Here is a 144179-nt window from a genome sequence, read left to right on the forward strand (position 1 = left end):
ATTTGAAGATTAGTCTGTAGATTTTGATTTGAAATTCAAAACTCAGTGCTACCCCTAGATGATTCACTTAGCAGACATGAAGGTGTCTATAGAAACTGAATCATCAATCTATTTTTAATTAATAACCTCAAGCTTAATGGTTTTCTAAACTTGTTTGAATAATAATCCTTTTAAGGATTGTGCAATGGGAAGTGTTATATTAGGCTCTGAGGTCACTATCAGATGACTCTTTCATTTATTTAGCAGTATAGAAGCAAAGATTTGGGTAGAAATAGCATGCTAGAGATGGTTTCTAATTTCAGAAAGATTTGTTTTCCCATATTAAAGAAATTATTAAATGATTCTCAGTAGCAGTTCCAATTAGTATAGATATCTTAATAATACATATCTCAATAGATACATGTTTTAAATACAATATTGAGAATGGAAATAAATTGAACCCCCAATACAAAATAATGTCTCTGTTCTCCACTGTTTGAATTGTTCTAAAATGGCTACTATAATAGGAGATTAATTATCTAGATTTTAAACACTTTTCTCTCTCATTTGTAATTTTAATACTATAAATACATATAATAGATAAAAATATTTTTAATCTTAAGAATTCAATACTGAGAAAATTTATGTTAATATATATTATGGAATTATTTGACCAGAATAATTTATCTTTAGTGATTAGCTTTTCATTACTTAAAGTTTAGTCTATGAATTATCTCTACCCTATGCATCTAAAATTTCCTATATATTGAATGAATATTGCTCTATGTTTCAGTATACCTATTAAAAAGCAGGTGGATAAAAGAAGATATAACATGCCATGGAGATTATTTTCATTTGATCCTTAATAGTATTGTAAAAATGGAGATTAGAACCCCAGACTCCAATCTCCAGAAGTCCTTTGTACTTCCCAGAATTCCCTATAATCTCACCTGAGTACGAGAACACAATTTAGTATTTAAAGGGCTCTCTGCCTCCCAAGAGCATCTCTTCCGCTTTTAAGCACATGCATCTCTCTTCCTGTACTCAGATAGCAAGGATGTAATGAGTAAACTAAATGGGGCGGGGGGGGGGGGGGATCTGAATTTGGCTAAATAAGCCATGCACGTGGTTTATTATTTTGTATCATTGATTTCTAATAATCTTTAATAAACCTCATAAAATTATAATACTTTTAGTAGAGAAACTAATTTAATTGTTACAGTATCACTACTAATAATGATTTCAAAGATAAGGAGTATATTACAATTGACTAAAACAACAAAATGATGAATGTTTCTTAATCATGAAGTTATATCTAGGATTTAGACATAAAATAAGCCTTAAAAATCATACAGTTCAGACTTCCGGTTAAGATGGCGGCTTAGAGAAAGCTAAAGCTCAGATCTCCGGAAAACCCTTCCCGACCGATCTCAAACTGTAAGCTCCTAAGGCGCCGAAATTCAAAACGATCAACAGCACAGACCTTGGGAACCCTCCTCCTGGACCTGGACCCGGTTCAAAAGGTACGGCTCCCCTCAAAAGCCAGAACCCGAGATCACTTGGACCTCAGGGGTAGGAGCGCAGAGTCCAAGGCTCCCGGAAGCCGCAGCCCGGCCAGGCTCAGAGAGCAGGGTCCTCAGAACAACCCTCAGGGCCTTCTACCCAAACAGTCCCGGTGAAAGTTACTGCCTGGGGCTTCCGCTGCAGAGAGCTGGTCGAAACAACAGCAACCCTCAGGGCGGGCAAGACAGCCTCATGGGCTGGATCCTGCTATCCAAGTCTCAGTGAAAGTCCTTGCCCTAGAGCTTGGGAAAGCTGCAGCCCACCCCCCTGCAGGCCAACGAAACAGCCTCACGGCCAGCGATTCTGAAGGCAACTTCCGGAAAGCTAGTCGGGGGGGAGAGTGTGGCCTCGTGGTCTGACCCTTCCATTCCAGTTCCAGTGAGGCATATTCAGTTTAACCCAGGGAAAGCTCATAGAACCAACATCTTCCCAGGACTAAAGCCTCGGATCACCAGAGATAAGAAAAGCTAATCCTCCACATTCAGAGATGACAAACTCCACAGAAGCACAGAAGCCCCAAAATACCAAGAAAAATAAGAAGAAAGGGGCGACTTTGGGCACATTCTATGGAGCCAAAATACAAAATACAGAGCAGATGGAAGAAGATATACAAGAAAATTCTCCAAAATCTTCCAAAGGAAATAGAAACTCTCCACAAACCCATGAAGAATTTGAATCAGAAATGACCAAAAAGATGGAAGCCCTCTGGGAGGAAAAGTGGGAAATAATGCAAAAGAAATTCATGCATCTACAAAACCAGTTTGACCAAACTGTAAAAGAAAACCAGGCTTTAAAGCAAGAACTAATAAAGCAAAGCCAAAACACCAAGAAATTAGAAGAGAACATAAAATATCTCACCGACAAGGTGATAGATCTGGAAAATAGAGGGAGAAGAGAAAATTTAAGAATAATTGGACTCCCAGAAAAGCCAGAAATAAACACCAAACTGGACATGGTGATACAAGATATAATCAAAGAAAATTGCCCAGAGATTCTAGAACAAGGGGGCAATACAGCCACTGACAGAGCTCACAGAACACCTTCTACACTAAACCCCCAAAAGACAACTCCCAGGAATGTAATTGCCAAATTCCAAAGCTATCAAACAAAAGAAAAAATCCTACGGGAAGCCAGAAAAAGACAATTTAGATATAAAGGAATGCCAATCAGGGTCACACAAGACCTTGCAAGTTCTACTCTGAATGATCGTAAGGCATGGAACATGATCTTCAGAAAGGCAAGAGAGCTGGGTCTCCAACCAAGAATCAGCTACCCAGCAAAACTGACTATATACTTCCAGGGGAAAGTATGGGCATTCAACAAAATAGAAGACTTCCAACTTTTTGCAAGGAAAAGACCAGAGCTCTGTGGAAAGTTTGATACTGAAAATCAAAGAGCAAGGAATACCTGAAAAGGTAAATATTAAGGAAAGGGGAAAAATGTTATCTTCTTCTTTTACTCAAACTCTCTTCTATAAGGACTACATTTATATCAATCTATGTATGCTAATATGTGGGGAAAATGTAATGTATAAATAGGGGGTAAAGAAAGACCAAATAGAATAATGGTTCTCACACAAAGATTCACATGGGAAGGGGAGGGGAAGAAAACTCCTATAAGAAGGAGAGGAAGAGAGGGGGGGGGGGGTTACTTAAACCTCAATCTCAGGGAAATCAACTCTGAGAGGGAAAAACATCCAGATCCATTGGGATCTTGAATTCTATCTTACCCAACAAGGGTAAGGAGAAGGGAAAACCAAGGGGGGGAGGGGGGGAGGGAGAACAAAAAGGGAGGGAAAGAGAGGGGGGAAGGGGAGGGAAGAAAAAGGGAGGGACTAAAAAGGGAAACATCAAGGGAGGGGACAAGGGGCACTGATTCAAAGTAAATCACTGGACTAAAAGGTAGAGCCAAAGAAGAAAAGGTTAGAATTAGGGAAGGCAATCAAAATGCCAGGGAGTCCACAAATGACAATCATAACTTTGAACGTGAATGGGATGAACTCACCCATAAAACGTAGACGAATAGCAGAATGGATTAGAATCCAAAACCCTACCATATGTTGTCTTCAAGAAACACACATGAGGCGGGTTGACACCCACAAGGTCAGAATTAAAGGATGGAGTAAGACCTTCTGGGCCTCAACTGATAGAAAGAAGGCAGGAGTGGTAATCATGATATCTGATAAAGCCAATGCAAAAATAGACCTGATCAAAAGGGATAGGGAAGGTAATTATATTTTGTTAAAAGGGACTCTAGACAACGAGGAAATATCATTAATCAACATGTATGCACCAAATAATATAGCACCCAAATTTCTAATGGAGAAACTAGGAGAATTGAAGGAAGAAATAGACAATAAAACCATACTAGTGGGAGACTTAAACCAACCACTATCAAATTTAGATAAATCAAATCAAAAAATAAATAAGAAAGAGGTAAAAGAAGTGAATGAAATCTTAGAAAAATTAGAATTAATAGACATATGGAGAAAAATAAATAGGGATAAAAAGGAATACACCTTCTTCTCAGCACCACATGGCACATTCACAAAAATTGACCATACATTAGGTCACAGAAATATAGCACACAAATGCAAAAAAGCAGAAATAATGAATGCAGCCTTCTCAGATCACAAGGCAATAAAAATAATGATTAGTAATGGTACATGGAAAACCAAATCTAAAACCAATTGGAAATTAAACAATATGATACTCCAAAACCGTTTAGTTAAAGAAGAAATCATAGAAACAATTAATAATTTCATCAAGGAAAATGACAATGGCGAAACATCCTTTCAAACCTTTTGGGATGCAGCCAAAGCGGTAATCAGAGGCAAATTCATATCCCTGAAAGCTTATATTAACAAACAAGGGAGAGCAGAGATCAATCAATTGGAAATGCAATTGAAAAAACTCGAAAGTGATCAAATTAAAAACCCCCAGCAGAAAACCAAACTAGAAATCCTAAAAATTAAGGGAGAAATTAACAAAATAGAAAGTGATAGAACTATTGATTTAATAAATAAGACTAGAAGCTGGTACTTTGAAAAAACAAACAAAATAGACAAAGTACTGGTCAATCTAATTAAAAAAAGGAAGGAAGAAAAGCAAATTCACAGCATTAAAGATGAAAAGGGGGACAGCACCTCCAATGAGGAGGAAATTAAGGCAATCATTAGAAATTACTTTGCCCATTTATATGGCAATAAATACACCAATTTAGGAGAAATGGATGAATATATACAAAAATACAAACTGCCTAGACTAACAGAAGAGGAAATAGAATTCTTAAATAATCCCATATCAGAAATTGAAATCCATCAAGCCATCAAAGAACTTCCTAAGAAAAAATCCCCAGGGCCTGATGGATTCACCTGTGAATTCTATCAAACATTCAGAGAACAGTTAATCCCAATACTATACAAACTATTTGACATAATAAGCAAAGAGGGAATTCTACCAAACTCCTTTTACGACACAAACATGGTACTGATTCCAAAACCAGGCAGGTCAAAAACAGAGAAAGAAAACTATAGGCCAATCTCCCTAATGAATATAGATGCAAAAATCTTAAATAGGATACTAGCAAAAAGACTCCAGCAAGTGATCAGAAGGATCATTCACCATGATCAAGTAGGATTCATACCAGGGATGCAGGGCTGGTTCAACATTAGGAAAACCATCCACATAATTGACCACATCAACAAGCAAACTAGCAAGAACCACATGATTATCTCAATAGATGCAGAAAAAGCCTTTGATAAAATACAACACCCATTCCTATTAAAAACACTAGAAAGCATAGGAATAGAAGGGTCATTCCTAAAAATAATAAACAGTATATATCTAAAACCAACAGCTAATATCATCTGCAATGGGGATAAACTAGATGCATTCCCAATAAGATCAGGAGTGAAACAAGGATGCCCATTATCACCTCTACTATTTGACATTGTACTAGAAACACTAGCAGTAGCAATTAGAGAAGATAAAGGAATTGAAGGCATCAAAATAGGCAAGGAGGAGACCAAGTTATCACTCTTTGCGGATGACATGATGGTCTACTTAAAGAATCCTAGAGATTCAACCAAAAACCTAATTGAAATAATCAACAACTTTACCAAAGTTGCAGGATACAAAATAAACCCACATAAATCATCAGCTTTTCTATATATCTCCAACACAGCTCAGCAGCAAGAACTAGAAAGAGAAATCCCATTCAAAATCACTTTAGACAAAATAAAATACCTAGGAATCTATCTCCCAAGACAAACACAGGAACTATATGAACACAACTACAAAACACTCGCCACACAACTATAACTAGACCTGAACAAATGGAAAAACATTAACTGCTCATGGATAGGACGAGCCAATATAATAAAAATGACCATCCTACCCAAACTTATTTATCTATTTAGTGCCATACCCATTGAAATACCAAAATACTTCTTCACTGATTTAGAAAAAAACATAACAAAGTTCATTTGGAAGAACAAAAGATCAAGGATATCCAGGGAAATAATGAAAAAAAACACATACGATGGGGGCCTTGCAGTCCCTGACCTAAAACTATATTACAAAGCAGCAGTCATCAAAACAATTTGGTACTGGCTAAGAAACAGAAAGGAAGATCAGTGGAATAGACTGGGGGAAAGCGACCTCAGCAAGACAGTATACGATAAACCCAAAGATCCCAGCTTTTGGGACAAAAATCCACTATTCGATAAAAACTGCTGGGAAAATTGGAAGACAGTGTGGGAGAGACTAGGAATAGATCAACACCTCACACCCTACACCAAGATAAATTCAAAATGGGTGAGTGAATTAAACATAAAGAAGGAAACCATAAGTAAATTGGGTAAACACAGAATAGTATACATGTCAGACCTTTGGGAGGGGAAAGGCTTTAAAACCAAGCAAGATATAGAAAGAATCACAAAATGTAAAATAAATAATTTTGACTACATCAAACTAAAAAGCTTTTGTACAAACAAAACCAATATAACTAAAATCAGAAGGGAAACAACAAATTGGGAAAAAATCTTCATAGAAACCTCTGAGAAAGGTTTAATTACTCATATTTATAATGAGCTAAATCAATTGTACAAAAAATCAAGCCATTCTCCAATTGATAAATGGGCAAGGGAAATGGATAGGCAGTTCTCAGATAAAGAAATCAAAACTATTAACAAGCACATGAAGAAGTGCTCTACATCTCTTATAATCAGAGAGATGCAAATCAAAACAACTCTGAGGTATCACCTCACACCTAGCAGATTGGCTAACATTACAGCAAAGGAACGTAATGAATGCTGGAGGGGATGTGGCAAAGTAGGGACATTAATTCATTGCTGGTGGAGTTGTGAATTGATCCAACCATTCTGGAGGGCAATTTGGAACTATGCCCAAAGGGCGACAAAAGAATATCTACCCTTTGACCCAGCCATAGCACTGCTGGGTCTGTACCCCAAAGAGATAATGGACACAAAGACTTGTACAAAAATATTCATAGCTGTGCTCTTTGTGGTGGCCCAAAACTGGAAAACGAGGGGATGCCCATCAATTGGGGAATGGCTGAACAAACTGTGGTATATGTTGGTGATGGAGTACTATTGTGCTAAAAGGAATAATAAAGTGGAGAAGTTCCATGGAGACTGGAACAACCTCCAGGAAGTGATGCAGAGCGAGAGGAGCAGAACCAGGAGAACATTGTACACAGAGACTAATACACTGTGGTATAATCGAATGTAATGGACTTCTCCATTAGTGGCGGTGTAATGTCCCTGAACAACTTGCAGGGATCCAGGAGAAAAAAACACCATTCATAAGCAAAGGATAAACTATGGGAGTGGAAACACCGAGAAAAAGCAACTGCCTGAATACAGAGGTTGAGGGGACATGACAGAGGATAGACTCTAAATGAACACTCTAATGCAAATACTATCAACAAAGCAATGGGTTCAAATCAAGAAAACATCTAATGCCCAGTGGACTTACGCGTCGGCTATGGGGGGTGGGGGGGAGGAAAAGAAAATGATCTATGTCTTTAACGAATAATGCTTGGAAATGATCAAATAAAATATATTTTAAAAAAATCATACAGTTCAACTTCTATTTTAAAAAATTAAAGGAACTAAAGCCAAGAGGAATAAAGTAAATAACTCAGTCACACAAGTGCTGAATATATTGTGGTATTTGAATATAACAAATTGTGTTGTGTTATTAAAATGGTAAATATTGGAGATATAAATTAAAAATGAAAATATATGAGGAGATAAAATAATAACAAAATATACCATGATTACATTTAAAAAATAATAGCCATAAAATCAAGAGAAAAGGTATCCAACTAAAACAAATCTTAAAGGAACTCAAAAGCAGAGGATGTTTATATTAGCATAAATATGTAATTTGTATCTTTTTAAACAATGTGAAATTTGTGATTTTTAACATAAATCTTTTTATGCATTTGTTTAATTAAATATTTTTGGTGATGGTGGGGTTACTAAGCATTTAATGAAAATAAATTAAAATTAAAACTAACAAAGTTACATAGTAGAAGTAGAATTAAATTTCAGATCATCTGTACTCTTTCCACCCAGCATTAGTTATATCCCATGTTATTCTGTTTTCTCATAAACATAGACATCTGAGAATTGGGAGGGTCTAAGACTGGCTTGCTTATAGAAAATAGGCATTAGGTTCTTCTGATGTACATGACTAAGTACCTAGATTTATGACATATTGATTATTAGATGGCACCAATAAACCTTTAAAAAGTTGCATATTTTTCATTATATTGTACATTCAGATCAAGATTAAAACAGAACATGAAGCAAGGATCAATTCATGTATCAATAAACTCAGAAGTATGCTTTCCTTTCTCTGACCTGTTTAATAATCTCATGATACCACCAATGAAATCATTTTAGCACCTAGCAAACATAGGACTTTAATTGTTTCAAATTCATTGATATGGTCATGTATTGTACATTTTGTATGTGAAATTTAGTTCAACTTGCTGGGTTACATATTATTATAGAAGTCATCATTTTTGCCTTAATTAGCATACCCTTTCTTTACATCCTATTCTTGCAACAAAATTTAAAGTGAATTAATTGCAAATTATGAAACTATCCTTTACCCATTAAAATTATATGTTTAAATGTGTATGGATGGGGCTGAAGCTGATTAGTTGTGATGACAATTAAAATAGTAATAGCAATTTTATTTTTTTGGATTTCTAGGATACTTTGAATCAGATATTCTCATGGCATGTGCCCATTCTGATAAATTTTCATCTATTTATACATGATGTGTGATTTCTCAAGTTCTTTTTCTGTTTATGAACAGAAATATATATACATATCTATGCAATTTCTTGAATAGATAGAATTTCATTTCTGTTTTTCTCTCTAAAATTCTTTTTTAGATGTCTACTATCTAGTTAATAGCCTATCAGATACAAACTGAGGTATCTTTTACAGAGGAAATATGCAAATAATTTTTAAAAATATGGTGAATGATAATGTACTTACTTGGTGAAAAATTGCGTAACACATTGTGTAAATCCAAACTACATTCTATTTTGTGACCTTCATTTTCATTAATATTGCATTTGTTCGTTTTCACTTATGTTAGTAAAATTTGATAAATGAACTGAAGGATAGCAGAGTATTTAAGGTGTTATTTTTGCCCATTATACTTGTCAGTGTTTGAACAAAGTTACTTAATTGTGTAGAAAAATTATCATAGATAAATATGGATAACAGAAAAACATAAAACCTTTTAAAATTAATTATTTATTTTGTTCTTTTTTTTTAAATTAAGTTCCATATTCTCTCTATCCTTTAAGCTTCTTTCTCACCAATTGAGAAGGCATTGAGATACAATATGAATAATACATGTGAATTCATTTAAAATATATTTCTAATATTAGCCACTGGATTTCAGAGACCATCTAGTCTGATCTTTTCTATTATGTAAGAAGAATCCTATATTCAGGGTGGTTAAATGACTTACCCAAGGTAAAAAGGCTCAGAAGAAAATTTGAACCCAACTCTTCTGAATTCAGTGTGAATTATCATTACTGATTATCATTACATAGCTTCCTGTTTCCTAGTTTATGATTAATAGTCCAGGTCTAAGAATATATCAGTAATGAGTATTATATTAAATGGAAGTCTGCATGCAATTTTCTTTTAATTCCAAACAAATTCTGGAACAATAATTTTTTTTCTGGTTTATATTATATGGATGTTAGTTAAAAAAACAAAAACAAAAACCTACAACAACAACTAATATATGTTTCCTCCAAACCTTATATCATTTTCTGTTTTATTAATAAAGCTATACTTTTCTCATTTCCTGCTAATTATAATCTCAGAGATCTGTTCAGCTTATCTATAACTCCTTCCCCCATCAATTACTGCCTCTCCAATACTATAATTAATCATAATTAACTATGCTTTCCCATATCATTTTTCATACATATTGTTAGAATTATTTCCAAAATAGTATCATTGACTTAGTTTATCTCTTATCTAATATATTTAATGAGGAGAAATGGGAAAAGTTAAGGAAAAAGCATTTTTATAATACCTAGTACATCCCATCCATTATATTTAATGCATTTACAAATATTCATCTCATCTTATTGTTACAACCCTGACAGGCAGGTATTATTATCCTCATTTTATAATTGAGAAAATAAAGGCAAACAATTTAAGTGAGTGACATCCCCAGGATCACAGAAAAATTATTTCTAACTACCTATCTGTTGACATATAAATGTACATATACATAAAAATATATGCATATATATGCATGCATGTATGTTTGCATTTTAAAGTTTCAAAGTCTCTCCATTCCTCCTATTATTAAGAAGGCTGGCAATTTGATATAGATTATCTATGTGTACTCATGAAAAACATATTTTCACATTACTCATGTTGTATATAAAAATATATACATAAAAGACCCAATGGAAACAGTTTTGTTTTGTTTTATGAAGTAAGCTTCAGTTGGCACCTGGAGATTGTATTTTAATTCATAATTATGGATTAAACAATACAATTTGGGCCAGAGAAAGAAAAGGCATCAGTCACGTGTGTCTGAATGCTTTCTTAGGTATCTCCCACCATGCAGCCCCAAATTAGATCACATTCCTCTTCAGTCTAAGACTCCAAGGAAAGAAACTCATTTCCTCTTCTTACTCTATGTGATGTTTTTTTCCCTTTCCAAAGAGCATCCTGATTGTCATTTCTTAGAGAAAAAACAATATTTCATGACAATTATGTACCACATGTTCAGCCATTCCCCAAATGATAGGCATTTTCTCAGTTTCCAATTCTTTGCCACCAGAAAAAGAGTGAAGATAAGTATTTTTGTACATTTAGATCCTTATCCTTTGTGGAAAATTCCCAATTTGCTGCCCAATTCTAATTTTTAAGTAACCATTTTCTTTAATCAGCATTTGAGCCACCTTTTTCGTTTGGTCCCTATCTTCTTACATTCCTTTTATTTCTCTTCCCCATTTTTCCTCTCCCTATTTTAATTGATTTTTAAAAAAAATCTTTTATGAGCTCTTCCAGGATGAATGCATTTTTTTTTTCTTTTGGACTTTATGTATGTTTGCTTTGTTTTCATTGTCCCCTTCTGTGCCTGTGATTTCATCTTTGTCTCCTTACAAGTTCTCTAAGGTTAAGGGGGGGAGGGGTGTATGTGTGTGTGTGTGTGTGTGTGTGTGTGTGTGTTTTGTTTTCCTTTTTAATGTTTCCTCATTTTCTCAGCCTTTTTAAAAGTAGTCTTTTTTTCTCTGGAATGTTAGGGCACCCTCTTAAACTTAAGTGCTTCTTTGATGCTACCCTTACCCTTATTTCTAGGTTTCTACAAGATTAAGTTCTTCCAAGATGGTACACTGGCCTATATATAGTCTGGTAACTTGGAGAGCTACCTCCACTGCAGATTAAATTAACTACTGAGACTGCTAATTACTCCAATTCTAGTCTCAGGCTTGGGATAGGCTTTTGGTCACACTCTGGACTCGATCAGATCAGGAACAGCTCAAATTCTAAGTCTAAGACTTGGTGTGTGTTTTTTTGTCTCACTCTTGACTTAATCAGATCAGGCATACAGCATGCAGAAGACTGTCCTGCCTGTGGCTCTGCCTTGAGCTTTGGCAAGGGTCAGCCAGACTCCCTCAAGTCTTCACCCTGGAGGCTGCCCTTGTCAGGGTTTGGGGGTGGAGGCAGCTCTGGGTCTACCAACTACCCCAAACTGGGACCTATGTCCTCATCAAAATCTCAGGCTGGGACTCCTGTCTTCTCTCTGGTCCCATTAAGATCAGGCTGTGCAGTATATGTACCCTGGGCTGAAATTCTGGACTTCACTGAAGATTTGTTTGGGACTTTAAGGGGTCTGTGTTGGGTTGGACCACTCTTGGCTCAGGCAGGGTCAGGTCTGGATGTTGGCTTAAGTGGAGGTTCAGACCCTGGAACAGTAGATGGGTATGAGGCTTACTGTTGACTTGCTCCTTACTTCTTGCTGGTTGTGTTCCACTTTCACCCCAATGCTCCAGATGTTCTCTGCCTACCTTTCAAGCTGTTTTCTCCATGAAAGTTGCTTCACTCTGTCTCCTTATTGGTTCTTTCACTCCTGTATTCATTTTGCGGCATTATTTTAAGATCAGTTGGGGAGGATTCCCTTGGTAGTGTTGAGCTTACCTGTTTCTACTTAACCATCTTGGTTCAGGAACTAGAAATCCTACAGAAATAATTTTATACTAAAGAATGAATGAATCAAAGGATGGATAATAGAAATGATCCATAATTTCAGAAAAAGGAATGACAAGAACAACATACCCTAATTTATGGTATCCAAACAAAGCTGTGCTTCTCAGAAATTTGTATCTCTAAATGTTTACCTCAATAAAATAGAGAAAGAGCAGTTTGAGGAATTGAGGATGAAACAACAACCAAAAAAATAGAAAAAGAATCAATGTAAAAAGCCCAAGTGAACATCAAATTAGGAATTGTAAAAATTGAAGAAGTGAGAAATAAAATTAAAAATAAGATCATTGTTGGACTAATACATAAGATAATAAGTTATTTTAATGAAAAAATAGGTAAACCATTAGTTAATTTGACTTAAAGAAAAGATATCACATTCCCAGTAAAAAAAAGAAAGATAAAAACATAACTGTGGAAAGGAAACTAGAACAGGTTCTGGACTTTCTGCCACTGTGTTAGAATAGGCAACAATAGGAATATTAGAGAAAGAAGAAATTGTCAAGACTAACAGTTGGTGGGGGAAGGGGAAACTGGGAGTGGCAATGTGTCTTATGACTAACACTTCCTTCCTGGCATTGGGAGTAGGAGGAGCTTTGGCTTCCAGTCTGGATAGGGTGTTTCTATTTTATTCAGCCTGAAGAGATAGGACCAACTAGCTCTAAAGATCAGAACTTTTCTTGTTGCTTGCTGTCTACTGCTATGATTTTGAAATTAAGAAAACTAGCACAGATATACTGTAAACAGGGATAAGAGAAACCCTCCACCAGCCTGTGAGGCCTGGCCTCAGCTTCAAAGCTGAGAATGACTCCAACCTCATTTAGGGATATCACTCTTCCCTTTTCCCTGATTCCTCTCCAATCAAAACTGGTTATTAAAATTTATCTTATTTGAATATCACAGTCAGAAAAGTGGATTATCTTTTCTGGAGCATAGTGAGAGCTGAACCTCAGTTCAGTCATCCAATTACAAACCTTCCTTGTTGGACCCCTGCTGAGCGACCAAATTCTGGGGAAAGGGTTGTTCCTCAGGAGGGTCCATGTTTACCTGCTCTGGGGCAACTTTGGCAGCAATCCAGTGAGAAGACATCCCCGCAGGCTATCATAAGTGGCTCATTTCTTGGACACTCCATTTTATTCAAATTATAGCCTCTGGCAGAGGGCATCTCTCTCTGCCTCACCAGCAGCCATGTTCCCTCTCACCTTTCAACTCCTCCATTCCCTGCTACAAACCTTCTGAATCCCCTATTTTTTCAATCCCCCATATTTCCCTATTAATATTACACAACCAATAAAGATGAAATAATTTTGCACAACTACATGCCAATAAATCTAAGTGACATACGACATAAGTGACAAATGACAATCTAAGTAAAAGAGGCAAAAATTTTCAAAAAAATACAAATTTCTTGGATTAACAAAAGAAGAAATAGAATAATTAAACATTCTCATTATAGAAAATGAATTGAACAATCAAAGAATTCCTCACAAAACAAAATAAAAGAAAACAAACTCTAGGGCTAGATAGAATTTACAGGTGAATTCTACCAAATATTTAAAGACCAATTCATTCTAGTACAATATTGAAAAATATGAGAAAGAATTCTTCCAAATTCTTTTTTATCATACAAATATGATACTTATACCTAAATCAGGAAGAATTAAAATAGAAAAAGAAAACAATAGATCAATATCTCTAATGTAGATTGATGCAAAATTTTAAATAAAATCCTACCAAAGAGATTCCAGCATAATATCACAAGAATCATATGTCATGAACAGATAAGTTTTACACTATATATGTAAGGTATATTAGAAAATAAATATTGTTTTATTAGTTTAGCGATAAGAACTAAAATGGCTGCTTGAGAAAAGAACTGGAGTTTGAAGCAGAGCTGAGAGAGCATGTTAATTTCAGATGGGACAGTTATAACTGTTTTTCTATGTCAATTACTCTCTCTGGCAGTTGGCAGACACTCTCAGAGAATCTCTCTCAGGGCTGAAGAGAGTAACAGCTTTGCTTCTATCTCTGTCTGAGGGAAAGATCTGAAGGAGCTTAATGTTTTCCCTTCCCAACTTGGGAAACACTATTGAATGTCTATTGTGGTTTTTATGGATAGTTTAATTCTGAGAAGACCAAAGAAAAACCTGGTCTTTTGTTGGGACACTGAGTCCATTAAGACTTAGAGTCCTAACTTGATTCTTGTTGAACCTCAACCAGCTAGCCTTTGCTATTTTATAATTTGATGGCAAAGATAAGATTTATAAGGATAATAGAGGTAGTTTTTATTTAAATAGTATAAATTTGGGTTAGTCAGATAAGGGAGGAGTAGTGTAAGCTGTGAAACACAGGAGAAGTGGTTCCTTGCAGAACCTGGTAGTTTATTTGGGTGGATTTTGAATCCCATAGAATTAGAAATCCTCTATTTATCCTTTTATATTTCAATAAATTCTTTATTTTATAATAAGAGTCTCTTTAGTGTCTTTGCACCTGGCCCTGAAGGGAAGTTCACATTTGATTATCTTTATCAAAAGTATCTGAAGAGTTTTTAACCTATATAGGAACAGTTTTTCCACCTAAATATTTTATTTTATAACTCACCAAATTTATTTTTACATTAGATAGGCTTTATACCAGGATTTCAGGGATGGTTCAATTTTAGCATATTCAGCATATTTTTACCATATTAATAACAAAAGCAAAAGAAACCATATGATTATCTCAATAGATGCAAGAAAAGCTTTTGACAAAATAAAAAACCATTCTTTACAAAAACAGTAGAAACCTTTGGAATAAAAAGACCTTTCCTTTAAGTGATAAAGCATATTAATCTATAACCATCAGCAAATATTCACTGTAAAGGAGACAAACTAGAAACCAATAATATCAGAAGTTTGGTAATAATGGCCATGATCATCCCTACTATTTTATATTGTTTTGGAAATTTTAAAAATAGCAATAAAAGTAGGAAAATAAATTGAAGGGATTTGAAGAGGCAATGAAGAAACAAATTTATCACTCTTGGCAGATGATATGATAGTATACATAGAGAATCCTAGGGAATTAAGGAATAATTAATTGAAATAATTAACTTAAGCAAAATTGCAGGATACAAAATAAACCCACATAAATTCTGAGCATTTTCCATTTACTACCAACAAATCTCTATAGCTAGAGACATAAAAAGGAAATTCTATTTTAAATAATAGTAGGCAATTTAAAATACCTAGGGGTATACTTAACAAAAGAAATCCAGCAACTATAAAAACACGATTACAAAATACTTTTCACACAAATAAAACCAGATCTAAATAACTAGAAAAAATATAGATAGGTTGATCCAATAAAATAAAAATGACACTTCAACTTAATTAATTTACTTATTCAGTGCCATTCCATTCAAACGACCAAATTTTTTTTCTATGAACTAGATAAAATAATAAATTAATGTGAAAGAAGAAAAACATCAAGTATCAAGTAAATTAATGAAAATTAGAAGCCTAGCCATATCAGATTTCAAAATATAGTAGAAACTAGTAATCATCAAAAACTCATCAAATTTGGTAATGGCCAAGAAATATATTAGTAGATCAATGGAATGACTTAGGTAACTGACACACAGTAAGATCTAAGCTATTGGGGGAAGAACTCACTGTCTCACAAAAACTTCTAGGAAAATTAGAAAAGGATATGGCAGAAACTAAGCATGGAATAAAATCTCAAATCATACACTAAGATAAAGTCAAAATAGATATTTATTTAGAAACAAAAGGGGCTACCATAAATAATTTAGGGTATAATTAAAAATATTTTTTTCAGATTTTGGATAAGGAAAGCATTATGATTAAACAAGGCATAGAGAACATAAAAATGAAAGACAATTTTATTACATCAAATTAAAAGTTTTTCTACAAACAAAACTTATAAAACCAAGACTAGATGGGAAATAACAAATTGGGGGGAAATTATAAAGCAAGTTTCTCTGACAAAAGCCACATTTTTTCAAATATACAGAGAATTGAGTCAAATGTATAAAGAATATGAAACATTCTGCAGTTGATAAATGGTTAAAGAAAATGAACAGGCAGTTCTCAGATGAACAAATTAAAAGTATTTGTAGTTATCTGAACAATTGCTCCATATCACTATTATTTAGATAAATGTGAATTAAAACAACTTTTATGAAACCATCTTGTGCCTATCAGATTGGCTAATATGACAACAAAGGAAAATGCTGAATGTTGGAGTGGATATGGGAACACCAGGATATGAATATGCTATTGGAGAGTTCTGGAGAGTAATCTAGAAAATCATTCTGGAGAGTCCTCTGGAACCACAACTAAAGGATCACAAAACTACACGTATCATTTGACCCAGAAATGTTACGACTAGACCCATGTCCCAAAGAGATCAATATAGTGGGAAAGGTCCTTAAAAATAGCACCTCCCTTTATAGTAGCAAAGTGCTGGAAACTGAAGGGATGTTCATTAAATAGGGAAATGTATGAATAAGTTGTGATATATAATTGTAATGAAATACTATTGTACCAAAAGAAATGACAAGAAGGATAAGTTCAGGAAAATCTGGAGAGACTTATCTGAACTGATGCAAAGTGAAATGAGCAAAATCAGGAAAGAGGTATAAAAGATAACAGAAATACTGTATGATGATCAATTGTGAAGGACCAAAATACTATCTGTAAGACAAGCTCCCACAATAACCCCATGGAACTCATGAAAAAAAAATGCTATCCAGAGACAAATAAGAAACTGTTGGAATCTAATTGCAAATCAAATAATGTCATCTTTCACTTCATTTTAGTTGTGAATTTTTAGTGCATAAATTTTGTGTATCCTCTATCATGGTATTGGGCATATGGAAGTGTGTATTGCATGAAAGCACTGATATAAGCTACAACAGACCATTTACTGCTTTGGAGGGCAAGGAAAGGAAGGGAGGGAGAGAATCTGATTTGCAAAATGTCAGAAAGCAATTGTGAAATAATTAAATTTAATTTTAAAAAATAAAAGAAAGTAAAAAATAAATCAATTAAAAGTCTCAAGTCATTCAAGTACCAAATAAAGGACAGTTTTAAAAATTAAAATATTCAGATGTCTAAAATACCCATGTAGAGAATGCAGTCAGGAGTCAGAATCGAACACAAATTTAAGTATATACTAAACAATTCAATTATGGTCCTTGTTTAAAGTTTATTCTTTTAATAGTTTGATATATTGGAAAATATATGTGTGAAAGTATGTTTATATGTATACACACATGCAAATACAAATGTATATATGTGATATATGTACATATATGATTTGTAATAAAGTACTTATTTTCCTAATATCATCCCAAAGTAATATGTATCTTTTTTCTTTCCTCTATTAAAACAACAAACAATTTTTCAGTGCCCTCAAGACTGTCTATGGGCCATTAAAACCCACCACCACTCCCTTGCTATCCTCTGACGGTGACACTCTCATAAAAGATAAAAAAGGCATCAGCAAGAGGTGGAAAGAATACTTCAGTCAGCTTCTCAACCGACCCTCTTCAGTCAACCAAAGTGCCCTTGACCAGATCCCCCAAAACCAACCACTGAACAACTTGATGTCCCTCCTTCAATAGAGGAAGTCCAAAAAGACATTAAACAAATGAGTGCAGGCAAGGCACCCGGTAAAGACGGGATCCTAACCGAGCTGTACAAGGCCTTAACTGGAAAGGTGCTCCAGGCATTCCACATAGTGCTGACCAGCATATGGGAAGAGGAAGATATGCCCCCAGAACTCAGAGATGCCTCCATCATAGCCCTATACAAGAACAAAGGCACATGATCAGCCTGTGACAACTACAGAGGCATCTCACTACTCTCCACTGCTGGAAAGATCCTTGCCCGTGTTATACTCAACAGACTCCTGTCATCTGTTTCAGAGCAGAACCTGCCTGAGTCACAATGTGGCTTCTGACCAGATCACAGCACCATCGACATGGTCTTCACAGTGAGCAAATGCAGGAAAAATGCCTTGAGCAGAACCTGAGCCTCTACATTGTCTTCATAGACCTGACAAAGGCGTTCGACACAATGAATAGGGACGCATTGTGGGTGATCCTCAGCAAGCTCGATTGCCCAGAAAAATTCATCAAACTGATCCAGCTCTTTCATGTCGACATGACATGGGAAGTCCTATCTGGTGTAGAGACTTCCAGTCACTTCAACATCTCCAATGGCGTGAAACAAGGCTATGTCCTTATATAGCTCCGGTGCTATTCATATATATATATATATATGGCTATATATAATAGCTCTGGTGCTATTCAATCTATACTTCACCCAAGTATTACAACATGCTGTGATGGATCTAGACCTGGGTGTCTACATCAAATACCTGCTGGATGGCTCACTATTTGACCTTCGCCTCCTGACTGCAAAAACAAAGACAACAGAGAGACTCATCCTGGAAGCTCTCTTCACAGATGACTGTGCTCTCATGGCCCACCAAGAAAATAATCTCCAAACCATTGTGGACAGGTTCTCCACTGCAACAAAACTGTTTGGCCTGACTATCAGCCTCAGCAAAACAAAGGTGCTGTTCCAATCTGCACCAGGGAGGCCAACTAACCAGCCGTGCATTACAATCGATAGCACGCAGCTTTCTAACGTCAACACTTTCAAGTGCCTGGGCAGCACCATCGCCAACGACGGGTCCCTAGACCATGAGATTAATGCCAGGATCCAAAAGGCCAGCCAGGCACTTGGGCGGCTGAGCTGCAAAGTCCTCCAACACAGCGGTGTAAGCACTGCGACGAAGCTCAAAGTGTACAACGCAGTGGTCCTCAGCTCGCTCCTGTACGGCTGTGAGACATGGACACTGTACCGGAAGCACATGAAACAGCTGGAGCAATTCCACCAACGCTCCCTCCGGTCAATCATGAGGATCCGATGGCAGGACCGAATCACCAACCAGGAAGTCCTCAACAGAGCCAACTCCACCAGCATAGAAGTCATGGTCCTCAGAACCCAGCTACGATGGTCTGGACACCTCATCCGCATGGACCCACAGCGAATACCAAGACAGGTATTCTATGGTGAACTGTCAGCTGGACTCAGGAAACAAGGCCGACCAAAGAAAAGATTCAAGGATCAGCTAAAGTCCAACTTGAAGTGGGCTGGCATGACACCAAAGCAACTAGAACTCGCTGCCTCTGTCAGAAGCAGCTGGCGAACCCACATTAACCATGCCGCCACCACCTTTGAAGATGAACGACGTAGATGTCTTGTCCCTGCACGTGAACGCCAACACCAGGCCACAGCCGCACCTCCCGTAACAACTGGCGTCCAATGCCCCATGTGCCACAAACTTTGCGCCTCAGTCTTTGGACTTCAAAGCCACATGAGGGTACACCGTAGATGATAATGCACAAAGACAATTGTCATTCTTGGTCACTGAGAGACTACTACTACTATTTCCAGAATAAAACTTGTAATTTTTCTGAATCATGAAATTGACATCAACAAAATGTGTATTGTAGTTATGTTTTTTAAGTTACAGGTAGTTATGTCATACACATAGTCACACTTTCAAACCAATGTGCCAGATTAATTTTAGCCTCATTACAAATAATCTTGCCCCATAAGTGCACCTTGAAATCCTATACAATTAGAAACTGTTAGTTGTGAAACACAGGCCATTAATCATCAAAAAGAGAAACACATATTTTGTAGGTCTAAGTAATCAATTGAACTTTGAATGAGCACAAATTATTTACACAGCACTTAAGTTTAAAAAAAAAAACACTAAAAGTATCAAAAGCCAGTGAATCCTTAATTTTAATTTCTCCAGTGTTAGAGGGTAAACTGTTCAATAGTTTATATTATTAGTTGTAGAGCTGAAGAATTCTCATTGATTGGGGAATATTGGCAATATTTATACATGAATCAATTAAATATTTACATTATCTAGTGAAATTTATATTTTCTTAATTATGTTCATCTTTGAATGCTTATAAAAACATAAATAACTCTCTCCTCCCCCCCAAAATAATTTTGAATCCTAGAAGGAATTTCAAACATTACCACATTGTTCAGTATTGCTTATCAAACATAATGCTCTTTTTTTCCCCTAGGGTAGTGATGGTGAAACTTTTAGAGGCGGAGTCCTGGGCCCCACTCCCATCCCAGAAACTGAGTTTCCATTCCTCACTCCCCAAAGCTACCTTTATCCCAGACAGGGAGGAGAGGAAGTGTTCCTATTTGGCTAGTGGTTAGAGGGGTAGGTCAAGTGAGGAATGTCCTCAGGGTCATGGAGGGAGGAGGGGAGCAGTTCCTCCCCAAGTCCCTCTGGCTTTCTAATAATGAACTCTGGAGGGTGATGACAGGCATACCCACAGAGAGGGTTCTAAGTGCCATCTTTGGTACCTGTTCCATAGGTATCACTGCCCTGGAGATTGGGTATGGAGAAATGACAAGGGAGCTAGTTTATTTGGAGAAAGCGGTGATGAAAGGTACTTGTCAATACAAGAGTATATCTGAGAGAAGAGTGTACACTGGGGATGAAGGAGATTAGAAATTCCTATTGCTACTTTTTTTTTGTAAGGAAAAATAGTTTTCTATAAAGAGTAAAACATTATAAAGTCAAGATAATTAATAAAGAAAAAATGTTAACACCTACCTCTCTCTGCCAAAAATTGATATGAAATGTTCATCAAATCAAATTCATCATTCTCTCTGCTTTGAAATGTCATCGAAGTTTTTTCCAAGTTGATCTCCATGTTAAAACCCTCAAAATCCATTCAAATGGCAAAGGACAAGAGAATGGGGAGAAACTATTTGAATACAAACAATATTCCCTCAAAGTACTTATATAATGCTTAGGGAAGTAATATGGACAAATATACATATATATATTGCTATATATATATACAAAATAAATATAAAGTAATATTGGGAGTGATTTATTAGGAAATGCCTAAAGTAAGAGCTAACATATGGGCTTTGATTCCCGCATAACAAGCTGCCAACTTTCTTCCACTCTATTGTTCCTTATTGACAATGTTATTCTTTTGTAGTCCTCTCTGGAGGTCTGATTCAGGAGAGCAGTCAATGAGCAATCAAGGCAATCAGTTGTTGGCTCTAGGATATATTGTTTTGGATGAATTAATTATTAATTTCCCTTTGGATGCCCTCTTTCTTATGTGGCACTCAAGGCCAAGTTTTTATTCTTTCATGAGCATTGTATTTGGCAATTAGGAGAATATAAGTGGCCACCTGGGCACAAAGTGGGCCAAATGCAAACAAAGGAAGAGTCTAGGTGACTTAAAAACTGAGTGCATACTGTTTCTAATATTTGGCTTTTTAATGTTTAATTAGTGTTCACATATTCTTTATTTCACCATTTCTTGCTCCTTTGAGACCTTAATAACTCTAAGGTCCTCTTATATATTTTCCCTAAGTATTGATTTTGGATTTTATATATATACATATATATTTATATACCTTGTTAATAGTTAACCCACAAATTTATATGTACATTTTTCCTGATTTTTTATGTTATTACTTTGACAAAAGTAGTATTTTGATATATAAGTACAATGAGTTCAAGAAAATAACTTAAAAATGGAAACTACAATGAAGACCACAAGAGTAAAGATAGATATCTGTGTATAAAAGCTCATTTGTGAGACATAATACAACCAAAGGTATAGAAAGGTAGAATCAAGTTAGTAATGTTCTCATTTTAGATTTTAAGCATAAGGATTTCCAAAACATATATTGGATTAGTTAGTTGTAGTAGTGTTATAATATTATGAAATTGGAGAGTTAAATATTAACTCAACAAATAGTCAACTAGAATTTTAAATCTTCAGAACTAGGAGTTGAAGAAATAGGGAAGCCTTAGAAAAATATGGGTGAAAGGCAGATAGGAAAAATAATTTAATAAAACCTTATTATATTTAGATGAAAGTTCTAGCATGGAGCATGAATTGTACTAGATATCCATTAATGTCCTTTTCAACTCTGAATTCTATGATACTGGGAATAAATTTTAACCGGAACTCCATTTTTTTCTCCCTATTCAATGAGAGGCAACTAAATTCTCTATGAACATTAATAGATTAAAATGATTTTGAGCTGGAAGGAAATTTAAAGATATGTTTCATCTACTCCATTTTACCAACTGAGGCACAGATAACCCATGTAAATTATTAAAATTGCCTTAATATTTTTTATGTAACAGAGTTGTGATATAGACTTGTAGGAATATAAGTAAGGGATAGGGGAAAAGTATGGATTTGCTTTAAAAGGAAAGAAAGAAAATTTAGACAAACCATGGGGAAAAATTCTGACAAGGGGAAAAGGATCTTGGGAGTTTTTTAAAGGCATTAACTGCCACTCTGGATCTAGCTTTTTACTGACCTGGTAGGGAGGAGCTTTTTTTTCTGGCATCCCCTGGAAATCCTTATCTTGTGGAAAATTTTGGATATTCCTGGGTAGAAGATCTGACTCAGAGGAGACCTGCCTTTCCCTGAAGTACAGAGACTACCTGCCTGAGATCCATCTGTCAGAAATCCACTTGGTGAAGGTAAACCCCAGAGTTCGGCCAGCCAGGACTCTGAGCATACCTAGAAAACAACCCCAGACTTTAGGTAAGAACTCAGTTTATCAGTGAGTCATCCCTCTTTAACCCTTTTTAAATAATCCATAATAATAAGGTTAGTTAGGGTAGTTAGATAGCTTTTGGGATCTTAGATAAGAGCAGTGAGCTGTAGGAAGTGCTTGGGAAGACCAGAAGAGCAAACCCTTCCAGGGGGAATGTAGATTGGTGGGAGGAGCTATAGCTGTGTAGATTTAGGACTTTATTTATCATTTCCCTACCCTCAATAAACTAGACTTTTCTATAATTGCAAGGGTGGTGCTTTACTGGCCCTGGGAAGGTCCCTAGGTGAATTTTTTCTCATCTCCCATCTATCTAAGCCTTCCCAATAATCCACCTCCCTTTAGAGGAAGGATTTTATTTCAGACTCATATTTTTTTCATTCCAAATCCAGTGTTCATTCCTCTTCATTTCCTCTTTAATTTAGTGTGTCTGCCCTAAAATTAAAAAAAGAAAAACCCTCACAATCCCTTACTGTAGTTTCTCTGTCCAGAAAAGTAAAGGGAAATAAAAAAAAAGTATTTCCTATTCCTACCTGTGACATTGAATAGACTAATGAAATATTATAGTGCTATATAAACTCATGAGCAGGAGGAGCTCAAAAAAACCTGGAAAGATTTGAATGGACTGAAGTATAGTAAAATGAAGAGAATCAGGAAAAAGCCATACACTGTGACAGGAATACTGTACAGTGAACAACAGTGAAAGATTTAGCTTTTCTTGGCAGTACAATGATCCTAAACAATGTCAAAAGTCTAAAGATTGAAAAAAAAATGTTATTTGTTTCCAGAGAAGGAACTGATGGAGTCTGACTGAAGACTTTTTTTTTTTACTTTCTTAATATTTTTATTGGAATTTTCTTACACAAAAGATTAATATGGAAAAGGGTCTTTTTTGGTTTGGTTTTTATTACTGCATATGTAAAATCTATATAAGACTGCTTACCACTTCTCTCTCTTTCTATATCTCTCTATAAATACTTTATAATGGTTAGTCCTTTTTTTCTGGAAGTACATATTTTTTTGTCATGAGTCCATTGGAATTGCCTAGGATCATTGTATTGCTGAGAATAGTCAAGTGATTCACAATCATTCATTGTACAAGACTGCTGTCATTGTGTACAATTTCCCCTGGTTATGCTTACTTCACTCTATTTCAGTTTGTGTCTTTCCCAGTTTTTCTGTTTCTCCTTCTTGTCATTTCTTAAAGCATACAATAGGATCCCGTTATATCATATACTATAACTTACTTAGATATTTCCTAACTGATGGGTATACTTTCAAATTCTTTGCTCCAAATAAAAGAGCTTATTTAAATATTTGTGTACATACAGATCATTTCCCTTTTTCTTTTTATATCTATTGATACAAAATAATATTGCTGGGTTAAATGGTATTTACTGTTCTGTAGTCCTTTGGACATAGTTACTTTCTAGACAAATTATTTTCCAGGTTGGTTTATCAGTTTATAATCCCCCACAATAATACATTAGTGTTTCAGTTTTCCTACATCTCCTCAAATGTTGTCATTTTCTTTTTCTGTCATAATATCCAAGCTAAAAGGTATGAGATTTTACCTCAGAGTTGTTTAAACTTGCATTATTATAATTAATACTGATTTAAAGTATTTTTTAACATTACAATAAATAACTTTAATTATTTTATTTGAGAACTGGCTGTTCATATCCTTAGACCATGTACCAATTCGGGAATGGATTGTGTTCTACATTTAACTTATTTTTATGTATTTGAGAAATGAGACCTTTATTATAAAAATTTTGAAAGAAATCACTATTATGATTATTTGGTATTTTTATTCTACATACTATGCCCCTCTGTATTTATTCTTTCCTCTCTCCTTTCTATCTATACTCAGAAATATTTAGCTTTTGATCACCACATCCCCCAATTTTCCTTCTTTTCTATCACTGCTCCCTTTCTCTAATCCCTTTACTCTCCTATGTTCCTGGATGGCAAGATGGATTTCTCTACAATGTTGATTGCATATGCATTAACAGAAGGAAAAATTGCAATTTCAAAGATAAAAATGTTACACTTAAGGTAAAAAATATCTTAACAATTAGAGCTACTGAAAAAATGTAATAGACTTTCTTGAAAGTTGGCTGATAGGCAGCTTTCATATGATGAAATCAAAACTATCAATAAGCACATAAAAAGTGTTCTAAATCTCTCCTGACTAAAGAAATGCAAATTAAAACAACTCTGAGGTACCATCGCATACCTAGAAGACTGGCCAATATTACAGCAAAGGAAAATGATAAATGTTGGAGGGGATGTGACAAAAGTGGGACACTAAAACACTGCTAGTGGAGTTGTCTAACTAAATTGGTCTAACTATTCTGGAGGATAATTTGGACCTATGTCCAAAGGGCGCTAAAAGACTTTCTGCCCTTTGATCCAGCCATATCACTGTTGGGTTTGTACCCTAAAGTGATAATAAGGAAAAAAAGTTATACAACAATATTTATAGCCTCTCTTTTGTAGTGGCAAAAAAATTGGAAAATGAGGGGGTGTCTATTGATTAGGGAATGGATGAATAATTTGTGGTATATGTTGGTGATGGAATACTATTGTATTGAAAGGAAAAATAAACTGGAGGAATTCAATGTGAACTGGAAAGACCTCCAGGAATTGATACATAGTGAGAGGAGCAGAAGCAGGAGAACATTGTACACAGAGACTGATACATTGTGGCACAATAGAATGTAATGGACTTCTCTACTAACAGCAATGAAATGACCCAGGACAATCTAGGGGAATTTATGAGAAAAAACAACATCCAAATGCAGAGAAAGAACTGTGGAAACAGAAATGGAGAAGAACAACATGATTGATCACATAATTCAATAGCGATATGATTGGGGTTTTGATGCTAAAAGATCACTCTACTTCAAATATGAATAACATGAAAATAGGTTTTGAAGAGTGATACATGTATAAGCCAGTGGAACTACTTGTCAATTCAAGGAGGAGGGGGAGGAAATATATTCTAAATTTTTTTAAAAGGTGGCTGATTTCCCTTTCTTGTAGGCCCTTAATAAAGTCTGACAATACACTTGCCAGTTATTTTCAGGTAAGTAATAGACTAAATTGCCATTAAGGCCCAGCTCTCAAAAGTATAGGACTCTGTGATTCTGGCATAGTGTGATATACAGAAAGTACCTTAGGGTATTTGCTACATGAAGAGAAAAATACTTTCAGCTGAGATAAAACAATGGATGTTTCACAAAAGAAGCTGGATTTTTTTTAAAGAAAACATTATTTTATTTGGTCATTTTCATACATTGTTCATTGGAAACAGATCATTTTCTTTTCCTCCCCCCCCCCCACAATTCCCCACACCCCTTCCCTAGCCAACACGTGATTCCCCTGGGTATCACATGGGTCCTTGCTCTGAATCCATTTCCTTGTTGTTGGTATTTGCATTAGGGCACTCATTTAGGGTCTCTCCTCGATCATGTCCCCTCAACCTCTGTGGTCAAGCAGTTGCTTTTCCTCGGTGTTTTTACTCCCTCAGTTTGTCCTCTGCTTGAGGATTGTTTTTTTGGTTTGTTTGTTTTTTCTCGTAGATGGCTGCAGGTTGTTCAGGGACATTGTAAAGCCATTACTGGAGAAGTCCATTACGTTCTCTTGTACCACAATGTGTCAGTCTCTGTGTACAATGTTCTCCTGGTTCTGCTCCTCTCACTCTGCATCACTTCCTGGAGTTTGTTCCAGACTCCATGGAATTCCTCCACTTTATTATTCCTTTGAGCATAATAGTATTCCATCACCAACACATACCACAATTTGTTCAGCCATTCCCCAATTGAAGGGCATCCCCTCATTTTCCAATTTTTGGCCACCACAAAAAGCGCAGCTATGAATATTCTTGTACAAGTCTTTTTCCTTATCTCTTTGGGGTACAAACCCAGCAGTGCTATGGCTGGATCAAAGGGCAGACAGTCTTTTATGGTCCTTTGGGCATAGTTCCAAATTGCCCTCCAGAATGGTTGGATCAATTCACAATCCCACCAGCAATGCATTAATGTCCCTACTTTGCCACATCCCCTCCAGCATTCATTACTTTCCTTTTCTGTCATGTTGAACAATCTGCTAGGTGTGAGGTGATACCTCAAAGTTGTTTTGATTTTCATCTCTCTGATTATAAGAGATCTAGAACACTTTTTCATGTGCTTATTAATAGTCTTGATTTCTTTAACTGAAAATTGCTTATTCATGTCCCTTGCCCATTTTTCAATTGGAGAATGGCTTCATTTTTTATACAACTGGTTTAGCTTTATAGATTTGAGTAATTAGACCTTTGTCAGAGGTTTTTGTTATGAAGATTGTTTCCCAATTTGTTGCTTTACTTCTAATTTTAGTTACATTGGTTTTGTTTGTACAAAAACTTTTTAATTTTATGTAGTCAAAATTATTTATTTTGCATTTTGTGACTCTTTCTAAGTCTTGCTTGGTTTTAAAATCTTTCCCTTCCCAAAGTTCTGACATGTATACTATTCTGTGTTCACCTAATTTACTTATAGTTTCCTTCTTTATATTCAAGTCATTCGTCCATTCTGAGTTTATCTTGGTGTAGGGTGTGAGGTTTTGATCCAAACCTAATCTCTCCCACACTGTCTTCGAATTTTCCCAGCAGTTTTTATCAAATACTGGATTTTTGTCCCAAAAGCTGGGGTCTTTGGATTTGTCAGACTGTCTTACTGAGGTCATTTAACCCAAGTCTATTCCACTGATCCTCCTTCCTGTCTCTTAGCCAGTACCAAATTGTTTTGATGACCGCTGCTTTGTAATATAGTTTGAGATCTGGGACTGCAAGGCCACCTTCCTTTGTATTTTTTTTCATTATTTCCCTGGATATCCTTGATCCTTTATTCTTCCAAATGAACTTTGTTATGGTTTTCTATAATTCAGTAAAATAGTTTTTTTGGTAGTTCAATGGGTATGGCACTATATAGATAGATAAGTTTGGGTAGGATGGTCATTTTTATTATGTTAGCTTGTCCCACCCATGAGCAATCAATGTTTTTCCAATTATTTAGATCTAGTTTTAATTGTGTGGAGAGTGTTTTGTAGTTGTGTTCATATAGTTCCTGTGTTTGTCTCGGCAGATAGATTCCTAAATATTTTATATTGTCTCGGGTGACTTTAAATGGGATTTCTCTTTCTAATTCTTGCTGCTGAACTGGGTTGGAGATATATAGAAATGCTGATGACTTATGCAGGTTTATTTTGTATCCTGCAACTTTGCTAAAGTTGTTGATTATTTCGATTAGCTTTTTAATTGATTCCCTGGGATTCTTTAAGTAAATTATCATATCATCCGCAAAGAGTGACAGCTTGGTCTCCTCATTGCCAATTTTAATACCTTCAATTTCTTTTTCTTCTCTAATTGCTATTGCTAGTGTTTCTAGTACAATATTAAATAATAGAGGTGATAATGGGCATCCTTGTTTGACTCCTGATCTTATTGGGAAGGCTTTGAGTTTTTCCCCATTGCAGATGATGTTTGCTGATGGTTTTAGGTATATACTGTTTATTATTTTTAGGGAAGGCCCTTCTATTCCTATGCTTTCTAGTGTTTTCAATAAGTATGGGTGTTGTATTTTGTCAAAGGCTTTTTCTGCATCTATTGAAATAATCATGTGATTTTTGTCGGTTTGCTTCTTAATATGGTCAATTATGTGAATGGTTTTCCTAATATTGAACCATCTTTGCATTCCTGGAATGAATCTTACCTGATCGTAGTGGATAACCCTTGTGATGACTTGCTGGAGTCTTTTTGCTAGTATCCTATTTAAGATTTTTGCATCTATATTCATTAGGGAGATTGGCCTATAGTTTTCTTTCTCTGTTTTTAACCTGCCTGGCTTTGGCATCAGTACCATGTTTGTGTCGTAAAAAGAATTTGGTAGAACCCCTTCTTGGCTTATTCTGTCAAATAATTTGTATAGTATTGGGGTTAGCTGTTCTTTGAATGTTTGATAGAATTCATTTGTGAATCCATCTGGACCTGGGGAATTTTTCTTAGGGAGTTCTTTGATGGTTTGTTCAATTTCTTTTTCTGATATGGGGTTGTTTAGGTAATTTATTTCTTCTTCTTTTAGTCTAGGCAATTTATATTTTTGTATGTATTCATCCATATCACTTAGATTGCCATATTTTTTGCCATATAATTGGGCATAGTAGTTTTTAATGATTGCCTTGATTTCCTCTTCATTAGAGGTGAGGTCTCCCTTTTCATCTTGGATACTGTCAATTTGGTTTTTTTCTTTCCTTTTTTAATTAGACTGACTAGTTCTTTGTCAATTTTATTTGTTTTTTCAAAGTACCAGCTTCTAGTCTTATTTATTAAATCAATAGTTCTTTGACTATTTGACTATTTGACAAGGGATAAATTTTATTAATTTTTATTAATTATTAATACTGCTTTGGCTGCATTCAATAGGTGTTGAAAGGATGTCTCACCATTGTCATTTTCTTCAATGAAGTTATTAATTGTTTCTACGATTTGTTCTTTAACTAGCTGGTTTTGGAGAATCATATTGTTTAGTTTCCAATTAATTTTTTGATTTATCTATCCGTGTAGCCTTACTAATTATTATTTTTATTGCACTGTGGTCTGAGAAGGTTGCATTTATTATTTCTGCCCTTTTGCACTTGTTTGCAATGATTTTGTGCCCTAGTACATGGTCAATTTTTGTGAATGTACCATGTACTGCTGAAAAGAAGATGTATTCCTTTTTGTCCCTATTTATTTTTCTCCATATGTCTACTAACTCTAATTTTTCTAAGATTTCATTTGCTTCTCTCACCTCTTTCTTATTTATTTTTTGATTTGATTTATCTAGTTCGGATAGGGGAAGGTTCAGATCTCCCACTAGTATAGTTTTTCTATCTATTTCATCCTTGAGCTCCTCTAGTTTCTCCTTTAAAAATTTGGATGCTCTGACATTTGGTACATACATATTGAGTACAGATATTTCCTCATTGTCTATACTGTCTTTTATCAGGATGTAATTACCTTCCCTATCTCTTTTAACTAGATTTATTTTTACTTTGGCTTTGTCTGATATCATGATTGCTACTCCTGCCTTCTTTTAATCATTTGATGCCCAATAGGTTTGGCTCCATCCTCTTACTTTCACTCTATGTGTGTCTACCTTCCTCATGTGTGTTTCTTGCAGACAGCATATGGTAGGGTTTTGGATTCTAATCCACTCTGCTATTCGTTTGCATTTTATGGGTCAGTTCATTCCATTCACATTCAGAGTTGTGATTACTAGCTGTGTATTTCCCAGCATTTTGATTTCTACTCCTGGTCCTGCCTTTCCTTCTTTCACTATTTCCTTCTATACCAATGTTTGTTAATAGTCAGCCCCTCCCCACCCCGTTCCCTCCCTTATTTTACTTCCCTTTCTACCCCCCTCTCTTCTTATTCCCTCCCTTATTTTCCCCTGTAGTCTTTTTAAAATTCCCCCCCACCCTCTCCCTCCCTTGTACTGCTTCCCTCCCCACCAGTCTGTTTTTTACCCTTCTACTCCCCTATAGGGCGCAAATCTATTCTCTTCCCCAATGGATTGGGTTGTTCTTCCTTCTTTGGGTCAGTTTCAAAGTACGTAGGAGTTGAGTATTTCCTATCTCCAACCTCTTTACCCTTCCAGTGTATCGGTGTTCTCCCCCTTCCTGCCATGAGATTCTTTGTGACATATAAATTTACCCCCATTTGTTTCTTTTCCCATTTCTTTTAGTCATAACCTCTTTTCTTTTTTAGCTCTAGTCATGTATATATATATATATGTACATATATATATACATACACATGTATATGTATTTATGTATGCATATATCTATATACCTATTTATGTCTTGTCCTTTCATCCTATACAGTTTGTCACTGTTCCCTCTGGGTGTAATTCTTCTAGCTGCTCAGGTGATAGCAACAGTTTTTAAGAGTTACCAATGACCTCTTTTCTTATAGAGATACATATCATTTTAACTTATTGAGTCTCTTATAAAATTTTTGTTTTTGTTTTGTTTGTTTTTTTCCCCTCTTTTTTAATTACCTTTTGATGATTCTCTTGAGTTCTGTGGTTGGACATCAAATTTTCTGTTCAGGTCTGGTCTTTTATTTATGAATGCTTGGAACTCTTCTGTTGTGTTGAATGACCATACTTTCCCCTGTAAGAATATAATCAGTTTTGATGGGTATTCTATTCTTGGTTGTAGACCTAGTTCCCTTGCTTTCTGGAATATCGTATTCCATGCCTTTCGGTCCTTCAATGTGGATGCAGCCAGATCCTGTGTTAACCTCACTGTGTTTCCATGGTATCTGAATGGCTTCTTCTTGGCAGCTTGTAATATCTTTTCTTTCATCTGATTGTTTTTGAATTTGGCTATAACATTTCTTGGTGTTGTCAGTTGGGGATTAAATACAGGGGGTGATCTGTGGATTCTTTCAATCTCCACTTTCCCCTCTTGTTCTAGGATCTTGGGACAGTTTTCCTGGATAATTTCCTCTAGTATTATGTCCAGACTTTTTCTTTTCTCTTGGTATTCTGGTAGTCCAATTATTCTTAAATTGTCTCTTCTTAAACAATTTTCTAAATCGTCTGTTTTGTGAATGAGATGCTTCACATTTTCCTCAATTTTTTCATTCTTTTTGTTTTGTTTTATAGTGTCCTGCTGCCTTGTGAGGTCACTTGATTCTAGGTGTTGTATTCTGGTTCTTAAAGATTGGATTTCATCTCTGGCTTTTTGGTCGTCTTTTTCCTTCTGTTCTGATTTTCTTTGAAGATCATCTTTCATCCTCTTTACCTCATCTTTCATCTCCTTTGCCTCATTTTTCATCTCCTTTGCCTCATTTTCCAGCTGGTTGATTTTGGCTTTCAAGACACTATTTTCTTGTTTTAGTTCAAGTGCCTCTGTTTCCAGATGACTTATCTTAATTTTTAAGTTCTTTTCCCAATTGTCTTCAGCCTCTCTTAGTTGTGTTTTGAGTTCTTCCACAGCTTGTATCCAGTTCGCTGTGATTTCTGGTTTATCATTTGCTTATCTCTCCCCCTCTGTTCCATTTGCTGAGTAGTAGCTGTCTATTATAGTTTCTTTCTTCTTTTTCTGTTGTTTGCTCAAATTCACCCCCTCTTTACTCCCCGTATTTGTCTGTGCTCTTGTTCCTCTCATTTTCTTTGTTTTTGGGGGGACTTCTATCAGTCTCCCCTCTTGGAGCTTTAACAGAAGATCTCTTGGTGTAGTCTCTCAAGAAGCTGGATATTAACTGAGTCTGGAAACTATAGAAAGATTCGGAAAGATTTTGGATAAATAAGCAATCTGATTAATTGGAAGTATTAGTAAACATGGAATGTTCAGGAAAAAGCTTGAAGCATAGTTTGGAGAGAATGCAGAGTTAATGGGAAAAGTGAACACACATAATTACATAATTAATATTTTATTTTAAAAGCCACTGAAGCCACTAAAGGTGGCAACAGAGTCATGTGTATTGTCTAACCCATATATAGATAGCAGCCATCTAGAGCTACTCTCCCATCCCTTGCTCATGATATAAGGTTAGATTACTGGAGTTAGAACAAATATATCACTTAAGGGTAGCCCAGAGGGACTAGAGTGTTTTGTATTTGATTACCAAGTTAGTCAGCCAAATTTAACTAGTTTTTAGAAATATGTGTTAAGTACTGTGATTGATTGGTTGATTGTTATCATTCATACTTTAAAAGGACCAACACAACGTCATTGGTTATGTCTTGTCACTAATACATAAACTGGATTTAAGTGAGGCAGAATTGGACAAAATTGTCTAATTACTCTTTCTTCCAGTCATTAAAGTCCAGTGCCAAGAGAAAAGTCAAGATGACTAGTGATAGCAAGGAATGCAGTGGAAAACCCTGGCTTCTTCAGAGCTGAACCAAATTCTAAGCACTCCACGGTGCACCATTTTTCTGTATTCATGGCTCTTGAACCAATTTTTTTCTCATTTACTTTTTCTGTCAGAAGTAGTCTTCACATGCCAAAGTTAAATAACCCTCTAAATCAATGATGAGTTTGAGATGTGTCAGTTACCTTCAACCGACATATTCTTCATACCATCAACATATTTAGTCCACCTTTTATGAGATTTGAGATTTGAGAAACCATTACAGATGGTTTACTAGATTGTGGCTGCTGTGCATACTAAAGCTTCATAAAATCACAGGTGAGAGCTAGATGGCAGGTGGAAATCAGAGAAGGAAATCAGGTCTGAAAAGAGCTTTTTAAGCCCTCAAAGCAAAAGTGCTATTCTTCCTGAAACATCCTGTACATCTTAGTACTGTGTTATAATTACTCTAAAAATATCTCTACACCCCCACAATAGCCAGTAGATATTCTTTACAGAAGTACATATGATCTAAGGAGAAAAATGACATCAAGCTTGGAAAGATGTGAATAAGGTGTAAATCACTCATAATTCTTGGAGGCAATTTTCTTCAGTGGTAAGGGAAATATCTTTAGAAATGGTGTGACTGAAAATTTATTTTGGTAAGGAAATGCTCTTTTTTTGGAGAATTCTACCTGTTTTTCTTAAGCCTATTCAATCAGTCCTCAGCTTCTAAAGAAGAGAGTGCTTTTACCCACTTGTCTAGTGACAGATGCTTCTAGGCCATGAATGAAAAGTCTGAATACTCTGTCCTCACTTGAAAGATTCTAGCAAAATGACTCCCATAAACTATGACTTTAAATTTTGTAAATGTAAAATTATGAAAATATTACACATATTTGTATGTTTATTGAGCACAGCAGAGTCAAAGTTCATAACACAAGTATAGCTTGTTAAGTATTAAAACAATTCTATTAGTGAAGTACTGAAGTTATTATTTTCTAAATTTTACAGGTGAGGAAATAAAAGCTGTATAGAGAGTTTACATTTTTGGCCAATGGTCAAAAATCTTGTAAATATAGGAAATTGGAGTTCATACCAATGTCTCAAGGGCCTTCAATTCATGAGACCAATATGTCTTGCATTTTAATTTTTTTATTTTTTTATCTCCTTAGAAAGTTTATTTTTTAAGTTAATTTAGTCAATATAGAACATTATGCCTTGGTTACAAGAATTATATTATTTCCCTCCCCTCCTCGCTCCACCCTTCCCAAAGCCAATGCGCAATTTCACTGGGTATTACATGTGTCCTTGATCAAAACCTATTTCCATGTTGTTGACATTTGCACTAGGATGTTCATTTAGAGTCTATATCCCCAATCATATCCCCCTCGACCCATGTATTCAAACAGTTGTTTTTTCTTCTGTGTTTCTCCTCCCACAGTTTTTTCCTCTGAATGTAGAGAGAGTTTTTTCTTGTAGATCCCTCCAAGTTGTTCAGATCACTGCATTGCCACTAATGGAGAAGTCCATTACATTCGATTGTACCACAATGTATCTGTCTCTGTGTACAGTGTTTTCCTGGTTCTGCTCCTTTCACTCTGCATAACTTCCTGGAGGTTGTTTCAGTCTCCATGGAATTCCTCCACTTTATTATTCCTTTTAGCACAATAGTATTCCATCACCAACATATACCACAATTTATTCAGCCATTCCCCAATTGAAGGGCATCCCCTCATTTTCCAATGTTTTGCCACCACAAAGAGTGCAGCTATGAATATTCATGTACAAGACTTTTACCTTATTATCTCTTTGGGGTGCACACCCAGCAGTGCTATGGCTAGATCAAAGGGCAGACAATCTTTTAGTGCCCTTTGGGCATGCTTCCAAATTGCCCTTCAGAATGGTTGGATCAGTTCACAACTCCACCAGCAATGAATTAATGTCCCTACTTTGCCACATCCCCTCCAGCATTCATTACTTTGCTATCATATTAGCCAATCTGCTAGGTGTGAGGTGATACCTCAGAGTTGTTTTGATTTGCATATCTCTGATTATAAGAGATTTAGAACACTTCTTCATGTGCTTATTGATAGTTTTGATTTCTTTAACTGAAAATTGCCTATTCATGTCCCTTGCCCATTTATCAATTGAGGAATGGCTTGATTTTTTGTATAATTGGTTTAGCTCTTTATAAATTTGAGTAATTAAACCTTTCCCAGAGGTTTTTGTTATAAAGATTGTTTCCCAATTGGCTGCTATGTCTTGCATTTTTAAAGAAACACAGGGGGTTAAAAACTGAATTAGCTAATAATCATGATAGCAAGCACAATAGCTGAGATTGATTTTAAAGTCCATGGAAACAAGACATAAGTCATTGTACAGAAGGGTATTATTGTGAAAATGCTTTAAATTAAAATAAATTTTCCAAAGAAAATATTAAATTAAGGAATTACCTCTCCCTTTAAAAAAGAAAACACAACTATTATTAGTGCAAGGTTCTAGTGAAAGGTTCTGCTAAACACAATTGAGTTGTTAATAACTTCATTAAAGAAATTGAGAGGTTAAAGTTTCAGTGTCAACTTTAAAAGGTGGAGAATGAAAAATAAATCAAAAAGGGCCAATAAAGTATAGAGTCACTATGTAGAAATCATGCAAAATATCAATATAACCTTAATGCACAGGTATGAACATTTTCTTTCTTTTTGAAGTTCTATTTTGTTTTATTTAACTTACCCTGATGTTTCTCTCAATAGCTAGCTAGCTATGCATTTGGATATAGATATGGATACAGAGAGAAATATATTTTATTCTTTCTGATTTTTCTACCTGATTAAAGGTAAACAGAAAGATATGATTCTCCTAAACAGTAAACAGATCAGTGAGAAGCTGGCATAGCAGGCTTAATTTTAATAATATTCAAAACCTTGAGTGTGGGATTCAAGGTTTAATTGAAAGATAAACCTGAAAGCATAGGCCATGACTGCATACATCTCCAATGCCTTCATAAAATGTTCTGGTTGGAGATTTATACATTGCATTTCCAAATACTACCATCATTTAAGTCAGATGACAGATTTAACAGATTCTATGTCATAAAGAGATTTAAATCACAGAGACAAGGAAATTAAGAGACATGCAAACAATAACAATGTTTTAATTACCAAGTGAAATTTCATAGATATTGCATTTTGACTAAACTTGAATCCTTCATTCTCTTGGTCCAATGTATACTATTTCTATCAAAATAGCCACATTAAAATAGTTCCCTGGATTGAAATCATTCTTTAAACAAGCCTTTGATGAGGGCATATGAATCAGAAGAAATGAATTTCGTTTCCTATAAAATATCCAAGTCTCTAACTTAAGAGTAAAAATGATGTTGATTTGTTTTCTAACATTCAGATAATGAAAATAGTTATTAGGTTATTTGGCATGGTAAGACTGACTGTAGAACAGACTCTGATAAAAAAGAAAACTAATTCTTGAATATCAAACCAAGGTAAAAATTGGGATTGCTCTCAGGTTTCTAATTGATTTTCCAAATCTTGGGCTTTTTAATACATTATTTCTATAATTTACTTAATGAATTATTATAATAGGAGTTAGTTACAAAATTATGAAAGACAAGACCATGCTATACAATATATCTTATTTCAAAGCATCAATGATCAAAAAGGGAAATTAAAATCCATTATTATGTGGAAGAAAAATAACTCTCCATACTATATGAAATAAATGTATTGTTTGTGACCCACGATATTATTCCTTCAACTCATTATTTTTTTCTCATCTCAAATATAAAATCAAAGGAATTATATCTCTATCATTCTATTTATCTGCATCTCCATCATCTTTCTATCTCTGTATCTCTCTCCATACATCTATCCACTTACCTGCCTACCTATATACTTGTCTAATTAAGAACTACATGTAGTTAACTATACTAAAAGCAGTCTACCTCCTTAAACCACTAATAATATGGCAATTATTTCCAGGTCAATCACTTGCTTTCTAGGATCAAGAGGAATTAGTTGTGAGGACTACCTTACTGTATTTTTTTTTTTACTTTCTACTAACATAGAGGTTTTGCTTTTTGGAGAAAGAGATAAATATGTAAGTTGTCATTTTTCTGTGAAGGAACTCCATTATGTCAATTACTTAAACTTTTTTTTACCCTTACCTTCTGTTTTAGATACTATTTATTTGTACAATATTATTTATTTGTTCCAATGCAGGTAAGGGCTAGGAAATGGGGGTCAAGCTCAGGGTTACATAGCTAGGAAGTGTCTGAGGTCAGATTTGAACCCAGGTCCTCCTGTCTCTAGGCCTGGTGCTCAATCTATTGAGCCATCTAACTGCCCCTTACCTAAATAATTTTTGATAGGGTCTAACGCATGAAAATACTGACAGGATTTGACAAAATCCTTCTGATTTAAAATCTGGGACTCCTCTCTCTCCACTATTCTTTCCTTGTCATCTTTGTATGGGAATATATTTGGATGTAGGAAGTACTATTGCTGAGGGAATAATTCAATCGATGCTTAATTTGCAATATATTTGGACCATTCTCTTAGTTTCTTGGGGTCTCATTTTCTTATCTTATGAAAGATATTGAGGAAATAGAAAATGAACTATTTCATTTATTACAGTTCTAGATCTATTAGCATGATAACTTTTTTGTTTCTTGTGTTGTAGTGATAAACTCCCAGTTATAAACAAAAAACTAGTATACTTCCTTTTAGGGAAGGAAATGTTTGGCATATACTTAATTTTTCATGGGCCATATATTCTTAAATTTTTTTTTGTTTTCCTATATATTTAGATAGTTCTAGTTCATGATTCATATATTTTAATTTTTAAAAAATGTTTTCCTTGAAGCATGTTTTTTATTATCATCTAAATATGAACATTTTTGTAATGATGCATGATAACTTTCTGTTATGTAGCTAAGTCATGGAGACTATAGAACTCCCTGAAATATTTATAGTTCAGCATTAAAGATGTAGGAGAAATACTACATTCACAGATACTTCAGTTGTCTTTTCAAAAGGTTGTTTTAGTCAAATTGAGAATATTTGTCAAAATATTTTAGCCAAATGGGTCAATATTTAAGTAATACAAAATATCATTTTAAATTAGATTGGTTTTCTCTCTACTTTTCTCTATATGTCTTTCCCCTTTTTCATACTTTTATTTTAATAAAAATAGTTTGATTAATAGAGTAGACTATAAAACATCAACTCTATCTCCCTCTTCCATCATTTCATACTGCTTTGGGACCATCATACTGATGCAGTCTCTGTTTACATAGTTCTATACTAGGTTTTGGGGAAACATATCAAAAGTTGATATATGATCTGTAAATCCTTGATGACCTTGTAAATATTTTGAATGATAGACAAAAAAATTTTCCTGAAAGATAAAATCAAAAGACAAAACATGTGTGCATATTTTCTAGGGATTGTTATCTAGTTAGCATTAAAAAAATGGAGCTGACTGGTCAGAAAACATAAATAAAGAGGAAAGGTAATGTATATCTGTGAATCTTGAAATTTCTCAGACTTGTGAATGTTAAAAATTTCCACATTGGGAAATTCTCCATTGGAATAATTCCCTACTGGGAACATTCCCCATTTTGACAGTGAGAACTCTACTTGGATCAGAAATGGGAGGACCTCTACTCCACCCATACTTAAGACTGCTTTAGGGGAGAAAACTCCTTGCTAAACAATGAAAGTACTTAAACCCATACTTATAATGAGGCAAAAAGTTCTTTAAGCCATGCCTATTTTTAGAATTAATACAATGGGGTGCTAAGTAACTATTAAAGGTCAGGCAACTTGTAAACTTGCCAGGAGCAAAGAGATGAAAACTTATTCAGAATTTTTTTTCTGGTACAAACTTACTAAAGGGATTAGTCGACCCAGCAGTGTTTTTTAGAATGGGCTGTCCTTTGGAAAACGTCTACTGTGATTGGTAGACATAAGGACTTAGGGGAGGTGACATAGGAGAAAACCCCCTATATAAGAAAAAGCAGAATTTCTTGAAGGAAATCTCTTGAGAGAGGCTCTGGAGAAGGGAAGCTCTTGGAGGACAATCTCTAAGGAGGTCTCGCTGGAGCTCCTCTGAGGGGACTCTGTCCCCCTGGAGGCTCTTGAGAGAGGCCCTTTGAAACAGTCTCTGACTGGAAGGCTCTTTGAGGAGGACTCTGGCTGGAACTCTCTCTGAGGAGACTCTGTCACTAGAATCCTTGCTTAGACAGACCTTGTGGTGAATGATAAAAGACTGACTGACTGATATCTCTCTCTTAAGACTCAGGTCTAGGCCATGTTGGCTTAAGGCCCTTCATACTTATTTCCTTTTTCTCTCTTTCTCTCTTTTCTTTAATTCCTCATTGTATTATTAATTAAATTCTCTATAAAACCCAGTTGACTTGGGTATATTCATAATTGGGAATGTTTCCCTGGCGATCACCTTATATTTGATTTAAAACCAAGACACTGTAGTGAAACTTATTTTCTGCAGTCACAATTTACTCACCCACTCTTTATCTACTACAATTTAAGTCTTCCACTATTTTAATCACTACAGTTTAAGACCTCAACCATTTTAATTATTACAATTTATGACTTCAACTCTTTTAACTGCCATAGTTTATGTCTCCAACTATTTTAATTATAACATATCACATAGGAAGGTTCACAATGAAAATGTCAATAATAATATATGTATATGTTAACAAGTTCTGGTGTATCAAAAATAAATAGAACTGAAAGTCTTATGACTTCTCATCCTGCAAAGGTAATATCAAATAATTGAGTTTAATTGAATCAAATGAAATTTTTGAGTTTAGAAATAGAAATGGTCTTAGAGATTTTGTGTTCTAATTCCTTCATGTAACACATGTTAAAACTGAGGTCCAGGAGGCAGAGTCAAGATGGTTGTGTAGAGGCAGCAAATGTTCAGACCTCTGAAAACCCTTCCTTACCAATTACAAACTAAAAGCTCCTAGGGGACTGAAAATCAAACCTAACAAGAAGACAGAGTCAAGGAACCCTCCGGCTGGACTCAATTCAAAAGGTACATCCCCCAAAAGCCAGAATTTGAGAACACTTGGGTTTAAGGGGAAGACAGAAGGAAGGTCCCAGGACCGCTCCTCCCAACCACCCCCTAAAGCGCTAAGCCTCCAGAGGTATCGGGAACCTCTGGGTAGGCAAAGGTGCTGGTCTTGAGGGAATACTTTGCAGGCAAAGCTTTTCCAGGCTCAGAGACTCCAACACAGGCAGTGGGGAATCAGATAGAGAAGAAACACAGGGCACAGAGCGGGCAGAATTTGAAGCAGCGGAGACACTTGATATAGCCCTCCTCCTTCCAGAGGTATTGACCTCAAGGCACATCCAGCAACACAGTCGGAATTAATCCCATCAAATCTTTCAGGGGGAAGTGAAGCTCTAATTCCCATACCCTTTCCCCACAGACTGCTCTGAGAGATTTACTGACAAAACTCCAAGGGTGAAGGCAGAAAGAAGAGCCCAAAACCACAAAAAAATGAGAGGAGTAAGAGCTCAGGCAACTGCAGGGAGTAAAGAAGGGTTAAATATAAGCAAACACAAAAAAGAAAAAAGAAATTACAACCAACATCTTCTATACAGGCAACTATCAAAGAGCAAATGGAACAGAGAAGGGTGAGGGAACATCAAGCAAAAAAACAGAAACCCCAGCGAATTGGATACAGCCTCTGGAAGAACTCAAAATACAATTAAGAGAGGCTGAAGACAACTGGGAAAAGAACTTAAAAACTAAGATAAGTCATCTGGAAACAGAGACACTTGAAGTAAAAGAAGAAAATAGTGTCTTTGAAGCCAAAATCAACCAGCTTGAAAATGAGGCAAAAGAGATGAAAGATGAGGCAAAGAAGATGAAAGATGACCTCCAAAGAAAATCAGAACAGAAGGAGAAGGATGATCAAAAATCCAGGGATGAAATCCAGTCTTTAAGAACCAGAATACAACAACTAGAATCAAGTGACTTCACAAGGCAGCAGGACAGTACAAAACAAAATTAAAAGAATGAAAAAATTGAGGAAAATATGAAGCACCTCATTCACAAAACAGAAGATTTAGAAAATCTTTCTAGGAGAGACAACTTATGAATCATTGGTCTACTGGAAGACCATGACAATAGAAAAAGCCTGGACATCATACTACAGGAAATTATACAAGAAAACTGACCTGCTATTCTAGAACAAGAAGGAAAAGTGGAGATTGAAAGAACCCACAGATCACCTCCAGTACTTAATCCCCAACTGACAACACCCAGGAATGTTATAGCCAAATCCAGATGCTAAGAAAAAGTCATTCAGATACCATGGAACACAGAGAAGATAACACAGGATCTGGTTGCATCTCCACTGAAGGACCAAAAGGCATGAAATATGATATTCTGAAAGGGAAGGGAACTAGGTCTACAACCAAGAATTAACTACCCAGCAAAACTGACTATATTCTTATAGGGGAAAGTATGGTCATTTAACAAAATATAAGAATTCAAAGCATTTGTAAAGAAAACAGACCTGAACAGAAAATCTGATACCCAAGCAAGAATTCAAGAGAATCATCAAAAGTTATTTACTGCTGGAAAACTACTGGAGACTAGGGTGTCTGAATTGAAAGCAAAGTATACTCTACTGCATGAAATGGTGATAAGCACACAAGAGTCTGAGGTCCAATTGCTGGAGGATGCCAAAAAGTTCACCATGTTAAGAGAAAAGCTAAAACAAAAGCTAGAGGATGCTGACAGGTTTCCAGAGGGATTTAGAACAGAGGTTTCCAAGATGAGAGAACAACTTCTCAAATACCAAAATGAATTTATTGCAGCAAAAGAAAGAGTTCCACATATAGTATAGGTTGAATAGGTGTGTATGTTACATCTTTAAATATATTGAAAATAGAGGTGAGCAAAGTAGTTTTAATTATAACAACTGATTTTTCAGCCTGAGAATCAATTGTGCAAAGTCTGGTATAAACTTATTAATATACTGCTGGATTAATTATCAGTAAACCACAAAATTTCAGCATGACTCAGAATAATCAATCAGATATGTAGCCTGACCTTTATCTGAAATACCTTTTTAACACAAACTTAAGCTTTCTAGTGACTTGTCAGTTAGTCACATTTATTAAGTGCTTAGTACATGCAAGGCATTGTTTTAATAAGTCCTAGCGATATAAAAGAAGCCAAAATAAAAACAAGTCCCTGCCCTCAAGAAGCACACAGTCTAATGGGAGAACACAAACAAATAATGTACAAACTATATATAGGAAAAGTAGAATTACTTAATGTAGGAAAAAAAAAAAAACTAGAGTTAAAAGGGTTTGGGAAAGGCTTCCTGCTGGAATGGTGTCAAACTCAAAGATTGGGGCCATTAACCATCCATAGGGATCTCTGCATGATGCCTATTGGTTTCATTTTAAAATATGCTATTTTCAGTGTTCATTATGCTTTATATTTTGTTAAGTATTTCCCAATTACATTTTAATATGGTTTGGGCTATACTTGGGTGTGTTACAGACTGCATGTAGTGCCTGGTAGCAGTATTTCACACCTTTGATGTAAAAGGCAAGATTTCAGTTGGAATTTGAAGGAAGCCAGGGGGGCCAAGAGGTGCATATGAGGAGAGACAATACTGCAGACATAGGGAACAGTCAGAGACGAAGCCACAAAAGGTTTGGTCTGTGGTCACACTGCTGACACAGTAGTAGAGGTTAAAAACAGATGTAAACCCTGTAAAATATTTGTTCTTTCCATCAATTTTCCATTTTCCTTGAGCCCTCTCTCTGACTTGAGTGCCTTGAAGAAACTCTAGTGCCAGACCAGCTCATCCTTTCACTTCACTCCTGCCTTGCTCTCAGTGGAGACCCTGACCCTCTGCCATGATGGTAATTCCCTTCTCCACTCTTTCCCAAACATTAGTAGATGGCAACTCTATGCAACAGAGGCATGGTAGCATCTCCTGACTTGCCAAGATGCTGTAGACTCTTTAGTTCAGGGTTCCAGAAATGGAGAAATTGCATTGATAATTGACCAAGGTGTCCCAGGAAATGGCTACCTTGGAAAGTAGAAATTGCTCCTTTAAAGGAAACAAATTATTGGCTTAGGTAGTGGCAAAGAGTCAACAGCTTTAGCTACATATTGCATTCAGAGCTCTCAAGCATGTTTCCCTGCTCAGTATAAGATTTTTTTGTTTGTTATTTTTTTAATATGCCAAATTAAGATGGTTTCATAATGAATACATGTGTTGAGGGGATATGATTGGGGATGTAGACTCTAAATGAACATCCTAGTGCAAACACCAACAACATGGAAATAGGTTTTGATCAAGGACACATGTAAAACTCAGTGGAATGGCACGTCGGCTACAGGAAGGTTGGGGGGAGGGGAGGGGAAGAATATGATTCTTGTAACCAAGGAATAATGTTCTAAATTGACTAAATAAAATTTTCAACAAAAAAAAAACCTGAAAAAAATAGTTCCCTATTTGACAATGGAGAGCAATTCCTTCAAGAGCTGAAATAAACATTGACAGTGGCCTTGTTGACCCTAGAAGGGACAATGTGTATCCATCTATATATGTACATATGTTTGTGTATGTGTATTGTGTGACATGTTTAGCTTTACATGTGTACATATTTATATATATATATACATATACATATATATAGTTTTATATCTAAAAAATAAACTGAGGTCCAAAGAAATTAAAGTATGTTTATAGTTCAAACCATGTAAGAATTATCAGGAATTAATTGAAACCCAGGTCTTATGATATCAGACCTTGTCATTTGAGTTTTATAAGCAACATAGTCTTTTGGAAAAATAGATATAATGTTGAACATCAAGTCTAGACCACTTGGAATCTAATGCTGACTGCTGCTTACTGCCTAGAAGAGGATGGATGCACTATGTCATAATTCTAAGACTTTTCTAATCTAGGAAAAGGATAATGAGAGTTCACATTTATATATCACTTGGAGGTTTACAAATTGCTTTACAAACATTATCTAATTTTATCTTCACAACAACCCTTAGAGATAGGTGGTATTATTTCCTATAATTGAGGAGACAAAGGTAGGTAAACATTAATTAAATTTCCCAGCGACACACATATGTGTCTGAGACAGGATTAAAAAAAGGCCTGCTGCATTTGGGTTCTCTCAACCCACGGTGCATAGATCTATCCACTGCAGTACCCAGCTACTTCAAATGGCTCTTGCAAGGATTTAAAAGGATGGTGTATGACAGGACATTTGCATATTTTAAAGTACTACATAAATGTCAGCTTTCATCATTTGAATTTGGGAGAATTTAGAGATGATCATGTCCAAATCTTTCAATTCACAATTAAGGAAATCTGATATTACATAATAGATCCAAAATTATAGAGATTTACTGAGTTATATTTAACAATTATAGAGATTTGCCTTTTTAATACCAAATACACTGTTTTTATACTCTGTATATAGAGAAAGAGTACCAATCAAGCAAAAGATGGTTTTTCCAAAAGTGATATTATCTTCTTCAATTTGCTACTTTCAATGATGCATTTGAGAACTGCATTTCATGGTAATGATACTTTGAAAAAGCAATCAATGGAAATAAAATTAATTCAAGACAAAGTCCTTGAAAAACAAGACAAAAGCATTGTAATATTTCTGAAAAGTGTTTCTTTCTGTGCTCGCTGAATGGAAAGTGAAGGGTAGAGGGAAACTCTATTTGACAATTGTCACTGATTTATAAGATACAGAAAATCTTCAAGGACACTATGAAAAATCAATAAGTAGTGATTTTTACCCTTTATCAAGATCATTAATCCAAAGCATAGCAGTTATCAGTATTGATTTACTTTGCTATAACAGTTAACCCCTGTGGGTCTTGTAGTACAGATTTTATGTAGGGAACAGTTTTAACTGATCATATCTAACCTAGAATAAATTATGGATGTTAAAATATATCTTCTCTGCCACCGTTTTCTAAATATCCAATAGCTGTCTATTTGCACAAGTTGTTGCTTTAGGCATAGACAGTGAATTAAATAAGCAATGTCCTGATTGTCATGACAGAGAATAATGACATGGGCAGGAATGGTGTAGATGTATATTAAACAAATTCCCAGGTCAAAACATTTGAAGCCCTTAGATTCTTTGCAATATAATGGGATATCACTTTCTTAGACCTAAATATCTGCATGTTTTAACTCTGAATTTGATAGAGTTTTACATAGTTTTTTAACTAATTATGGAAGATAAGTGATGTATTATATTCCTCTTTACTAAAGGGCATTTTCTTAATAATTGTCAAGCTACTATTTTTGGTAATTAGAAAACCTGTCAATTATCTTGACAAAATAAATTTAATATTCCTACCAATGAAATTCAGAATAGACTAGATCACTAGACCCATGTTGGCAAACTTTGGCACATGTTCCAGAGGGGGCTGTTCCCTTCCCCCTCTCCATGCATGCTTGAGGATACTTGTCACATGCCCCACCCCTATGCCCAGCAGCCCAATGGGAGCACTTCCTCCCTCCTATGTCTGGGTAAAGTGGGGGCTCACATGTGAGTGAGGATTGCAGTTTGGGCACTAGGTCTCTAAAAGGTTCACTGTCACTGCCCTTTAACTGTATCCATATATAATTATAATTATAACCCAAGTGGGTTAATGGATCCTAACTGTGCAGCAAACTGTCATGACCTTCAAGGTTGCTCTGCAAAGTCTTTAGAACATTCATCATAATGCCACCTTTGGTTCTCTTGACTTGAGAGCAAAGCAACCAATGCTGCCATCCTTATTTACTTCCTTCCCTTTGGAATAGTACTGAAGGAATCTTGACTCATTCTTTAATACTTAGTGTAATGTATTTTTCATCCAATAGACAATGAATAAAGTTTTGTTAAATAAAAAACAAAACGCATATGAATTTTTCCTCTAAAACACAATAAATTTGATTATTTCACAGTATAGGAAATTAGACCAAAAAGTGAACACCAATATCAGTGAATTGAGTAGCATTTATGCTTTTTTATGTGACAGACACTTTTAGACCTAGGAGATTAAAAAAAAAATTGTATTCCTACTCTTCGAGTGGGCATATATTCGAAACAGGAGTGGATATCTTCTAATGAAGGGGTCAATATGCATATACAACATACAAACACACACATAAGAACAAAATACATATAAGGCAGAAGTTGGGAAACGTTGAGCAAGATCTTATTAGCTGAAAGGTCTAGGATGGACCTCATGTCAAAGTGATATCTTGAGTTGAATTTCAATGGAAACTTGGGACTTCAAGAGGCAGACCTAAGGAAGGATTGAATTTTAGGCAAAATAGACAAGGAAAGTGATAAGGACTGAAATGTAAAAAGAATAGCAAGAAAGACAGTATGACTAGAGAATAGATGATGTGGAAAAGAGTAAGATATAAGCCTGGAAAGGTCATATGGGTCTTTAAACTTAAAATAATATAGTTTATGATTAATGAGTAAGAAAACTGAAAGTCCTGTATTTTATTGAGGTGGAATGAAGTGAGTGACATAAAAAGGCTGGCTAATTATGAATAACAACTTTTTTGTTAGACAAATGAGAATCACAGTCTAAAAGTGTATTGTTGAGGGATGAAATTAGATTATTGGATTATTCAGAGGGGAAAGGGAGATAGATAAGAACAGTGTTTGCAAGATATAAATGTAGTGTTAGTCATTCAATAAATGTTTATTAAGATTTTACTATGTGCCAAATACTATGCTTAGCACTGGGAATACAAATATAAAAATAAAAATAAAGAAATTATTTGTCCTCTTAAATTTAAATTTCAAATTATTTACAATCCAATTAAGAAAGAAATACAGGAATACGAGCAAAGATGATGGAAACATTACACCTACCAAATTGGTCTTGACCAAATTACTTTCTAAACAAATATGACATAACATGTCAAAACAAATTTTGGATCAGCATAACCAATAAAAAGAGTAAAGTAGTGCTCTGTTTTAGAACGAAATCAAGTTACAGCAGGCAGTACTCATCTCACTCAACAAGCTTGAGCAGCTCAGGTACAAATAATATAGCACAAGCTGCCAGAGAAAGAGCACAGCCTGCAAGTTCCAGCCTCAGCAAGGTAAGAGTGGAAACCGACATAATACAGAACAAGCAGCAGTGGAAGGGAAAAAAAAAAAACTCTTGCAAAATCTTGACAAAACAGGCTGAATGTGACCCAGCACAGGGAGCAGGAGGAAGAACTCATCCCAGCAAAAGCAGAAAGCACTTCCTACTAGTTGAAAACCTACACACAGCAAGTCAACCAGGCTGCTTCTGTTCAGTGTCCAATCTGAGACAGAGGGCTGAAACAATCTCCTGCCCAGTACAAGCACAGGTCAATGCTCCCTCTACCAGGAATGGAGGCAAACTTCAACATATAGACAAAATCAAAGGAACAAATAACTCCCAAATGAGCAAAAGACAGAGAAAAAGCCTGAACCAAGAAAACTATCTAAACAACAGAGATGACAAAAAGCATAAGCTCAGAAGAGGACAGTAATACAAACATGAAAACATGTGAAACCTCAAAGGAAATGTGAAAGCATATTACGCCCAAAATAAGCCTCTGGAATAGCTCCAAAAACTATGTTTTAAAGTGACAATCACCAAATTGTTCTATACAGTGGTTGGATCAGTTCAATCCTGTGACCAAAAATACCTTTCTGTCCCAGTTTGTGCACATCCCCAAAAACATTTATTTCTGTCATGGAATCCAAATTAATAAGTATGTGGTGATAACTCAAAGTTATTATAATTTGGATTTCTCTAATCATTAGTGATTTAGAGATTTTTTTATATGACTATATCAATTAGTTGTGGGAATCAGGTCTTGATCATAATAAACAGGGATCATGGAAACCATGCATCTTTCTGTTTGGCCCTTTGTTCTCTCTCTCTCTCTCTCTCTCTCTCTCTCTCTCTCTCTCTCTCTCTCTCTCTCTCTCTCTCTCTCTCTCTCTCTCTCTCTCTCTCTCTCTCTCTCTCTCTCTCTCTCTCTCTCTCTCTCTCTCTCTCTCTCTCTCTCTCTCTTTTTTTCTCCTTCTTCTCTCAATGTTAGAACACTGTCACTCTACACATAGTGCCCTCTCCAATCAGGTGTTTACTTATAAATTTAATTAAGTTCTATATTTCAATTAGAAGTGAGGCCTTTAATTGAGAAGCTTGTTTTAAAAAATTCCTGTTTTGCTTCTAATCTTGGCACTACAACAATTGGTATCAACATTGATTTACATTGTCTTTTTTTTTTTTCATTTTAGTAGCCCATTCACAATATCCACAATTTTCATATTGGAGGTCAGTGTGGCTGTTGATCTCCAAAAGAAATCTACTATTTTTCATCCAGGTACAGATCTCCTCTTTAATAGATTTGCTTCTTTGATTCCAAGTTAGTAATAGAGATTCCTTAGAAGTTTCTTCTAAAATCTTTTACAAAGAACTCAATAAAAATTAGCAAAGCATCTCAAATTTTACTTCTCCAAATAACTAGCTAAGAATGTCAAAACCATCTAAAACCTTGTGGTTGGGATCTTAATAACAATTAATATTCAGAATTTTTATCTTTTTCACATGCCCATTAGAATAATTTATATTTGACATAAAGGAGTATGTAACCTGTTTCTTTCTCAAAACTTTCCATTCTTCTGAATTCCAATTCCTTTAAAAGGATCAGATGCTATTAGAGGTCAAAGACTTTATATGAAATCATAAGTTAGAACACTTTTTAGATAATTTATTTACCATTAAGTTCAATAATTACACAGATGAATTGATTTACAAGAAATTATGCTTTAATGGGCAGAAAAACTTGGATTTGAGTACAAATACACTTAAACAATTAGTATATATCAAATGAATTGCCATAGAAAAAATTGTTCAATTGTTAACAATATTCAAATAAGATAGATATTATACAAACATTATTTACATTCTGAAAGAATGTGATATTTTAGATAATTAATCTGATACCTGACTATATAAATATTAGCTGGTAGATGACAAGCCTAAATTCTGTCACTTTAGTTATTTAGGTTATGAAATGACTATGCATTCAAATAGAAAACAATAACATCCTTACATATTTCCATTGTGCTCATATCCTCCATTGACCACTTGTTCTTATAATAGTAATTTGCTATAAAAAGAAAAAGGAGGGGGATGATTATATCAGTATCACAACTATTCCTACAGGCCTAATCCTTAAAGGCACAGTGATTTAACGCATTTAAGTGCCAAAGTGGTCCTACCTTCAACTGTGCTGAGGGTTATCCCCTCAAATTTTTTTCCAGGTAAAGTCCTTCATCTATCACAGCTCAGGATCACAATCCTTTTGAATAACTTGGAATGAAACATCACCAATTATGCCTGAATTCAAAACTCAAAATATTATCCAATACATTCCCAAGAACTTTTAGCCTTAATGACAAATTTCAAGTCACAGACTAGGACTGAATACAATTATTCTTATTCTCATAGAGTTATAATTAGAAGTTTCCAAGGGCTTACAGAAATGTAAGATTTCACTTTGTTTCTCTTTTCTTCTTAAGTGGCAAACTCATCTCAGCATAAAATTAATCATTAAAAATCTTTCAAATATTATAAATATTATTTTATTATATTGATATTTTAAATTAAACTAGTGCATTATCAGTAATTCATAATCCAAACAAGCATTTTAAGAGGGTTAATGATCTTGCCCACCCAGATACAATCAAGAAGCCTTATAAACTTATAAATAAAAGGAAATCTGCAAAGATTTTCATTGTAGCTTTCCCACACAGTAATGATAATTTTTTATTTACTTTATTGTCTTTTTTTGTAGGGAAGATGTAAGGGAGTTCTTAAAACTCAATTGAAAATTTACAAAGTAGGTAGGAGATTACAAATTAATATTAGATCAAAGAATTTATATGAGTTTAAACTTTTCTTAATCTTCTAACACTGCTCACATTGTTAATATAAGCAGATTACCACTTTCTTTCACAATTAAATTGCTACTTATTTAGAACTTATGTATTACATTTCCCCTAATAGACCTGAAAGAAAAGCCTCTTAACTTTCAAATGTACTTGATTAAAGTCCCTTAAAATTTATTTTCATCAAATTCTGATTCAGCATTTCTTTCACCTTCTTGCTTTCACCAATTATATTTCACACAATCTTCACTCCACTAAGTACTATTATTTTGAAATTGGTCCAATAAAATAATACTAAGACAAATCTCTAAGAATTTAATTAATTTCTCAGTAAAAAACGTTTCATCAATTGAATTTTGAAACGAACTGGTCCAAACAATCATCCCTTTGGCATTTAAAAGTATAACACTGTAATCAAGAACTCAAAAAAAAAACCAGACTTAAAAAGAATTTATCATTTTATCACTAAATTTAATACAAAGTTATCAGATTTATATAAGGTGTTAATTTGTCAATTATATATTCTGGTAATAGGAGATAGCTTCTCAAAGATGACAATTAACATAATTCTCGATATATGCTTTTATGCCAAATTGAAATCTTCATACATAATTATACAGTGTGAAACTTTTACATCAAAATCTATGATATAACATCTCAAATGAATAGTGCTTATCATGTTCCTGGTTCTTTCTTAAACAATTGACAATTCCCAACATGGTAATCGCATACCAAGTTTTAATCCATCTCAATGAGCTCACTTTTCAATGGCACAAAATTAAATTTAGTTCAAATCTGATTTTCACAACAAAGTTTAAATACCTCAAAAATTCATTGCTTTAATGTCACCTTTGCTCACTATAGTGTCTCTTTATTTTATCCTCAAATAAATTTCAATTTTAGTACTATAGTTCCCAATAAAAATGAACACATAAAGTTGCAGACTTCCCAAAGGTAAAAGCTCCTTCAAACATTCTCCTTTCAACAATCTTTATTAAAGCAGCATTTCAGACTAATAGATGTCCAAATTCATGTTTACTCATTTCCTTCTTTATAATATTAGGATGCAATATCAACTATTAAACTTCTGAATTACTGCCAATTATACCATTTGCTACTAGAGAGAAGAACCAAAAATCTTTTGAGATGCTTTTTAGCAAATATAAAAATCATTGTAAGAACCAGTAAGTTCTGGAAATTATAATGGAAATGATACAAAGGGCTTCTCTAAGTAAATATTACATATTTCCAGTTGTTTATTTAAATGAAGGCCTCTCATTTTAGGGAGGACAAAAGCAATGGTTTGTTAATATGATTTAATTTTCCCTCAGTTACATATATTACAAAACTTGCAAGGGTTTCCAACATTTTTCAAAGAATATTGAGTATCAGTCTCTTGCCTTCCCTCCCTCCATCGCACCCCACCCTCTTGAGAAGATAATCAATCTCATATAGATTTTACATGTACAATCATGCAAAACATTTCCCCATAGTAATCCTTTTGTGGAAGGAAACTCAAATAGAAAAAAAAAATTAAGATGATGAAAAAAGTTTCTTTGGACTGGAATTAGACTCAGTTTTTGTCCTCCACCTAACCCTAACCCTTGGAAAGTAGATGGCATTTTTTTTAAATCAAGTCCTTTGGAATCAGTTTGGATCAATGTATTATTGAGAATAGATTTTATTCACAGTTCTTCATTGTAAAGTATTCATGTCACTGTACAATATTCTGGTTCAGCTTATTTCACTCTGCTTCAGTTCACGAAATTATCTCTAGGGTTTTTTTGCACACCCCCTGCTTGCTATTTCTTACAGCACAATAGTATTCTATTACAAACAAGTAATATAACGTAATTATTCTCCAAATTATGGACATCCCCTCACTTGGATCAATGTATTATTGAGAATAGCTTTTTGTTGTCATTGTTGTTGTTTACTCATTTTCTTGCCTTTTTTCCTTTCTTTTAGTTCAAAAAAAAATTATAAATTTGACCTCTACAACTGTGGTGAAGCAAGCTCTATTTCAAGCTCCAGAGTTGTTTTGTGTGTGTGTGTGTGTGTGTGTGTGTGTGTAGTTGTAGTAGTGTGTGTAGTAGTGCCTTCAGATCTAGCATTGAGGATTGATTTGTTTTCAGTTCTTCCAATGTGGTATTATATAAGAGAGAAGTGTGTTAAACACTTTCTGGGCCTGTGCTCTGGTCTGTGAGTTACAGCATGTAATTCTTAACCTCTCAGAACTAGGACCAGGGTCCTCTACTCCCCTTTGGCCGCAAATTCTGGCGTATCCTAGTGCTCTTCCTCACTCTGAGACTGCACCCTAAAGCTGTGACCTGGTTATCTGTATAGGCAATGTGACAAGAGTCTTGTTTCCAAGGCCAACAAAGGGACCGCTATAATCTCCTTCTGAGCAATTATCTGACCCCGTTCACCATCTGTAGTTGAAAGTTCTGGAAACCTTGGTTGCTGCCTCAGTTGAGCTCAAAAACTGTTAATCTTGGTGGAATCTTCCCTGGTGCAATGAACTCCATCTCTACACAGGGAACATCAGACTGCTGTTGCTGGATTTCTGAGTTGTTTGAGGCTGAAATATTACTTCACCCTACCTTTCTTTTGGTTATAGTGATCCATAATTCATTTTGAGGTATTATAGAATTGCATTTGGAAGGTAATAGTAAAATTAGATGGGTCCCTGTAAGTTTTGGAAAAGAAATTTTAAGATTTCAAATACTTAATAGCTGTAGATTTACAGTAAAATGTCCAAATAATACAAGAGGGAATTTTACTTTACTTCAAAGTTTGGGAAACATTCAATTAAATATCCTAATAACTGATACACTTTTAATTTTAATATCTAATTAACAGAAGCTTTCTAGAATCTTTCTACCAATAACACTGATAAGACAAATGACTGTTTTCTTGACAGTTAAAACAATAAATCTAGCATTCTGAATGATAATCTTTATTTCTCCTGAAAAATTAATTTATCTAAATTTAAAGTTTAGATAATATCAATTCAAAACTCTGAATTTATAAGAATCCTTAAAAATTACATAGGGATTTTCTATTCCTAATTAATTTGAAACATGGTATTTTAAACTCCTTAACTCATGAGATTTTCTTCCGCAACACATTTTTATTATATGAGCTCAACCAACACAGGATTTTTGTAATTGTTTTTATCTGACTTTATATTTGTGAAAGAATGTTTTCTGATTGTGCAAATATGGTTAATTGGTTGTCTTTGTAGGCAGACTTCTCCAAGTGTTTTATGTTACCTACCATTATTTTAAATGGAATTTATCTTTCCCTTGCATAGAACTTTGATTTTAACATAGAAATGCTAATGAGTTGTGTGGGATTTTTCACATCCTACAACTTAACTAAAGTTGGGAAATGTATTTTGACTAGTATTTTTTTTAATTGATTCTCTGGGATTCCACTGGTGTTCTAACAGATGATTTACAAAGACTGGTAGTTTTGTTTCCTCCTTCAATTTCTTTGTCTTTTCTTTTTGCCACAAAAAATTTGCTAGAATAATATTCAATAATAACACTGATAACAATCTACATCTTTGCTTCACCCCTGATCTTACTAGAAAGATTTTTAGCTCATCAAAATTATAGATAATACCTGCTGATGGATTTGGTTATATATGCCTACTTACAATTTAGGGATATTTTATTTATTCTTATGTCTTCTATTTTTTTAATTTTATTTTAATTAGCATGCAAAACACATTTCAATATTGGTCATTGATTTAAGGGCAAACTTGTACATAGACAAAACCTCAAAATAAAACCATGCATATGGTGATGTGAAAGATGACACCAACATATCATTCTCTGGAGGTGGATAGCATTCCCTGTCATAAGCCTTTCATATTGTCCCAGATCATTACATTGCTGAGAGTAGCCAAGTCTTCACAGATACTTATAATCAAATTGCTTTTATTGTATACAATGTTCTTTCAATTTTACTTATTTCACTCTGCATCAGTTCTTGCATCTTAGCTGGTTTTCCTGAGATCATCTTGCTTGTCATTCCTTATATTGCATTGAGTATCCCATCACCAACATATAACACAGTTTGTTCAGCCATTTTCTAATTTATGGATATTTCCTCAATTTCCAAATCTTTGCCTCTACAAAAAGAGCTACTATACATATTTTTGTACAAGTAGGACCCATTCCCCCTTTTTTATTATCTCTTTCAGATACAGAATGGTATTATTGAATGAAAGGATATGTAGTTTTATAGGTCTTTGGGCATAGTTCCAAAATGCCTTCCAGTTTGGTTGGATCAATTCACAACTCCACCAACAATGCATTAGAGTTTCAATTTTGCCATATCCCCTACAACATTTACCACTTTTCTTTACTGCCATATTGTCCAATCTGACAGGTATGAGGTTTGTTTTAATTTGCATTTCTTTAATCAAGAATGATATTGAATATTTTTTTCTTCAATTGAAAATTGCTTGTTGATATCCTTTGAACATTTGTCAATTGGGGAATGGCTTATATTCTTATAAATTTAACTTAGTTGTCAATACATTTGGAAAATTAGACCTTTATCAGAGGAATTAGGTATATTTTTTTCCTGACTGGTTTTACCTTTTAATCTTTGTTACATTGTATTTGTATAAAAACCTTTAAATTTAATATTATCAAAATTATTCATTTTAAATCTTATAAAACTCTTTATCCCTCATTTGCTCATAAATTCTTCACTTCTCCAAAGATTTTCCAGGTAAACTAGCCAGTGTTGCCCTAATTTAGTTATGGCATCACTCGATATCTAAATCATATATCTATTTTGACCTTATTTTGGTATAGCACTATGTTAGCAAACTTTTGGCACATGTTTTGGAGCATACTGGAAGGGCTGCTCCCTTCCCCCTCTCCACACAAGTCTGAGGACATTTTTCACATGACCTACCCTTCTACCCAGGAGCCCAATGGGAACACTTCTTCCCTTCCATGCCTGGGTTAGGCGAGGGGCTCACATGTAGTAAGATGTTGCAATTTGGGCACTCTGTCTCTAAATTTTCTTCTTTCTTTTTTATTGAATTAACCAAAACTATCTATTTTTTCATAAAACTAAATCTTACTCTTATTTATTAATTCAATGTTTCTCTCTCTATCAGTTTTATTAATCTCTCCTTCTTCAACTTTTAAGATTTCCAATCTCATATTTAAATAAGGATTTTTAATTTGTTCTTTTCTAGTCTTTTTTTTTGTTAGTTGCATGTCCAGTTCATTGATATACATTTTTTTCTTTTTTATTGATGCAAATGCTTAGAGACAGAAATGTTCCACTAAGTACTGCTTTGAATGTATCCCATAGATTTTGATATTTTTTCTCATCATTGTCATTCTCATGAATAAAATTATTTATTTTTTTCTATAATTTGTTTTTGTACATACCCCGTTTTAGCATTAGATTATTTAGGCTATTATTAATTTTTATTTATCTTTTCCCTTTCAATTTTTTTAAATATTTTATTTGATCATTTCCAAGCATTATTCATTAAAGACATAGATCATTTTCTTTTCCTCCCCCCCCCCCCCATCCCCATAGCCGACGCGTAAATCTACTGGGCATTACATGTTTTCTTGATTTGAACCCATTGCTATGTTGATAATATTTGCATTAGAGTGTTCATTTAGAGTCTCTCCTCTGTCATGTCCCCTCAACCGCTGTATTCAGGCAGTTGCTTTTCCTTGGTGTTTCCACTCCCATAGTTTATCCTTTGCTTATAAATAGTGTTTTTTTCTCCTAGATCCCTGCAAATTGTTCAGGGACATTATACCGCCACTAATGGAGAAGTCCATTACGTTCAATTATACCACAGTGTATTAGTCTCTGTGTACAATGTTCTCCTGGTTCTGCTCCTCTCGCTCTGCATCACTTCCTGGAGGTTGTTCCAGTCTCCATGGAACTCCTCCACTTTATTATTCCTTTTAGCACAATAGTATTCCATCACCAAAATATACCACAATTTGCTCAGCCATTCCCCAATTGATGGGCATCCCCTCGTTTTCCAGTTTTTGGCCACCACAAAGAGCGCAGCTATGAATAGTTTTGTACAAGTCTTTGTGTCCATTATCTCTTTGGGGTACAGACCCAGCAGTGCTATGGCTGGATCAAAGGGTAGATATTCTTTTGTCGCCCTTTGGGCATAGTTCCAAATTGCCCTCCAAAATGGTTGGATCATTTCACAACTCCACCAGCAATGAATTAATGTCCCTACTTTGCCACATCCCCTCCAGCATTCATTACTTTCCTTTGCTGTTATGTTAGCCAATCTGCTAGGTGTGAGGTGATACCTCAGAGTTCTTTTGAATTGCATCTCTCTGATTATAAGAGATTTAGAACACTTCTTCATGTGCGTATTAATAGTTTTGATTTCTTTATCTGAGAACTGCCTATCCATGACCCTTGCCCATTTATCAATTGGAGAATGGCTTGATTTTTTGTACAATTGATTTAGATCTTTATAAATATGAGTAATTAAACCTTTGTCAGAGGTTTCTATGAAGATTTTTTCCCAATTTGTTGTTTTCCTTCTGATTTTAGTTACATTGGTTTTGTTTGTACAAAGGCTTTTTAGTTTGGTGTAGTCAAAATTATTTATTTTACATTTTGTGATTCTTTCTATGTCTTGCTTGGTTTTAAAGCCTTTCCCCTCCCAAAGGTCTGACATGTATACTACTCTGTGTTTACCCAATTTACTAATGGTTTCCTTCTTTATGTTTAAGTCACTCACCCATTTTGAATTTATCTTGGTGTAGGGTGTGAGGTATTGATCTATTCCTAGTCTCTCCCACACTGTCTTCCAATTTTCCCAGCAGTTTTTATCGAATAGAGGATTTTTGTCCCAAAAGCTGGGATCTTTGGGTTTATTGTATACTGTCTTGCTGAGGTCGCTTTCCGCCAGTCTATTCCACTGATCTTCCTTTCTGTCTCTTAGCCAGTACCAAATTGTTTTGATGACTGCTGCTTTGTAATATAATTTAAGGTCAGGGACTGCAAGGCCCCCATCATATGTGTTTTTTTTTTCATTATTTTCCTGGATATCCTTGATCTTTTGTTCTTCCAAATGAACTTTGTTATGTTTTTTTCTAAATCAGTGAAGAAGTATTTTGGTAGTTCAATGGGTATGACACTAAATAGATAAATAAGTTTGGGTAGGATGGTCATTTTTATTATATTGGCTCGTCCTATCCATGAGCAGTTAATGTTTTTCCAATTGCTCAAGTCTAGTTTTAGTTGTGTGGAGAGTGTTTTGTAGTTGTGTTCATATAGTTCCTGTGTTTGTCTCGGGAGGTAGATTCCTAGGTATTTTATTTTGTCTAAGGTGATTTTGAATGGGATTTCTCTTTCTAGTTCTTGCTGCTGAGCTGCGTTGGAGATATATAGAAAAGCTGATAATTTATGTGGCTTTATTTTGTATCCTGCACCTTTGCTAAAGTTGTTGATTATTTCAATTAGCTTTTTGGTTGAATCTCTAGGATTCTTTAAGTAGGGCATCGTGTCATCTGCAAAGAGTGATAACTTGGTCTCCTCCTTGCCTATTTTGATGCCTTCAATTTCTTTTTCTTCTCTAATTGCTACTGGTAGTGTTTCTAGTACAATGTCAAATAGTAGAGGTGAAAATGGGCATCCTTGTTTCACTCCTGATCTTATTGGGAATGCATCTAGTTTATCCCCATTGCAGATGATATTAGCTGATGGTTTTAGATATATACTGTTTATTATTTTTAGGAATGACCCTTCTATTCCTATGCTTTCTAGTGTTTTTAATAGGAATGGGTGTTGTATTTTATCAAATGCTTTTTCTGCGTCTATTGAGATAATCATGTGGTTCTTGCTGATTTGCTTGTTGATGTGGTCAATTATGTGGATGGTTTTCCTAATGTTGAACCAGCCCTGCATCCCTGGTATAAATCCTACTTGATCATGGTGAATGATCCTTCTGATCACTTGCTAGAGTCTTTTTGCTAGTATCCTATTTAAGATTTTTGCATCTATATTCATTAGTGAGATTGGTCTATAGTTTTCTTTCTCTGTTTTTGACCTGCCTGGTTTTGGAATCAGTACCATGTTTGTGTGGTAAAAGGAGTTTGGTAGAACTCTCTCTTTGCTTATTATGTCAAATAGTTTGTATAGTATTGGGATTAACTGTTCTCTGAATGTTTGATAGAATTCACTGGTGAATCCATCAGGCCCTGGGGATTTTTTCTTAGGAAGTTCTTTGATGGCTTGTTGGATTTCAATTTCTGATATGGGATTATTTAAGAATTCTATTTCCTCTTCTGTTAGTCTAGGCAGTTTATATTTTCGTATATATTCATCCATATCTCCTAAATTGGTGTATTTATTGCCATATAATTGGGCAAAGTAATTTCTAATGATTGCCTTAATTTCCTCTTCATCGGAGGTGCTGTCACCCTTTTCATCTTTAATGCTGTTAATTTGCTTTTCTTCCTTCCTTTTTTTAATTAGATTGACCAGTACTTTGTCTATTTTGTTTGTTTTTTCAAAGTACTAGCTTCTTGTCTTATTTATTAAATCAATAGTTCTATCACTTTCGATTTTATCAATTTCTCCCTTAATTTTTAGGATGCCTAGTTTGGTTTTCTGCTGGAAGTTTTTAATTTGATATCTTTTGAGTTTTTTTATTTGCATTTCCAATTGATTGATCTCTGCTCTCCCTAGTTTCTTAATATATGCACCCAGGGATATGAATTTACCTCTGATTACTGATTTAGCTGTAAGCCAAAAGGTTTGAAAGGATGTCATTTTCCTCGATGAAATTATTAATTGTTTCTATGATTTCTTCTTTAACTAAAAGGTTTTGGAGTATCATATTATTTAATTTTCAATTGGTTTTAGATTTGGTTTTCCATGTACCATTACTGATCATTATTTTTATTTCCTTGTGATCTGAGAAGGCTGCATTCATTATTTCTGCTTTTCTGCATTTGTGTGCTATGTTTCTGTGACCTGGTCACTTTTGGTCATTTTTTGTGAATGTGCCATGTGGTGCTGAGTAGAAGGTGTATTCCTTTTTATAACTATTTATTTTTCTCCATATGTCTATTAATTCTAATTTTTCTAAGATTTCATTCACTCCTTTTACCTCTTTCTTCTTTATTTTTTTATTTGATTTATCTAAATTTGATAATGGTTGGTTTACGTCTCCCACTAATATGGTTTTACTGTTTATTTCTTCCTTCAATTCTCCTAGTTTCTCCATTAGAAATTTGGGTGCTATATTATTTGGTGCATACATGTGGATTAGTGATATTTCCTCATTGTCTAAAGTCCCTTTTAACAAAATATAATTACCTTCCCTATCACTTTTGATCAGGTCTATTTTTGCTTTGGCTTCATCAGATATCATGATTACCACTCCTGCCTTCTTTCTGTCAGTTGAGGCCCAGAAGGTCTTACTCCATCCTTTAATTCTGACCTTGTGGGTGTCAACCCGCCTCATGTGTGTTTTTTGAAGACAACATATGGTAGGGTTTTGGATTCTAATCCATTCTGCTATTCGTCTACATTTTATGGGTGAGTTCTTCACCCATATGTGTGAGTTCATCATTCACGTTCAAAGTTATGATTGTCAATTTTGGACTCCCTGGCATTTTGATATGCTTCCCTAATTCTAACCTTTTCTTCTTCAGCTCTACCTTTTAGTCCAGTGATTTACTTTGAATCAGTCCCCCTTGTCCCCTCCCTTGATGTTTCCCTTTTTAGTCCCTCCCTTTTTGTTCCCTCCCCCTCCCCCCTCTCTTTCCCTCCCTTTTTGTTTTCCCTCTCCCCCTCCCCCCCTTGTTTTTCCCTTCTCCCTTTCCTTGTTGGGTAAGATAGACTTCAAGATCCCAATGGATCTGGATGTTTTTCCCTCTCAGACTTGATTTCCCTGAGATTAAGGTTTAAGTAAAAAACCCTCTCTTCCTCTCCTTCTTATAGGAGTTTTCTTCCCCTCCCCTTCCCATGTGAATCTTTGTGTGAGAAAGATTATTCTATTTGGCCTTTCTTTATCTCCTATTTATACATTACATTTTCCCCACATGTTAGTGTACATAGATTGATATAAATGTAATCCTTATAGAAGAGAGTTTAAGTAAAAGAAGAAGATGGCATTTTTCCCCTTTCCTTAATATTTACCTTTTCAGGTATTCCTTGCTCTTTGTTTTTCAGTATCAAACTTTCCACAGAGCTCTTGTCTTTTCTTTGCAAGAAGTTGGAAGTCTTCTATTTTGTTGAATGCCCATACTTTCCCTTGGAAGTATATAGTCAGTTTTGCTGGGTAGCTGATTCTTGGTTGAAGACCCAGCTCTCTTGCCTTTCTGAAGATCATGCTCCATGCCTTACGATCATTCAGAGTAGAACTTGCAAGGCCTTGTGTGACCCTGATTGGCTTTCCTTTATATCTAATTTGTCTTTTTCTGGCTTCCTGTAGGATTTTTTTCTTTTGTTTGAGAGCTTTGGAATTTGGCAATTACATTCCTGGGAGTTGTCTTTTGGGGGTTTAGTGTAGAAGGTGTTCTGTGAGCTCTGTCAGTGGCTGTATTGCCCCCTTGTTCTAGAATCTCTGGGCAATTTTCTTTGATTATATCTTGTATCACGATGTCGAGTTTGGTGTTTATTTCTGGCTTTTCTGGAAGTCCAATTATTCTTAAATTATCTCTTCTCCCTCCATTTTCCAGATCTGTCACCTTGTTGGTGAGATATTTTATGTTCTCTTCTAATTTCTTGGTATTTTGGCTTTGCTTTATTAAATCGTGCTCTTTTACACGATCGTTGTCTTCCAGCTGCCTGATTCTGGCCTTTAAAGCCTGGTTTTCCTTTTCAGTTTGGTCACACCGGTTTTGTAGATGCATTAATTTCTTTTGCATTATTTCCCACTTTTCCTCCCAGAAGGCTTCCATGTTTTTGGTCATTTCTGATTCAAATTCTTCATGGGTTTTTGGAGAGTTTCCATTTCCTTTGGAAGGTTTCGGCGCATTTTCTTGTGTATCGTCTTCTATCTCCTCTGTATTTTGTATTTTGGCTCCGTATAATGTGTCCAAAGTGGCCCCTTTCTTCTTATTTTTCTTGGGATTTTGGGGCTTCTGTGCTCCTGTGGAGTTTGCCATCTCTGAATGGGGAGGATTAGCTTTTCTTATCTCTGTCTGGTGTTCAGAGGCTTTAGTCCTGGGCAGATTGTCGGTTCTATGAGCTTTCCCTGGGTTAAACTGAGTATGCCTTCAGGCAATGACTTTCACTGGAACTGGAATGGAAGGGTTGGACCAGGGGGCCACACTCTCCCCCGGTTCCCTCTGTTTCCCTGCTGCTAAGGTGCCCCCTCGACTGGGTCGGGTTGCTTTCCAGAAGTTGCCTTCAGAATAGCTGGCCGTGAGGCTGTTTTGTCAGCCCTGAGGGTTGCTGTTGTTTCAGAGGACCCTGCTCTCTGTGGGGGAGGGGCCGCGGCTTCCCAGAGCTCAGAGGGCAGTGACTTTCACTGAGACTTGGAGAGCAGGATCCAGCTGGTGAGGCTGTCTTGCCCGCCCTGAGGGTTGCTGTTGTTTCAGACGACCCTGCTCTCTGATGGGGGGGGAGCCTTGGACTTTGCGCTCCTATCCCTTAGGTTCGAGTGATCTCGGGTTCTGGCTTTTGAGGGGGGCCATACCTTTTGATCCAGGTCCAGGTCCAGGAGGAGGATTCCCAGGGTCTATGCTGTTGATCGTTTTGAATTTTGGCACCTTAGGAGCTTATAGTTTGAGATCAGTCAGGAAGGGTTTTCTGGAGATCTGAACTTTAGCTTTCTCTAAGCCACCATCTTGACCGGAAGTCCTTTATTTTTCTTTTCATGGAACTTCATTGATTATAATTTTTATTTCATATGACCTGAAAAGAATGCATTTATTATTCCTTCTTTTCTACATTTGGTTGTGAAGTCTTTAATTCCCTAATAAATGGTCAGTTTTTGTGTAGGAGCCATGTACTGATGAATAGATGCTATAATCCTTTCTATTGCCATTTGATTTTCTCCAGAGATATGTTAGTTCTGACTTTTCTAAGATTTAATTCACTTCCTTTACTTCTTTCTTTTTTGTTGTTTGATTTATCTAGATCTGAAAAGAGGAGGTTGAGGTCCCATACTTGTATAGTTTTGCTATTTCTGAAGTTCATTTAATTTCTCCTTTAAAAATTAATTTTCCTGGTGTTTCTGGATTTTAAATCCAGATTTTTGCCTCTGGATTATCATATTTCATTCTTTCTGATCCTTTAAAGTGGAGGCTGCTAAATCCTTCATAATCCTGACTGTAGCTCCATAGTATTTGAATTATTTATTTCTTGCTGCTTACAGCATTTTCTCCTTGACTTGGAGGCTCCTGAATTTAGCTATGATATTCCTGGGAGATGTCATTGGAATATTTTTTTTTCCTGATAGTGGTCAGTGAATTTTTTCAATTTCTATTTTACTCTCTTATTCAAGAATATCTATGCAGTTTTCTTGGGTAATTTATTGTATTGTGATGGCCAGGTTTTTTTATTTTGTCATTACTTTTAGGTAATCTAATAATTCTTAAATTGTCTCTCCTGGACCTATTTTCATTGTTTTTTTCCAGTTGTTTTTTTAATCAGATATTTCACATTTTCTTCTGTTTTATCATACTTTTAACTTTACTTTATTTTTTCTTGTTTTCTTGTTTTTTCTTTTGAGCATTTGGTTGCCCAATTCTAATTTTTAAGATATTATTTTCTTTCAACACCTTTTGAGCCTCCTTTTTCATTTGGCCCATTTCTTCTTGCTTTGTTTTTATTTCTCTTCCCCATTTTTCCTGTCTCTTTTAATTGATTTTAAAATCCTTTTTGAGATACTCCAGAGTGAGTCCTGTTCAGATTATTCTTTGGGGCTTTGTATTTGTTTGCTTTGCTTTCATTGTCCTCTTCTGTATCTGTGCCTTGCTCTTTCTATGTTTTGGGTTTTTTTTTTATATTTGTTTTTGTTCCCAGCCTTTTTTTTTTCATTCTTTTATTTTAAAAGTAATTTCTGTTATTTGGGAGGATAGGACACTCACTTAAATTTCAGTTCTTTCTTGATGTTATCCTTAGCCTTATTTCTGGATTTCTGCAAGCTTCAATTCTTCCAAAATTGTATGATGGACTGTGGGGTGGGAGTTCTGAGTCACTACTCACTCCTGATTCAATCACCCCCTGAAACTTCTGATGGCTCAAAATATACCCTCTGACTTGGACTTAGGCTATTTGTCTGACTCAGCTCAATCATGTCAGGCATACCATACATTTCAGAACACTTTGCTATAGCACTCTGCCTTGAACTTTTGCAAGGATGAGCCACACTCCCATTAGCCAGCACTCTGGAGATAGCCACTGCCAGGGATCAAGGACCCAGATCTAGGTCCATCACCTTCCCCAAACTGGTACTCATGGCCCCACCACCAGCCTAGACTTGGACTCCTGGACTTGCTTTGAGCCCACACACAGGCTGTGAAGTACAGATTGCCCTAGGATGGAATTCTAGACCTTCCCAGGGATAAGCTTGGAACTTTAAAGGATATGTGTATTGGGTTGGATCTTTGTTGATATAAAAGTTAAAATTAAAAATCTCAATAATAATATATTTTAAGAGATTTATTAATGATCATTAGAAATCAAGGAATACAGAAGATACAAAATAAAGACCATGTACCCATGGCTGGCTGGCCATTTTTAGTCAACCCCACCCACCACCATCAATGCTGATTCTACATCAGAGAGAGGGAGCCTCCAAAGCCCACACCCTTTATCCTCTGTCTACAGGAAATACATAATGATAGGAAGTCAGTGGGCTCTTGGGATATGTAGTTATTTTTTAAAGTAACAGATTTTCAATCATATATTTCCCCCATGAGGCCTGCAGAAGACTAGTCTCTCCAGTGGGTCTTGTAAACATACCAACTTTGAAATTGCAATAATTTGAATATAAGAGGAAAAGAGAACAGTTGCCCTAAAAAAAGAAGAGTGGTAAGGGCTAGGCAATGGGGTTTAAATGACTTGCCCAGCATCACACAGCTAGGAATTGCCTGAGGTCAGATTTGACTCTAAGACCTCCCATCTCAAGACCTGAAAAAAAATCTTTTGCTTCTAATGAGATAAACTTATGATATACATGTGTTTGCTTATGTTTCATACACATATACACATATATATATATGTTTTTATTGATATGGTCAATTATATGGAGAATTTTCCTAATATAGAGTCACTCTTGCATTCCTAGTATAAATAACATCTGGTCATAGGGATATGTTGTGGTAATTTTCTTGTAGACTGCAAAATTGAAAATCTGTTACACTAAAAAAAGAACTACATTTCCCAGGAACCCACTCATTTCTTGTCATTACATACTTCCTGTAGACTTGGAATAAATTGAATGGGTTGTCCTACATTCTCTCTCTTTGGCTAGATGTCTCAAGCATAGTGGTGGTAAGTGAGGGGGTTTTGAAAAGGCTAATTAGCCATGGGTATGTGGTTTTTTTTTTGTATTCTTTTTTTCCCTTTATTTCTAATGATCATTAATAAATCTCCTGAAATAAAATATCCTTTATAATATTCTTATTATTGAGGTTTAATTTTAATTCTTACAAGACATTTATTTTAACATTTCTGTATCATTATTGATTATCAAAATTATTTTATATTCTTTGTATGTTTTTATTCTTCCCGATTAAGTTGTGTTATTTTGCTAAATTTATTGAATAATAATAATATGAAATAAGGCTTAATAATTGTTTTAATTCCAGTTTCATTAGTTCTATCTTCACCTTTGTCCTTTCTAATAAAGGTAATTCAGTTTTCTTTTGTAAATTATATTAACCATTGTTTTATCTACTGAGTTTTTTCCCCATAAAATCAGTTGTGAGTTTTATTTATTAATTCATTAGTTTTTAACTTATTTCATACTTTACTTTCTATTTTATTAATTTGTTCTTTGATTTTCAGGATTTTCATTTTTTATATTTAATTGGGGATTTTATATCTGTTCTTTGTCTAGTTGTTTTTGTTGTTGTTGTTGAATCCTATGGTGATTTGATCTTTCTCCCTTTGATTGATGAATACATTGACAGATATTTTTCCCCAAGATCTGCTTTGGTTGCATGCCATGATTTTAAGAACATTGGTTCATTGATCCCATGCTATTTAATTAAATAATTGATAGTTTCTATGATTTATTCATTGACTCATTCATTCTTTAGAATTAGATTAGTTTTCAATTAGCTTTTAACATGTACTTGCATTACTCTTTAATATAATTTTCATTTCATTATAGTGTGAAAAGGGTACACATAATGGTTTTACTTTTCTGCATTTCATTGAATAGTTTTTATACTCAAATGCAACTAATTTTTGTGATGATATCACTTATAGATGAGAAAAAAAGGTATGATCATTTCTATTTCCATTCTGTTATTTTTTCAGATCTTTATCAAATGAAATTGTTTTAAGTATCTTTTCATTTCTTTTACTTTCTAAGTTATTTTATGGTTAGATTCATCTGCTTCTTAGAGGGAAAAACAGGTGTCCCATGCAGTTTTACTTTCCATTTCATCTGATAAGTCATTTAACTTTTTCCTTAAAGAATTTGGACACACTATTTGGTATATATTTCATATTCTCTTATCTCATATATTATTCCTTCTAGCAAGATGTGGTTTTTCTATTTGTCCCTTTTAATTAGGTCTATTTTTGCTTTTGCTTTGTCTGATATCATGGTTGCCAACCCTATTGTTTTTACTTCTGATGAAGTATAATTTATTCTATTCCTTCCCCTTATTTTTACCTCTCTGAGTCTCTGTGTTTCAATTTAGATCATTGTAAAAAACATACTGTTGCATGAATATTTTAAAATACAAATTGTTTAAAATAACAGAACCAGAAATGGAATATTTATATAGTATTATTTTAGAAAACAAAATTAAAGAAGTCATAAATTATTTTTGCACTGTAAAACACAAACAAAAGCAAAAACCAAAGTCAAATAACTGAGTGATTTACAAATGATTGCTACCAAAACTTTTAAAATATTATTAAAAATTAAAATTAATAATTTTTAAATATTTTAAGAAGGAATTTTACCATTTTGGGGAACATATATTCTTGAAATCTAAATCATGGTGAGTTAAAATGGAGCAATAATTTTTAGACCAATTTATCTAATGAATCTAATGAATATTGTTACAAATATTTTAAAGAATATTCAAAGAAGGAAATTTATTATTTGTGTAAAAATGATCAGACACTAGGACAAGCCTGGATTTATTACAGGAATACAATATTGCATTTTTTTGATATTAGAAATCTCTTAGCTAAATTTGGTATATTTATGACAAAAGCCAAAATATCATGTTTATTTAAATATATGCATAAAAATCTTTTGAGAAAAAATATTCCTTATTTTAAAAAGCCTAAGAAGTGTTGAAATGAATTGTTTATCTTAAAGTGATATCTGATATCCATCTAAAACCAAGAGCAAATATTATTTCTAATACTGGTAAGATAGAAACTTTTCCAGTAAAACAGGAATGAAGCAAATAAGCCTATTAGACAAAAAGAAAAAAAACAATCCTGGAATAACATGGGGAAGAAAAACCAAAACTATCACTTTTTAGAGATTATATTAATTTTCCTAAATAACTCTAGATATTTAATTGGAAAATTAGTCAAAACAATGAGTAATTTAAGAAGTGTTATAGTATATAAATTAAAATTATACAAATCATCATAAAATTATCTTTCCTACAAAATCTCAGAGGAAGAAATAGAAAGGAAAATACATTTAAAAGAATTATAAACAATACAAAATATGTTGGAGTGTAACTTACAAGTCATATGCAGGAATTATCTGAACATAAATATGCAAATCTCTTCACAAAAACATAATTGGAGATATCCATTTCTCAGGCCAAAAAATGAACCAACATGATAAAATTATTACTTAAATTAATTTATTCTTTATTAAATTATTTATACCTTGGCCAAAACAAACTCCCAAAGTGTGTGCATATATTTTTAAATATTTTTTTATATTTTCTATTAAAGAAAAGAAGGGAAAGAATATCTTTGCAATTAATCACAAAAGGGGGATGTATATTAGCTATATCTGATCTCAAATTATACCCACAGTTATAATCATATTTTTTTACTTAATACGAAATAGATATGTGGATCAGTAAAATAATTTAGGTATAAATTATGCATTTTTAATACAATTCTTGTGACCATTGAAATTAATAGGCATTTTAGAATGTAGATGTCTAAGCTATTAATAGTCATATTTTACATATGTTAAATAATAATTACTTAAACGTAAATTAAATAAACCCATACTAAAATATGCACAAAATTATATTTAACTAGCCATAACCTTTGAACTGTAATACTTCTAACAGGGCAATACTCTAACATTAAAAAAAGAAGAAAAAGATTGATATGTAACAAAACATTTAAAGTAGCTCCTTTCTTAGGATGCAAAAAAAAAAACTGGAAATTGAAGAGATTTATAACAATTAGAGAATTACTGAAAAAAATATGTAATGTATGAATGTGATGGGATGATAACTTACTTTAGGAAATAATGAAGGGAATTGTTTTAGAAAATCTTGGGTAGATCTACTAGGAGCAATTCAAAGTGAAATGCACATATCCTAGAAAAGAGTCTACATATAACAGCAATATTGTAATGATAATCAACTTTGAAAGCCTTAGTAAGTGATTAGAAACAAACAAACAAAAACAGATACCAAACCACAATTTCAAAGGAATCTTGATAAAACATGTCAATTTTATCTCAATGGAGATAAGGATTTTGTTTTGAGAAGTAATGGCCTAAAAAAGCAGATTGAATTATAATCTCTTTTCCTTGAACTCTACTAATTCTTGGAGGGGCAGGGGAGGGAGAGGTAAGGCTAATGTGGAAATTTGTTTTACATGACATGATTGCATATATAATTAATTGCTTTGTTTTTTTTAAACTAGCCTTCTTATTGGGTGAGGAATAAAGGGGGTCACATAATTCGAAATGGAAAATAAAAGTACAAAAAGTCTCTATGCCTTAAAAAGAAAAAGAGTAATAGTGACTACTCCAAATACGAGTGATTTACTTATTTATGTAGTTTCTCTAAATTATTCAAAGCTTGTACAATGAAAAATATCTATAGACACTTAAAATAACACAATATATTAGCCAATGATAAAAAAATTATTGGCCAAACTATGCCATAAGAACAAATTATTATCCATATGTAATTATTAAGTTTACTAAAAGCATATTGATCCACATATTTCTTTTTTGAATGGCATAAATCATTTGAATCAGTTCTGGACTCACAGGTCATCCATGAACTTTAAATAAATGGAAAAAAAGTCAGGCATAATAAGAGTTCTGGAGGATTTGATATAAACATCAAAATATGCTACTGACAAAATAGTGTCATAATAACATAAAATGTAGTTGTTATTGTTATAGTTATTTTTGTTTTTTTTTCTTTGTCAGGAAGACAGATATATCTAGTTTTTAACTATTATCATATCTCTTAAATACAATCAAATATAGTTTTAAAATTTAAGTTGTAGTAAAAAAGCATCTTGTCAGTTGGTTGATGTATATGAATTAAGTTAAATTGTATCTTCACCACAAGAGAAATAATAAACGTAACAACAAATGTTCCATGTAGAATCTTTGTCCATTGAGATAAAATTGTCATTTGTACTCAATGACTGTATGACCCTTAACTGATATTACAGAAAGATAGATATTGAAGTTTTTGTCATTGAATTAATAGGAAACGATGATCCAATACATGAAAGTGATACCAACAAATACTTTGTACTCTTCTACATTATAAAGATGTTAAAGACATATAGTCATGGATTGATTTTCAGATATTGAATAGAATTCCAAAATGAAGAATGGCTAGGAAGAACAAATTTAAAACAAAAAAAACTTCTGCAAAATTTCATTATTAATATTTTCTAAAATGATCACCTTCATGCTTTCTTGGTATACCCAGCTCCCATCAACACTACTCCCTTTCCAACTTGGCTACACAGAGAAATGGTCATATGCTGGATTGTGTCAACACTCAGAAATATGCTTTGTTTTTTATGAACTATGACTTTTATTATTTTCATAAAATTTTTATAATTTCATTTTCCCTTTTGTCTTACATGGCCTGAATGTGTCCTTTGTCTTCATATGATCTTCAAGTTCCATACTCCTCAGTTATTTCTCAGACCCACACTGTTGAATTGACATCATTCTTCTCAACTTCCTATCTCAAATTTGTAGTACATTAATCCAACAATAGCAGCATCAGCAGTAGTAGTAGAAATACTTGTTATAATAGAAATTATATTTAAAAGTACCTTAACGTTTTCAAAGTGCCTTACATATATTTTGACATTCTTATCCTCACAAAGACTTCTGGAAAATACATGTTATTATTATCCTCCATTTTATAGAAGAGGGAATTTAGGCAGATTGAGCGAATGACTTGCCCAGGCTAAGACCACTAGTAAATATCTGAGATGGGATTTGAAAACATGTCTTCCCAAACCAAGATTTGGCTTTCTATCCACTGTGCTTCCTATCACAATAATTGTGATGGTGATTATAAAACATTTTCACACTTTAATAGTTACTTGAAACTCCGCAAAGTAGTTGGGGGTGTTAATATTAGGTGGTTTAAAAACTTTGTTCAAAAACACCATTTTCAGTAAATTAACAAAGAAATCATAGGGAAAATAAAAAGCAAGTATTATTATAGGTTTCCCTCTAATTTTTTTCAATGAATCTAGCTCAATTTTTATAATGTTTATTTTAATGATGAGAAAAAATAAATATATGACAAATGCCAATCTTTGCCAAAAGGTTTCTTCAGGCTATTTTAAATTGCACAACCCCTTAATGTATCTTGGCACAGCCCTAGAGGACACAGATAATATGCTATATCATTAAAGCTACAAATAAAATACTTAATAATGCTGATATAAAAAAGAAATAAAAATATACCTAATCATGTTATTTTCCCAATAGAGATATTAAATTTGGAACTCTTTTTTTCATCAAATTCACTTTTTTTCCCCAGAAAATATATTTCCCCAATCTTTTCAGTTTCCAATACTATTTTTAACCCTTTCCTTCTGTCTTAGAATCAATACTAGGTACTGGTTCCAAGGCAGAGAAATGGTAGAGTTTAGGCAATGAGAGTTAAGTGATTTTCCTGTGATCACACAGCTGGGAAGTTTTGACTCTCAAATCACTGAGTCACCTAGCTGCTCCTTACTATGTTACTTCTAATATAAATTAAAGATTTCAAGAGAAACAAGACAAATATTCCTTTGAACCAGTAAGGATGACATCTTAGAGGGAAAAAAGGCCAACCTCTGTGAGTAATTGGCTAGATTTATTTCTACTTGGAGAATTCTCTATTTAATCTCCATTGTATTCTAGCATAGAATTTCTGGACTAGAAGCATCTTTGCCTTTTTCATGGGACCTGAAAAAGCATTAGTTTTACTTTCATATAAGAGGTTTTTTTTTTATTCTTAGAAGTTATGGGGCAAAACTCCAACACCCCTCCCCCACAGACTGATCTGAGAGCCTTTCTGACTGAGCTCAAAGGGGCAAAGGCTGCAGCAAACTACAGGCAACACACTTGACCACAGGGCAGGAAACACAGCTCCTTTTCAGCTTCTGCTGTCAGCTGTGTAAGATCAGACTATCTTATCAAACTGTAGAACAGAGAAGAAGCCCCTTCAGGACAGAACAGCCCAAATACACAGATCCAGCACAAAATGAGAGGAGTAAAACTACAGGCAACTTCAGGGGGAAAAGAAGGGGGGGGATGAGTAAACAACATAAAAAGAAAAAGAAATTGCAATTGACAGCTCCTATCCAGGTAATGAACAAAGAGCCAATGAAACAGAGGAGGATCAAGGAACACAAAGCAAAAACACAGAAGCTCCAACAAATTGGACATGGCTTTGGAAGAACTCAAAATACAATTAAAAAAAAAACAATTAAGAGAGGCTGACAACAACTGGGAAAAGAACTTAAAAAGCAAGAAAAGTCATCAGGAAACAAAAAATAGTGTCTTGAAAGCCAAAATTAACCAGGTTGAAAATGAGGCAAAGGAGATGAAAGATGAGGCAAAGAAGATGAAAGCTGACTTCCAAAGAAAATCAGACCAGAAGAAGGATGACCAAAAAGCCATGGATGAAATTCAGTCTTTAAAAACTAGAATCCAACAACTAGAAGCAAATGACTTCACAAAGCAGCAGGAAACTATAAAACAAAATTGGGAGAATGAAAAAAATTGAGGAAAACATGAAACACCTTATCCACAAAATGGAAGATTTAGAAAACAAGTTGAGGAGAGACAACCTAAGAATCATTGGTCTCCCAGAAGATCATGATAAAAGAAAAAGCCTGGTCATCATTCTACAGGAAATCATTCAAGAAAACTGCCCCAACATTCTAGAGCAAGAGGGAAAAGTGGAGATTGAAACAATCCACAGATCACATCCTATATTTAATCCCCAACTGACAAAACCCAGGAATATTATAGCCAAATTCAAGAACTACCAGACCAAGGAAAAATATTACAAACTTCTAAGAAGAAATCATTCAGATACTATGAAACTAAAATTAAAATAACACAGGATCTGCCTACATCTACACCAAAGTACCAAAAGGCATGGACTATGATATTTCAGAAAGCAAGGGAACTAGGTCTACAAACAAAAATCAACTACCCAGCAAAACTAATTGTAGTCTTGTAGGGGAAAGTATGGTCACTTAATAAAATAGAAGACTTCCAAGCATTTGTGAAGAAAGACCAGACCAGAACAGAAAAGTTGATACCCAAACACAGAAATCAAGAAAATCACCAAAAGGTAATTAAAAAGGGGGGTGGAGTGTAACAAAACAAAACAAAATTCTTTTAAGGTACCCACTAAGTTAAAATGATATGTATCCAAGAAAAGAGGATATTGGTAACTCTTAAAAAATTGTTATTTTCACCTGGGAAGCTAAAAGAATTATACTTTGAGGGAACAGTGACAAACTATATAGGATGAAATGCCAATACATAAATATGTATATAGATATATGTATGCATAAATATATATGTATATAGATATAGATATAGATATACACACCTAGAGTTTAAAAAGAGGTTAATACTAAGAGAAATGGGAAAAGAAAAAATATGGGGTAAATTTATATGTCACAAAGAAGCACATGGGGGGAGAACATCAATACACTAAAAAGGTAAAGAGGTTGGAGATAGGAAATACTCAACTCTTACGTGCTTTGAAATTGACTCAAAGAGGGAATAGGAATCAAATACATTGGGGCAGAGAATCTATTTGCACCCTATAGGAAAGTAGAAGGGTATCAAATGGACTGGTGAGGAGGGAAGCAATACAAAGGAAGGAGAGGGTGGGGGGTAGTTTAAAAAGGCTATAAAGAAAATAAGAGGGGAATAAGAGGGGTGGGTGGTAGAAAGGGAAGCAAAGTAAGGGTGGGAATTAGGGGGACTGATTAAAAAAACACTGGTGTAGAAGGAAATAGTGAAAGAAGAAAGGACAGGACTAGGAGTGGAATCAAAATGCTGGGAAATACACAGATGGTAATCATAACTTTGAATGTGAATGGAATGAACTCACCAATAAAACATAAGCGAATAGCAGAGTGGATTAGAAACCAAAATGCAACCATATATTGTCTACAAGAAACATACATGAGTAAGGTAGATACACATTGAGTAAAGGAAAGTCAATGGATTGAAATCTAATGGGCATCAAGTGATAAAAAGAAGGCAGAGTCACAATCATGATATCTGACAAAGCCAAAGTAAAAATAGAACTTTTCAAAAGAGATAGGGAAGGTAATTACATCCTGATAAAAGGCAGTATAGACAATTAGGAAATATCTGTACTCAACGTGTATGCACCAAATGGCATAGCATCCACATTTCTAAAGGCAAAACTGAGCTCAAGGATGAAATAGATAGAAAAAACTATACTAGTGGGAGAGCTGAAGCTTTCTCTATCAGAACTAGATAAATCAAACCAAAAAAAAAATAAGAAACAGGTAAGAGAAGTGAATGGAATCTTAGAAAAAAACAAGTTAGTAGATATGTGGAGAAAAATAAATGGAGACAAAAAGGAATACACCTTCTTTTCAGAAGCACATGGTACATTCACAATGACTGACCATGTATTAGGCCATAAAAACATTACAAACAAATGGAACAAAAGCAGAAATAATAAATGCAACCTTTTCAGATCACAATGTACTAAAATAAAAATAATAATTAGTAATGGTACATGGAAAGACAAATAAAAAATTAATTGGAAATTAAATAATATGGTTCTCCAAAACTGGTTAAAGAACAAATCATAGAAATAATTCACAATTTCATTGAAGAAAATGACAATGATGAGGCATCTTTAAAATCTATGGGATGCAGCCAAAGCAGTACTTAGGGGGAAACTTATATCCTTGAGTTCATATATTAACAAATTAGGGAGGACAGAGGTCAGTGAATTGGGCAAGCTAATTAAAAAAACTAGTAAGTGAAGGAAATAAAAATCCCCAGAAGTAAAATAAATTAGAGATCCTAAAAATCAAAGCAGAAATTAATAAAATTGGAAGTCAAAGAATTATTTATTCATTTAATAAATTCATTTAATATTTAATTCATTTAATAAATAAGACTAGAAGGTGGTACTTTGTAAAAACAAATAAAGTAGACAAAGTACTGGTCAATCTAATTTAAAAAATGAAAGAAGAAAACCAAATTAATAGTATCAAAGATGAAAAGGCAGACCTCAACTCTAATTAAGAGGAAATTAAGGTAATCATTAAAAACGATTATATGCCCAGTTGTATGGCAATAAATATAGCAATCTATGTGATTTGGATGAATATTTATAAAAATATTAGATGCCAAAATTAACAGAAGAAGAAATAGAATACTGAAATAACCCCATATCAGAAAAAGAAATTAAACAAACCATCAAAAAACTCTGTAAGAAAAATCCCCAGGACCAGATGGATTCACAAATGAATTCTATCAAACAGTCAAAGAACAATTAATCTCAATATTATACACACTATTTGACAGCATAAGCAAAGAAGGAGTTCTACCAAATTCCTTTTATGACACAAATATGGTACTGATTCCAAAGCCAGGCAGGTCAAAAAATAGAGAAAGAAAACTACACACCAATCACCTTAATGAACATAAATGAAAAAATCTCAAATAGAATACTAGCAAAAAGATTCCAGTAAGTGATCACAAGGGTTATTCATTATGATCAGGTAGGATTTATACCAGAAATGCAAGGATGGTTCAATATTGGGAAAACCATTCACTTAATTGACCATATTAACAAGCAAAGCAACAAAAACCACATGATTATCTCAATATATGCAGCAAAGGCCTTTGACAAAATACAATACTCATTCTTATTAAATAACATTAGAAAGCATAGGAATAGAAGGGCCTTTCCTAAAAATAATAAACAGTATATGGTTAAAACCATCAGCAAATATCATCTGCAATGGATATTAACTAGAAGCCTTCCCAATAAGATCAGGAATGAAACAAAGATGACCATTATCACCTCTATTATTTAACATTATACTAGAAATACTAGCAATAGCAATTAGATAAGAAAAAGAAATTGATGGGGGCAGCTGGGTAGCTTAGTGGATTGAGAGCCAGGCCTAGAGACGGGAGGTCCTAGGTTCAAATCTGGCCTCAGACACTTCCCAGCTGTGTGACCCTGGGCAAGTCACTTGACCCCCATTGCCTAGCCCTTACCACTCTTCTGCCTTGGAGCCAATACACAGTATCGACTCCAAGATGCAAGGTAAGGGTTTAAAAAAAAAAAGAAAAAGAAATTGAAAGTATTACAATTGGCAATGAGGAGACCAAGCTATCACTCTTTGTAGATGATATGATGGTCTACTTAAAGAATCCTAGAGAATCAACTAAAAATGTATTTGAAATAATCAACAACTTTAGCAAAGTTTCAGGATACAATATAAACCCATATAATTCATTAGCATTTCTATACATCTCCAACACATTTCAGCAGTAAGAATTAGAAAGAGAAATTCCATTTAAAATCACCCTAGCCAATATAAAATAATTAGGGATCAATCTGACAAGACAAACAAAGGAACTATATGAACAGAACTACAAAACACTCTCCAAACACTTAAAACTAGAACTAAACAATTGGGGGAAAAAATCCCAAACATTGTTTGTTTATGGGTAGGATGAGCTAACATAATAAAAATGACAAACATACCCCAACTAATTTACTTATTCAGTGCCATACCCATTGAACTACAAATAAAAAAATTTAAAAAAAAAACTTTTTTTACTGAATTTGAAAAAAAAAAACATAACAAAGTTCATTTGGAAGAACAAAAGATCAAGGATGTTCAGGGAAATCATGAAAAAAAAATGTGAAGGAAGGTGGCCTTGCAGTCCCAGATTTCAAACTCTATTATACAGCAGTGGTCATCCAAATAATATGGTTCTGGCTAAGAGACAGAAAGGATGATCGGTGGAATAGACTTGGGGTAAGTGACCTCAGGAAGACAGTTTATGATATGCCTAAAGATCCCAGGTTTTAGGACAAAAATCCTCTATTTGATAAAAACTGCTGGAAAAATTGGAAGACGGTATGGGAGAGACTGGTTTGGATCAACATCTCACACCCTACAACAAGATCAACTCAGAATATGTGAATGTTTTGAATATAAAGTAGGAAACTATAAGTAAATTAGGTGAACACAGAATAGTATTTGTCAGATATTTGGGATAGAAAGGTTTTTAAGACCAAGCAAGAGTTTGAAAAAATCGCAAAATGTAAAATAAATAATTTTGATGGCATTAAATTAAAAAAGGTTTTGTACAAACAAAGCCAATGCAACCAAAATTAGGACAGAAGTAACAAATTGGGAAAAAATTCTTCATAACCAAAATCTCTGATAAAGGTCTAATTACTCAAATTTATAAAGAGCTAAATCAATTGTGCAAAAAATCAAGGCATTCTCCAATTGATAAATGTGCAAGGGACATGAATAGGCAATTTTCAGATAAAGAAATCAAAACTATTAATAAGCACATGAAAAAGTGTTCTAAATCTCTTATAATCAGAGAGATGCAAATCAAAACAACTCTGAGGTATCACCTCACACCTAGAAGATTGACTAACATGACAGCAAAGGAAAGTAATGAATGCTGGAGGGGATGTGACAAAGTTTGGACATTAATGTATTGTTGGTGGAATTGGGAATTCATCCAACCTTTCTGAAGGGCAATTTGGAACTATGCACAAAGGGCACTAAAAGTCTGTCTGCTCTTTGATCCAGCCATAGCACTGCTGGGTTTGTAACCCAAAGAGATAATAATGAAAGAGACTTGTACAAGAATATTCATAGTTGCACTCTTTGTGGTAGCAAAAAAATTGCTAAATTAGGTGATGTCCTTCAATTGAAGAATGGTTGAACTAATTGTGGTATATGTTGGTGATGGAATACTATTGTGCTAAAAGGAATAATAAAGTGAAGGAATTCCATGAGAACTGGAATAACCTCCAGGAAGTGATGCATAATGAAAGGAGCAGAACCAGGAGAACATTGTACCCTGAGACTGATACACTGTGGTACAATCGATTTTAATGGACTTCTCTACTAGAAGCAATGCAATGATCCAGGACAATTCTGAGGAACTTATGAGAAAGAAAGCTATTCACATCCAGATAAAGAACTGTGGGAGCAAAAACACAGAAGAAAAACAACTGCTTGAATACATGGGTCAACAACATGGAACTAGGTTTTGATCAAGGACACATGTAACACCTAGTGGAATTTTGCATCGGTTATGGGAAGAGGTGGGTGAAGGGAGGGAAAGAATTTGATTCTTATAACTAAGGAATAATGTTATAAATTGGCTAATTAAATTAAATAAAAAAAGAAGTTATGGGGCATGACTGTGGAGAGGGTATGCAAATATTTTCATACCTGTCATTGGGTCTTAGTACTACACTGAGAGTAGATCATTCTGCTTTGGATCTTATTTAGGAAATTCTGCACTTCACTAATATACTGGATATTTAGTCTTGTTAATATTCTTGGACCCCATATAAATGAATAATGTGATCAAAATATTATAGATAATCATGTGTTCATGATTATATATTTGCACAAAGACATAAAATACACATATATGGATATATATATATATATATATATTCACAGAATATATCAGAAACTAGGGAATTTTTCTCATTCTATGTGATTCTCATTCATATTCCTCCATAGTTACTACACAGATGCTCTATGTCCTGAGGCATATTTTTCAGGTTTTTTTATCTTTATTATTTTATATTTAATTTGTACAAGTGAAAGACCCAAATTATCTGTTATCCTTTAGTATTTCTATGTGACTAGTCGCCTTTTTTGCAATTGCACATTTCCTTAATAATATCTCCTATAGAGCTTCTTACACATATTTCATTGTGGAATTTGTAAGTAGTATATGTGTATGTACTACATATGCTCACATTGCATTCATTAACATAAATTTAACAGTTCTTAAGTTTGTCATACATGGGAGATGGTGAATTGTATTTGAATCAACATTCTGTTACATAACAGAAACCTTGCTTAAGTTAGAGTCATGGTTTGAAACAGCTTGACTAGTGAGTGGCCGTAGAGATATCAGTTAACCTTATCCAACTTTTCAAAGTGAAGAAAACAGACTAACTGGCTTCTGAGTCAATGACATTATATCCAAAGGTAGAATGTGTCTGTTCCTTTGGCAATTCATTCCTTGTACGTTATGCCTCTCAATAATTTCTTCAATATAAGTATAACACACCAATTATTTTTTTAAAAAATATTACTTTAGAAGATTAAATTGTGGACTTAACACCCTTTGTTTGAATTCATGCAATGCCTCAGAGCTTCAAATTAGCCTTTCTAAAATGATCAGGGTTGCCAACCTGATGTGTGAGTACAGCTTTTAAGTTGTGGTTCAGCATGCACTAAAAGTCCTAACTCCTAGGGGGAAATGGAGGCATTTTTCTCTTCAGCTTCAACTTAAACCCCTGTGTCTCTTTCTGGGAATAGTCGTGTGCTTGATTCAGAATCCTCTGATTTTGCAAAAATGATCTATGATAGAACTAGCCCAGCCTTTTTGTGTGCTCAGCAGGCTTTAGAGAACCAGGGAGTCTTTAATTTGCAGTCATTCATTAAGCCTATCAGGTAGCACACTGACATTTGAAATAGTTAGTTCAAATATACTTCTGCAAGCCCAGCATCTGGCGTGTATGTGCATGCAATTTCTGATTGTCAGCTCCGTAGTGACAGTGAGGGCAAATTCATCATTTCACATTTGAAGTATAAGTGTTTGATCAGGCCTCCTTGGCTATCACCTTTCACAGAGGAGGAACCAAGGGTAGTTAATTGAGGTGAGGTGACATCTAGTCATTTGAGTTTGTCAAATGCAACATCATGCCTTATATAGGGCAGGCCAAAAAGTTAGTCTGAAGTTGAATTGAAGTAGTTGAATGACAGGTAAGAGGATGAATTAAAGAAGAAAAAAAAAGAACTTTTGAAAAATTCACAAGGCCAAATTACTCTCAACTCTAATCTAGACAGACTTGGGGTAGATATTTTGTTCAACATTTCTCAGATAATAATAAAAAACTTTGAAATCCAACTCAAATAATTGATTTAAATTCATTGTATAAAATCAATGAAAATATTTGGGAAAGGTGAATAAAGATGATTTAAGAATATTCATTTTTCCCTTTTCTATCCTAAACTTATAATTTAAAAAAAAGTTTATGGAAAAAAGAAGGAAGATAATAAATAAATCTAGAGCTAGAAGGAACCTCAGAGGTAATCTAATATAATTATTACATTTTATAAATAAAGGATCTGAGACCCAAGAATAAGTAACTGGTTAAAAGTCATGCATATAGTAAACATTAGGGGTATAATTTAAGTCCAATTCCTCTTACTCCAAACCCAAGTCTCTTTCCAATGTATCATAATGTCTTAATATGAATTAATTTTTAGTTAGTCTTTATCACAGTAAGATATCTTTAAAACTATTATTTTAAAATGTTTCATTACAGGCTTCAGATATAATCTTTCCGTAGAAAGGAGCATAATTAAATGTATTCTTTAGTTCACTTACTAAATAATAATTTAATACAGAGCACTGTTAAGTCCTTTGAAAGATATAAAGTTAAATAAAATGTAGTCTTTCCATCCTTAAAGTTTATAATCTATTAATCTTACAAATTAAAAAAAATCACTTTAGCAATAGACTCATGTATTGGTAGAGTTTTCAGTATTTCCTACAAAAAATATATTGTTAAATTGAGATAGATTCCAATGTAATCCTAATTGCTTTCCAAACTACTAGAATTTACTTTGACTAGTAGATTTGCTAAATTACTTTTTAGAATCGGTAATATCCCAATAATATTTTACTGCATTTTGCACATGTAGAAAAAAATTTTAACATTCATTTTCTGACCATTTGAGATAAAAAAATTCTCTCCTTCCCTCTTTTTCTTCCCCTCCATAAGACAAGTAATATGATTTAGATTAAAAATTTATTCAATCAATATATATTTCTATATTCATTATATACTTAAAGAAGACATATCACACAGATAAGAAAAAAAACTCATGAAGGAAATAAAGTGAAAAATGATGTGCTTTGATCTACATTCACAAACCATCAGTTCTGTCTACAGTGGCAGATAACTATTTTTGTCACAAGCTGCTTAGAATTGGCCTTTTATTTGTTTGTTTTTAAATCATGAAAAAATATTTTTTTCATATTGCATGTCAATGGATTTTAAATATTTATTTTCTGACATTTTGACTTTCATTTTAAAATTTATATTTAAGTATTATTCCAGATGACCTATAAATATAAATTTTTAATATTTGTTTTCTGACTTTTTTGCAATCCATATTCTCTCTCCCTCTCTGTTCTCCCTCCCCCCACAATAAGGAAGGTTAATAAGATATAGTTTATATATTATCATATACTACCTATTTCCATGTTTATCATGTTGTTAAACCAAACACGTATTGCTTTATTTAGAGAAAAATTCGAAGAGAAATAAAGTAAATAATTGTAAGTTTCAATCTGTATTCAGACTCCATCTGTTCCTTCTATGGTGGTGGACATACTTTTTTGGCAAAAATCCCTTGAAGTTGTCCTAGATATTTGCCTTGTTGATAATAGTTGTCATTCACAGTTAAGCATGATAGTCTTTTGGGTATGGTTCCAGATTGCTCTCCAGAGAAGTTATATTAGTTTCACCAGTAGTGCATTAGTTTCCAAATGCTCCCAAATACTTTACAAGATTTATCATTTTCCTTTTCTGTCATGTTATCTAATCAGACGGGTGTGAGATGATTCCACAGGAATCATCTGTTTTGATTTGCATTTCTCAATTTGGATTTGAAAAATTTTTCCATCCAATTTCTTTATCTGAGACTTTCCTCTTCATATCCTATGATCATTTGTCAACTGAAGAATGCTTTGTATATTAATTTGACTCAGTTCTCTATATACTTGAGAAATTAAGCTGTTTTCAGAAAGACAGTGTAGTTTTCCCCCAAATTGTTGTTTGCCTTTTAACATTGTTTACACTGATTTTTTTGTTGTTGTTGTTGCCAAATGACTGTCAGTAGAGCAGGAAAAAGCAAATTGGATCTGGAGTTATAGAAGTCTATGGTTATGAAGATAGAAGGTGCCTTAGATATCAACCAGTTCAGCTCCTCTTATATTATAGATGAGAAAACAAGGCCTTGATTAAAAATAGCCTATTTTACTTAGAGTTGAATGAATCCTAATAAATTCAATAACTATAATTCTAGAGCAAGTATAACAAAATATGCTACAAGATCTGACAAAGAGATGATAGATTTAAGATGTCAAAGAAAAAAGACATAAATCTTTATACATTAACTATCAGAATTTGTTTTGATTAGCTTATATACTTGTTACAAAAAATTTTGTTTCTCTTTATTTTTTTATGAGGAGAGATGGCAGAAAGAGAGTGGTTAAGTGGTCCAAAAGAAAACAGTCATCAAGAACATAAGGAAGACCAAAAAAATAATCAGAAAGGCCAGTTTTGATTACATATGTATAATTAAATATATACACACACATATATATAAATTTATGTAACCAATGGCAGACAATTATATCTATTGTTCTCTCTGTATAATGCATATTACACAATATACTCATGTATAGATTTGTATGTCTATGTCTATATGTATATATACATAAACACACACAAAGCAATGAGTGACATTATAATGTTTTATCATTCATGTAATCAATAATGGTATGACATGCCCTAGTGAAATATTAATGTGATTTATGCATTTTTGCTGACCAAGTTTACTTATAGACTTCAATATTGCATTAAATTTATTTCATAAAATGTTTTTCTCTAATAATTATTTTAATGCTTCAAAATGTGACCCTATTATATTAGAACTAATGGAAATCATACTGTTTTGAATACAGAGATATTGATATAAATGGTAGATCCACACTTAACATTGTAAATAATCTTGTCATAACAACTTATCACTTCCAAAATAATGATAATTAAAATTATATTTCCAACATCCAAAAAATTTTTGAGAATAAAATTTATTTAAAGTATAAAATACATTGTATATAAGAATTGGAATTTTTACAATAATTTTACTGGTTTCAAAGGATGGAAAAATGTTTAACTAAACAAGTCTTATTAGACTTCAAGTTCAATGTGAAAAAATGAGTCCCCCTCTATTCATAAAAACAAACAGTAAGATAATGAGTGTGATCATCACCAGACTAATATCACATAAAATGCACACCTATAGTGAGTGTGTGTGTTTGTGAATGTGTGTGTGTGTGTGTGTGTGTGTGTGTGATCTGATGGTATTTGTTTTGGTAACTAAATGAATATCTCCACTTCTAATTCCATTTACTTCTTTACATATACATATCTGTACGGATTCTATTTGTATCCCACCATATGCCTCCTTTTAGAATTCTAGAATAGTATAGGATTTTGATGTTAAACTTTGCTAGATATAAAATACATCATCACTATAATTACAACTGACATCACTTCATTGTGGGAAATAATATTGGTTAACCTGATAATCTGCAATAAATAGAAATCATGGACATAGAGTTCTAGCCTTGGAGCACAAAAGACCTGAGTTTGAATTCCACTTCAGTTAGGCTTCTAGTTACTAAGAATGCAGAGTAAGGAAATGCATGTGGTTAGCCCACTGTCCTCAAGATGACAATGACAACAAAAACAAAAATCATCTTACAATGAATCTTGGAGTGGAGGAACAAACTGCAGACATGTTGAAGCAGTGCTTCAGAAACAGTATGGAGAGAAAATAATGAGGTAGGAAAAGAGAATGCTCATTAAGCCAGGAACATAATGCAAGCTGCAGGGGAAAGAGCCCAACTACAGTTAGTCCTGAAAAGGGGGAAGATATTAAAACAATGTGATACAGTAAAGGTGCCAGTGAGGAGAATGTGACACAGCCCAGCCCCTCCATAGCAGGGGCCAGGTGCAACTCCCTATTGAGAGCAGTTGGAAAAATTCAAGGCCATCTGAGTGGGAAAAGTTGCAATACAATGGAACCCAGCACAAACAGCATCTGAATGTAACAGATTCACATCTTCCTACCTCAGGTCAAATAGGCCCTCCCACTGCTTATTCTAAGGCTTAAGAAATTGAAACCATCCCAGGTACTGGAATAGACCACAGTACAAGCTCAGGACATTACTCCTTCTAAAGCAGGAAAAGAGGAAAGCTTCACCATATAGGCAATGTCAGGAATAAAAGCTCCCTCTCCCCCCAAAATGAGGAAAGGAAAGAGAAAAAACTGAAATTGGAAAACCATTTCAGTAACACACATGACCAAAGTACAAGCTCAGAAGAGGACAGCAATACAAAAATGAAAATGTGTGAAGTCTCAAAAGAAAATTTGAAAAGATATCAGGCCCCAAATGAATTCCTGGAAAAGCTCTAAAAGAGGGCCATGAAACAAATAATAAGAAAGTTAGAAGAAAAACTAGAAACAAAATAGAAACAAAATCAACAGCTTAAAAGAAAAACTTTCTGATGAAATAAATTTTCTAAAATAGGAAATATAATACCTCAAAAAAGAAAATAGCACTAAAAAAGGAAATATAAAGTCCCAAAGAGGAAAATGAATCATGAAAATTAGACAATTATTATAAAATGGAATTTAGACAAATGGAAACCAATGTTCACATAAGTCATTAGGAAACAGTAACATAAATTCAAAAGAAGAAAATTTGTAATATCTCACTAAAAAAACACAATTAACCTGAAAAAATAGATTCAGTAGGGATAACCTATGAATCTTTGGACTTCCTGAAAGCCATGATCAAGAAAAGAACTTGAGTGCCATTTTATAAGAAATTATGAGGGATAATGGGCCCTCATTTTCTTAAATAAGAAGAGAAAACTGAAAGAATTCATCAATCACTTCCTAGATGATGGCCCAAATTTAAAAATCCTAGGACTATTTTAACCAAATTCCAGAACTCCTAGGCCAAGGAGAATATACTTCAAAAAGTCAGAAAATTATTCAAATATTGCGGAACCACAGTTAGGATTACATAGTAATTAACAGCTCCTACTTTAGCGGACTTTAACAATGGGGAATTTTAAACTTTCTCTCCCAGAAATAGGTAAATCAAAGAAAAAAAAAGAAATAAATTAAGGATGTGAATAGAATTTCAGAAAAATTTAGATTTGATAGACCTCTGGAGAAAACTGAATGGAATAAAAAGGAATATGCCTTTTTCTAGGCAGTACATGGAACCTTCACAAAAAATCAATCATATAATAAGATGTAAAAATTCAGAACTGAATGAAGAAAAGCAGAAATATTAAGTGTATCATTCTCAGACCATAATGCTATAATAATTTTACTCACAAATGATGAGAGGAAAAAGATAAAAAATTATTTGGAAACTAAATAATTTTCTTCTAAAGAATATGTTGTCAAAGAATAAATATAAATCAAATTATTATTATTATTAACTCTTCCAATGCAGACAGGAAATGTTTTTCCTGTTAAAAACTTATAGGTTCCATTAAATTTCTCTGAAAATAGTGAATAATTTCAATGCTTACTTATGATTACTCTGACAACTAATGACATCCACTTCTAGGAAAAATAAAATAATAGGTTATGAGATAACATACTGAGCAAGCTCTATTAATGGGACAAACAAGTAATTGTTGATTTTCAAATAAGATATAAATGGCATTTCTGCAATTTGGGAGAGTAACAAAAAGTTCTGACTATTTAAAAAATGAAAAAGTTCACTAATTAGTAATTTATTACAACACTTTTGAAATCTATTTCTTAGAGAAGATAATTTTCTTTTAAAATAAAGATTACTTAAATATGTATTATATTTGCATGTTTTATTAATCCTTTAGTCTTTTATTATTTTTGAGCAAATTAATTTTTATTTTCCATTTTCTTACATTTCCCAGTATAGAACATGAAAAAACTAAAATGTAAATATTAGAGATTTTGAGTGAACATAGCATTAAATACTCTCTGAATTAATATGTACATTCATATGAAAATATGATTTTAGGAGCCCTATCTATAATCTGTTGATATATATTCCATAGATGAAAATTGAAATACTGTTTTCTCCAAAATTATCTTTTTAAATGCAATATATATATATATGCCCATTATTACCAAAATTATTTAACATATTATTAGAAATACTAGCAATAGCAATAAAAGAAGAAAAAGAAATTTAAGGAATCAGAATGTGCAAAAAGGTAATATGATTAACTCTATTTGCCAATGACATGCTGTTATATGTTGAAAATCCTAAATACTTAACTAAGAATTTAGTTGAAACTATCATTTTTTTTCAAAGTAGCAGTATATAAAATAAACCCAACCAATCATCAGCATTTTTACACATTACCAACAAAGTCCTATAAGAAGAGATAGAAAGATATATTCCATTTAAAATAATGACACATAGAACAAATTCTTGGGAGTATACTTGCCAAAACAAATTCAGAAACTACTTAAATATAATTATAAAACTTGCCTTAAAAACTAAGTAATATCTAAATAATTGGATAAATATTAAATGTTTATGGATGGACAGAACTAATGTTATTTAAATAATAATCCTACAGAAGAAAATGTACTTATTCAATGCCATCCCAATTAAATTATCAAAAATATATTATTAAACAATAATAAATAATATCAAAATTCATTTGGAAGAGGAAAAGATGAAGATATCATATCTTCATATGAAGATAAAATATCAAAATGATTAATGAAAAAGGAAAATTAGGAGGTCTAGCAGAAGCAGATTTTAAATTGCATTCTAAAGTAGTAATTATCAAAACAGTCTGGTACAGGCTAAAAAAATAGAAAAGGTACATCAGTGGAACAGAACAGGCATGCAACAAAAATGATAAAATATTATAATGACCTTGTATTTAACACAAGCATAAATCCAAGGTTTGAGTATAATTAATGACTATTTGGTAAAAATATTGGGGAAAATGGAGAGTAGTTTGTTAGGAAATGTATACAGAACAGTATCTTACATAGTTCTCTAAGGTGAGATCAAAATGAATACATGATCTAGACATAAAAAGCAATATCAATCATAACCTATCAGATTTATGGGTAGGAAAGGAATTTCAGTCAATAAAAGGTAAAGATAAAAATGGATAATTCTGAGTATATTTAAGTGAAAAGTTTTTATATAAATAAAGCAAATGTTACCACAATAAGAAGGAAAACATAAAATTGGGATTTTTTTGGATAAACAATCTTTTAGAATTCTCATATCTAAAATTTATAGAGAATGTTGTCAAATTTATAAGAATAAGAGCCATTCCCCCATTTGATAAATGGGCAAAACACATGAGCAAACAATTTTTCTATGAAAAAAAATCAAAACCACATGTAGATATGTGAAAAAAATTTCTAAATCACTACAAATTAGAAAGAAAAAACAACAGAAAACAATTCTGAGATATTATCTCACACCCATCAGATTAGCTAAAAATGACATAAGGACAAAATAGCAAATGTTATAAAGAATAGAGAAATTGGGGACACAAATACACTATTGGTGGAGCCATGAACTGATCCAACCATTTTGGATAACAATTTGGAAATACACCCAGAAAGTTATAAAGGTGTATATAACCTTAGATCCAGCAAAATCATTGTTGGGTGGATTTCTCAAAGAAATCAGGGGAAAAGAAAAAGAGCCTATATGTTTCAAGATATTTTTAGTAGCTTTCTTTGTGGTAGGAAAGAATGCCCATCATTCGGGGAATAATTAAACAAATTGTGGAATATAATTTTGCTGGAATATTGTGCTACCATATTTTATTGTGCTACCCTTTTAAAAATAAACTTGGAAACAATTACATGGGAAAATAAACAGTGAAATGACTGTAATCAAAAGAGCATCACACACAGCTAGAGAATTAATATTGGAAGAATAGATGATGAGCTTCCTCCAGAGAATGAATTGAAAGATGGAAACATGAAAGACTTAATTTCTCTGAATATACATCTCTCAGATGATGCCTTCTGTGATGTGGGGAAGGAGAAGATGGGCTACAATGCTTGTGGATAAATTCTATTGAAATAAATAAAAATAAATTGATAAATGTAAGATATAATTCAGTAACAAATGTTTTGAAAGAAAAATCAAATTTTACTAATAAAAAAAGATAATTGTAGAATGATATTTGAATTTAACTTTCATGATACAAACCATAGCAAAATTATCCTTCTTTTTTCTTATGTCTGATTCTAAAATATACTAGCAATGGATAAAATGATATATTTTAATTAGTCAATTATTTCATTTGTATAGAAAGACCCCAGCATGTAAACTCTGTAAATGCACATTAGCACATTCTTTACTATGTAAAATCTTAAAGCATCAAGATCTTATATCACTTTAATAGGGTTCAAAAAACAAAAATCCATCACAAGCAAGATTTGAACTCTAGTCTTGAAAATGGAAATTGAATCTTTCTCTCAAAATGCTGAAAAGTCAAAATATCCAATATTAGTCTATATGAGATTTACCATATTTAAATAATTTAGAACTTTAACTCATAAGATATCCTATATCTACCTGATGAGTGTCTATAATTCAAAAATAAATTTCAACATTCTATGTGGAAAACTTTCTTAACCTTACATTTATTTTCGACAATATTTTAAAGTTTAAAGCTCTTTTTGTAGTCCTGGCATACTAATCAATAGTCTCCCAATTCTCAATGAGCCCTTTCTCATCTCCTCTGTATTCTAATCTTATTAGGGGTTATATTATTATTTTTGCAACTATTTTTACTCATCAATCTAAATTTTAAACTTCTTGTATTGAGTGGACCCATCCTATTTATCTTTGTATTCCTTGATTCTTATATGTAATGGTACCATAACAAATCTTTGTTGGCTAGAGATGATGATCAGATTTAAATTTGTAATCAAAGAACTGTGGTAGATAACTAATAACTAAGGAAATAATCTGAACTATATGACTTACAAGCAAAACACACATAATAAACAAATCAATTAATACAGTGAGAGTATTAATTATTAAAAAAGTAATCAGATAATAGCAATTAAATAAAAAGAAGCAACCAGGAATGAAAAATTAGATATTCTGATTTCTAATTGTAGAAACTATTAGAAAATTTCTAAGTTGGGAGGCAGAGAAGGAAAAGAGACAATTACCCAAATCAGAAAAGGGGTGTACCACTTAACACAAACGTCTATAGTTACTCAACAAAACATGGAAAGAGTAATTGATTGACCAATAAGGGGCCAGATTTCAGATGAAACATATGGATTACTTGAGATGTAAAATTGTAAGAAAACTGTTTGCATCATACTTCTGATCTAATCAGGTTTCTATGTAGGCATAACCTAAGTCCTTAGTTAAGGGACACTAACCAACAGGTAGAAAAGGTCTAGCTTCCTTGCCATGATGAGATATATTCAAACAATGCAATGACTTTTTCCCCACAATTCCCATAATTGAATAAAATGTTCACACAAGACAAAAACTGAACTAGACTCATAAATGAATAAAGAGGGAACTGAGCTACTTCTTGAATTGTCACAAGATGGAGTCATTGGGGTTCACTCAATTTCCACAAAATGAGAAATATTCTGAGCAAGTAATTGAAATTTCAAATTGCTTAATAACACATTAGTGAATGAAACTTTTATTTTGTACATGTTTAATTCAATGTACCCAAAATCTTCAAATTAATATGTAATGGACAATCTATCAATGATTCAATAAGCCTTTGAGTACCTATTTCATAATTACATGACTGGGACTGTACTATGGTCCAAAAGTACAGAGTTTCTAATTTCAAGTAGTTTAATTAGGAAGACAATGTAAATTTAAAATAAATAAATAAATAAACTGGTATAAATAAGCATAGTATGAATGTGGGTAATCAAGAGAAAAGTATATCTGATATTATAACTTTCTAACAAGTGCTACCATTTTCCATCTATCATTAGAGGAATTCAAAAACTTTAAATTTTATCAGTTATGACTTCATACAATATATTTTCACATTAATACAACTTTTATATTTAAAATATATAAATATGATATTACAAAATATTTTAATTAATCCATATTTTGGAGTATCTGTTAACAGTCATGACTTTCTACTGGCTACACATCTACTGTCAGGCTGTATAAACAGCATCACACAAACAGAAAAAACAGGTGTCTGGCTCAGTGAAGAGTCACAGCTGGTTTCAGTCTTTGTGGGAAATAAAGATGAGATCACTGGGCAATTTGTTTATGCTAAGTATTGCCATTCCAGGACTTAGATAATATGCACACAGAGTACCCATAGAGGCCTGTCTATCACCTTTCCTTGTATTTAATTCAGGTACAGTATTTTAAAGTCAGGAAAAGCCAACTTCTTTCTTAAAATGCCCCAGTTAAATTACAGTGGCCTTTGTAAATAGAATACACATTAAACAAAAAAGTATATGATTATTTGAGTCCTTTCAAAAGAAAAATAACTAATAAAAATAGCGAGGTGAGTAAAAAAATGACTCAAACACTCTAAATGAAACCAATAAGAAAGATTAAGAGATAGTCACTACCTCCACCATTTCCCTGAAGAATAGAATCTTTAAAGAAAATATGTTGTTAATAATGAAATAATATTTAATTGTGCCAACTGGATCTACGTGACCAAAACCAATGCTATATCACATTTCAATTTATGAAACAGAGGCACAATTGGATTAACAAGAATAAATTAAGAAAATGAATTATGTAAGAGTTTTGGCAAATAGTCATGTATTAACTGTATCCACTAAAATACAGACATTAGTAAAGAAAAATATAGATTATTATGAAACATTTATATGCTAAATATTAGGTGAGACAAAGGATATGGAGAGTTTGGTTACATCACAAATATAGTTATATGTCCCTTAATAAACTGAAGAAATTATCTGTAACTTATCAAATCTAATAATAGGAATTTATAGAACCAATCAGTTACAATATATTTTAAAAATAAACAATTCAGTAGAAAATAAGCTTAATAACCTAGTGTTTGACGAACTCAAAGATCCAAGCTTTTTGAAGTACTCACTATTTAACAAAATGGTTGGAGAATTTAAAAAAAAAAGGATGACAGGAACTAAACACAGACTAAACACCAACACCTCACATCTTTAACCAAGGTAAAATTAAAATAGATACATTATTTGGAAATAAAGCGATATCAAAAATAAATCAGGGGAACATGAAATTCTTTACTAGTCAGAACTATAAATGGAAGAATTTATGTCCAAACAAGACATAAAGACCATTTATAAAATTAAAAGAAATACTTTTTACTACATAAAATTAATAGATTTTGCACAAACAAAATCTGTCTTTCAGGCACTCAACAACATAAAAGAAAAAAATGATAATATAGAAATCCAAAAGAATGAAGAAACTTAAAAGTAGTCTCCTATAAAAGCTTTAATTTATGGCATAAAGGGACAATCCTTTCAGAAGATTTCTTATTAGAAAATTATATTGATGGAATATATAAATATATATTGCTAGATTTTTAAAAATTTTGATCAATGGAGCAAAATGATAATAATGGAAGATATATATTAATATTTTTTGAAATGATATAGTCATTAAAATGTTTAAAAAGTGGGAAGCAGTATAGGATCAAAGTTAGACAAATTAAGAAAACCATTGAATAGGATCTCCAAAGTATAATTTAGGATGGTGCTGTGGTGGCAGGGAAGACCAAAATACAAGCTCAGAATAAATCAATAATGAGGAAATACCTACAATGAAAATCTCACCAAAAACAGGAAGTTAACTGCTCACAAATATAATAATTATTGAAAAACTTACCAAGACATAAGTGTAGTAGAGGAAATGGGAAAAAAAGGTGTGAGAGAGGCAAGAAAATTATGAACACAGAACTAACAACCTAGTGAAATAAAAAAACAAAATATTATAGAAAATATATAAAGAAATAGAACTGACTTACTGACAAAAAAAGGTTAAAAAAAGCATGGAAGGAAAGAACTTAAAAATGGAAAAGAACAAATAGAAAAGGAGGTGAAAAGCTCACAAAAGGAAATAATTCCTTAAAAATTAGAATATTGCAAGTAGAAGCTATACTTTATGAATCATCAAGAAACAGTAAAACAAAGTCAAAAGAACTTAAAAATAGAAAAAATATATATCTCATTAAAATGACAAAGAAAATAGATCAAAAAGAATCACTGGACTAATAGAAAGCCATGATTTTTTTAAAGTTGACATCATATTTCAAGAAAATATAAGAGGAAACTATTACAATACCTTAGATTGAGTAGAAAACAGGAAAGTGAAAAATCCACTAAAAATCAGCACATGAAAAGGATCCCAAAATGATGACTTTCAGAAATATTAGAGCCAGATTCCACAACTTCCCATTTAAGGAAAAAAATATTGCAATAATCCAAAGAAATGATACAAATATTGCTGAGTCAGGCAGGAGGGAGAGAATTTGTACCTCAATTGTAAAAGAATAGAATGTTATATATATGTATATATATATTTTATATATATATATATATAATGCATTTAAAGAATAAAAAGACATATCTGTGCATTTTGGGATTTATTGAAACCTGTTACACATAGTAGATCCTTAATATATAGCAAATTAAATTAATTGAAAGTAAGCCTGCATTAAATTATAATCTTTAGCAAGTAAATCCTATCTTTATTTTTCGTATTTGGATTCCTAGTGTGTAGCAAAATATCTGACACATAGTAGGAGATAGGTAAATTTTTATTCAATATGCCTCTTGATTATTTTCTGATCTTTGTAGCACAGATTTTAGAGAATTTTGTATATAAAGAATTTAAAAACCAATATGCTAGCATTTCTGTGGATTGTTAGACTTCTTTCTGTGACTGGTCATTTTGTTATCATTTCCATCCTTTAGATTTTTGAAAGAGGACTAATAATTGTCAATATCATCACCATAATCATGACATTATTATTTTTAAAGGTGAGGCTACTAAAACATTCATAAAATACCCTAGTGTGAAAATATGCTTCTATTTTCACATTTATGATACCAATTATGTCATAGAATTCTCTTTTTTTATTAGCAAATTAATGATCTCTCATGCCTAACTAATCTATTCAGAAAACACCTGGGGCCACAAAAAGATCATATCCCCAGAGATTCCATTTCTCTTACCAGGGAAACTATTAACAAATTTATTGCCAATAGCAGTTCTATCTGCCACAGCTTTAGGGGAAAAATGATAATTAAGTTACCAAGTGTAGCAGTTTTTATGTTTATAAATTGAAAACTCTTCTTAATGTACTATTGACAACTCTAAATGTGCCACTATCTCACTTGATCTCCTTCTTGGATCAAGACCTATGAAATTAATTTACAAGATTATAAACTAATTTTTTGAAATCAAGCAAATCCCTTAAACATTTTGGGGACTCATTTTATCCACAGTCAAAATAGAGCTAACCTAAATGGCATCTAATGTCCTTTCTAGTTTCAAATATATACTTCTATTAAACCTTTTCTTATTTCTCTGTTCTTGGTCTTTACAATGACCTCCAGTATGACAGTATATGCCTCCTGTACCAGTCTTTCACCTCTGCTCTTATTACACATTCCTTACTCTCTTATCTGATCCTTTACCTAACCAGTTACTCTCTTCACTGTTCTTTTTTTTTCAATATCTTTGGTATATGCTACACTTTATTGCTCACAGCTTTGTCCAACTCTAACCTTTGATTATTCCAAACATTCATATTATCTCTTTCTACTGAAGTTTTACTGAAGGAAGTTTTAATAAATTTCATAATCCTGCTCATTATGTCAATTACAAATTTATGGTATTTAATTCAAACTGAGTTCAGATAGTACTAAAGTGATCATTTTATTCCTCCATAATTGATTTTAGACCCCTTTCATAATTAGACATTGAAAATTTCATTTGGCCATTCCATTAATCAAAGTTGTTAAGCATTGAAAAATATCAGAATATTATGATTTTATAAAACTCTTTTTTACTTCTATTCAATTTCTCTTCATCTTATTGTTTATTTCATTCATTCCTCACTTGCAAAAGTCTCCATTTTCCATAAGTAGCTCAATTTGGCTTCTAATCCACATCACAACACACCCACTTCATCTGTTCTAGGATGAGCTGATCATTTGAAATCTTAATACAACCTCTCAACTTAGCCTCAGGTACCTCTCCCTCAAGATTGGAGTAACGGATAAGAGGACACTAAACTCCTTCCATAGCTTTCCTTTATAGAGGCTTCAGTCTTTTCACCTTCTGTGTATTATCTTCTTCCATTAAATTATAAGTTTCTTGGGGTTAGAGCACATCTCTTTATCTTATTTGTTTCCCCAGCTCTTAGGTCAACATCTGATACATAGTAGATACTTGATAAATATAAATGTTTATTGAATATAATTACCTTCAGTGAACTCCCTATAGTTCACTAAATAAAAATAATGTTCTTGGAAGTGGCGATATTTTTTCTTGGCTTATATTTATTTTTGTCATATTATTCTAACATGATATCAAATAGCAGAGGTGATAAATAGCATTCTAATTTTATTTTCCCAAATTTAATAAAAAATGCAAATTCTCTTTTCCCATTCCACCTAATACTAGGTCTTCTTCCGAATGTTTGCTATGTAATATAATTTTAAAAGACTACTTGTTAACATGGTTAATAAAGTTTTTAAACAAAAATGAGCATTATATTTTTCCAAAGCTTTTTCTACATTCATTTTTATGATTATGACTTTTTGTTATTGTATTATTGTTACCATTTTTAATGTTTTCCTAATATATCTGTTATCCTAATATGTATCTAATTAATTAATGTACCATAATTTTCTTTAATGAATTACAGCAATTAATAATTTATTTTAAAATGTGATGTCAAGATGTTATCTCTAAAGTGTTGTGGGTGAAATATAAAATTACTGAGGAAATGAAGTTCAGTTTCATAGTGTATCATTTTATTAAGCAGAGGCTAATTGCCCAACATTTCAGAAATATTAACGTTCCTCAGCTTTGGCACTGGATGTCAAATGAAGGATAAGATAGGTCTTTATATTTTAAAAAGCAATTAAATAAGATACTAAGACACTGGGGTGAGAAGAAAGCTCACTCAGCAAGATTATAGCAAGGAAGAACAAGCTACACACTCCTACCCACTTTTTCTGTTTCAGGTTTGGAACCTAAGCCCAAAATAACATTTAGACCCTGAGACCCTGCGTAGGTGAACAGTGGTCCAAGCTAACCCACACCCCTTAAAATTTCAGGCCTATGAAGAAGTCCAGCATCCTAGCCCAGAGTGGCTCAAGTGGGCTAATCTGTATGAGCCCACAGAAATGCCAGGAGTCTCAGTCTGGGCTTGGGAGGAAGACATAGTTCACAGTTTGGAATGGCTGATAGTACTAAGTACTAAATACTGATTTTTTTTTTGCTTAAAGCTTAGGGCAGATCTCCTAGACAAGGTAGTCATGGGTGTACACAGAAAGACCAGAAGCTTCCACCGAAGCCTAAGGTTTTGATTTAAGTAGTTCTTGACCTGATCCAAATCAAAGTAAGGTCAAATACATCCAAACCTAAGGCAAATGTTTAAACTATCAGGACCTCAAGAGTTAATTAAATCAGTAAGGGAAGGGGATTCTCAGAGTTCTCACCCCTCAGACCATCATATCATCTTCCAAGTACTGAAACTGGTAAAAACAGAAAATAAGCTGAGAATAACATCAAGGAAGGACGAAAGTTTAAGAGGGTACCCCTAATCCCAAGAAAACAGAGCATACATATAATCAAACAGGAAAAATGAACAAACAACAAAAAAACCTAAATCTAAAGAATTATTATGGAGACAACAAGCAAGGTATAGATATAGAAGGAGACAGTGAAAGCAAAGTTAATATCCACAAATTTCAAAAGAAAAATATAGATTGGACACAGATTTTGGAAGATTTCAAAGAAGACTTCAAAAACCAATTAAGAGAGGCAGAGGGAAAGTGGAGAAGAGAAATGAAAGTAATCCAAGAAGAAAGGAAAGCGATAAAAGAAGAAATCAGTGATGCAAGGAGATATGGGCTAATTAAAAAAGGAGAACCAAAATCTGATAGAGGAAAATCAGGCCTTAAAATTCAGAATTAACCATCTAAAAACCAATGATTTCATGAGAACCCAAAAACACAGAATAAGAGGAATGAAAAACCAGAGGAAAACATGAAATATTTTATTTAAAAAACAACTGACCAAGAAAATAGACCTAGGAGAGGCAATTTAAGAATTATTGGACTACCTGAAAGCCATGATCAAAAAAATAAAAACAAAAATAAAACCCTTAAACAACATATTATAAGACATTATCAAAGAAAACTGCTCATATAACCTTAAACAAAACAAACAAACAAACAAACAAACAAAACAAACAAAAACTGAAATTGAAAGAACTCATAGATCACCTCCAGAAAGAAAATCCTCAAATGATAACTTCCAGGGATATAATAGCTAAATTCAAGAGCCATCAAGCTAAGGAGAAAGTACTGCTAAAAGGCAGAAAAACCATTCAGATACTATAGAGTTACAATCAGGAACACATAGCACTTAGGGGGTTTCTACATTAAAGAATCAGAAGCTATGGAATATGCAACCCAGAGTCACCTATCCAGCAAAACTGAGTATATTCTTTCAGGGTCAAAAATGAACATACAATAAGATAGACCATTTCTAATCATTCCTGAGGAATAAGTTAGACTTTAAAAAAATGAAGTCCAAAATAAGAGGCACAAGAGAAGCCCAAAAAGATAAATAAGAAAGAGAAGATTTAAGGGACTCATTAAAGTCAAAATGTTTATATGTCTACAAGGAAAGAGGATTTATGTAATTCTCAAAAATTACTCTAAATAACAGAGAAGATGGAAACAATTTATCCAAAAAGAGGGTGGGGAAGTAAGCTGATTTTGATGATATGATATACATTGTGAAAGGAAATTCTTTATTCGCTTTGTCTATTTTTTAATCAATCTACTTAATACACACTTAACCCCTATTTAACACTTTGTTAGCCATCAAGTAAAAGAATTCACATGTCATTTACATGGGGAGCTCCACCCTTTTAACCTAATCAGTCAGAAACTTGTGAATCCTTTGAAAAGAGTTGACACCTTCATAGGGTAAGAAGTGGATTTCACAGGCACTGCCTCCCTGGGCAGTGCTAGGCAATTTAGAAGCTATGATTAGCTCCTGTGAATAGGGGAAGGTTCAAGAAGTTACTACAAAACGTTCTGAAAGGCTTCAGCTTGGAGCAGTGGCCAAGACCCATCATTTAGTGTGATAGGCTAGACATCTTCTCTAACTTTTTTGTATTTCACTACTTTCACTCTTTCTTTCTCATTATAAATAAAAGCTAATGAAAGTCATTTTGACTTGGGCTATAATATTTTTGAATCAGCAACCATGATATTAATTTAGAATTCTCACGTATTTAGTCAAACCCCTAAATTTAATTCCTTACAATATAAGATGATATGATATGTATGTAAATGTGAGGATATGAAATGATATGTATATATGATATGTATGCATATATATGATATGTAAAATTCAAGGGGTGAAAGAGAGGGTTATACTGAGAGATAAGGGAAAGGAAAGTTGGAATGGGGTAAATTACATAACCTAAAGAAGTGTGAAACTCATAGAGAGGGGAGGATATGGGTGGTAAAGGAAAATGATTAAACTTACTCTCATCTTAACTGGCTCAGAGAGGGAAAAATAAGTAAACTCAGTGGGGTATAGAATTCTATCTTATCCTACAGAGGAGTAGAAGGGGAATGAGACAATGGAAGGGGAAAGTAATTGAAGGGAGGGGGGAGTGAAGAGTGCCAAAAAAGCAAAATACTTTTGAGGAGGAATAGAGAAAAAGGGGAAAAGAGCACAGTCTAAAGTGGATAATATGATGGAGGACAATACACAGTAAGTAATCATAATTCTGAATTTGAATAGGATGAACTCACCCATAAAACCAAAGCAGATAGCAGAGTGGATAAATACTAGAATCCTGCTATACATTGTTTACAAGAAACACATCTGGGGTAGGGTGACACACCCACACACAGATGAACAGAAAAAGGCTGGAGCAGAATTTATTATGCATCATCTAAAGTAAAAAAAAAAAAGCAGGAGTAACAAAGCTGGAATAAAAATTGATCTGATTAAAGAGATAAAGAAGGAACATACATTTTGCTAAAAGGTACTACAAGGAAGTAATATCATTACTAAACCTTTATGCACCAAATGGTATTCCATCTAGATTTCTAAAGGAAAAATTAAAAGAGCTTAAGGAGGAAATAGATAGTAAGACTATACTAGTGGGGGATCTCAACTTTTACATTTCAGAACTAGATAAATTGAACCAAAAAATAAGTAAGAAAGAAGTAAGAGAAGTGAATAAAATGCTAGGAAAAAATAGTTAACAGATATCTCAAGAAAACTGAACAAGGATAAAAAAGAAATATATATTCTTCTCAGCAGAAAGTACATGGTATATACACAATGATCCACCGTGTACTAGGGCATAAAATATTGCAAAGAAAAATAGAAAAGCATAAATAATAAATGCAAGTTTTTCATATCATAATGAAGTAAAAATTATTATTAATATGGATCCATGGAAATGCACATTTAAAATTATTTGGAAACTAAATCTAATTCTTCAAAACTGGTGAATATAAAAACAAAATAGAAATAATTATGGACTTCATTAAAAAGTATGACAATGAGGAGGCAGCTTATCAAAATCTATTGGATACAGCAAAAATAGTAGTCAGAGGAAAATTTATATCTCTGAGTGTCTATATCAACAAAATGGAGAGGGAGGAGATCAATAAATTGGTCTTACAGATTTAAAAATTAGAAAAAGAACAAAGTAAAAATCCTCAGATTAAAACTAATTTGGAAATCTTAAACATTAAAGAATAAATTAGAAAAAATCAAAATTAAAGAACTATTGAACTAATAAATAAGACCAAGAACTGGTACTTTAAAAAATAATAAAAAAGATAAAGTAATTGTAAATCTGGCCTGTATGTGCTGAGGGTGAGAGTACGGGATAAGAAGGGGACCAATCTCTTCTGCTTGGCATTTCCCGGCAGCCCCTCGCTGTGGTGGGTCTTGTACACAACCATCATGGCGGCAGCCCGAGCCACGAATGACGACAGGGACTCAGGCATGGAACAAGATGCCCAGAAGCTACAGCTCAACTGTGTAAACACCAAGGCTGAGACCACCTCCCTCGCCTCCTCATCGCCCTCTGCCTCAGCGACCAAGAGCAGCCTGCAGGCGGACCAGTTGCTGGAGAATATAGCCAGTACCCAGGCCTCAGTCAGCAATGGCGACAACGCTGAATTGGAGAAGGAGCTGGTGGATCTGAAGATCATCTGGAACAAAAACAAGTATGACCTGCGAGTGCCTCTGGACAGCACCGGGGCGGAGCTGAAGCGCAGGATCCACTCCATTACAGGACTACCACCTGCCATGCAGAAAGTTATGTTTAAGAGACTTCTACCTGAGGAGAAAACATTACGGGAAATCAAAGTGACCAGTGGTGCCAAGATTATGGTGGTTGGATCTACAATAAACGATGTTTTACACCCAAAGAGGCAGCACAGCAAGAAGCGAAAGCTGAAGAGAGTAAAAAGAAGCCACTTTGTAGGCAAAAGCAACACAGAACAGTATTAGATAAAGGGAAACTTGAAGATTGATGCCTTCTGCTAAGAGTGCCCAGGAACAACTGCCAACAGTACCTTTATCAGGCATGTACAACGAGAGAGGAGGAAAAGTAAGACTCACCTTTAAATTAGAACAAGACCAATTGTGGATTGTCCCTAAAGAGGGAGCTGAAAAATTATCCAGATGCTCCATTCAAAATTTGGTCAGTGAACCTATTGAAAGACATGAAGATCACCACATGATGCAATAAATTGGATGTACTTTTGTTGGTAATCAAACTCTCCCAGCAGTTGAGTGAGTACAATTCAAGACATCAAGGGAGACAAATGGGGCAAGAGCCATCTTTTGCCAGCTTTGACTAAGCACGGTGTAGGCTTTATTTCCAAATGTGACATTACATCATTTTGCCTTGACTAGCTTTTAAATATTTTCTGAAGTTGGCTAGCCCTGTCCTAGTGACTTCAAGAGTGAAATGGAGAAGGGAGGTGGTTGAGTCAATTTTTGAAGCTTTTCCTTAAGAGATGGGCTTTTGACCTGTGATATCATTCTTTCCACAAGTATTTGAGCAACTCCTGTGTACATAACCCTGTGGTGGACATAAAAATTAAAATCATAGACCGCCAAAATGTGTTTAATGTGTCATATATATGAAACAACTATAAGATAGCAACATATAATTCAAACATTTTTGAAGCTTTGGGGATACCAGATGATTACTGGGGGAGTGGAGGGCAGTACAGAATTCAAGTGACAGTCAGTCCCTCCTTCCCTCATAGTCTGTGATGCTATCCTTACAAAGGAACTAGAAATGCAAATTAAAGAGACCATTGTGGGATTAGTCAGGAAAATTTTCCTTGATTAGGTCAGTTGGAGCTGTCAGCATGATCCCCTCCAGTGAAGTAGCAGCACTTTATTACTAAAAATGGTCCCCAAATACAACTAACAGGGAAAGGGATGGAAGGTGGATAATGGACAAGGGCAGACACAAGGGATGAGACCTCATTAATTTGCACAGACATAGTGTAGGACAGGATTAGGATCCATATCACAAAGCGCCTAGAGAAGGGAAAAAAATATTAATCCAGCAAGTCATCACAAGGATTATTCACTATGACCAGATTTATACCAGGAATGCAAGGATGGCTTAACAGGAAAACCATTACATAATTGACCATATCAACAACCAAACTAACAGAAATCACATGATTATCTTAATAGATGCAAAAAAGCCTTTGACAAAGTACAACACCCATTCCTATTAAAAATACTAGAAAATAGAGAAATAGAAGGGCCTTTCCTCAAAATAATAAACAGTATTCATTTAAAACAATCAGCAAGTATCAACTGCAGTGGGGATAAGTTAGGAGCCTTCCCAATAAGGTCAGGAGTGAAGCAAGGATGCCCATTATCATCACTGTTATTTAATATTGTACTAGAAATTCTAGCAGTAGCAATAAGAGAAAAAATAAATTGAAGGGATTAAAGTAGGCAGTGAAGATACTAAACTATCACTCTTTGCAGATGATATGATGGTATAATTAGAAAACCTGAGAAAATCAAGTAAAAAGCCAGTGGAAATGTTTTTAACAAAGTTGCAGGATATAAAATGTCTAAAAAAAATCATCAGCATTTTTATTTATTTACAATAAAAATCAGCAGGAGTTAGGAAGAGAAGCTCCACTTAAAATTACTCTAGACAATATAAAATATTTGGGAATCTATCTGCCAAGACAAACTCAGGACTTATATGAACACATATCTAAACGATTAGAAAAAATATTAATTTCCCATAGGTAGGATGAGCTAATCAAATAATGACAATCCTATCTAAGCTAATTTACTTATTCAGTGCCATACCTATCAAACTACCAAAAAACTTTTTATAGAATTAGAAAATATTATAAAAAAGTTCATCTGGAAGAACAAAAGATCAAGGATATCAAGATAACTAATGAAAGAAAATGTGAAGGAAAGGAGCCTAGCAGTACCAGATCTTAAACTGTATTATAAAGTGGTCATCAAAACAATATGCTACCCCCAGTGGAATTGTGCATGGGCTATGGAAGGGTGGGTGTGGTGGGGAGGGATAGAGTATGATTCTTATAACCAAGGAATAGTGTTCTAAATTGACTAAATAAAATAAAATAAAACAAAAAAAAAAACCCAATATGCTACTGGCTAAGAGATAGAAGGGTGGATCAATAGAATAGACTAGGGTTAAATGACCTCAGCAAGATAGTGTTCAATAAATCCTAAGATCCCAGCTTTTGGGACATGAACCCACTTTTTGACAAAAACTGCTAGCAAAATTGGAAAACAGTGTGGGAGAAATTAGATTTAGATCAATACCTCACAACCTATACCAAGATAAATTCAGAATGGGTAAATGACATATATAAGAAGGGAAATTATAAGTAAATTAGGTGAATATAGAATAGTATACTTGTCAAATCTATGGTAAAGGAAAGAATTTAAATCCAAGCAAAAGACAGAGAACATTAGAAAATGTAAAATGAATAATATTGATTAAATTAAATTAAAAAATATTTTTGTACAAACAAAACCAATGCGACCAAAATTAGAAGAGAAACAACAAATTGGGGGGGAAATTATAACAAAAACTTTTGATAATGGTATAATTTCCCAAATTTATAAAGAGCTAAGTCAATTTTACTTAAAAAAAAAAAAACAAGCCATTTCCCAACTGACAAATGATCAAGGGGCATGAGTTAGCTATTTTAAGATAAAGAAATAAAAACTATCAATATACACATGAAAAAGTGCTCTAAATGTCTCACCATTAAAGAAATGCAAATCAAAACAACCCAGAGGTACATCTCACCCCTAGAAGATTGCCCAATATGACAGTAAAGAAAAGTAATAAGTGCTGGAGGGGTTGTGGCAAAATTGGGACACTAATGCATTGCTAGTGGAGTTGTGAATTGATCCAAATGATCTGGAAGGCAATTTGGAACTATGCCCAAAGGGCTTTAAAAAATGCTTACCCTTTGATCCATCAATACCACTACTAGGTTTGTACACTAAAAAATAATAAGGAAAAATGTTTGTACAAACATATTCACAGACACTTTGTGGTGGAAAAAATTTGGAAAATGAATGGATATTCCTCAATTGTAGAATGGCTGAACACATTGTGGTATATGATGATAATGGAATACTATTGTGCTATAAGGAATGATGAAGTAGAGGATTTCTATATGAACTGGAAAGACGTCTAAGAATTGATGCTCAGTGAAATGAGCAGAACCAAGAGACTATTATACACAGAAAGTGAAACATTGAGGAACAATACAATTTAATTCACTTTGCTAATGCAAGACAATACCAAAGGACTTATGAGAAAGAATGCTCTCCACATTGAGAGAAAGAACTGAAGGAGTAGAAACACAGAAGAAAAACAAATGACTCATCATCTATTTATAGGGATATGTGATTTGGGGTTTTGGTTTTAAAAGATTGGTCTATTGCAAAAATGAATAATATAGAAATAGGTATAAGTGATAAGATTTGTATAACCCAGTTGAAATGCTTATTGGATCAGGGAGTGGGGAAGGGAGTGAAAGAAAAAGAAATATGTAAAAATGAAAAAATCTTTTAAAAATTATAAATTTAAAAATAACAAGAATGGAATATTGGCAAGAAAACCCATTTATTCTGAATAAATAAGAATCAGTTTGGGCAAAAAATAATTGTTCTTGTTATTTCTGTCAAGACATCATCTTAATATCCACCAATACTATATTGTTAACCCAAATTCAGAATAAAATGGAGATACACATATATACTGTATAACTTAGACAATATCAGTCACAGAAGTGATATTACATAGCTCTCTAATGACTATAACTTTTGATGGATAAAATATATTTGCCTCCTATTGAAAGATTTATGTTAAATTCTAGAATTTGCAGTCAAGAAAGGCTAACAATGTATTAGACTACTGAAAAGCATACTATGTAGATACAATTATTGTTTTGATCAAAGAAGTTATTTTATTCTTTGTTCTTTTTCAATGAGAATTTAATTTTAATGTCCCAGATGATCTTTCTTCCTCTAATTGTTATTTTGGATTCTATATAAGAAAACTATAAAAGAAATGTTTCATTATTTCTCTCCTCTTTACTGTTTTCTCTTTTAAAAAATCCTAGTTGTTTAAAATGTTTAAAATGTTTTTTTTTTCCATATATCTCTTTTAATTCTCATGTGTATGATTCCCCTAGCCACAATCTCTTTAGGATCTCCTTGGGATTGCTCTTATTATTTTGGGAAGTCTTATAGAAATCCTCCATCAAGAAATACAGAACTTCAATCCACATAACAGAAACCACATCCAGACTTCAAATACCCAACAAAACAAAGGACTAAGTTCCGGTTGATGTACAAAATAAAATCATATATCAATATGGTAGGAAAAAATCCATTTATGTTTATAGTTGGTTAGCCTCCCACAAAACACCAACAATGACAAAACAATGAAGCTGCTGTCAAGACAATTTATCCGTGGAATCTCAAGACTCAACTTACTGGCATAAATCTCTGGTCAGCCAAGTTAAAAAAAATGCACTTAGAGTCCATGTTTTCTTATATTTGACAAATTATTGAGATCAGTTGTGCCATCATGGCTGATGAAGAGGCAATGAGTTTTGCCAAGCTGAATAAATCCTTTAGACTTCCTGAATATGCTTTCCTTCTATTATAAGGAACTTTCTTTTGTTAAACATCATCTGGTTCATGAATGGCTCATATAATATCCAAGCCTAAACCATGAGATAGACTTAAGTCAGATCTCATCCAGAAGAAATATATACATTCTTTGATTATTTGTAGTACTATTTAATATCTGTATGATATTTTAACTTGTCATATAATTGAACACAAAGGAGAAAGATGTGCTTATAAGGTGATATGTTAGGAGTTTTATTAAGAAGGAGTTGTTTCAGACATTATGCTAGTTTCAATATTCTGTTTGGATATTCTTTAATAGTCATAAGGCATTTTAATATTCAATATAAATATTACATCTCTTGGAGACTAAAAGACATTCATCTTTTAATATTAAATTTTATAACACTACCAAAAATTAATTATATTCATCTAAGAATTCACTGGGTGTCTTGTCCTATTGTTCAAATAAAAAGGAAAAGTCAAGATTAGAGAGATTAAAAACACAGAGGAAAAGACGTTTTCATAGCCCATACTGTTCAAGAGATGAAAGGCAACTTGAACTACACGATGCAGAATGTAACTCATGTCATTAATTCAAATATAATTTATAATGATTCTAAGTTCAATGAAGATCCTCTTTGGTAAATCTAGAATTGTCTGAAAAATATTATTCATTTTCTTTCAATTTAAGTACGCTGTCATAAAAGATGACATTATATGTTTGTCTCTATTCTTCATTTATAAATATCATTACTCCATTCTCCAGTTGAAAATGAGCATAATTTATTTTGGCACTGTAATCAACTAGTGGACAATTAATGACTAGTATCATAATTTAGGGTAGGTCTTATTATGAGTTCCATTTGGGTTTTGGTATTTGGGGGAGGGTATTTTTTCCTTCAAACAAAGCCCATAGAGGGAAAATATTCTCTCAGGATTTTTTATATATCAGAGAGGAAAGGGAAAAAGCTAAAACCATTTATTCAGAATACAAGCATATTTACACAATTATTAGACTATGTCCATGAGAATCACTCAAGTAATAAAGTTTATCCAATTGCAAATTTCAAAGATACATAAACATTCTGATTTGAGTGGGAAAGAATATTATCTCTCTAATAGAAAGAATTCCACATTATGAATATTTTAAATGACCAAGCATATTTGTCAATCAAGGACATGCAGTGTTAAAGAGGAGAGATAAACATCTGAAAAGGATTAGATGACATTAATTTATTAAAGATATTGATTCATGTATTCCTAGCATCCAAATTCCTACTTCTTAAGAATGGTTCGATATCCATAAATTTCACATGATTAAAATAATTAATAACATAGTATCTTGCATTTTTCTCTGGTCATTTACATTGTTTTCTCATCTAACTATAGGTGTCTTAAAGGTTGAGAATACACCTTTCTTAATTTGTTGTCATTCCACATCTCTCTGCCACAAATCTGAATTTCTGTTTTTTCATCCTTGCCATGATCTCCATTTACACCAAACCCCAATGTTTTCCCAGGCTATCATCCCTCCTCTAGCTACCGGTTCCCCTCTTGCCCCTTTTTCTCCCGGTGATCTAGTTAAACTATACATTGTTGTCCTTTCTGGATTCCAGAATCTCCTTGTTCCCTTGACAATCTTGCCCCCCAAACCCCTTGTTTTACCCATATCATCTATTGCCTTTGCTTCTAGACATCACACCAAAAAACTGAGAATTTTCAAATAAAGTCCCTCTCTTCTCCCTTGTTCCTCATCTCATATTCCTTACATATCTTCTGCCACTGTCTCCTTCACTTCTATTTCACATATTCCTTCTTGCCAAGGCAAACATTCAAAACTGTACAAACAATACCATTACAAACCATTTTCTCAGGCAGATTGCTCCATCTATAATCTTTATTCTCTCACTAATCTTCAATCATTTCTAGCTATATTCTTAACTTCCCTAGGCCCAGAAAATAATCATTTAATCCACCCAAACCTGCTAGTTATCCTAAGATCATTATCTTCATGGTTTAACATTCATCTCTGAGGAGGCTATCTGCAATTTTTTGCATTTTTTTGCAAAATTACTTCACTACCTCTCTTCTTAACATTCCCTTCTTTGATCTTTGAAATACTGGAGAGTACAACTCTGATTGGCTGGCCACATGACTTGAATGCGAAACACCCAATTAGCTAAAAAGCCATTTTTGCAGTGAACTCACACAAGGCATGTGGACACTTTCAAGGTCATTCTAAAAAACTCTGTTAGCAGTTGATAATGCTGGCAACACCACAACTCAGCATGTTGTGCCTGCATCAAAGATGGCACTGTGGTGTGAGCAAAGCAGAATTACAATAGCACTAAGGAGATGAGAGATATGCTAAACTACAGACATCTCAAAACCAGGGTTCAAACAATTTTCTCACAATAGTGGTAGAGCCTTCTGAAGGACATATTAGCAGGGGACAGATTAGCCACAGTAAAAAATTTTTTAAAAAATGCATCCTGACCCGAAAACTATGATGTTTTTGGTCCTCTTTCAGTAGCAAGAATGAATAACAAAAAGAGTAGCATTGGATTTTCTTCCATTTCCCTCCCACATACTGAAAAGATTCTCCAAAGTCTTGTCCAGGGTTCTCTTTTCTTCTTGTGCATTATGCCATTTGGGGTTAGAACTCGTCTTTCCAGTAATCATCTCTATGAAGATCACTCTCAGTACTATTTGCCTAGTTCTAACCTCTCCAAACTTCTAGTCTCAAATCTCTAACTACTCTAGTACCGAATTTCCCTCAGACATCTTAAAGTCAACATCATAAAAACTGAACTCATTATATGTTCTTTTAAACTCTTTTCTTGTTTTTCTAATTTCATATTGCAATAATTATACTACCATTCTTCCAGTTGCCCTGCTTAAAACCTTAATGCCATTTTTGATTCCTCAGTCTCAACCCTCCTATTCTCACACCTATCAAGTCTTATTATTTATACTTTTATATTATCTCTAGTATAATGACTATCCTTTTCTATGGCAATAGAAAACCCTGATCTGCATCCAAACCTCTAGCATTTTACAATAGTCTTCTAAATAGTCTTCCTATCTCAAGTAACCTCACTAGCATCCATCATGATCCAGTCAGCTGAGAAAAGGTCTAACTTATTGTGGCTTATTCAACAAGTTCCTGGGCCAAATAGAATATCAGCCAATTTTTAATGCATTTTATTACATGACCCTTCTTATATTTCTAATGTTCCTCCATCCTACTTCTTTCCTTAATCCAATGACACTAACCTCCCTGATATTCTTTAAACAATTTTTCATTGTCCAAATATACACATTTGTACTGGCAGTCCTCTATATTTAAAATATTCTTCATCTCTGTCTTCAAGTTTTTATGGCATTCTTCAAATCCCATCTAAAAACCCTACCTTCTGCAAGAAGACTTTTCTCATTTTCTTTAATATTACTCTCAGATGACTCAAAATTTGTATTTTATATATATTTTCTGTACATTACTGTTTATACTGTTAACCTTTTAGAATAGGGACATTTTTGTAATTTGTTTTGTTATGTGTTAGTTTTGCATTTCTGTCCCCAGAGCTTAGTACAGTGAGTAGCAGATTGTAGTTGATAATTAAATGCTTATGAATAGACTTATTTAGCAATATTTCACAAGTCTCCCTGCTACCAATTAAAATAGAAGTGCTTAATAAAGTATCATAGTTATTTATTTATTTATTTTTACAATTTTTTTCTAGATTATATGACAATATAATTTTAATAATAATTTTTTCCTACCATCAATGAATTATTTTTATTAGTCACTGGACTTTGCATTAGGGGAAGATTTTTTTATTTTTTTTAACTAATCTGTCTTAGAAATGATACTAACTATTCAGTTCCAAGGCAGAAGAGTGGGCTTTAGTGATTTCTTCAAGGTCACACAGCATAGAAGTATCTGATGACAAATTTGAACCCAAGACCTTCCATCTTCAGGTCTAGTTTTATATCCACTGAGCCTGTTACCTGTTCCATGTGGTATTTTTAAAAAAATAAATTTAAGTATAAGAAAGAAAAAAATTAAAAATTATTAGAAATTTTTGTGGGCTACTTATTGTAAACAATTTTAAATTGTGGCCTGATGCCAACTAAGTATTATTTTTATTTCTTACTTCCTTTCTTTATTTTCCCTTAACTATTAATCATTGAAAACTCTATTACTGTTATATTATGCTTCTTTATATTTTAGTTTATATATTATCATCTATCTTAACATATCAATCTTTATCACTGTCATCTATGTTTATACATGTCTATATTTCCTCTGTCTCTCTTATTTCTATGTAACCAACTAAAGAATACATTCCTTTAAACTTTCTAAAGCTAAATAATCACATATGGCCTTAAGAATGAAAATTAAAATTTTACTGAGTATCAACAATAATAAAAATATAAATTGAAATTATGTTAGCTTATGTTTTATAGACTTGGAAAGATGGCATCTTCTGAGATTTAAAGGTTTGACCAGTCATATAGTGATTTGGTTATAAAGATTCAAGTAAAAACATGAACTTCTCTTCCATTTTTCCCTGTCCTTAAAACTTTCAGGTAATTTTTTTTTTTGGTCACTATTGCTTCAAAGGATTTCAATATCTACCAAATTATATTTTAACAGTTATTAATTTTATTTTTTTCTAGATTACATTCAATAAAATTTTAATACACTCTTTCTGACACTTTTCAATTCAAGTTCTCTCCCTCCCATCCTACCTCCTCAAAAAAGGCAGATAATATGATATTGGTTGTATATATCAGTTATCATAAAAATGCAACCCCTAAGTTTCTGATTCTTTGCCACCACAAAATGAGCTGCTAAAAATCCGTTTACAGATAGGGTCTTTCCCTTATTACTGTTCTCTTTGGGATACAGACCCTGCAGTGGTATTTCTGAGTGAAAGGGTATACGCAATTTTGTGGTCCTTTGAGCCTGGTTCTAGATTTCACTCCAAAATGGTTGCATCTGTTCAGAGGTCCATTGATAGTGTATTTGTGTCCCAATTTTCCCACATGGCCTACAACATTTATAATTTTCCTTTTTGATCATGCTATCCAGTCTGGTAGAAGTGAGGTGATACCATAGAATTGCTTTAATTTGCATTTTTTTAATCAGTAGCAATTTGGAACATTTTTTCATATTACCATGGATAGGTTTAATCTCCTCCTTTTAGAAGTGCCTGTTTATATTCCTTGAACACTTTGCAATTGGGGACTCCTGTTGATTCTTGTAAGTTAGACTCAATTTTTTGGTTTATTGAACACTATGTTGCTATGGATATTAACTGTCGTGCTAATTACTTAATCTTATTGATTGAAACACAACTGTATTTCTTAGCCAGTACTAGGTTGTTTTAATGATTACTGCTTTTTATTATAGTCTGATAATTGGTACACCCATACCTCTTTCCTTATCACACTCTACATCAGTTCATGTAGGTAATCCCAGATTTTTGTAAAATAATCCTCCTCATCATATATTATAGCATATTAATATTCCATCACCATCCTATGCCACAATTTGTTCAGCCATTCCCCAACTGATGGACATCCCCTTAATTTCCAATTTTTTCCATAATAAAACAAAGCTGCTATAAATAATTTTCTCCTTTCCCATTTTTCTTTATCTTTTGGGGTTACAGACCTTAGTAGTTGTATTACAGGATCAAAGGGTAAACATGACTTTTTTAATTGGGCATAATTGCCTTCCAGAATGCTTGGACAAGTTCATAACTCAACCAACAGTAATACATTAGTGTTCCGATTTTGCAACATCCGCTCCAACATTTATCACTTTCTTTATTGGCCAATCTTATAGGTGTGAGGTGATACCTCAGCATTGTTTTAATTTACATTTTTCTAATCAATGGTTATTTAGCACATTTTTGCATACAATTATAAATAGTTTTGGTTTCTTCATATGAAAATTACTTTTTTCATATCTTTTAATCAATTGTCATATGGAGACTGACTTATATTCTTATAAATTTGATTTAGTTTTCTATATTTGAGAAGCAAGACCTTTATCAAAGAAATTTCCTGTATTTTCCCACAGTTTGTTATTTCCTTTCTAATCTTGGTTACATTGGTTTTGTTTGTACAAAACCTTTTTTAATTTAATCCAATCAAAATTATTGATTTTACATTACATGTTCTCTGTCTTGTTTGGTTATGTTTCTTCTTTCTCCATAAATCTGAAAGGTATAGTATTCTATTTTCCCATAAATTTCTTATGGTATCACTATGAATGTCTAAATCACATACCCATTTTGACCTTATCTTGGTACAGATTAAGATATTAATCTCTACCTATTTTCTGCCATATTTTCTTCTAGTTTACCCAGCAGTTTTTGTCAAATAGAGAATTCTTCCTATAGGCTAAGATCTTTGTATTTATCAAACACTAAAATGATATAGTCATTTACCTTTGGATATTGTGAATCTAATTATTCCATTGATCCACCATTAAATTTCTTAGCCCTTTCCAGAATTTTCATGATTACTGTTTTATGCTATAATCTGAAATCTGGTACTTCTAAGTCACCTTTCTTTGAATTTTTTTTCATTAGTTCCCCTTGATATTCTTGATCTTTTGTTCCTCCAGATGAATTTTGTTATTATTTTTTCTAGGTCTGTAAAGTGACCTTTGGTGGTTTGATTTGTATGGTACTGAATATGTAAATTGATTTAGGTAGAATGATAATTTTATTTACTTTTATTTATTATATATTTATATTAAATTATATTAATTTTAAAATTATATATAATATATTATAATTATAATATAACTAAATTATATTAAATATATATTAATTTATTATATATTATTAGATTAGTCAAGCCTACCCATGAGCAATTAAGACTTTTCTAGTTGTTTAGATGTGACTTTATATTTGCATGAAAAGTGCTTTGTGATTGTCTTCATCTATTTCATGTGTTCATATAATCTTTGACAAGTCAATTCCCAGATATTTTATACTGTCTAGACTTAATTTAAATAGAAATTCTCTATCTCTTGCTGTTGGACTTGATGATTAGGGTGGGTTTATTTTCTATCCTACAACTTTAATAAAACTATTATTTCAATTAGTTATTTAGTTGATTCTATAGGATTTTCTAAATATACCATTATACCATCTGTAAAAAGTGATAGTTTAGTTTTCTCATTGCTTGCTTTAATTACTTCAATTTATTTTTCTCCTCTTACTGTTAAAGTTAGCATTTCTAACACAATAGTTAATAATAGTGGTCAATAATAGATGTACTTGTTTCACTCCTAATCTTATTGGGAAGGCTTATAATTTGTCCCTATTGCAGATGATATTTGCTGATGGTTTTAGATAAATATTACTTATCACATTAATGAAAGATCCATTCATTCCTATGCTCTCTAGGCAAATAATTTACTTCTAGAACATGTTTAATGTATTATCCTGCAAAAAATTATAATTTCTTCATAGTTATAAATGGGATCCCTTCCAAAGGTGGATTTAGTATAAATATTACATATGGTTTTATATTCTTACATAAAATAAAAGGGTAGGAAGAGACAATTTTAAATATTTTTCCATCTCAAATAAGGATCAAGTTATCTAACATCCAATGCATAACACAGTAGTACTTTGATCATAAGTCAGATATGTGCTTAAAAATTAAAAATAAAATTTGTATGTTTCTATACATTTGGTGTGCATTCTTAAAACTTCTATTTTTTCTTTTGCTTAATTTCAGCTTTCACACATCCCACTGCAAAATAACATTTTTAAATGGGATAATACAACAAATATCACTGATCTTATGTATGATTGTGCATTTTTTCCACATTTATTTACTGTGCTAAGAAAGTGATATAGTTGACTGATTAATTGAATAACTGTAATGATTACTTAATGTAATGGAAAAATGATGCAATTTTTAGACAAAAAACTTTTATCAGAATCACAATTCATCTACTCACTAATGCTATAGCTTTAAATCTCCAGGGCCTCAACTAATTTAATTTTTATAAAGAGAATGGACAAGATGATTTTTAAGATCCATTTTAGCTCTACAGGCTATGTTCTGCATTTGGATTCAGTAGTTTGATTTTAAAGTTGTAAGAAATCTTTTTTTTTCCACATTCAAAATTTTATTTTAAAATAACATTTTTAACTCATGGTTCATCGTATTGATTTAGACAAGATATCAGTCACTACCACCTCCACAGCTGCCACCACCAAAATATCACTATTTCAGTGATGGCTTGTCCCAACTGAGCAAGATCAAATTTCAGCATAAATTCTTGCTACAATAATCACAAATTATTAAATCCAATTAAAACACAAATAAACTCGAGTTCATTTAAAAATCCAGCATAATGTTTAATTAAATCTGGCATAAACCTGGGATTACTCATGTCATAATTACTAATAAAAGCTTAGAAGAACATGATAAAGCTCAGAAAACTGTGGAAACTGATGTATCTTTCACGTTTCTCTCCGACCCTTTATTCATTTTAGTGAAATTGATTAACTTAATAAAAAACCCCAAAGTTAGCCTGAGGATGTGGTTCATATCAAGAAACCAAAAATTATGGCATCAAAAAACTAGAGGAAGCCTTCTGATTTTTGGCTTTGAAAAAAAAATCAAGTAGTCAAGTACCAGGGATTGCTGTGACAGAGTAATTTTTCACTTCCATTAATTCCTCTCCCCTCCCCGCTGCAAATATAACAGTGTGTGTGTGCATGCATGTGCGTGTAAATGCACACTTCCCTGGACAATCTTACAGAAATTACTTTAGTTCAGGTGCAAAAATTGCTTCATGAGTTCATAGGTTGTAAATGCCACAGTCTGTGAGGGAATGCAGTGAATATAGTTCAGAGACAGACCCCTACGAATTCAAAGTTGTCCATAGATATACTTCAGTGACTTCACCATTGGTAGGCACTTTTCAGAATCTGGGAGAACAGTTCCTAATTGCATTTGAGTTACATCAAGTGAATAAGATACTGTCTGTAATATTGCTCCAGCAACACTACCATAAAAGCAAGTTAATGTGCATTTTCAAAACCAAGACATTAGGGTTGTATGATGGAGGTAGGAACATGAGAGACCAAGGCTCCTGCATAGGGAGCCATTCCTACAATAACAGGCATCAGTCCTCTGTAAACCTCATGAAAGCCACCTTCCTTTGCATAAATTGTTTTGAATACATTAACAATTTCTGTGTATGTGTGTCCTTCTTGGAATTCCAGGTGAACTCTAACCACGTCAAGTGGATAAGTACAAATGACCACTATCATGCCTGCCATGGAGGCAGTCATTAGTCGATACCCATGTCCAGAAATTTCAAGTTTGGTGGTAAATAACTCTTTTTTTTTTTATAATGGTCAAAGGACAGAAATTTAATTGCTCCATTTCTTTTATACAATCCAAGATACCCTCCTTCTTTAAGGACAGCACACAAGGTAGAAAATACTCCTAAATATTTGCAATGGTGATTATGTGACTGTAATAGTATCTTTACTCAATCCAAAGGTGCAATAGTTGTTTTGGCACAACATCCTGCTATACCTCCAGCCACAAAGGAGTGAAACAAGTAGAATTCCAAGTGAGAAGATGCTGTTGAAAGGCAGAATCAGGCTCCCATTTCCAGCTCCTCTGGCCCCAGCAGCCTCCATGGCTTCCGCTGTGGCCATGGGGGTACTGTCCAGGCTCCAGGGGGCAGTCCTAGGTGGGGGGACCTCCTTGTTGCAGAAGATGACAATGTCTGACCAGGAACACGCAACTGGACAAGCCAAAAGAAAAAATTTAAATCAATATCACTACTAGAAGAGGTACCTCAGTTTTTTAAATGCATTTTAAAATTTATTTTCTTAATTATTTCCAAATTACTAAATTTTAATATTTATTTTAAAATATCTTTGAATGGCAAATTCTATGACTCCTGCCTACATTTCTCCTATCCTTTAAGAGGGCAAGTTTTATGTTATGTCTTATACAAGTGAAATCATGCAAAACAAATTTCCATATTAGCCATATTACAAACACACACACATACACATATACAAAAAACTAGAAAAATAAAGTAAAAAAAAAGTATTTTTCAACTTGCATTTTGAATTCATCTGTTATCTGTTCTTTCTCTGGAGGTGGACATTTTTTCATCATTAGTCCTTTGGAATTCTTTTGCTCTCTGAATTTAAATGATCTATAGGATCCCTTGTAATTTTAATAATAATTGATTATGATTCTCAAAAGATATGAATGTGAGATGAATTAATGTTAAAAAGATAGAGGTTTGGGTTGGGTTTGTTTTCCAAACAGAATAACCCAAATATAGCATTGAGACACTTTAGTCATTAATGACCCAATGGATTGGCATATACTGACAAATTTAACTATATACTCTCTTAAATATATAAAAATGAATAGCATACAAAGCCTCTTATAGCTAATCATATAATTAAGTATGAAATCTAGTAGCAATGGCCTGAGAGATGAAAATGAAATTCAAGAATCTTTTTACTATAAAGATGGTCTTTATTACTTGTTGTATCATTTATTAATTACTATTTTCTCTCAATAGAAACATCTAATATACTTTGTTCACAGTTTTGCCCTTTGATTTATATGTTTTTATTGCTATTTTCAGGATTTGAGACATTCCATTTTTGCTAAATTTTTCTTGTTACTATTTACTGATTTGGGGGCATTCATCTCTTTTCAAGGATGTGTTTAACTGAAAAAAAAAACACAAAACTATTAAAATGGTCAGAAAAATAACTCTTGAATTTAGGAAAGGGGTTCAATGCTTTCAAGGCCTCCACACAGGGCTCTGAGCTACAAACCTATGCAGAATCTCAAGATTGTGATTGCTCTGGTCACTGACCCCTGGGAGTTCTACCCTGCTAGATGACAACTCCAAAAGATAAAAGAATTTGGGGAATTTGTATGCCTTTTGGGGAATAGAGGCTGCAATGAGTGTTCAAACTACACTGACAGACTTGGGAAAGAAATTATAGCCAGAGGCTAGGGCACCTACCTTACCATGGATACTAAAAAAGATGGTCTCTGCCTATTGGTTGGTCTTCTTAAGAAGGATCTCTGATACAATGGGAGAGACTACTTAAGACAAAGAGAGTGCTTAGTATTTGCTTAGCCCCACCAAACTGGGATTATCATTTACTTTAGGGTCTATTATTCCAGTTGAAAGGGCTAGTCTGAGATTCTCTTCAGGGTGGATTCTCATGGGAACAAAGACAAGCTTTGGGATCTCCATCTTTCAAGATGACTAAACTTGGGGTTCTCTTAGATTTCATGTCAAAAGATGCATATGTTATAATTTCCTCTGTTTTTATCATATAAATTTATATACTTTTAGTTGTTATGTATTACTCTCTTCTATCTTATGCTCCTTTACTGAAACAAATGAGAAAAATGAAATAAGGAACAATCAAAGACATCAACGAGAGATGCTACTACAAATCATTACTCAGAAATTAATCATGTACCCTAGAAATTGACTAGTGATTGGCCTAAATTTGGTCTGATTGGTTATAAGAAAGAATTGTAAATTTTTTTCTGGTTGTGTGTGTATGTATGTGTGTGTTTGTATAAGTATATGTGCCAACTCATTAACATGGGTTCACACTGATGCATTAAGAATTCCACAATTCAGGGAAAAAAAGTTTTTTTCCTCATTTCCAGTATTTTCCATGTGCTAAGACCAACCTGTTGATTTAAGAAATCATATTCATAAAATAAAGTTTAAAATTATAAATTTAAAATATTATCATTATTAATATTAAAAGATGATACATTTATATGGTATTTCATATTTACAAATCACTTTTTCATTCCTGATGTAATTTTATCTTTACAAAAATTTTGTGGAGTAGATAACACAGCTACCATTATCAAGTTAAGTTAAAGACTTCTATAGATACCTTCTCTTTATATACCTAGTTCTTTTTGTTCCTATTTATTTAGAAAATAAACTTCTTAAAAGAAGGGATTTGTTTTTCTTTTGTTTTCCCTAGCTAAATTATTGACACATAATAAGCTTTTAAGAAGTACTTCTTGACTAGGTAACTTAAAAGAGGTACAGGAATGATATAAGGTGAACTCATTAAATGACATAGATTTTTTAAAAGGAAACATTAGGAAAAATCCAACATAGTGTAAACCTCAAATTTCCTTAGACTTATAAATGTTGGAAATTTCACCATTGGGATATTTCATACTTGGAAAATTTCTTACTGATAGTCTATTGGAATGGGAACCCCATTGGCATGGGAGGTTCCTTCTCTTCCCTTCTTAAGATTACTTTAGGACAGAAACCCTTTGCTGAACAATGGAAAGGACTTTGACCTATGCTTAAGCATAGAACAGGAATTTCTTTGAGTCTTGATTGATTTTAGAATTGATACAATGGAGATACTTGGAATAAATCTCCACCCTATTCAGTCCTAATAGGATTGAGTAAGGGCTGCAGCCTAGATCAAAATTTAATTATTCCAATCTCTACCCTACTCAAGTTAACAGGATTTAGAAAGGGCTGTAGCAAAGGAGTAAAGATTTAATCATTTGAAAATATGACCTTCAACAGACATGTGCAAAAGCCAGAAACCTCTGGGCTGTCCTGGGTTAAGCTAGAGCCTCCATTGACAGGGAAATTGATGAACAGTGATTGGTAGATGTGAGGACTGAGGGGAGGCAACTTGGAGGGTTTCCTTAAAGATAGGGGGTCTGAAGACTCAAGGAGAGGGTTGAAGTTTTGGTCGGTGTGGTTCCTGGGCTCTGAGAGGGCTTGCTCTGAAGGAAGCTGAAGGTGGGGGCCTCTGAGACTGTTTCTCCATTTTGGACACGTGAGTAATAGGGACTGATCTCTTTTCTTTGCCCCAGCTATCTAAGGGCTTGGGCCTTTTGGCCCAGCCTAAACAGAAGGGGTATTTAAGCCCTATTCCCTTCTCTCCCTTTTTCTCTCTCTCTATCTCTAATTCCCTTCTTACTCCTATTGTAATTAAACTCCAAAAAAGGCTGATGGCTGACTTGAGTTTTTCATTTAGGAATTACATAGCTGATTCCTTGGCGACCTTAAATTAATATATATCAGTCTTTTAAAGTGATTCCCTTGTTACAATAGAAATATAACAGTGAAATAACCCAAGAATGGCAAGATCCTGTATATATAAAATCAGGAATGCTAAACCTCAAAATGAACTGAGATAGCAAGGTGGGGCCAGGAATAATAAAAGGGGCTTTTGAAATTTTTGTATTAGGGACCTTTGCTTCCAGAAGTTAATATAAATATAAATATACTGCTATAAAATAAGGAGTACTCTGAGATGATGCAAACCCACCTCTAAACAACCACAAAATGTCCTCAAAATGAATTTTGGAGTGGCAGAACCAACAAAATATAAGGTGAAACTGTTCAGATACAAGACATTATAGAAGAGCAAGGAGGGATCCATCTCTTTGGGGTCAGAGTGAAGAGCAACATGACCCACATTGCACCCCTAATGGGAAGAGAAAAACATCTCAATCCAGAAGGAGTTGAGGGAGCAGAGGACAGTCCATTCTGTCATCCTGCCCCAGCGAAAGCTCAATCAAGAGGAGAGGAACCCAGATTAATTCAGTGTGAGTAGCACATGAGGGAGCCTACAATAGGAATAATGGTGCTCAATCTAGGCCAGACAACATGGATGAAACATATCAAAATTTCTGGGATGAAGCCAAAGGGATACTTAGGAGTAAATTCATGTCTACAAATGTTTACATCAATAAAATAGAGAAAGAGCAGATCATTGAATTAGGCAAGCACTAAAAGAAAATAGAAAAAGAACAATTTTAAATCAACCAAATTAGAAATCTGGATAATCAAGGGAAAAATTAATAAAATTGAAGGTAAGAAAACCATTAAACTAATAAATAGTATAAGAAGCTGTTCTTATGGAAAAATAATTAAAATAATTTGTTAATTTTATTTTAAAAAGAAAGGAAGAAAAATACCAATATGAAAAATAAAAGGGTCAAATAAAGATCAAAAATGAAATTAAAACAATTATTAATTGTTCTGCTCACCTATGTCAAAAATCTGACAATATAAGAAAAATGGGTGGATTTTTAAAATGACAAAATGTCTATATTAACAGAAGTAGCAAAAGCATACTTAAACAATCCTATCTCAAAAAAAAAGAAATTTTACAAGACATCAATGAATTCACTAAGAAAAAAATAACAACAAACAACAAACCAGATGCATCCAGAAATTAATTATACCAAACATTTAAAGAACAAATAATTGCTATGCTATATGAACTGTTTGGAAAAATAGGAGAAAAGGAAATTCTACCAAATTTGTTCAATGACAATATGTTGATGATACCTAAAACAAGAAAAGAAAGAGGGAAAAAAGTATAGAGAAATCCCTTTAATGAATATTAATTAAAAATCATAAATGTAGTACCAAGGAGATTATGGCAATATATGACTAGGATCATTCATTATGACCAATTGGGTTTCATACTAGAAATGCAGGGATATTTCAATATTGGGAAAACTATCAATATAATTAACCATATCTTAACAGAAGCAACGAAAAACATGATGATTTCTATAAATGCAGATAAAGACTTGTCAACATACAACATCCATTCTAACTAAAAACACTGAGAAACATTGGAGTCAAGTGAGTTTTCTATATAATACAAAATATAATCTTCTAAAATCATGAGTAAATACTATCTGTGAACACGATAAGCTAGAAGCACTCCAAATAAGTTCAAGAGTGAAGCAAGAATGCACAATATTACCACTACTATTCAGTACTTTACTAGAAATTCTAGCTATATCAATAAGTGATGAAAAATAAATTGAAGGAATTAGAATATTTTTACTAGGAGAAATTAAAGGATCAAATGAGGGCTAGTTCATTTGATTAGGGTATATGGAATGGTGATAAAGAAAAAGAGAGAAACAAGAAAAGCTCAATTCTTAGACTTATTGGTTTCTCTTGCTGTGAAGAATGATCTTTGCATTAGAAATGATAGCACAATGAGAAACAGGAAGTTGATAACCATAACCTAGAAGGAGACAGGATGAAAGAACCTAGATGTCATATATTATCTAAGGATTTATGACCTTTTTGAAATACATTTGCAGGCCAATTAACAACTAGCCAATGTGAATCCTCACAGAATAAAGTCAGTATTTGAAAGATCACAGAAAAGAGTAGAGGTGCTAGGTAACTACAGTATAGAAAATATTGCCTTGCCACCCAAATACCCCCAAACGAAGAATTTTAAAAGAGGTTGAAAACTATTCCTGGGGAAATTCTAGAAAGGTTAACATTGCTACATCAAAAAGAGTTCCTGGTAGAGTGACTCCATTTTGTTTCTTGATAAGATCTATAAATTAGTAAATTCAAGTAATAGGGAAATATAGATCATTTGAATTTAACAAAAAATATTGATTTAAAATAGTAATAGAACCCTGATGTGCTCCATTATAGATATAATGCCATGTTGACTCTAGATAATTAACACTTTTTTTTTTTGAGAAAGTGGACATCTACTCACATATTTAATGGTCAGACAGTAGGGTATGGACTCTACAGAATCCACATCTACTACCATTTCCACAAGTCAAACTTTCAGTACAGAGAGGAACTGCCTCATCTTTGAGAGGGAAGCTAAGGAAACACTTCTAATTTAACTCTTTTTGCTTTGCTTTTTTTGCTTTCCATACCTGATTCCCCCCCTGGTCCCGTTTTATGTCCTGGATCTATTTTTATTTGAAGTTGAAACAAATAGGAGACCCCTGGTTTTGCAATCTTCCTTTTTCCCTCACTCCCCCCCCCCTTTTCCCCTCACCACCCTCTCCTATTTCAGGCATTAAGAAATAAAAATCTATTTATACTTCTGCAAAGACAATCTCCATTGTCTTTAGGATAATTATTGATTTTAACACTCTCTAATCCACAAGAACAATTATATCTCTGTGTAGAAATAATGCTAAAGATTCTACTTTTTTGCTCTATGGCACAGTGGATTGAGAGTCAGGCTGTGAAAATCAAACACCAGTTTGTTCCCCTTTTCTTAATATCCTGTGACCTATCTTGGAATGTTTCTCTAGTGAACTAGGTTTCTGTTCAGGCCCCACTCTTTCATCAGATTAAAAACAAGACCTGAGCATTATCTAGCTAAACTCCTTACATGTCATACATAGTATAGAAGGACACCAGGGAGTCTTTTGGCTCTCAGGTGTCCAAGGAGATGCTTGCCTCTTGTTCCACAAGGACTTCTGGCATCGGGAGCCTCTGACCTTGACTGAGGTCAAGTCTGTTCAGGCTAGGAGACCCAGAATAAGTGATGTCAAGGAGGTGATTGTGGTAATAAATTATGAATCTTGAAAGCTTGAGGGTCTTTCCTTTTCCTGGCCATGGAGCCCTCTTTTTTCTGGCCAAGACACAAGTGGTTCTAGCCAAGAAGCTAGGCAACTAGTCAGGTGATTATGTGCCTTTTTCTCTCTCCATTGCACTTTTCACTATTTAATAAATAACTATATATTAATATACCTTCTCTAAAGAATTTTAATCTTGGAATCCAGTGGGTGCAGCCAAGATGGAGGAATAACTAGAGCAGCAACTCTGTGTCACCATGAGAATCCTCTCTGACCAACATTAAAATTCGCCACAAAATAAATACAGGAGTAAAAGAACCAACAAGGAGACACAAGGAAACAACTTTCAAGAAATGAAAAACCAAAACAGTAGGCAGAAGCCATCTGGGGCACTGGGACAAGAGGAAAGCAGAACCATCAAGAGGCTGTAGCAAGGAGTGAAGAGCAAGGCACAACCTTCCCAACCACCCACTCCACATTTGCTGTCACAGGTTCTGAACTTAAGCCCAAGCTAACATGCAGATCTTGAGATTCTGCCTGGCATATAGTGATCCAAGCCAATTGACACCACTTGAAATTTCAAACCTATGGAATAGTACAGAGTCCCATCCTGTGCAATCTGCACCCAGGGGGCTAATCTGTGTGGGCACAGAGTGAAGCCAGGAATCCCAGTCTGGACTGGGGATGAGGACATAATCCAGAGTTTGAGGTTAGGACACATTTCTCAGGGAAGCTTATGTTTATTCCCTTAATTTATTTTTGTCATATTATTCTAGCATTATATCAAACAGCAGAGGTGATAAATAGCATTATAGTTTTATTTTCACTAATTTTATTAGAAAGGAAAATTCTCCCCTCCCATTCCATATAATATTAGCTCTTGTTCTGAATGTTTGCTATGTAATATATTATTAAAAGACTGCTTGTTACCATGGTTAATAAAGTTTTTAAACAAAAATGAATTTCTTCTCCAAAGCTTTTTCTATAGTCATTTTTATGATTATGACTTTTTATTACTGTATTATTGTTACCATTTTAATATTTTCCTAATAAACCTGCTATCCTAATATGTATCCAATTAATGTACCATAATCTTCTTTAATGAATTAGAGCAGATTATTAATAAAAAGGAAAACCAAAAAGTGATAGAGGAAAATCAAGCCTTAAAAATCAGAATTAACCATCTAGAAAGTAATGATTTCATGGGAAAACAAGAAACAATAAAGCAGAATTAAAGAAATGAAAAAAAAGAGAAAAACATGAAATATCTTATTGAAAAAGACAACTTACCTGTAAAACAGGTCTAGGAGAGATATTTTGAAAATTATTGGACTACCTGAAAGCCATGATCGAGAAAAAATCTTGGATGTCATATTATAAGAAATTATTAAAGATAACTTCCTAAAGATCCTAAAACATGAATTTTAATTTTAACTGGCCTAAAGATGGGAAATCCAGGGCTCAAATTGGCTTCACACCTGAATGTCTAGTAATTTGATTAGTATGGCATTGAATAGGTAAATTAATTTTGGTAGAATTTTAATTTTTTATATTGGCTCAGTCTACCCATGAAGAATTAATATTATATCAATAGTTCAGGTCTGACTTTGTGTAAAAGGTGCTTTGTAACTATATATATATATATATATATATATATATATATATATATATATATATATTATTGCTGGTCTTATTTTTGTAGGTAGACCTTTAGACATTTTTTATTGTAAAAAGTTATTTTAAATGATGCTTTTCTTTCTATTCCATGCTATTGGAATTTGTTTGTAAGAAACAGCAATTTTGATAATTTGTGTGGATATATTTTACATCTGAAAATTTATTAATGTTGTTAATTGTTTCAATTAGATTTTTTGGGGGAGGAAATCTTTTCGTATCCAATCATATCATCAGCAAAGAGTGATAACATTATTTCTTCACTGTCTGTTCTAATTATTTCTATGTTTTTCTTATTTTATTGCTATAGCTAGCATTTCTAGTAAAATATTAAATAGTCAGTCATTCTTGGTTGTAATCACAGATCCTTTGCCTTTTGGAATACTATACCACATGCTCTCCTTTCTCTTAATGTGGAAACTTAAAGGTCCTGTGAAATCTTGACTTGGGTTCCACAACTTTTAAATTGTTGCATTCTTGTTGCTTGCAGAGCCTTCTTTCTGGGCCTGGAAATTGTGGAATTTGGTTATAATTATCCTTGATTCTTTTATTTAATGGTCTCTTTCAGGAAGTGATCAGTGGATTCTATCAATTTCTATTTCTCCCTCTTGTTTGAGGATATAAAGACAGTTTTCCCTAATGACCTCATATAATAAAATAGTGAAGGTTTATTGTTTTTTTTTTTATCATAGGTTTCAGATATTGCAATTATTTTTAAGATCATCTTTCCTGGATCTCATTTCTGGGTCATTTTTTTCCCCCAGTGAGAGATTTCAGATTTTCTTCTGTTTTTTCTTCTTCTTTTGATTTTCTCCTATTGTTTCCTAATGGAGCCATTAGCTTCCATTTCCCCAATTCCATTTTTATGGAGCTTTTTTCCTTGAGCTTTTGTGTTTCTTTTTTTTTTCCTTTTGACCCATTAAAATCTTTAGGAAATTGTTTCTTTAGTACTCTTGTCCTCTATATCCATTTGCCCTATTCTCATTTTTAGGGACTTATTCCCCAAGTTAAGTTTTTCCAAGCTATTTACTTTATTAATTTTCTTATTATTTGATTTTTTAACTTTTTCAAGTTCTTTAGGTTTTCTTTTGAGTCCTGACACTATTTCACACTTCCCTTTTTGTTTCAAATATGTCCTTTTGTTATTTTTTCCTATTCTGAATTTTTATTTTTATTTTCCCTATGACTTATGTAACTTTATAAGCCTCAGTATTTTCTTTGCCTTTTGCTCATTTTTCTAGTTATATTTTAAATGATCTTGTCTTTCCATTGAGGTTCTACTCTCTTAGGATAAAGAGAGCACTGTTTCAAGGTTGCAGTATGGTCTTCTATGGTTCTTGGGATAGGTCTGTCTGTCTTTGTGTCCACTAATGTGTTCTTGGAGTGAATAGCCCAGTCAGTTTCTTGGGGGAAAAGTTATAGTTCTTTATTCACCTGAATTCTATTTTCCCTACTGTCAGTCCCTTGCTTTCTCCTAGACTTATCTGAAAATCACTCTAACAGTTCACTTCCCTGAGTATGTACTGGCCTTGTCCCTGCTCTTCCACTTTGTTGCCATGGGCCAGGTGGAGGTGTTTCAGGCTTTCCGAAATCTCTGCTATTTCAGTTGCCTCTAGCCAGGCAGTAGTGAGCTGGGATTGAACATGTTCTGCTGCTCCTCCTGATTGTTGTACTTCCTACCATACTCTCTCTTCTCACCCCACTTAAAGGTGTTCCCTTGTTGTGAGACATTTTATTTTCTTCTTTGCATACATATAGGGTATGGATTATCAGATAATTCATTTCCTCATCATTTTCGCTCCCATTATGTAACTCCTGAGTCACACTTAATTAAACTTTTGACTTAAGAAATACATCACCCTAGAATCAGCTGTTTTAAATAAATATAATTGTTTGTTCACACCTGCCAATTTAAGTAAATAAAACAAAATTATGTAGCAAATGAACTTACATTATTTGTGAAATGATTGGAAGGAAAAGAAAGAATATGACACTATGTAAACATTAATTATAAAATTACTAAATAGTACTATCAACACCAATGCTTATATTATAGATCACTTATGTCAGTATGCTATAATTTATAACTCCAATATTATTTTAGAAAATGCATTAGGAAAGATAACTTTTACTGTACTTTTGAAAATTGCTTTCATACACTCTATGTATTCATGTAAAAGAAAACTTTAAAAGAAAGGTGGAAAGCAGAGTAAATATTGAGCAAAACAGAAAAAAAGGAAAAATATTATTTTAGAAGCACAAAGAAGAATGTAGAAGTAACTATGATGCTGTCTTCCTTTCAAGCTTCAAATAACATATAGAAAAGTTGATTTGCCTTGAGACTACAAATTAATTATTTATGGTCATCTAGGAAGGAAATAGCACTTCTGAAAATACAAAAATAAAAAAATGCTAAAAAATGCTAAGTGGAAATATATAAAAGGAAACATGAGAAACATATCTTAGAGGACAATGGATAAAGTAAAACCAGGGCAAAAATGAACTGATAGTAAAATATTTAAATGAACATAGTTCTAGGATATCAATTATAATCAGAAATAACTATACCAAAAATATCTTAATGAAGCACCATTTCATTTTGGTAATGTTGAATTTATACTTAACTCTCTATACAGAAGAAGAAGAAGAAATAGAAGAATGAGGAGGAGGAGGAGATGGAGGAAATTATCATAATTATCATAATGATGGAGAAAATGATGATGATGATGATGAAGGAGATGATATTGATGATGAAGGAGGCAGAGAAGAAAAAGAAATAGTAACAGCAGAGAAAAGATAGGATAAATGATTGATAATGCAAGTACTGGGCAGCAAAGTACAATCTGGGAGAAAAGAAAAGAAAACATAACATAACATAACAATGAGAAATTTCAATAATCATATAAAACATTGATCTTGACAGCAAGATGCATAGATATCAATAAAAGGTTATAGGTTGCCAAAAAGAAGATGACAAGTAAAGAATACTGCTCACTATAATGCAAGAAATACAACAAGAAAATTCCCTATAACTTTGGAACACAGAAAAGAAAGTGGAAAATAGAAATAATTTACATAATGACACCAAAAACAACAACAAATGATACTATGAACTCTAAGTGATTAAATATAACAAAATAATTAAATGTTTTAATTCGATGAGTAATGAAGGTATTAAGGAAGGGCTAAATAGTTACAAGGCCGATGATTCAAAGGACAGATGTCTAGATAGTTAGAAAGGGTTATAATAATATACTGTAATAAAAAGAATGAAAAAAGACATTAACATAAGGATATAAAAATAGTTTATGAAATTAAAGAGCAAAATTAGTTGAAGAGGAGGAAAGCAGGATTCTCTATGACTTTAAACTGAGTGTAATAAAACAATTGGGGAAGAATTTCATGGAACAAACAATTAAGAAAAAAAAAGGAAATTATAAAAACTCCCAAACTGGAGAATAATTTGATAATTAGGGCAGATCAGAGTGGTGATTGAGGGTGGGATGAAGAAATATGGTAAAATTTCTGAGCTTAAAAACTCACTCTATTGTAAATATCACAGTTAAAGAATATTCATGTATCAATTAACATTAACTTTTACAAAAACTGTTTGAATAATATCATGACAAAGATATCGAAAGCAATTATAAAATTTAGAAAAAATAAGTGTATTACTGAACAACTTAGAACTTATTCCACAATACATTACAAATGAAAATTTTATTGAATGCTTTGATGCTCTCAGCTTTTTAAAAAAATAATTAGAGATTTTGGTAACCTCTGGTATATATATTTTTCTATTTTCCTGTGTCTTTGGGTTTTTACCCTTTTTGATCTATGTCTCTCCCGTTATGCACAGATTAAATTTAACCTGCACACTCCTTAGTGTGTCCTGTGTAGAATGTTTAAACACATCAATAAACACTTTAACTTCAAAAAAAAAGCTGTAAGCATCAACATCAACTACACAAGCACTACAAAGACATGATGGTGAATTCAACAAAAAGTGTCACTTAATTCCATGGTGTCTTTAGAGCTAGTTTTCTATAAAAGTTTCAATAACCTTTTCCAAATGAAAGCAAACATTCAAGTTTTTATTTTTGTTCTTGTTTCTTTATTTTTACCTGGTGATATGAAGTTAGGGGAAGCTAGCTATATACAACATATATAATAGTATCTCTAATAAGTAATTCCATTCTCCAATAAATACGTATTCAACGGATATAAACAAACAGAATGTTAAACATAATATACTTCCCACAAATGCAGATAATCCTTTATTTAAATAACAATGTCCAAACATAAGGCAAATTAAAGATGATTAAACAGATAAATTTGAAAAGGTTTGCACAAATAAAATAAACATAACTAGGGTAAATAGGAAAATAGTCAAAAGAGAAAAAAACCCTATTGTTTCAAATTCTTCAGATAAAAGTTTTATATTAAAGATATATAAAATCAATAGACTGATATGTCAAGGAAAACAAAAAATAAAAATCATATTTGGTCTCACACTGGCAGATATGACAAAATATTAAAATAGTAAATATTGGAGAAATTACAGGAATTTAAGCACACTAGATCATTGTTGGTAGAGTTGTTAATTAGTGTAAATCATTTCAAAAGCAATTTGTTATTCTGCCAATAAAGCATTCAAAAACCACCTTGACCCTATGAATCTCTTTTGAGTATTATGGACCAAGGAGGTCACCTCTAAAAATGAAAATTACTACATACATCAGAATATATATAACAATAATTTTAAAATAGGAAAAATCTGGAATCAAAGTTAATCCTGAGCATAATCAAATATTGCTATGTTGTAAAAAATAGTGAATGTGAGAAATAAAAAACATAAGACAATTTACATGATGAGCTAATTAAAAATGAGTAAGCTGACCCAAGAAAACTATAAACACAATCTTACAATAATATAAAAAGATATAACAACTTATATGCAAATATTAACACAGACAAATTAAAAGAAAATTGCCAAAATATGAGGAAGAAGAATGGTGTGAAAGAGGAGACAGAAGAAGAAAATCCCAACCCTACATATTAGCAGAGATGAGAGACAAAATGTACATATTTTCATACTTTTTTTTAACACACTGATCAATTTTGCTGATTTTTCCCCTTCTTTTACATTTTGACTTTAAAAGTACAATTTCGTAGATAGTGTGGTTTTCTGATATTTAAAAAGGGAAGGAAACTGGGGGAATTTGTGATAGAAAATATATCAATATAACATATAAAAAACAGAGAAGTAAAGCAGTTTCTTTTTGTTCAAAAGATAGAATAAAACTAATTGATCTCTGTGGACAATTAAAACTTAAACTTGATCTCAAAAATGTGTTGTCATAATTGAATAGTCTCAAAACTATGTTGATCACTTTTTTGAAGTTCCACTGAAAAATATAGAATATGTACTCCCAATCATTGTATAAATATTTACTTATAAATTATATGCATTTAGTAAAATTATAGTCACAATAAGATTAAGAATATGGATTTATGTGCAAATAGGTATATTTAAATGAGGTAAAAATGAAATTATATTGGATCTTAGTATCAATTTGGAGTTACTAGTGTATGTAGAGGTGTAAAAGAGCTCATCCTATGTATCAGAAATCAGTTTAGAAATTTTGTGAAGGATGGGTAAGAAAGTTCTTGTGATGTAGGGCTTCCATTTTGGAGGTTATATAATAATCCAGATTATAGGTGATGGGCAACTTAACTCTAATGTAGGCTGTGTTGATATAAACAAAGAGAATGATGGAAGACCTGGCCACAAAAAGAGAATCTTTTGGTAACTGAATACATGGGAATTTGGGGAGTGTAAAATTAATTTAGAGTAGCACTGTTAATAAATATGAAAACGTGGAAGAATGGTGGCAACTTCATAGTAATAAGAAAATTCTGAAGAAAGGTGGTTGTGGGGATAAAAATAATGTATTAAAAATGCAACAAAAATGGCAATCCAGTCATACTTCCTTATCATATTAAATTCTCTATATCCTATTGAAAGAAAATTAGAAATATGAAGAATTTCTTTCTTTGGTCATTGACCCAGAGCCCAAAGCCAGTCCTGGAAAGTCAATTGCACACTTGAGATGATTTATGGAAGAGTATGAATATTTTTTTTTGTCATGGACGTTAACACAAGGGAGTATAGCAAAACCATGGATTTCAAAGAAATATAGAAAAGTTATTTTAGGAGACTGTAGGAAAGAGTGGAGTTGGGGTATGTGGGGCAATTGAGCCTACTTCTATTATTATAATCTCATGAGAAGGGACACATGGAACTCATCTTTTCACTTTCAGATTTGTTGTGATCCTATTAGGCTTCCAGATATCTTTTGCTGTCATGTCCCATATCTAATTTTTCAGTCCTCATTTTGATATCCGAATTAGGGACTGCTGCTCTAACCAATGAAAAGAAATAGTTATAGTATTAATTACAATCCATGTAGATGCATCTCTCCATATTTAATAGAAAAAATCATAATTATAAAAAGTACTGACCTGCTTTGTTTAGTTAAGGCCCATAATCTTAACTGACAAGCAGAAAAAAGAAAGAAAGAAAGAAAGAAAGAAAGAAAGAAAGAAAGAAAGAAAGAAAGAAAGAAAGAAAGAAAGAAAGAAAGAAAGAAAGAAAGAAAGAAAGAAAGAAAGAAAGAAAGAAAGAAAGAAAGAGAAAAAACTACAACAAAACCTTCAATAAAAGCATAATGTATAGCATGCCAAAAGAATTCAAAATAAACAAAAGAAAACAAGTTAAAATATTTGTCTTAGTAGGAAGATAAAATATGTTGTGCTAATCTTGAACCCTGATATATTTGCATAAATGAATCCAAATCTGTCACTCTTATTCATTTTCCATTGGTGGGGACCCAGTGTACATCCCACTCATGGGATTTCTTCATTGTTTGTGTATTTGATTGACATAGAAGCAATCAAAACAACCCAGGCAGTGGTACAGTAGATTTTGCTTCTTATAAAGATATTTACATGATAGCTCCATAAAAAACCCCACAAGATTATTAAAGAATCCCTTGGGTTTCTGTTCAAAAATATATATAAAAAGAAAGAGATCAAAAACAATTTATTTCTGCAAGACTGAAAATGGTACCTAAGGTCATATTTGTTAGGTATCCATTCTTTTCTAAAACCTTAATTATCACTTTACATGGAGGGATGTGAGAAGCACTATAGTGTAGGAAAAGCAGAATATGTTCTCAAATAATAATTCTCACCTACTAGAGCCAGATAAAATATTTGATGAGCTGTGGCCCTTTTTTTTTTTTGGTTAAAAGACATTTAACACTTTAGTTAATTCTTTTTTCTTCTTTTTATTTGTTTTTCCCACATAGCCTCTCATAAACCTTTTTACCCAAAGTTATTTTTTGTTGTTTTCTGCTTGACTGTGCTTCTCATTATTCTCCCATAATAATCTACTGCATTTCCACAATGGTTTCTCTTAAGCTGCTAAACATTCTCTGACTATCGGATTTTCACATCATGTTTATAACTTCATTAGCCAATGCTCAGAGAACTGATAAACAAAATAAGAGTCAGGTACTCTTGTTATCTTGTAACAAATAGAATTGGCTCTTGAAATGAAGTGTTGTTTTTTCCTTTTTAATTTTGTGGACAAAATCCAATAATGTAAAGGAATAAAATAAATTTATATTAAAGCTTGCAAAAAAGTATATAATATGAATGTGCTTATGAATTGAAAACAGTCATTGCAAATTTATTTTCTTGCCCACTTTGTGCTATGTCCTTGAGATACGAAGAAAAAAAACCCTGATATTTCCCCTATTTTAAATGAGATTATATTCTTTAGGGGAAACAAAGTTTTTTTTCTCTTTCCCTTTACATATATATATATATATATATATATACATATATATGTATATATATATATATACACGTGTATATATATATACACGTGTATATATATATACACATATATATATATTTTTGCTCTGCTATTCATGAGGTTAATGAGTATTACTGTGAAATAGAAACTCATAGACTCCATATTTAGGTAAATGAAGTCAAAAAGCCAAATTTCTCCAAGTCAAGGTAGAAAGTTAGAGATTATTGGAAGAGGGCCAAGTCCCCCAATAAAAGCATTCTCTTGCATTTATTACGTAGTCAGACCCCGGCAAGAGACAACACCCAGAGGCTGAGACCTGTTTTATATAGCCAAACGAATACTTCCTTACAAGATCACAAAACATAACATCATATAGACCTTATTTAGAAATAGTTACTCAATTACACTGCTGATTGGTTAGTTCATTTCTGAAAGCCCATATTAGTCTTTAGATTAATGACTTAGTCAAGTCAAATGACCATTACCTCTCTCTCATCTGATCTGGGGAAAAGTATGACTGTTTCCAAACAGAAAAGGATGCATGATGTTTGTGCCATATTGGGCATGAAATTCAGAGAGTCAACATCTTATAATAAAGGGAAGTACAAACTTAGGAAGGGCTAGATATCCCTGTAGAAGCAATTATTATGCTTTAGTTAGAAATCCTTGAAAAATTATGAATTTTACTGATTGCATTAAGATTATATTGGGATTTATACTAATCACTTTAGAATCACAATGCTGATTATCTTAAATCTATCACTATCACTGAAATCCAATCAAATATAAGGGGTAGGTGTCTTTTTTCCCCACATCACATCTGACCTCAGACACTTCCTAGCTGTGTGACCCTGGGCAAGTCACTTAACCTCCATTCCTATACTGTACCACTCTTCTACCTTAGAACCAATACAGAGTATTGATTCTAAGATAGAAGTTAAGGGTTTAGAAAAACAGTGGAGGAAGAAACAGTTCTAATTTAAATGATCTCTAGATTTGTATCCCTGTAGTAGCAATCTTGACAAAATTTTTTATTTCAATAGGCTTCTATACCCACTCCCACTGACAATTAAGAAATTGAAACAAACAAACAAAAAAGCCAATTTATGGTCTTCACTATATGAATTTAGGTTAAAAACCCAGAATCAGGAATTAGAAAAAAAACTATAACAAAGTTCATTTGGAAAAACAAAAAAATCAAGAATACCAAAGGAAATATTGAAAAAAAAGTGAAGGAAGGTGGCCTGGCAGTACAAGACCTCAAACTATTCTATAAAGCAGTGGTCATCAAAATAATATGGTACTGGCTAAGAGACAGAAGTGAGGATCAGTAGAATAGACTTGGGGAAGTGACCTCAGCAAAACAATCTATGTTAAACCCAAAGATCCCATCTTTTGGGACCAAAACCCAGTATTTGATAAAAAGTGCTGGGAAAATTGGAAGACAGTATGGGAGAGATTGTGTTTGGATCAACATCTCACACCCTACACCAAGATAAATTCAGAATGGGTGAATGACCTGAATATAAAGAAGGAAACTAAAAGCAAATTAGGCCAACACAGAATAGTACACATGTCAGATCTTTAGGAAAGGAAAGACTTTAAAACCAAGCAAAGATTAGAAAAAAATTACAAAAAGTAAAATAAATATTTTCGAATACATTGAATTAAAAAAGATTTTGTACAAATAAAACCAATGCAACTAAAATTAGAAGGGAAGCAACAAATTGGGAAAAAATCTTCATAACAAAAAACTCTGACAACGGTCTAATTACTCAAATTTATAAAGAGCTAAATCAATTGTACAAAAATATCAAGACATTCCATTATTGATAAATGGCCAAGGGACATGAATAGGCACTTTTCCATTAAAGAAATCAAAACTATCAATAAACACATGAAAAAATGTTCAAAACTTATTATAATCAGAGAAATGCAAATCAAAACAACTGAAGTATCACTTCATACCTAGCAGATTGGCTAACATTACAGCAAAGAAAAGTAAGAAATATTGGAGGGGATGTAGCAAAATTGGGACATTATTGCATTGCTGGTAGAGTTGTGAATTGATAAAAGCATTCTGGAAGTCAATTTGGAACTATGCCCAAAGGACACTAAAAGACTGTCTAGCCTTTGATCCAGCCATAGCATTGCTGGGTTTGTACCCCAAAGAGATAATAAGGATAAATACTTGTACAAGAATATTCATATTCATTCATCCCCTTTCCTTCTATATTCCATTTCTTCCCCTCCTTTCATCTTTACTGAAAATAAGTCTGATACTCTGAAGAAAGTGGACTGGAATTTCTGTGTGGAGAAAAGCTTCATTTTTCTAGTTTCAAGATGTACCTTTATTTATTTGTTTGCTTACTCATTTCAGTTGCTTAAACTCATAGTTTGTGATCAAGAAGTGTACTATTGTGACAAGGAAATCACTTTAAAAGACTGATATATATTAATTTAAGTTCGCCAAGGAATTCAGCTATGTAATTCCTAAATGAAAACTCAAGTCTGCAGTCAATCTTTTATGGAGTTTAATTACAATAGGAGGAAGAAAGGAATTAGAGATAGAGAGAGAGAAAAAGGGAGAGAAGGGAATAGGGCTTAAATATCCCTTCTGTTTAGGCTGGGCCAAAAGGCCCAAGCCCTTAGATAGCTGGGGCAAAGAAAAGAAATCAGTCCCTATCACTCACGCCAATTTAACTTAAGGTTAAATTCCTTGTCACACTATAGAAGTCCTTGATAATTAAAAAGCTATGCCTTGATCATTTAACAACTTCATATATACTCTTGAATACTGGACACTCATGCAAGATGCTATAATTTAACAGGCTAATATTTGAAACATAAACTTAATGAAAATAATTGGTCTAGAAATGATTTTGATTTATTCTTTATTTAGTGTGAATGCATTCTACTTAAGAGGGGGTGCCACAAACAGTCATAGGATTACACAACCCAAAAGGCTTTTCAGCAGCTGATTCCTGTGGAAAAGATTGTGTTTGACATGATCAATATCTGTGACTTCTTGAGTAATGCTGGGTCTCATTGACAATTGCACGATGCAAATACCAGGTCACAGTCCAGAGGAGCAATACACTAACAGAATTAGGATGCCCCAAAGTGAGCAGAAGTGCTCCAGAAGGAACTTAGGAAAGTTCATTTGAATCAATAAGCACTCGTTCAATATCTCATAGTGCTGAACTCTCTTAGGTCTTTCTGCTTCCCAATGCACTCAAAGCAGAGTAAGAGTTTATGAGATAGGAAAGCTGTCTCCATATAAATAATAGACCAAAACTTTTATGATCCATTTTATGCCACAACTTAAATATTCACTAAAACATGACAGTGCTTCATCATGATGGCTGAATAGGTTGACATTTTATATATCATTTTATTGATTTGTTTCTAGAAAATCTGAAAAGGAATAAGGTTGTATCAGTAGCATTTAATAAAAAAAATCCTGCTTTTCGGCATTCAATAAGAAATGATAAGAAATATGTTTCAATCCAGAATATTAATTTTAAAAGTTAGTTTAAAACCTTTGTTATCTACAATTCATGACAGAGTTTAGTTTCTTAAACGAAGTTTTGATTAATATGAAAAATACAGAAACATAATAAAATTTCATTGAATGAGCTTTAATGCTTTAGATTGAACTTCATTAGCTATTTTAATTTTCTTTGTTGATTTTTGCTTTTAATGTTTGTTTATTCTGCTTTTTTATAGATGACTGCCTTCACTTCCACAGAATTCACTGTTTAGTTTGATATAAATAATGAAAACCAGGTAAGCCTATCTCTGTAATTGTTCATATTAATCTCACTCTTGCTAGTTTCTTTTGTTAATTAGACATTTTGTTATTCTTCATCATATTTACATGTTTATCTCTTTTTCTCTATATATCTCTTTCTATATATTCCTGATTTTTTCCCATGGGCCAAAAATTGAGCCCTTAATCTATTATTAATAACAGCTCTGTGCTATTCCATTCCAAATAGCACCTCAGTTATACATGACCATGTTCTTTCCTGATTATTCCAACCTTTGCTTTGATGAGTTAAATTTTATTAAGTAAAGCTAAGGTAAATGGAGAAGAAGTGCATTAACACAGTCTCTCGTAAACTATGGTGGCCATGGATACAAAGAAGAGTTTGGTTAAGCATGGAACATTTTTCATTTAATGAAAGCTAAAATGTAATGATAATATGGTTCCTACAGAGATTATGGAATTTGTGGCATAAAATCATCCATTCATTCAACAATTTACCAACATTTGAACAAGTCTAGGGCACCCTGAAAGCTAAAAAGACAAGATTCCACATGGTCACATGATTTAGAAGGAACATTCACCTTATTTGGAGAAGAAATTAGAGTTTAGTCCTTAGTCACATATTACTTGTTGTATGACTTTAGATAAGTAATTTGTCCTCAAAGTATAAGTTTTTATTATATTCAGGATATTAATTTCCTCATCTGTAAAATAGAATTGATAGTACCAATACTAAATGTTAATTTTTTCCACAAGATGTAATGAGGAAAGCATTTTCCAATCTAAACATGTTTTGTTATGTAATATTTATAGTATTTTAATATAATCACTTAAAGTACTTCCTCTAAAGGTTTTCACATTTCTGGTGGATTAAGTCATAATCAAAAGAAAAAAATTAAATTTCTTTTCTAATATAAACTTTGCCTTTTCTAGCCACCTTCAAAGAGATGCTTATTCAACAAACTCCCAAAAGTGTGTATTGGGGAAGCTTAATCAATTTCTGTCTCTGTTTTTAAAAGTCTTTACTTAGTAAAATCAGTTTTAGAAGAAGTAGCTAAAGTTTCCTTATCACAGTTCAATACTATCTGCATTTTTGGTACTATTTCTGTATTCACAAGCAGTATCGAACTCACTTTTGTGTAATTTATAGTATGTACTTTCTTCAACATTTTAGCCATATTTCCCCTCATTAGTCATTTGTGCTGAATTCTTGTTAATCACTGTTAATTCTTTTTTCCTGCTTATTTGCCAATTCCGTGCCATCTTACCTATTTTCATTTTCTAACGAATTTCTAGTGACCACAGTTCCTTAGATTAGAACACTTTGGAAGAACCAAAAAAACTTGCTCATACCCATTCCCCATTAATTAGCTCTGAAAACAGGAACATCAAAAATCTGAAGCTTGGGTCACTCTGTGACCTCAAAGTCAGTGGAGCTGTCATAAAGCTGGATACATTCCAGGATGCTAAAGTAATATACAACTCGCCTTAGCAAAAGTATTTTCAAGGCACTTCAAAAAAATTTTCCCTGGTATTTTATTCACCATATGATTATAGATTACTGATTCTCATACATAATTATACAATCAACAACTAAGGTTTTTACTTACCAATAAATCTTTGATTACAATTTGTTATTATAATACTGGGTATCTAATAGGATTACCTGCAGATGATATAGTTCTAAAAAGACATGAAACAATGTATATAAACTGAATAAAGTTGCTTCATTAGGCTTTTTACAATGATCTGAGGACTTTGATAATATTTTAAAAGGCAAAGGAGCTAGGGTAAAAATCAAGATTTACTTATCCAGCTAAACTGATCCTTCAGGAGAAAAAAAAAATATTTCACAAGAGGACTTTTAAGCATTCATAAAGAAAAGACCAGAGATGAATGAAAAATTTAACTCTCAAATACAAGACTCAAGAGAAGCATAAAAAGGTAAATATGAAAGAGTTATTTATAAAAAAGGATTGACATTCCTCTATGGAAATATGATGCTTGTAACCCTTAGGAATCTCATCATTATTAGGACAGCTGTAAGGATTAACATAGAGGAGAAGAGTTGCATTGACTATTATATGATTATTTAAATAGAAAAGTAAGAGGGGAGAAAAGTGATACATTAGGAGAAGGAGGGAAGGGAGAGGAAGAATGGAGAAATTATTTCACATAAAGGAAGTTTAAAAGGCAGTAATTTTAAAGTGGAATGGAAAATGAGGGGTGGTAGGCAATACTTAACCTTACTCTTATTGGAATTGCTTCAAATAGAGTATAACAAAAATGAAGAGTTCATTATAGAAATAAATCTGGTTCTATATGAAATTAAGAAAGGGAATAAAAGAATGATATTAGTAGTTCATAGAAGAAAGAAAGTATTAAGGAAGGTATTCATAAAAACAAAAGACATTTTAAAGAAGGGATAGAGTAAAAAAAGAGAGTGATAGAAAGACAAGTGGGAAAAATAGGAAGTGAAAGACAGAGTAACTAATCATATCTTAAATGTAAATGTGATGATCACATCCAAAAGAAATAACAAGTATAGTAGAATGGATTAAAAACTCAAATTCAACAATATATTGATTTAAAGAAGCACACCTAAAGTAGAAAGACAATCACAGAGTTTAAAAAGAGGATTTTCTGCAGAAGCTCCAGCTGAACTTAAAAAAAAGGAGGGGTAGCAATCACGATCTCTGATAAAGCAAAAAGAAAAAAATACACCTAATTAAAAGAAATAATCAGGGAAACCATATATTACTAAAATATCCCATAGAGTATAAAGTAATATAAATACTGAGCAAGTGGTTCCATATTTTATAGCACCCCAATTCTTAAAGGAAAATTTAAATGAGTTACCAGAGGACAGAGAAAGTAAAATTATACTACTGGGAAACTTCAACTTTCCCCTCTTAGAATTAGATAAACTAAAAATATAAAAATGAATAAATAAGAAATTAAATAAATAAATAGAACTGTATAAATATTAGATACGATAAAAGAAAATTGCAAAAGGTATAGAAGAGAATATAACTTTTTTATTTAGTTGAACATAACATATTTCCAATAATATACCATATAATAAGTATTAAAAACCTCAACCAAATGTTGAAAAAGCATGAATATAAATTAAATAGTTTTCCAACCATCCTACAACAACATTATATGTGAAGTCAGTAGTTTAAAAGTGAATTGGAAACTAAATAATCTAATCCTAAAGAATGAATAGGTCAAAGAACAAATCATAGGAACAACAACTTCATTAAAGTGAATGACAACAATGAGAAAAAAACCTAAAATGTATGTTATGCAGTCAAATCAGTACTTAGTTGGATTTTGTTTTTTTTAATCTCTAAATGTTTACATCAACAAAATAGTGAAATAATGGGTTAATAAATTGGACCTCTAATTTTAAAAAATGTAACATAAAATTTTAAGTTCTTAATTAAGTACCAAATTGGTAATTATGAAAAGCAAAGGTGGGATTAATAAAACTGAAAGTAAAAGAACCTTTGAACTGATAAATAAAAGTAGAAGCTGGGTTTATAAAAATAATAAAAACAACAAAAGAGACCATTTGTTAATTTTATTTAAAAAATGAAAAAATGCAAATTACCATCATGAAATCCGAAAAGGTATGAATTTAGTACTAAAGAAAAAAATGAAGAAATTATTAAAACTTTATTGTCCACCTTTATGCAAATATGACAATCTAAGTCAAATAGATGAATAAATACAAAAAAATTGCCCAGATTAATATGACACTAAATAGAATACTAAAATAATCTTAATTTGGGGAGAAAAGGATTTGAACAAACCATAAATGAACTGCCTATGGGAAAAATACCTTGATCTATATAGATTTAAAAGTTAATTCTATGAAACATTTAAAGAACAATTAATTCCAATACCATATAAATTATTTGGGAAAATAGGCAAAGAAGAGGGTCTTATCTTTTTTTTTTTTTACAATGCACCTATGACATTACTACCTAAACCAGGTAGAGCAAAAATAGAGAAAAAAACCTATAGACCTAGTATGTAGTGAATATTGACACAAAATTGAACATATCAATAACAAACCCCAGAAAGTCATATAATTATCTCAATGGATTAAAAAATAAAACTTGACAAAATACAATATTTGTCCCTATAAAAATACCAGAAAGCATGTGGATAAATAGAACTTTCCTTAAAATAAGTAATATTTATCTAAAACCATAACCAATCATTATTTATAAAGAAGATGAGTCAAAACTTTCTTCTATCAGACTGAGTGAAGCAAAGATTCACATTATCACCACTGTCATTCAAAATCCTGACTTTTTTTTTTGGCACTTGTCTTTGATGAGTTTGAAAGAGAACATGAAGCTGATGACTTTTTACAACTCTGACTCACTTAAATCCAATTCAAGTTAAATTCAAGATTTTATCCCATGATCCTTTTTAAAGGATAACAGAGATATCATAAATAGCAAAGGTCTTTGACTGGAAGCCAGCAGAAGCTTACTATGCTTCTTGATAAGCATGAAAATAATGAGCATTGTAAATAAAACTTAAAAAAATTTTAATATAGTTTATTTATAAGTATTTCAGTCCTTCTATCCCCATATATGTACATATGTATATTTGTAATATTGAAAAATTAATATAATAAAATAAAACTGTAATATGCTAAATGTAATATTTATAAATTTGTTTGGAAATATAATAGTTAAAATATATAATAGTTTAAAAATATTATTGTGGTTACCTCTTATAAAAATAATTAATCCTTAAGACACGAAGATGATAGTAGCTTCTAACAATATAATTTTAATATAAATATAGTCTAATGTAAATGACTTCCCAGTATTCTGGATCAGTTATTTAGTATCAGAGTCTGTCATATCTCAGTTTTTTGGACACTACCTTGGAAAAATGATCACTCACTAAATATTTGTTGCATTAGGTTGGAGATTGAATTGTTGCCTTGTTTCACTTCAGAGTCCAAAATCTAAAAAGAAACTTATTTAAACTGACAAGGGCTATATTTTCAGTGCCTCTCCGTAATGATTCCTATTGTCCTAAATTGCTAGGAGCCTCCCTTTTAAGTCAAATCTAAGCTTTGATGTGTCTACATAAAATCATAAGTTTAGCTATCTAAAAAAATCAGTGCACTGAGTTTGATTCAAAGATCACATCAATTGTCATGAGATGAATTAGATTAGACTTGTCCATTGTTATTTTCAAAGAGATAAAATAGATTATTATAATAGAGTTGAATAACATAGTCCTTAGTAGTGTCCCGAAATGTGTCCTTCTCTTAAAATCAAAAGTCCTCTACAATCTAAAATCAAATGACCTTTCTTTAAACTATTACTATTTATTTATTATAGCTGACCACTCCCACAAAGAAAACTTCCATGATTTTCTCAGTTTCTATAATTTTAGTGATTTTTTTCTGAATGTCTCTTTTATGTGTATTACCTTCTGACTTTTATTATTTTTTGCACATAAAATCCTTTAAACTATTAGATTGTGAACCTCTTGAAAAGATGGATTCATGTGTACCATTACCTTCTTTGTATACATTGCAATAGATACTTAATAAATATTTCTAGTTTGTAAAATAAAACAATTTGTTATTTATGTTATGTATATTTTCATATATGTGTTTATAATATAAATAATCATATAATATATAATACAACTAATTGATAAGTTTTGTGAGAAATTGTGAGAGACTGTGGGAAACTTGCTTCTCTGTCTTTGTTTGGAATCCTCTCGGTTCTTCCTGGTGCCTGGCAGGTAACGTCATGAATTCCTATGAATCTGCTCAATTATTGGTTCCTGCTGTTGCTGGGCAGTAACATCATATCTTCCTGTGGGTCTTAACCTATATATACTTTGTGTGAACCCAATAAAGCTTTGTCGCTATTCATTTTCATATAGCGTCCATTCGTTACCCTTCATTTCGTTACCCCATGTAAGGTCACACAGGGCTGGCCGACCTTGGCTCTGAGCCTTACAACTAATGAATAGATATTTATAATTTAGCATATGTTTATAAATATTATAAATAAAGATTATGAAGAAAACTTTGTATTTTATAATTGTTGGTTTATCATTGACTTAATTCCAGAAAATATTTCAAATTTATTAGTGGGCATGACCTTAACAAAATAATTAAGATTATAACTTCTTACCATTCAACCAAATAGTGTCATTGATTTCTATGGAAAGAGAAAACAAACAAACCAAAAATTTCCATCACTTGCTAATAACTAGATTCTTCAATGTTAGCCAGGTTGGCTCTATGAATTTATTGGACTAAGGATTTACATAGACTTTACATGCATGCCACAGTATTACAATCTACTTGATATTTGGTAAAGAAATTTTATCATTAAATCATAAATTTGTTAGGGTTCCTTAGTTTTCCCAAGTAGATAATATAGTAAGACTATCTCAGTAAAGAAAATAAGAAAACTACTGAATTAACATGGTTTTAGATCTTATTGACACTCCTAAAAAATGAAAAAAAAAAGTTAACATAAAACCTGAAAGAGTTCCTCAATATGTGCATTGTACATTGACTACCAAGGTCCATTGTCAAGGTGGTAGCCATGCCAGCCTAGTAGGTACTGGTGATGCGTTTGTTTCCTCCATGAATTTAAGATCCCACAAATTTTCTATAAATGCAAGAAAACCAGAAGTAACTTAAGAGGTTATTAACTTTAGCCTGAAAATTATTAGCCTAGAGAAAGAGATCCTCAAATTTCAAAATATTCCTGACATCTCATTTTTCTTATCCTATTCAGTCAATTGTAAATTCTTGGTATTTCATCCTCCATATCATCAGTCTAACAATAATGCCATCACCTTAACTCAGACAACCTAATAATTGAATTTTCTCCTCTCTAATTAATTCTCCACATTGCAGTAAAGTGCTTTTTCTTAATGTTGATTCTGGACATTTTCTTAATTATGAAATAATTTCAAATGGGTACATATTTCTTTAATAGGATATAAGCTTGCTTATTTCAGATTTAAAGTCCATTATAATCTGGATCCATTCTGTCTTTCTAAGCAGACACATTCCTACCCTTCCCACATTTTTAAGTATAGATAAACTGACCTTTTTTCCTCCTATTGCCTCAAACATGACATTTTCTGTTTCCATGCTGTACCCTAGGTCTGGAAAGCATTTATGCACCTTTCTAGATTCCACCAGTTTATAGTCCTCACTCACCCCATCCCACAATGTTTTATGTGGGAGAAAAATTCAAACAGAGACAAGAAATTAATAAGCAAGCTTTTTCTAAGAACTCTTTCAATGAACTCTTCTTTAAAGATTATACATAATGGTACAGTATCTTTAGAGAAAAATAAATCAATGCTTTAGAAGTTTCATTTTTAATTGTCAGTTCAGAGAGATTTTGGAAAGAGTGTTTGAGAGAATTTGTTTTCTTAGCTCATTTTGGATGGAGTTGCATATGCCTTCTTCTCTCTTATCTTTATCTCTATCTTTCCATCTTCCTTTCTTTCACTAGATCTGTCTTTATTTCTTTGATTTTCTCTGTTTCTTTCATTCTTTGTTTCTTTGTAGTTTTGTCTCTTTTATTCTCTGTCTCTCTGTCTCTCTGTCTCTCTGTCTCTCTGTCTCTGTCTCTGTCTCTGTCTCTGTCTCTCTGTCTCTGTCTCTGTCGCTCTCTCTCTCTCTGTCTCTCTCTGTCTCTCTCTCTTTCTCTCTGTCTCTCTCTCTTGGCTTGAATCCCTTGGAGTTGCCCTGAAAGCTTGCATTACTAATAACAGTTAAGTCAACCACAAACTTAAGGATCTCATCAAACTTCCACAGATGAAATTATCTCCTTTAGTATGCTGATTTTCAAATTTGCTTTTCCAGGTCTTCATTTTATTGCTGTTACTGTGTAGAATATTTTCCTATTTCATATCATTTCACTTTACATCACCTCATACATGTCTTTCTAGTTTTTTTGGTTTTTATGATAATTTTATTCATTATTTGTTATGGTATTCCATAACATTCCATATCCAATAACATTCCATTGTAATCATACACCACAACTTCTAACTCTTCAATAGTTTTAATTTTCCTTATCATATTAGCCAGTCTGATAGAGGTGAGATGGTACATCAGGATTTTTTCACTTAAATGCATTTCATACTTGAGTCAAGATAACACCCATATTTTTTTTATTTTAAATTTTATTATTTTTCTGTACTGTAATTTTACTGTTTTGCCTACCTTGAAATCCTGTGGTAATAACAGAATGATGAAGCAGCAAGTGCAGATACACTGGGGACTGCAGTCACAACTTTGCATACAGGCAGCCCAGGATATATTATCCTCTTCATTAGTTTAAAAGTAATTTTAAGTAATTATTTAAAGTTTTATTCTGTTGAAGGGTAAGGACAAGTGACATGTGTAAATCTTGAAATTTCTCAGACTTGTGAATGTTAAAAATTTCCCCATCAAGGAATTGGAGCAATTCCCTACTGGGAACATTCCCCATTTTGACTGTGAGAACTTGCCAGGATCAGAAATGGGAGGACCTCTACTCCACCCATATTTAAGACTGCTTTAGGGGAGAAAACTCCTTGCTAAACAATGAAAGTACTTAGACCCATACTTATAAAGAGGCAAGGAGTTCTTTGAGCCATGCCTGTTTTTAGAATTGATACAATGGGATGCTAGGTACCTATAAAGGTTGGGCAACTTGTACACTTGCCAGGAGCAAAGAGGTGAAAACTTATTCAGAGGTTTTCTCTTGAGGGGATTAGTCGACTCAGCTGTGTTTTCTCTGGTTCAGACTCACTCAGAGGTTTTCTACTAAAGGGATTAGTTGACCCAGCAGTGTTTTTAGAATGGGTTGTCCTTTGGAAAACGTCTACTGTGATTGGTAGATGGAAGAACTTAGGGGAGGTGACATAGGAGAAAACCCCCTATATAAGAAAGAGATTCTCTTGAGAAGAGATCATTTTATGAGGATCGCTTGAGGCTTTTGGAGGCTTTTGGAAGGACAATCCTTTTGGAGAAAGCTCTCTGATGAGGATCCCTTGGGAAGAATCTCTTGAGAGAGGCTCTGGAGAAGGGAAGCTCTTGGAGGACAATCTCTAAGGAGGTCTCGCTGGAGCTCCTCTGAGGGGACTCTGTCCCTCTGGAGGCTCTGGAGAGAGACCCTTTGAAACAGTCTCTGGCTGGATCTCTCTTTGAGGAGGACTCTGGCTGGAACTCTCTCTGGTGAAGTCAGCTGAGATGGAGCTGGCCTGGTGTCACTAGAATCCTTGCTTAGACAGACCTTGTGGTGAGTGATAAAAGACTGACTGACTGATCTCTCTCTCCTAAGACTCAGGTCTAGGCCATGTTGGCTTAAGGCCCTTCATACTTATACTTTTTTTTTCTCTCTCTCTCTCTTTCTTTGATTACTCATTGTATTGTTAATTAAAATCTCTATAAAACCCAGTTGAATTGGGTATATTCATAATTGGGAATATATTCCCTGGCGACCACCTTATATATGATTTAAAAACTAAGACACTGTAGTGAAACATATTTTCTGCAGTCAAATTTACTCACCCACTCTTATATCTATCACAGTTTCTATCTCCAGCTATTTTAAATATAACAGTTTATGGCTTCACCAATTTTAATTACAACACATGACAAGGGAAAGACTCTTACCATTCTAACCCCAGATGCCAAAGTATAGAGTTGAAACATGTTTGTGACAATTAAGGAGGTATACCAGCAACAATGGTAAAGTTCACTTAGTGAAGACAGAGTTTGTCCAGCCTCAAAGTCAGTTTTGTTTGGTGATTGAAAATTTCAATAATAATAATATGAAGTTGGCTGGGACATAAAGTCCTACAGGTGTTTGTTCTCCATTACTCAGAGATAAAATGGCTGGACTGATTTGACCCATGATTCTTTTTCTGTGGTTCTGAAAGTAACAGATCCACAGCAGCAAAGTTCATCCTGAGTGAATGAGCATGATGGATTGCTGTAATGCTGTGCTCATCTTGATTAGGTAAGATATGCTCAACAGTTATTAGGTCTGGATAATGCAGGAAAATGAGAAATATTAGCAAGGGGCTAATTTTGTAGTCCTGATAAGAGCAAACATTATGAAAAGCATTAAAGGAAAAACTGGTGAAAGAAATAAGAAACAAGAAAATTATGGAAAGAGAATGAACAGCTTGGAAAAAGACCACTAAGAATAACATACTTATAAAACTGATATAATCCTCTAGGGAGGGAAATGAATATTTAATTAATTAAGAATTTAAAGTTTTCTTGATGGAAAGATCAAAACTGAATGAAAAATTTGACATTCAGACATGGCTTAAGAGAAGCAGAAAGTCAACCATGAGTGAGATGTATCTCAAGGATTTTAACAAAATTAATGTGTTTACATTTGATATAGGAAGATTATGCATGTAAGAACATTATCATCATTAGGGCAATTAGGAGTGCACTTAGAGGTCATGGACATGAGTCTAACATGTTGAGGTGACCTCAAAAAAAAAAAAAGAAAGGAAGGGTAAGAGAAAAGGGAAGGGTGGAGGGAAAAGCACAGTTAGTAATCATAACTGTGAATATGAAGGGGATAACCTCGACCATAAATTCGAAGAGGATAGAAGAATGGATTAGAAACCAACTCATTATCTGTTAATTATGTGGTGAAAAAAGATACATATCGCTTACACTTGAGATAAATATATGGAGAAAATGAAGCAGCAGTGGGATTCAGAAACCTCCTTGGTTTCAAAGCAGTTGATTTTTGGTATGAGGAAGAGGCTAGAAAAGGTGCCTGAAAATTATCTGCTTTACCCAACCCTGATCTTCTTAATGTGGCAGGTGATTATCTGGCCCTATGGTCAAAACACAACAAAGAAGGTATGAAAAATTTTTGTAGAGATGATTACACTCATCATTGGTACAAATATGTTCACACTCATGTAAAATATAAAATCTAGTACATGTAAAAATGAACAGCTCTTGTTCTGAAAACACTTAGCATATCACATCAAAATAAAAGACCTGAGTAAAATAAGGCTGGCAAAAGAAGACTAAATTACTGAATTTAGAGCCAAACACCTGTTTTTCTGCTGTGGTTGCAGTGATGCAGGCATGCAATGAAGAAGGCTTACATTTCTCAAACAAATATAATCTAATCAGCAAGCTTTTATTTCTCCTAAAATGAGAGATTGGAAAGCTTATGACAATGTAACTATCATGCATAGGAAAATATACCTTGACCATAATTAGTGGTTTATTAATTTTTTTTTATTTTTCTAGGTTATATGTTGATACTATT

The 144179-nt window shown here is 33.2% G+C and overlaps 1 protein-coding gene and 1 pseudogene across 1 annotated transcript; one reads left to right on the forward strand and one right to left on the reverse strand.

The window, feature by feature from the left end:
* Positions 1–11831: 11831 nt before the first annotated feature.
* On the forward strand, positions 11832–99039 carry LOC100020873 (ubiquitin domain-containing protein UBFD1-like). Its single transcript, XM_056821062.1, is given in 4 exon segments — positions 11832–12052; positions 97780–98327; positions 98330–98440; positions 98443–99039. Coding segments are annotated over 4 exon segments (1101 nt in total). The 3' UTR covers positions 98664–99039.
* A 12874-nt stretch (positions 99040–111913) lies between these two features.
* Positions 111914–114398, reverse strand: LOC100617655 (solute carrier family 25 member 16-like; annotated as a pseudogene).
* Positions 114399–144179: the final 29781 nt, after the last annotated feature.

This window comes from Monodelphis domestica, chromosome 3 (assembly GCF_027887165.1).
Source record: "Monodelphis domestica isolate mMonDom1 chromosome 3, mMonDom1.pri, whole genome shotgun sequence".
NCBI lineage: Eukaryota > Metazoa > Chordata > Mammalia > Didelphimorphia > Didelphidae > Monodelphis > Monodelphis domestica.